Here is a 109,884-nt window from a genome sequence, read left to right as displayed (position 1 = left end):
TTTTTTGAAGCTGTACTAGAGAAAGGGTGTGGGAAAAGAAGCAGATGAACTCCTCTAAAGTTAGTAAGTTTGGGTTAGTAAGTTTGGGCCAGAACGAACACTTCATCTGGATTCTATAACCCTCTGAAGTTTATGCAAAATACTGCATGGATGAGTGGAAGGAGGTGCGTTCTGGGAAGGACTTTAGCTTTATCAGATTCTCATAAGGGTAATGATAAAGAACCACTGCCGCAGTATGTATTCGGGTCTTAAATTTTTAAGTTGCATACAAAAATTATTAGGAATAAAGATGATATTTAAACAGTAATGCTATAGAGCAATGCTTCCTAACCTTTTCAAACCTTATGACAAAAGCACATTTGTGTGACACTGGGATAAACTGAGTTACACTGGATTAGCCTGTTGAGACTGCTTACAGCCAGAAGTGACGAGCCAGGCCCACCCAAACTAAAAAGATTTAACATCTCAGCATTCCCATAATCTGTCTATGGCATTCTGAGAAATTTAAAGACTACCTTGGCCTCTGGATTTAATGCTAATCAAAAATTAGCTTTTGCCCGGTTGGTTTGGCTCAGTGGTTGAGCATCGTCAAGTGCACCAAGAGGGTTCTGGTTCGATTCCTTGTCAGAGCACATGCCTGGGTTTTGGTCTTGATCCCCAGCAGGGGGCGTGCAGGAGGCAGCCGATCAATGACTCTCATCATGGATGTTTTATCTCTCTGTCTCCCTTTCTCTCTTAAAAAACAATTAGCTTTCAACCTGGCCATAAGCATTCTGCAAAGATTGTTCAGAGGTGCAGACTTCCCAGTGGCTGTAGTCCAGTGCTATAGTCAGATCAGAGCAAGAGCTATGGCCTCGAAGCCTTTGAACTTCCCTTTGACCTAATCTCACCCAGTCTTTGGTTATGAGGAAACAATATTTGATCCCATAGTACATTTTGGGTGAGTAGAATTGAAACAACTGCCATATGAGACTCATAACCATAATTTTATTTTGGGTTTTGAATGGTTTAGAGAATTACCAGGATTTAAATGTTCATCAGCCTAGTTCTGTCCACAGATCTGGTGCCCTGGCCCTGGAAGAAGTTGAGCTCCCATCGAAGTGGATAGAATAAGATTCCGCTTTGACACAGGCAGTGAGATTGCTGAGTTTGCTGTGTGCTTCTTACTGAAAGATGCTTTCTAAATTAGCTCCCAGACTTGAGTTCTTGAAATAGAAGTTTAACATTCTACTCACAGGTAACCCTTCTTTGTACTCAAGGTCCTCTGGCCAGGTAGTTTCTGGAAACCACACTGCCCAAATGAAACTCTCCGTGCTTGCTAGCTTGGTTGCTCGCCGTGTATATGGTCATAGATGCACCCCTAAGCATGCATGTGGATGCTACTGTCCACTGGGGTACTTAATGATGTGCTGCCATGCAGTTAATTGCTTTGCATTGTCTCCTCCATCATCCCTCATTCCTATTGCTCCTGCCTCGGCCTAGGACTGCAGTGTCATGCTGGGTAACTGCAGCAGCTCTCTCACTTGCCTGAGTTGGAGGTGAAGATTAAGAATTCCAAGTGACGCCCACCCGGGTGTGGCTCAGCAGTTGAGCATCAGCCTAGGATCCAGGAGACTGTGGTTCGATTCCTGGTCGGGGCACATGCCCGGGTTGTGGGCTTGATCCCCAGTTGGGGGCATGCAGGAGGCAGCCGATCAATGACAACTCTCTCATTGATGTTTCTCTCTCTCTCTCTCTCTCTGAAATCAATAAAGATATATTAAAAAAAGAAAAAAAAGAATTCCAAGTGACTTCAGAGAAGCAGTTCTCAACTTTTCACTCAGCAAATATTTAGTAACAACCATGTGCCAGGCCTCTGTTAGGCTATGAGAAAACAAAGATGAAGAGGACCTAACCCTTGTTCTCAGGACCAACTTCACCTCCCACCTCACTAGTGCACCCAGCAGGACACAGCCACTTTCTTGAAGGCATGATAGATTCTCTCTGCTGCTCCAGTCCCTAAGTTGTGCTTGACGTTCAGGGCCCTATATCACCTGACATAGCCTCATTTTCCTTCACCCAGGGCTCCTCATTCACCTACAAGCACCTAAGGGTTTCCTCTTTACATTAGTAGAACAAATGCTTTTAAGTGAGACCCAGGTTCCTCTTGGCATCCGACGGAGCTTATATGGGGATCTCCTGACCTGGGATAGGCGGCGTGGCAAATGGTATCAGCACTGGCTTTGGATCCAGGCTTCAACTCTGGCCTCTGATTCTTGCTAGCTTTATGGGCTTAGGCATATTTACATAACATTCTGACCCTCAGTTTCCTTAGGTGTGAAATAGGAATAATAACAGAACTCTCCTTAATGGTTTGCCGTGAGGATTAAGTTCATTTACTATCCTATAAAGCCTTTGGTGCCTGGCATGCAATAAAAGCACCCAATAAACGTTGTCTCAGGTTTAGCACTTCATTTTATACCACACTGTTTGCCCCTGGTTTTGTTTCTCCAGTTAGATTACAGACTCTGTGAGAGTAGGCTCTTGGTTAATCCTCCCAACCGTACTTACTACAGAGTCAGGTCAGAATCACTTGCTAGATACTTGAGTACCCAAAATTTTTCAGATGAAAAAGATCTTTTGACCTCCCTCAGGGTTGTCTGATTGATAGATTATAGATTCCTAAGCACCCATCTACCAATTTACTTGTAAGACTGCAAAAGAAACCAAATTCTCCCTAATTTAAGCTTTTAGGACTCCTTTGAACTGGCATTGGAATTTTTTTCTTTGAAGCTTCAGGTCTAGAGGAATGGTGCTTCTCAACCCCGGTTGCTATCATAGTTGCCAGGGGAGCTTTAAAAATGTTGATGTCGGAGTCCCTCCTGGGATCAATTAATCAACATGGGGTAGGGGGTAGGATAGGAGGTAGGAGGGAGTAGGTCTGCCATCTTTTAAATTTTTTTTTATTAGCTCCCTAGGTGATCCTAATGTGCAACCAGAGTAAAGAGCCAGAGCAGATTCTTAGAAATCATGTCATCTGCTGCTTTACTTTACAAATGAGAAGCTAAGGCCCACAGCCAGGAAGTGATTATACCGTAACCATCCCAGCTGTTTAAAGAGAGTCCATGCTTGAGCCCAGGTCTTCTAGCTGTCTTTACCTCCCAGAGCAATGTTCTCCCAAACCAGACCTCAGCAGAGGCATTTGCCAAAGCGAGGGAGCTGAGACTGCTGCCAGGAAACCACAGGGTTCCAGGCCCCCCCAGCTCTTACTTCACCCAGAGCAGCCTCAGCTGTTTACTTCTGCACGATTGGGGGCACATGTTCTGCAGCTTCAAAGAAAAGGTGGCCCCTCAAATATATCAGTGACCCTTCCCATCAGATGGGGACACTGGGGCCCAGGGAAGACTACAAAGCCACACAACTGTGAAGTGGCAGAGCTGTTCCCAAAAGTCAGGCTGAGTAAACTCCCTGTGACATAGGCGGATAAAGTGACTTCCCCAAAGGCACAAAACTAGTTAGTAGCTGAACAGAGACCCTTAAATGCAGTCTCTAGCACACCTACTAAATTTCCTGAAATCTAAGATGTTACTGTTTGTAAGATACTGATAGAAGAAATATAAAAATGAAAATAAGAATGTATCTTAGAATCAAGGATATACGGTATTTGCCTGAAATCTGAGTTCCTTCAGGGACTGAGATCATGCTGAGAAAGCATGTACTGGGTGGGTCTTGGATAGGACTCTCCCTGAGCTTGCCCAGAGAAAGAAGGGGGAGCATGGGAAAGACTAGAGGATTTGTAATCTGATAGACGGGTTCAAGTCCAGCAGTTGTGATCTTGAGCAAGCCCTTTGCTTCTCTAACCTTGGACCCGAAAGTGGCATTCTAACACTTCCTTCAGGGATGCAGTGAGGCCAAAGTGCCAGGCACAGGCCTCGCATGGGATGGGGGCTTGGAAGTGACTTATGACGTTCAAGTTGGCACTTCTGCTGTAGATCTGACCCCATCCCCTCTAAGGAGTGAAGACTGCCAATGGGAACCGTCTGCTGTCCAGGACCTGAGCTGTCAGGCCCAAGCTCTGGGGAGAAGATAGATGCTGGGTTGGAAGGGGAACATGACTCAGCCCAGGGATCTTGGGAGAACAGCAGGTTCTGGGACATCAGCAAGAAGGGTGGGTACAGAAACCTTCTTCCCATGGGGGTGACTGGACTCTGGCTTGGCTTCAGATACTTCCCACCTGCCTGACCAACGGCTGATTTTCCAGTGTTGCACTTTATTAGGATAAAGGTGTCATTAACTGTAAGGCCCTTGTTAGGAACAGCATGCTTTACCTTCGAGCAGGTGACACATTTCCCTCTGAATCCCAACCGCTAACATTTGAATGGTGAGTGTCCCACCACCTAGAGAATACTTCCTTATAACAGCATCATGTTCAATTTGATCTTCACAACAAGCTAGGAGACATTGGTTAGATAGTATTATGGTTCCTCCTGTGTCTCCCATCCCAGAAAGAAATTAGAGCTCAGAGAGGTCAGAGTGCAGAAGTAGAATGCTAACCCTGGCTTCACTCATCCATTAGCAAGCAACACAAACTGAGCAGCTGCCATGGGCCCGGTTTATGCTGAGGGATCCAGGGATATAAGGATGCTCAGAGGAGTCAGACACATTCTCTACTCTCAAAGGGTTCTCAATCCAGAAGTGGAGATGGATATGTAAACAAGAGGGTCAGTGCAAAGAGAGATGTTGTGTGCTGTGTGAGCCCCCAGGAGGCAGAGCAGGACAGCAGTTAGGAAGGAGTGTGGGCTTTGACCCAGAGAGCCTGCAGTCCTATCTCCCACTGAACCACTTCCTACTGTGTGACCTTGGGCAAGTTATTTAACCTCTCTGTGCTCCAGCTTCCTCTTCTATAACCTAGAGTTAATGATTGTAATATTTCATGGAGTTGCTGTGAGCTTTGATATGAGAAAACACTTGCAAAGCTCCTAGTATCTGGCACACAACACTCAACAAATATGAGCTATTATTTTCTCTGGGCAGTGAAAACAGGATGGTCAGGGAAGGCTGCTCAAAGGAGGTGGCATTTGAATGAGGTGTTAAGGAGTGAGTTTCCTCAGGTGGAAGGAAGTCATTCAGGCAAAGGGAATACTTTACACACAGACATAAAGGAGTAAGGGGGGAACTGGCACACTGGGAGGCAGAAACCTGAGAGGGGGTTGGGGGCAATAACAGGAAAAGGTGCGGGTGCTGGGAATGGAGTGTGAAGGACCTTACGCACCTGCCCCCGGCTCTGCTTGCTTCACCTCCACTGGTTTAGTTTGCCTGAGAGGCCAGAAGAGAGGGTGGGCCATGGAATAGACATATTTTGATGGGGAAACTGAGGAGGGAGAAGGCTGTCGGGCAGGACAGGCCTAAGGGGAGGACCCTGGCCTCCTGCAGGAGAGGGTGCAGTTTCCAAAGAGGGGTGGACAGTGTGACCTACAGCGCCCACCTTTCGGTTCTGCTGAAGGTGCTGCGCGCATCCTGGTCAGTGTGTCCAGCTGAGGGCAGAGCATCAGAGACCCCGGGTGAGAACAGGTCACACAGCCCACTATGCCGGTGTCTGTACAGGGGCCCTCATAAACGGGACCAGCAAGGAGCCATGTGACTCCCGGGCTTGCTGGGCAGCCTGGCCTGAAGCAGAGGTGGCTGTTAGGACCCATGGTTCCAGGCAGGAGCTAGCTGTTGGGAGCAGCAAGGAGGTGATGGGAAGTGGAACACTGTCGGCCTGGAGAGCCGATGAGGAAGGACGGTTCGGGGCCGGATGTGTCAGTGTGAACAACAGTGACCTGCATCATTTTATTTTTTTTTAAGTTTTAATTTATCATGGTTACACAGGGACATAGCTTAAGGGGTCAAATTCTAAAATCTCTAAATAGCATGTTTGTAATGTTATCCTGTGATTTTTTTCCAGTTTTTATGCATTATTTAGTGGTATCCCACTATGACAGATTCGAGTTTCCCATTTCCACCGAACACACACACGTCCCAGCTCCCTCATCTTTTCAACATAGTTCTATTGTAATTTCACTTAGACCATACTCAGTGTTTACATCATTTTGACTATGTAAATGTATTCAGAGATGAGTCATGTAATAAACTGAACCATCTTTATTCATGCAGAACTTTCTGTTTTACCTAGTTAATAATTATTTTTTCCAGTGTATGTATTTGTTACTAATTCAATCCCAAACTTCTCAACCTTTCCATTGCTTTTTTCTGTTTTAATTGCTACTATTTCCAATGTTTTTCTGCCATATATTTTCATTGCCAACATACAACTTTTTAGATACTTAGTGAGTGGAGCTGGTTTTGATTGGGTGGTCTGAGAACATAGCCACCCTTTGTGGTTGTTGATTCTTTAGGGAAACGTGTTTTGCTTTCCAGGCAATTGATTTTTAAGCATACTGTAGGCATGACCACCTGTATAATGCCAGTTTCTGCCCTCAAGGAGTTTCCAATGTGATCTGAGACACAAGGCTGAAACAAATTACGTAAATGAAGAAATTGCTGTATGAGGCAGAAATAATCCAGTGCCTCTGAGTGGTACAGACAGATGGGTAAGGACTGGATAGATGATCACCTTGAAGGAGCTGGGATTTGAGTTTTAAGGGATTATATATGTTCTTTTTATTGTGGTAAAATATACATAGCATAAAATTTATCATTTTAGCCATTTTTAAGCATACAGTTCAGTGGCATTAAGCACACTCACACTTGTGCAGCCATCACCACTATTTCCAGAACTTTCTCATCTACCCAAACTGAAGATTGTAATTTTTCCCCTCTCGGTTCCATTTACTATTTCCGATTACAAAAATAATATGTGTCGCCCGGCCAGAGTGGCTCAGAAGTTGAGCATCGACCTAGGATCCCGGAGATCACAGTTCGATTCCGAGTCTGGGCACATGCCGGGGTTGCAGGCTGGGTCCCCGGTGGGGCCATGCAGGAGGCAGCCGATCAATGATTCTCTATCATTGATGTTTCTATCTCTCTCCCCCTCTCCCTTCCTCTCTCTGAAATCAATAAAGACATATTTAAATAATAATAATAATAATGATGTGTTCACTATAGATAATTTGGAAAAAACATAGAAAAGCACAAAGAAGAAAATTAAAATATCCCCTAATTCCACAAGTTGGTTAGCAATCTGATGAAATTAAAGGGGTGGGCAGGCATCCATCCCAGGGTGATAGGAGGCCCACCCCACTGGCTCGGAGGGTTCGAGCCGAGGCGCAGTGTGAGGGAGAGTTTGGAATATGAAGGGTGAAGATATTGTAAACATACCTTTTTTTTTGCATCTTCCTTACAGGAGGATGAATGGGGGAGGCAGTGAGTGGTTCTAATAGTGAACCCGGCCCAGTAAAGACTCCAGCAGTTGTTCTGGGTATCTAGTACAAACCACCCCAAACGCAGCGGTGTAAAACCACCGCCACCATTGGTTATAACTGTCGCGCACAGTGCTGGGTGAGCTGGGCGCAGGGCCTCTTATGTGGTCAGAGTCAGAGTGGCTGGGCCGGACGTCGGGGAGGCGGCACTTCCCAACGGAACGGCTGGGCCTCCACCGGCATCTCTATCTCCACGTGATCTCCTCGCATGGTCTCTCCAGTAAGGCAGCCTCAAGGTGGCCAGACTTCCCACGTGGCGGCTCAGGGCTCCAAAGTCACATGTCCTCCAGAGAAAGCCAGGTGGGAGCCCTGTCTTCTTTTATGACAAGCCTAAGAAGCCACGCAGTATCACCTTCGCCACATTCTAGCCTTTAGAAATGAGTCACTAAGGCCCGCCTATGTTCAAAGAGGGGAAGGAGACACTACTTGTTGGAGGCAGAAGTGTCAAAGAGCTTGTACACGTATTTTTAAACCACCACCAGGGTGGATTCCATTGTTTGTTCTAGAATGATATGAGCTCCACAGACCGCCACTGCTGGTCCTACAGAGCAAGTTCTTGATTTAGAGTCACAGAGCCTACCGAGGTCTTAGAGGTTACTCAGGCCAGGGCTTCCCAACATTTTCTGATGCCCAACCTCCTTTCACAGTAATATGCTCTCTTGAGAACTCCCTTAGTGATTTAAAACTTCCATTATTTTTGCACGGCATATGATAAAGCCGTAACTTTTTTAAAAACATGCATTGGGATCTTACTATATGCTGTGCACTGTGCTAGATGCCAGAAAAACAAAAGCGAGCAAGAGCCACATGGTCCCTGCCACAGGAAGCATACTGACTAGCAGTAGAGCCAGTTTAATACAGACCATGATAGTGAAGCGTATTAGATGTTCTGACAGAAGTACCAGCTCACACAGTAATTTCTCTGGTTCTGATCTCTCTGCTCAGATCAAAACAGTGTTTCTGGTCCTTGTAACATTTTCACTTGGAAGCCATGAAGGTACCTCATACTCAATCTCCATGTTCTCTGTTTAACGACATCCCATCCACCTGGTCAAACCAATTAAAACTATAGTCCTCTCGCCTTTTCCCGGTCTCTGAGCCGCTACATTGAGCTGTCCCCAAGATGTTACTTCAGCCTTAGAATTGTCTCAAAGAAGAAAAATAAAGTGTAACAGTATATTGTTAATTGAAGGACATTTAAACATATTTAATTGATGAGTTAAAAAACCCTCTTCTCCATTTAAGAAATGCATGCTGATCTTGAATTAACTGAGAAAAAAGCATGATTTCTTAACAAACAAAACTGTATATCAAATTTGGGGACCAAATATACATTGAAATTTAACCACAGGATCAAAAATTGCTTTCCTGATATGATTCCCTTTTGTGCTACAATTTTTAAAAAGTTAAATTTTTTTTTTTAGTTTTATTTCTGAAATGTGAAATAAAAGATTTTATATCTATTTTGGAAGTACTTCTCCACAAATAACATTGTAGATACAATAGGTCTGCCTTTCTGGTAGATGGAATTATCACTAGATTTATTTTTTTAAACATTGGCTTTTGACGTATTAGTGACTAAATGACTTTTGATTAGAAGACTGGAACATTCTTTTCCATCACCTTGAGGTAAATTTGCAAAATTATCATTTCTCCCTCAGCCTTAGATTGTTGTAGATTAGCGATCAGTGCTCCTTATACTTCCTGTCATGTATTTCTCATGGTCCAACAAGGCTATAAATTAAATAATTTATACATAAATATAGCTAAGCTGTTTAAGGGTAAGAGCCAAGACAGTGGCTAATGACATTCACCTGAGCATGTTCACAGCCCCCCCCCCCATGGACCTCTACATGGGAACACCCCATACACATTTGGAGGCGTTCCATGGTACCATTTGAAGAGGGAAAATAGTAGACTATGTTATGAATTGATTTAAAAAGCAAGATATTAAGGCAAGTGCCATATCAACTTTTTTTTTTTTAATTTATCTTTACTATATCCATTTTTAATGGTGTGAATTCTTTGGAACCCCTGGTTAGGAATGTGCATCACACCCAGCCCTCTGGTTTTTCTCACTCACCAAGCTGAGGTCCAGGAAGAGGAAAGAAGTTGCCCAAAGTCACATAGCAAATTGTTTACAGAGGCAGGACAAGAAACCCTGGCTCTTGTTCCTTACACTGGATTTGGCTGGCCTGAGCCTGTCACACCGCTGTCCTACTCCTGTGTGCTAAGATACAAAGACAGAAATGAACTGGATTTTTGTGTGTGGCTTGTGGAATCAGCAACATTCTTTATATGGTGACACCTTGTTCATTCATTTATTCATTCAATTGAGAGCCAAATCATCAACTGCTTTCTCAGCAACATACAAGGCCTTTCCCATCTGGTCCCAGTTTCCCTCTTTGGCTTCCTCTCCCACCCCTGACCTCTTTCCTGTCCAGCCACACTTCTTACATTTTGCTTACACTGGGTTCAGGTATTTGTTTTCTCTGAAGCTTTCCCTGCCTTTCCTCCCTGTGCCCCATCACAGTCTGTATCATACAGTATTATAGTTCCCTTTCTACTTGTCTGTTTCCCTCACTACACCAAGTGCCATGCAGGTAAAGAACCATGTTCACCACTGTGTTTCCAGTGCCCAGAGCAGGCCTGACCCACAATAGGTGGCCCATGAATATCTGTGCAGTTAATTATTGGCTCTGCCATTTCCGGAATACATACCGTGCTCTTACACCACAGGGCCTCTGCAGAGGCCCACCCTCCTTAAATTGTCAAGACCCGGGTCAAACATCTACAACAATCAACAGTTCTGTGAAGAATTCTTCCTCAACCCCCCCACCACACCCTCCTTCTCTTGTTCCCATCCTTCCAGCTACCCCACGCCACTTAGGACACTATTGTTCCTGTGGGTAGTGATTTGTATCTTTTATCCTGGCCATTGCACCTACACAGTGCCAGATACTGGTCTAGCTGCTTAGAATTCAGCAGTGAACCTAACAGACAAAAATTCCACATTCTGGTTGTGGGGACAGACTATAAACAAAATAAGTAAAATGGCTGTAGAGCATGTTAGAAAGAAGTGAGATAAGAAGAGTGGGGGAAGTTGTGGGGACGGGAGGGATGGGGGTGGGGACAGAGCTTCAGACTTACCCTAGCTGGGCAAAGGTCTAGAGGCAGGAGGGAGAAGGCTGGTCATGATCAAGTTACAGCCACGAGGCTAGTGTGGCTGGAGAGGTGGTGAGCAAAGGGGATGGTGTGGGAGGTGAGATCAGAGAGGTAAAAGAGGCCTCCAGGTTACACTTTGGCTTTTGCTCTGAACTAGGAGGCCCTGGTAGGTTTTTAGCAGAGAAGTGACACAGTCTCATTTACATTTTAACAGAATCACTTTAAAAATATATATATATGTCTTTATTGATTTCAGAGAGAGGAAGGGAGAGGGAGAGGCAGAGAGAGAGATAGAACATCAATGATGAGAGAGTCACTGATTGACTGCCTCCTGCACGCCCTGACTAGAGATCTAGCCCGAAACCAGGGCATGTGCCCTGATTGGGAATCGAACCGTGACTTCTGGATCCTAGGTCAATGCTCAACTGCTGAGCCATGCCCGGCCAGGCTAACAGAATCACTTTTGATGCTGTATTGAGAAAAGACTGAAGATGACAAGGACAGAAACAAGGACACCCATGAGGAGTTTACTGCAACAATCCAGGTAAGAGGTGCTTGGATCAAGGTAGTGGGAAGATAGAACATGAAGGATGTGAAAGTGAAGGGTCAAGGATGACTCCAATGTTTTGGAAGATCAGAGCTCAATCGTGGACATGTTAAATATGAGATGCCTATTAGACAGCCAGTGAAAATGTTGAGCAGGTAGGTGGATAAGTCTGGGGTTCAGGGGAGATGGTCCAGCCTGGAGGTATAGACATCTTCAGTATAAAGATGTCACTTAAAGACTTGATGACCCGATAGCATCACTAAGAGAAGCAACTGGGAGTGACTGGCTAAGTCAAATGCTGCTGATGGGCATGGCAATGAATGAATAAATGCCAGATCCCATTAGATCTGCAAATCACAGGTCATTTTTAAGGGTTAACTAGCAACAGATGGGTAAGGCACCTACTGGGTACAGAGACAAAATGGCTCTAAGTCATGGGAACACTGGAAACACAGGGAATAAAGAACCACAGCATCTTGGTCTTGGAAGGGACCTTAAATAGGTCATTTAATCTGTACTCCTCTCCCCACCCTCGCCTGCAGATTGAATCCCTGGCTTTAGAACAAGAAATATTTGTGGGATACTGAGGCAACCAGTCTGGCTAGGACAGAGAAGGCACAGTTGAAGAAAGAGTGGGAAACGACTTTCTGGAGTCAGAACACCAGGGCTCTGGTCCGGCATCTGCTGCTCCCTGACCGCATGTCCTTAGGCAAGTCTTCACCTCCTCCAGCCTCAGTTTCCCTACGTGTAAAATGAAAGCAATCAAACCTCCCTGGTCCCTTTCAGGCTTGCAGAGATGTCTGACTGTGACGGGGCTCAGGGTTGAGTAAATGCCCTGCCTGGGTTGGTTATTGCAAGAGCAGGGGAAGGAGGCCAAGAGAAGCCCTGGGCTTGGAATGGCAATGGAAATGGGGGTGAGGAGGGAACTGTCACGTCCTCAGTGGGGGTGCAGAGTGTGGGGAGGCTAACCAGGATTCAGGACAGGGCCTGGGATGGGATGGGCTCCGAAGGCAAGAAGGGAAGACGGGGCCATCAGGACGGAGACCGAGGCCTTGAATCTGCCTCCATTTAGCCTGGAACCGAGATGGGGGAGACCCTGAGGCAGCGACAAGGAAAAGGAACGGAGACACCAAGGCAGAGAGACCCGTGGACCCAGATACAGAGGGACTAAGAGACTGGCCCAGAGACAAGCGGCCCAACGGGGCCCACGGCGACCCAGAGAGGGCCAGGCACCGGGGCGCAGACCCCAGCAGGGCACAGCCCGGCGGGCGCAGGGTCACGGTGGCCCGGCCGGGTCCCCGGCGCGGCCCGGGCTGCCGCCCTCGCGGAACACCACCAGCCCCCCCCACCCCTCGGCTGCTCGCCCAAGATGGCGATGGAGGGGCGGGCGAGGCGGCCGCGGCCCCGGCCCCCGCTCGGGCCCCGGCCCCCGAGGCCGCGCCCCCGCCCGCGGCGCCGCGCCTCCCCGGGCCACTGACGCCCGGCGCGCCCTCCCCCGGCGGCGGCGGCCGAGGTGCGGGGCGGCGGCGGCCGGGCCGGCCCCATGGCGCGGGGGGACGCCGGCCGCGGCGGCGGGCTCGTCGCGCTGACCTTCTGCCTGCTGGCCGCGCGCGGTAAGGGCGGGCGCCGCGGCCGTGGCCGGAGCCGCAGCGGGCTGTCCGTGCGCCCGCGCCGGGGGCTGCGCGGGGCTGCGGGGCCGGCGGGCGTCTTGGGTCCGGAGCGAGTGCGGGGTCCGTGGGGCGCGGGCTGCGCGTCCGGGTCCCCGCGACGCCTGCGCTTGGGGGCGTCTGCGGCTCCTACTCGTCCGCAGGGGGTGTGTGTCCTTGGTTTTCGGAGTCCGGAGCGAGTGCGGAGCGAGCGCGGAGCGAGCGGGGTGTGCGCGTCCGCGCGCGCGCTTGCGGAGGGTGGGGAGGGGGCTTCTGCGGGCGGACGTGTCCGCGGCGCGTGCCGCGGTCTCGCGCGGCGCGGGGCTGCGGTGCGGTGGCCGGAGCGGGGCGGGCTCTGCGCTGCCCGCGCGGTCTCGGGGCTGGGAGTGTGTGAGAGAGCAGGGCTGTGGGGGTGCGTGTCTGCACCTCCATTTGTGTCGAGACCGTGTGTCAGTGCGTTTATGGGGCTGAGCTAATATTTGGCCTTGGCTTTTGGGAGTGTCCTTGCCGGCGGTGGGGAAACAGCAGGAGATTTCTGATTGACTAGGGTTAGTGGTGGTAAAACACTCAACTTTGCCCAGTGGGTGTGGCCCCCGGGGCTGGTGTATGCGTAGGGGGGGTGTTGCTCCCCCAAACCCTGGCCTGGAGTGGGCTGAGGGAGGGGGCGGGAAACCAGTTGCTTTTGTGGGAGGTGTCCAACACTTGCACTCGGGATGGGACGCGTGTCACCCCTGCCCCCACCCCAGGGGCAGATCAGGGGAGCGTGAACGGGGTCAGCCAGGCCTCCTCCGACCTCCCACCTCAGTTCGGGGTGGGGGTAGGAGTCAGAGTTGTCCACGCTGGAGAAAGGGCCGGGGCTGGGGTGACGGAGTGCGGAGTCCCTAAGCCTAGGGCTCCTTCTTGCGCCCCTAGCCCTCTGGCTCCCAGTCCCGCGTGCGCTTGGGGGGCGGCCCATGGGGGTGGTAGGTAGGAGGGCTAGGAAGGGGGATGGGCTGCCCGCTTTGTTCGCCCAGTTCTAGCCTTCCCAGCGGAGGGGAGAGCTGAGGATGTGTCCGGGGCGAGTCGGGGAGGGACTTGGCGGTGGGGGTGGGGAGGGGTATTTCTCTCCAGCTGCTGCGGCTTTCCAGAGAGACTCCGCCAGGCCACGTGGGAGGGAGCAGGGATGGCGGAGGGGGAAGGAGCCCTAGCCCCGCCGGCCCCGGGCCCATCTCCAGGAAACCAAACTGCGGGTGGGAAAGTGCCGGAAACTTCTGGGATCCCTTCTTTCCCTACAAAGACACGCCCCTCTCTAGGCTGAAGGCCCACCTGGCTGGAGGCCTCCTGGGGGCCGAGTCCCGAGGCTGGCCCTGGGAGTGAGGGGGTTCGGGGTTGTCAGGTGAAGAGGTCAGGGCGCATCTCCTGGAACCCAGGAATAGTTGTGCCCACGGTCTTTGGCTTTTCCAAGAGCTCCAGACACCACGGGCTCAGTGCCACCCAACAAAGAGGGACCAGGGCTGGGAAGTGCACTCGAGTATTATGAATACACTGGTGGGGCCTCTGGCAAGGGGCTCGGTTTGCCTCAGAGATCTGGCCTCTCTCTGCTCTGGAGTGCACAAGGCGGTGGCAGGGGCAAATTTGGGGCTCCCTTGACAGCAGTGTGTGTGGCTAAAGCAACTACTCTACCAGCCTTCAGCCAAAACCCTTGCTGTTCCAAGCTCAGCTGGCCTGGGACAATCCTATAGAGTTCTGACTAGCCACCATGATCTGGACCAAGGTAGCTTATGCATTCATTCAACAAATACTTAGCACCTTGTATTATTATTATTTTTTGTCTAGCATGTGCCTGGTACCTAGAATATAGTAAATAAGGAGGCAGACCTGGTCCCTGTTGCAAAGCTTCCAGTCTGGTGGAGGGAGACTGACAGGTACTCTGGAAAGGTCAGCAAAGGTTTCCTCCAGGAAGCAATGAATAATGGAGCTCAATGCAGGGCCCCAGTTAGCCCTGTGGAAAGAGTGATGGTGGAGCAAGTTTTCCAGAGAGAACAGCACGTGCAAATGCTGAGAGGTGACTTAGTTTAGACCATTGAATGAAGCTAAATCTGGCTGCGGTGTAGAGCACAAAGGGTGAGAGTGGACCAGGTTGGGAAAGGATGGGACAGAGGCCATGGAGTGTCAAGGGAGAAGGGAGGTTGGGCATGGACCCAGCTTATGAAGGGCCTTGTAAGTCCCACCAAGGTTTCCGAGACCCTAGGAGCCCTTGGTGGGTTTCCAGATCAGCTTTGCATCAGCTCACTCCAGCCAGTGTGGAGAATCGATTGGGCAGGGCTGAGGCAAGGAGCTTCAACTTCTTGGGAGGCTGTTATAGTAATCCAAAAGAGTATGGTGGCAACTAGTGGAGTGGCAGTTGGGGTGGCCAGAGTAGCTGGATTCTAGAGATACTTAGTAAGTGATATCAGTAGGATTTGACAATAAATTGAGTTTGTAGGGGTTGAGGGAGAGGGAAGTAAAAAATAATAGACACTTCAGCAACCTCAAATGGCAGAACAAAGGGCTGGTGTTGGGGTCAGGATAGTGACTGCCCCTCTCCTCTGACACTTCCCTTGAGTCAGGGATTGGGAACTGGGGAGATGTTTTGTAAGAATGGGGTTGATGCTCGAACTTTTTTTTAGGTGCTATTTTCATGGTATGCAAGAAGTGGGGCTCTTCCTTTCACCCAGCCAGAAGTTGGGGGGTGGGGAAGCCAGAAGTCAGTAATAGAAGGCCTCTAAGAACATGAAAACTGCTTTCCTCTTACCCAGAAACTACCCCCTATCCCTGTCTTGGTCTGGAGGCTCAGAGGCCACCTCAGTCAGTTGAAGTGTTGGGGTGGCCCTCTCTGACCCCATCTTGGAGTTTAGGAACGGGGTGAAACATACTTTCTCTTAATAGTGAATCTTTTTTTAAAAATCCTTGCCCAATGTTTTCATTGATTTTGTTGTTGTTAATCCTTACCTGAGGATATTTTTTTAATTGATTTTTTAGAGAGAGTGGAAGGGAGGGAGGGAGAGGGAGAGAGAGAGAGAAAAAAACACACATCGATGCGAGGGAGACTTGTCGATTGGTTGCCTCCCACTCATTCCCTGACTGGGCCGGGATCAAACCTGCAACCCAGGTATGTGTCCTTGACCAGAAATCGAACCCGCAATCTTTCAGTGCGACGAGGGCTGACGCTCTAACCACTGAGCCAGGGCTTCATTGATTTTTGAGAGCGAGAAACATTGGTTGCCTCCTGTATGTGCCCTGACTGGGGATCGAACCCAAAGCCTAGGTATATGCCCTCACCTGGAATCAAACCCGAAACCTGTTGGTATATGGGACAATGCTCCAACTACCTGAGACACCTGGTCAGGGCTTAATAGTGAATCTTATCCAAAAGTTATCTAAACCTTCATTGATCCTATATGTACTTTCATGGCCCAATTAATCACATATAATGTAAGTGATCTCACGATTAGACCATCATCAAATGCCAACACTAAAGGGAATTTAGGAATAATTTTAGCATGAGCCCATTTTATAGATAAGAAAACTGAGTGACTTCCCAAGGTTACATGGATAGGGACTGAGCTGGGGCTGGAACCAGTCTCCTGGCTCTTGGAGAAGCCAAACTTTCCTGAGATTTGGTGCACACATACCCAAGTTCAGTCTCTCTGTACTCCCTCCCCTTTACATGAGAAGTTATTAACTTTGAGCTTGGGCCCCCTCAGTTGGTGTGTCTGGGCTCTGGAATCCACCCTCCTCCCTCCATCCCCTTCCCCCACTGCCTCTTGTTCAGCCTCCACTGTTTCTGAGGTACAGCAACCAGACTTGACACAAAATTCCAGATGCAGAACAGATGTCATTGCCAGGCCTGCCTGGGGGCTCCCAGCTCCCTGGGGTGGGGGAGAGAAGAGTAAGAGGAGCTCTAGTGGGGGAGGACCCCAGCCCCAGTCTGGTTAGAGGTGGATGATGGGAGCTGCAGGGGATGGAAAACCAGAGAGAAGACGTTCTAGGCCTGACATGCAGAGAAATGGAATCCTTGTCTTCTGGGCTAGCTGGGCTGCCAGGTAATACTGCCTCACTGCTGAAGCTGAAGCATCCTTTGAACTCAAGGGGCTGTAGGGTCATTGGGGTCAGGGAAGCAGAGGCTCAATAAGCTCTCAGGTGCAAGCTGGTACAGAGACAAGGCTTCTGGAAGGTTCGATAAGGGGCTCATTACTTTGTCATGGAGTTTGGAGGACAGAGCTCTGGCAAGTGAGTGGAGCATATGAGGAGAAAACAGTGGGCACAGGAGGAAGATATTTTTAATCATACAAGCCAAAGAGCAAAACAAACAGGTGAGGTAGTGAGCTCCCTAGTCCTGGCAATGTTTAAAGTAGTTTCTTTCAGTGTGAGTTTGCTATTCTGTCCCTGTGCTTTTTAAGCATTTTGTTAGGTGTCTACTAGGTGCCACATAGCCTGCAAGGCAGTTTCCACATATATTACATCATCTCCAGCCCTGAGGGGAGTTCCTGTAATTCTTACAGATGAGGAATTCAAGGCTTGGAAAAACATGAGGGGCTCTGTGTCATATCTTTTTGAGTGTGTTCCGTGTGTGCACTCTCATGTTCAAGGAATATTTATTGAGCACCTACGATGTGCCAATTACTGTTTTAGGTACTGGGGATTTAGAAAGCTGATAAGGACATAAACTTGAGCTTGTGACCTAGTTGGGGAGAAAGACAAATCAAAAATTTAGAATGCCCTAGCCAGTTTTGCTCAGTGGTTAGAGCATCAGCTTGCGACCTGAAGGGTCCTGGGTTCGATTCCTGCCAACAGCATGTATCTCGGTTGCAGGCTTGATCCTTGGAGCTGGTCGGGGCACGTGCGGGAGGCAACCAATTGGTGTGTCTCTCTCACATCGATGTTTCTCTCTCCCCCTCCCACTCTCTCAGAAAAGCAATGGAAAAAATATCCTCGCGTGAGGATTAAAAAAAAAATTAGGATCTTAACTGCAATGATCAAGGTGCCCAGGGTCCTATAGGGCAGAAAAAGGAGAGGTGTCTAAATCAGACACTGGATGGCACAGCTATCGTAGGGAGAGGGTGCAGCATGAGCAGCGTATGGAACAGCAACGTGCTTCCCGAGAACTGAAAGTGGTCTGGTTGGTGGGTACACAAGGGCTCAGGGAAGGGAGGTTGGCAGCTGAGTGTGGCTTTGCTGTCAAGTCGACTGAAGGGGGTGCCCTGGCTTTCCTTGTGTCCCAGGCAACCATCCCAAGCTCTCCTTCCAGCTGTTAGTGGGAGGGGCTTAGTGTGTGGTTAGGGAGGTGGCAAGGTGGGGGCAGGAAGGGAGGTTTCTGGAAAAAACTGACTTGTGTCTCCTGGGAAAGGAGAGTGGTGATGGTGTCATGGAGAATTGCCCTAGATCAAAAACAAGTTGTAAATCTGTTGGGCCCTGAAGTTCAGAAGTGACAAGGCATTGATGTTTGTGGCAAGTTCTTGGCTTAATTAAGGAGGCATCTGGCTTCGTTCCCCTCCCCCCACCCACCTCTTTCCTGAGAGTTCACTGGAGAGTGGAACCCTGGCTCACACCAGGCCCCTACAAATCCCCTGAAACAGCATTGAGCTGACCCTGGGGCTCAGCAGCATATCTCCTTTCTGTCTGAGTTCTAATTGGCCTCATAAAATCTAATTCATCCTGTAAATGGGTAAAATAATCTGTCAGAAAAAGAAGATTAAGAGATGGCCTTGGGGCTCCTAAGCATAGAAGCTCTGTGTCTCTGACGGTCTCTTGGAGGAGACCGAGGATGACTATGGGAGAGGGAGGCCTCCTCGAGGCAGAAAGCTGGCAGGCAGCACGTGTCCACTGTGTCCGCCCCAGCCCTGAGAGGGACAGCTGAGAAGTGCTTGTGGGAAGGGCTTTGGGGGTCAGCCGTGGCAGTGGGCTGAGGGTTGCAGGAAAGATCTGGCCACAAAGCCACTGGACAAACAAGACCCACTCCCCAGAGCATCACTTTTACGAAAAGATGTGATGGTGTAGGAACCACATTTATATTAAAACAAACATTGCTTATAATGGAGCAGAATGCAAAATGTGCCAAAGGTTTAAAATAAAACCATTTTGGGCAGCCAGTAAGCCTCCAGAGTATGCTCCTCTCTGCTTCTGGGACAATTTTGGTGAAAATGAGAAATGTGAAGATTCTTCATTTTTAAAACTGTGGAAATGGAGGCTGAAAGGAGGAAAGCAGTGGATCCAAGGTCATACAACAAATGATGGACCCAGGACTCTGACTCTATAGGTCAAGGCCCATTGTCCATCTAGGCAAGAGGAAGAATGGATTTCCAAGTGGCTGTGTGATGTGAGACTCAGGGAAAACTTCACCGGGGAAGACAGGGGCAGCTTCATGTAGGGCTGGTGCCTGAGCTGAGCCTCTGAGGATGCTTGTCCAGGCCCCAGAAGTTGCATGGGGCACTGAGGCAGAGAGAAACCTCTTATTCAGAAGCAACTGCCTCCAAGAGAAATGAGACCCCCCTTCTGGGCCTCAGTTTCCCCATCTACAAAGTGAGGAGTCTCAGGCTTCCCAACATGGGCCAGCGTGTGTTCCCGGCACAGCCGTGTATTCTCCTAGGTTCTCTCTGCAAGTTGCATCACTGTTGGTTTCCCTGTTCTGCCTTGTTGGGTGCTGCTGGGCTCCTCGGAGGTGGGGAAGCCAGACATCTGCTGATCCATGAATATTCAGGAAGGGAATCGGAGCCTCCTCTGGGCTCCCCAGCCAGCCGCCCTGGCCCCTCTGGCCGCCGTCCTGCCCGCCAGAGCCCAGGCTGCTGACATACCCAGCAGCTGCTCGGGCCCCAACTGTTCACATTGTTTGTTCAGCTCGGCAGGGGATTTTCCAAGCCCCGGACGTGCTTTGGGGGGCGGGGAGGCTGCCGGAGGGCTCAGAGATTCGTGTCATGTGGGGCTTTCTCCCCTGAAACTCAAACCGACTGCTCAGCGGCTGGAACCGTGCAATTGGAAGCCGCTGGGCTGAGAGCCCAGACTTGCCTGCGTTTGAATCCTAGAATCTTGGGCCTCAGAGATAGAAGGGACTGGATGTTAGGAACAGCGATTAGCATTTGTGCAAGCCCCTTTTCGGTGCCTTTAAAGAATGAGCTCCCATTCCTTGATTGATGCTTATTAGGAGCTGAGCTGGAGCCCTGACTTACATCATCTTGTTTATTTCTCCCAAGCTGGTGATATCATTATTTTACAAATGTGGAAACTGAGGCCCAAGGGGTTAAGTGGCTTGACACACAGCTGGTAGGTGGAAGAACAGGATTGGAACTTTGACCTTATATGCCAAGGTCAAATGCTCTTTCCACTACAGCAAATGGCCTTCAATGATGGGAATGCCAGTTTGGTTTCTCCAATTAGAATGGAAACTGGATGAGGGCAAGGACTGCCTTCTCCTCCCTGTACCCACTGGTAATGCTGAGCCCAGCTGTGGAGCTGGGGGTGTCAGCAGAGCCTTTCTGATAGATTCAGGCTCTGTCTGTCTGTCCTTCACACTGCAATGTCAGAGCCCTGGCTTTTGCCCTGGTCTCCTTATCTTAGCCAGTCAATGTTTCTCCCCTCAGTCTTGTTCTTCTTCGAGGGTAGTGGGTAGGGAGCCTAGGGACAGACAGGGGTTCTAAGTGAGGGTCTATGTGTCCAGGTTTCAACGAGTGTGGCAGAGACTGGGGTGCCTGTGTTCAGGTGTGGAAGGTTGTATCTATAGTCTCTGTATATGTTTAGATGATGCTCTATGTTTCTTCAGTAATAGGTATGTCTAGTTCATTAATAATCCTAAAATCATAGAATCTCAGACATCACCTGCTACATTTGAGTAAACTAAGGCAAGGAATAGTCACTGGCCCACAGCTAGACTGTGACAGAACTGGGTCTAGAACTGAGGGTCCCTGATATCCTAGCTATTGTGCTTTCCGCATGCCCCACATGGCTCTGTCTGCCTCGACCTGCCCCATAATGAGAATGGGTCAATGTCCCTGGTTCACTCTCAGATACCTCATTCTGCCCTGAAGAAAGGAGTCAAGTCAAAGGATAAGAAGTGACCTTGGGCTATTGAGCTTTTATCAGACAGGGAGGCAGCAAGTCAACCTTCTGGGAAACACAAATGGAAGAACCAACTGTTTCTCTGAATGATGGTTCCTGGGCGCAGCTGAAATGTTGGTTAAAATAATGAATATTGGCCCTCGAATGTTTTTGTTTTGACCCTGGGACGGCATTTCCTTCCTCCGTCGTTCCCTTACCCTTCCCTTTGTGACAAGGGCAGTGCTGGAGCTGCAGGCTGTCCTGGGGCCTCTGGAGAGAGAGGTCCCTGGCTTGGTCAGGAGACTGGGGTTCTGGCTCTGGCTTGGTGTGTGGCCCTGGGGAACCGTGCTGCAGGAGGGGTGCCTAGCTCCTCCAGCCACAGGGCAGAAGTGGGTCGGGCTATAGTGGTCAAGGCGATGTGTTTGGGTTCAGGGAGGAAGTGACATTACTGAGCCCGGTTCTGTGCCAGGTCAGGCACTGCGCTGTGCTCCTTCCCACACATCACCTCACTCGGTGCTCGCAACAGCCCTATCCCGAAGCCATCACTGTGTCTTTTTTTCCATTGAGATGCAATTCGCGTACCACAAAACTCACCACTTAAAGTGTACAAATCAGTGGTGGTTAGTATATTCACAAGGTCGTGCAGCCATCACCACTATCTAATTCTAGAAATTTTCATCACTCCAAAAAGAAACCTTATATCCTTCAACCGTCACTCCTCATTCTTCCCTCTCCCCAGTCCTTGGCAACCATTAATCTGCTTTCTGTCTCTATGATTCGAGTATTCTGGACGTTTCACAGAAATGAGATCATGCAATATGTGGCCTTTTGTGACTGGCTTCTTTTACTTAGCATAATGTTTTCAAGGCTCACCCACGGTGTAGCACATATCAGTCCTTCATTCCTTTTGGTGGCTGAGTAATGTATTTATCCACTCATCGAGTTATGGGCATTTGGGTTGTTTCCACTTTTTGCCTATTATGAATAATGATGGTAAGAGCTGTGTATTTTAGTGGGTGAGAACACTGAGCGGCTGGGGGAGATGGGCATGGAGAAGCGCAGCCATTTGCCCAAGATCACAGTTAGTGAGGGACAGAGCCAGGATCCAGACTCAGGTCTTTTTGTGAGACCTTTTTCTCCATGATTTGCCCTAGCCCCTGGGTGGGTGATTCAGGAGCTGGGGGCTGTGGGAGGTGGGGCACACACACTGATGGCCCTGGTGCCCCCTCCTCTATGCAGGGACGCTGGCGTTGCCCCAGGAGACAACCGTGGAGCTGAGCTGTGGACCAGGGCCAGTGCAAGTGATTCTGGGCCCAGAGCAGGTGGCTGTGCTGGACTGTAGTCTGGGGACTGCCGCTGCCGGACCCCCCACCAGCGTCACATGGAGCAAAGATGGAGGTGCCCTGCAGGAACATGACCACCTACGCCTGCTACCCAATGGCTCCTTGTGGCTGTCCCAGCCGCCAGCACCCAATGGCAATGAAGAGGCGGCCCCTGCAGCCTCAGATGTCATCGAAGGCAGCTATTCCTGCCTGGCCCATGGCCCCCTCGGAGTAGTGGCCAGCCAGGCTGCAGTGGTCAAGCTCGCCAGTAAGTGCTCATATCTGGGGTCTGAGCTAAGACCCAGGAGGCCTGGGGTGTGGGAAGCGGGACCCTGATTAGTTACCTGCACAAAGGCCTAACTCTTCAGCCCAGACCCCCTTCCCTGCCTCTTGTCCTGCTCAGTGGGTCCCTCCCTGGTATTGTCTGCCTCACTGTTCGTTAGTCCCATTTCTCCACTCCTCTGTTCCTGCCCCTTTTCTGTCCCATGGAGTTCGAGAGTGTAAAATGCTCTCCTCTAGGAAGTCTTCCAGAGAGGCTTGTAAGAGTGTGGGGAGCTCTCTGGGTGCCTCCCCAGAAAGCTCCCCACCCCACAGTAGGTGGAGTGTGTAGAGTCAAGCCCTACTGTCCAGCCCACCCTTTGGGGGGGTGGCTCTTAGGAGGCACAGATCACCAAACACTAATTTTCAGGCCAGAAAAAATGTGTTATCTTATTGTAGTCTGACCATGATGCTGATGTTAAGCCTGGGGACTTTGGAATTCACAGCATCTGACCAGGATGTATCTTTGTTGGTCTGAATTTGCTCTGCTTGTGTTTCTATCACCCATGTTTCTCGTGTGTGTGTGTGTGTGTGTGTGTGTGTGTGTGTGTGTGTGTGTGTGTTTCACTGTCTGTGCCCCCTGTGGCCTCCTCTCTCTGTCCCTCTCCTGTCCCTGCCTGTGTGTCACTGTCTTATCCTCAGCACTCACAGGCTTCACTCTGCACCCGGAGTCTCAGACAGTGGAGGAGAACGGGACGGCTCGATTTGAGTGCCACATTGAAGGGCTGCCAGCACCCATCATTACTTGGGAGAAGGACCAGGTGACAGTGCCTGAGGAACCTCGGTGAGTGCCCTGTAGGGGAATGAAGAACGGGTCCCAGTGGGTAGGCCAGGGAACCCTCAAGGATTCTTAGAGTCAGGGCACCTCCATTTGCTGAAACTGACTTAGTAGCCAACCATTGCCTGACTCTCAGCTCATTTCTCGTCCCAAAGAGAAGTTGGGCAAGAAGTTTTTGTTCTCTGGGAAGAAAGCCATCCCCTACGTTCTGGAGCTTGGGTAGAGAGTAGTGATAGGGATCTTCAGAGCTTCTCTAGTCCAACCGCTTACTTTATTGAGGAACCCTAGGGCCATAGAGGAGCTGTGGTTTATCCAAGGCTGCACCGTGAATCACTGGCAGAATGTTTGTTGTTTGTTCAAGGACCCAAGGCTGCTGGAAAGGTATTCTCTTTGTAAGGTTCTCCTGGAGTTTCTACCTCTCTTCTTCTCTCAGTTCCATTCAGTAGGGTGCAGCATCTGATAAATGGCTTGTGGAGGTCCCTCCTGTTTCACACTCCTCTCTCCCCATGAAGTCAGTGGACAGAGGAGCCACACCAGGGAAGAGTTCCTAAGGTGGAAAAGAAACAGAGGCTAGACCCTCTTGCAGCCTTCTGGGTAGGAACTTCAGCATGACCAGAAAGCATAAGGCCCAGTCTCATCTGTGGTATCTGAATTGATCTCATAACTCGGTTGTCACCCCGTGGATTCTTACATCTTTGAACATGCGGCTCCATAAACCTTTCCCAGTCTTCTCACTACATCTCTCTAGCTATAGTTACCACCTTGCTCTTTCCTGGTGGAGGCAGGGTTCCTTAGGCTCAGAAACACTGGTTTTCAGATCTTCCTGCCTTGGGACTAATCTATCCTGAGTGTGCTGAGTTGTCCCAGCTCCTCGGACTTTTGCCCATATCTAGGCCGGGCTGTGGAAGTGTAGGAGAAACTTCTAGGTAGAAAAGCCACAGGACACATCTCTGTTACAGTGGGGAAGGAGGAAGGGCAAGAGGTCAAGGTATAAGCCACACCCTGTTGACTTTGATGAGCAGTTAGCCCCACTGGTCCTCAGCAAGTCCCTTCTCACTCAGCTTCATTGTCAACCATCTATAAAATTAAAAGGAAAAAAATGAAAGGGTTAGATCAGATCATGGTTTCCCAAAGTGTGTTCTTTGTAGAACCTTAGTACCTAAAGAGGCTTTTTGAAAAAACTACTCTGTAGGCAAGGTCATGAAACTGCCTATAAGTGTCCCTCTTGGAGTTTGACAAGGCACTGAGAAGTCCTGTATAGAAAACCTCTTAAACTTGTTCAACCCTAAGGCAATTTCCTGGTACTTATACTAATTTCTGATGATAGGGGATAATTTTTCTTCCATGGGAATCAGTCATCAATAAGAGTAATGTTTCCCAAAATCCAAGCACTTATAAACTGCCTTTATATAATTTTAGACTCATCTTCCCAGACCCCCTCTTGCAGCATTCCATGAATGAGCATCCTAGGGAGTGGACCATGGAAATACTGACATTTTAAGTTCTATGCCTTCCAAATGTGGGGCTTCCCGGTGCTATTTGGTGGGTGCTTCCTGGGAGTTGCTGGGCAAGAAACAAGTGAAAGCCTACTCCTGGCAGCCCCCCCAAGGGAATGGGAGAGAGCAGAAACCACTTAATGAGAGCTATGTTTTCTCACGTAATCGCTCCCATCATCTTTCAAGGTAGGTATTTCTTATTTTTCATGTTGCCCTCTTTTAGTTCATATTCCTAGAGAATGCATTTTCAAATTCATACAAATAAAAAAGAACAAAGGTTACTCATAATCCCATCACCCATAGAAAGCCACTGTTAGTTAAAAATTTTTTTTTATTCTCACGTGAGGATATATTTTTTCCATTGCTCTTCAGAGAGAGTGGAAAGGAGGGAGAGAGAGAGAAACATCGATGTGAGAGAGGCACATCGACTGGTTGCCTCCCAAATGCACCGCGACAGCGGGGGTGGGGGGGGAAGCAAACAGCAACCCAGGTACATGCTCTTGGCTGGGAATCAAACCCGAGACCCTTTGGTGTTCAGGCTGACTCTCGAACCACCTAGCCACACCATCCAGGGTCACTGTTAGTTTTGATGTCTATACTCTGGACTTTCCCCTATACGTTTATAAATATTCTTTTTTAAATTTTGGATTACATTGTACATACTGTACTGGGTTTTTTGTTCAGTCATCTTTTTTTTTTTCTTCCTCAAAACAAAAATGGGATTATATTTCAAATTTTACTTTTTTTTTCCACTTAACACATAATAAATATCCTTCCAGGTCTGTACATATGGCAATGGCAGATATTATTATCCAGATTGTTAAATGAGGGAACTGATGATCAGAGATAGAAATACCGTGGCCCAGCTCACACAGCCAGTGTTGGATGCCAGAGCGCTGGCGTGGATGACATGCCAGCCTCTCGTGATTTGGTGGGAGGTGGGGGATGGGGCAGTTGCAATGTCTGAGGAAGTTCCTGCTGCAGGTGGGCTTAGAGAACGGGTGGTCCATCTGCGGCTCAAAACAGAGAAGTTTCTTCCCCAAAGTTTCTCAGCAAACAGTGGTATTGAGACCTCGCCTCCCGACATCTAGTTCAGGCATCATTCCATGAGGCCACGGGCCTCTCCCAGTAGCCTGGAGCTGCCAGTTCCTGAGCTCTGGGAGTGTTTGCCCCCAAGTCCTCTGAAAAGTGATCCTCATCTATAAATAAGCTGGACTTACATGTCCCAGCACATTGTGTGGGGGGAATAAAGAAATGTCTAAAACAGCAACTTGATTATGCCCAAGGTATGTATTTTTACAATACATGCCCAGATATAGTACATGTACAAATATGCTATTCATAAACTCAGCCCAGTGGTTTGAAGGAGACCATATGCCTTGGTGTAGGGTGCGCACATGTGCAGTTAATAAACACACTCTGTCAGGGTATATGTGCATAGTTTTGAAACTGATGGTAAAGACTAGACCCTAAGGCAATACCCTGGTACTTATGCTAATTTCTAATGATAGGGGATAATTTTTCTTCTATGGGAACCAGTCATCAATGAGAGCAATGTTTCCCAAAGTCCAGGCATTCATAAACGCCCTTTATAATTTTGGCCATCCCTAAACCATTTATACAATCACTTACTTAATGCATTTCTTTAAATCAACTCTCTCTTTTGTAACTTAACACATACTTAAGAGAAACATTATCTCACTGCAGTAAAATGGAAAACCAGCAACAGTTACCATAAATAGAAGGTGGCCATAAAAATAAATACCTAACCACTGAAATAAAAAAATGTGTGTCTGGATCCATTTGAAATCATTGTGTTATCTCCACTCACTCACACTTTAAAAACGTGGCACTAATGGACTTAAATACTGAGGGATCCCTAGTCCAGTCTTCTGCCCTGCCCATTTCCCAGTGTCCATCGAGTGTCAACATGGTGTGACCCTCGGCTAGTGTCCTTTGCCCCAGGGGATCTCTGTAGGGCTTAGGGGTGGGGCTCTTTGGTCTCAGGAAACTCAGAGCAGCTGTGTCATTTCTTCTGTGTTCTTGAATCCCTGGGTCCAACTGGCTTTTTGGGGGAGTGGAGCAGCAGACTCAGTCTCAGGCTTAAAGAAACAAGAATTCCTCCCTTTTGGATAGAGGTTTCTTTTCATTCCATAAGTAGCTATTTTGTTTTATTTGAAACTTGAATTAATTTTTAAATGATAAAATATACTAACTTAAAGGGGGAGAAATCGCCTATCACCTGAACACAGACAGCTATTATCGTTTTGAGTGTTCCTTCCAGTCTTTTCAAATATGTGTACAGTTTACACCGTTGTAAAGATGTGTTTAGAGTTTGTAATTCATAGCTAGTGTTTAGGTCCATTATGCAATGTGAGCTCATAAGATGTTAAAAGGGTTAGAGTTGTGAAGTAGGAAGGACAGAAATTCTTTAACCCATTTTTCAGAAGAGAAGCTAAGGCACAGACATGGGATGTCACTTGCTAAAATCACATATGTTGGAACCAGTTCTCTCCACTCTGCCACAGAGCCTGGAGTTAGAAAACAAATGTACAAGAGCACATGCTTTTTTCCATTTAAATTCTTTAAAGTTTTATATTTCCAAACTAATAAATATTCACTGCAAAAAAAATTTTAAAACACAACAAATAGCCCGGCTGGTGTGGCTCAGCAGTTGAGCATCAACCTATAATCCAGGAGATCACTGTTCGATTCCAGGTCAGGGCACATGCCCGGGTTGCGGGTTCGATCCCCAGTGCGGGGTGTGCAGGAGGCACCTCAATGACTCCCTCATCATTGATGTTTCTGCCTCTCTCTCTCTCCCTCTCCCTTCCTCTCTCTGAAATCAATAAAAATATATTAAAAACAACAACAACAACAGCAAACAAGTCCCCAGTAACCTTACTTCCAGAGAAAACCTATATGGGTGATGGGAGTTTTACCACCCTGGATTTTTTTGTGTATATCCTAACATATCATTTGTTTATATTCCAAAAATAGAGTTGCTTCATAAACACTGTTTTGTGACTGTCTTCCCCACTAACCAATAGATCTTGGACATCTTTCCAAGGACAGAGCTTCTAAAACCACATTTTAACAAAACAGAAATGATTTTTGGTTCTATTTTGCTCTGTTGGCTGTAGCAACAGCACATCTGAGGAAAGGTGTTCATTCATTCATTCAACACACATAATTAAGGAAATGTTACTTGTCGAAAGAGATATTAGCTCTTGGGTCCCTGGAGCACAATTTCCCTGGAAAGACCAGGGAACTTTGGGGCTAAGAAATGTAGCTTCTCCTGGCAGGAACCCTGCAGGCAGAGTCAGCTAGCTAGACTGAGGGAGCACGAACGGCCTTGGAGGCAGAGTATGTTAAGTGGAAGAGACCTGGATGGGGATGGGGGCTTTGTTTCCCAGATGAGTCCTGCTTGTCCTTCCCCACTTGGCTTTTCCCATGAAATTTCCTGTGGCTGCAGGCTAGGTCCTGGCCCAGGATTTTTTAATTTTTTAAAATATATCTCTTGATTTCAGAGAGGGAGAGAGAGATAGAAACATCAAGGATGAGAGAGAGTCATTGATCAGCTGCCTCCTGCACGCCCCTGACTGGGGATCAAGCCCACAACCCGGGCATGTGCCCGGACGGAATTGAACCATGATCTCCTGGATCCTAGGTCGATGCTCAACGGCTGAGCCACGCCCGGCCGGGCCTGGCCCAGGATTTTACCTCCAACTACTCTTTCCCTTCTTGTCCCTTCTCCCCCATTGGCCTACCACAGATGTGGGCAGCTGTCGTAGCTAAAGGAAGATGCTGGGGCAGAGTTGGGTTTGCCTTTGGAGTGAGGAAAGGAGTGATGCAGGTTTCTGTTTTTTCTCTAAGTCTTTGGGCCACAGTAGGTTTCCAGGCCCATGGCCAGAATTCTCTCCCAACACCCTCAAGCTGGTTCTCATCTCCTGTGTTTAGATTTTCTTATACCCCATTTCCCCACAAGCTAAGGGAACTTCTTTACCAAGTGCACAGCTGCCCTGTTTCCTCTCTGACCTTGGCCCAGCCTATATCCAGGCACCAGCACTGTTTGTTCTCTGAGATATTAGAACTCTCAGCCCTGAGCCCCCTGTAGGGATCACAGTTGGAGGATGCAGGAGGACCCACTCATTCCCTACTTGGGCTAGAGCCCACCACCCTGGCCCCCATGGACACTTCTCTGCCCTGGATTGCTTTGTCTCTCAAGCAAGGTCTCTGGGCCTTCCTAGCGGAGGCCACGTTCCAACCCTCTAACCAAGAGGGCAGAGAACACCACCCTCATCCATCCTGCTCGTCCTCAGTAATGTCCATGTTGATTGGGGCTTGCTGGGCACTGTGTTCCCTCCATTGGCATTCTCAGTCATGTAAGGGCTGCCAAGACAGGCAGGTGGGAAGAACATGGGATTTGGGACTAGAAGACCTGGATTCAAGTTTTAACTGCTCCAGCTGTGAGACCCTGGGAAAATACCCTGCTCTCTCTAAGCCTTAGTTCTGTCACCAATAAAGTGAAGGTTGTGATCCCCTCTATTTCTTCGACTTGTTCTGCGGGTCAGATGAGATTGTGTGAATAAGAGGGACTTTGCCAGGGGAGGAAGGAGGTATAGAAGGCTATATAATAAAAGTGAGCCCTCCCCCACTTTCAGCTCCCAGGATCCCAGGGCCCCTCCTCAGAGACAGCCACCATCATAGGGACATTCGGTGCCTGCATACACGTGTACAGATCCCCCCCCACACTGTTGTGCACAGTACACATTTTGGAGATCTTCCTATATGAGCACACAGGGAGCTGCCTCCTTTGAGCAGCTGCCTAGCATTCCATTGCATGAATGTAGCCACACCGATTTAGCCAGTCCCCACCCTGCAGATGGGCACTGGATTGTTTTCCAGTCTTTTGCTATTAAAGACCATGCTGGAATTAATATTATTAAACATACATTTTTGCGTACATGTATGAGAACATCTGTGGGATAGAGTCCTCAGGGTGGCGCTGCTGGGTCAAAAGGCACCTGCAGGTTTGAGTTTAAGATATCACCAGCTTGCCCCTGAAAGAGGGTATATTGCTTGGCATGGCCACTAACAAGACAAGAGTGCCTTCCCCCTATTCCTTCATGTAGGTAGGATGTTATTAAATCTTTTGACCTTTGCCCATCTGATAGGTGAAAATGGTTTCTTATAGTTCTAATTTGCATTTTTAAAATTATGAGTGAGGCTTGAAAGTGAGACGCTAGGTGTTTCAGGTCGGATTGGAGAGACACAGTTTGCGCATGCCACCCTCCCTGCCGAGCTCCTGCCCACCTCACAGGTGCCCTCTTCCCCTTCCCAAGGCTCATCACTCTTCCCAACGGGGTTCTCCAGATCCTGGATGTTCAGGAAAGTGACGAAGCCTCCTACCGCTGCGTGGCCACCAACTCAGCCCACCAGCGCTTCAGCCAGGAGGCCGTACTCAGGGTGGCCCACAGAGGTAAGGGGGCTGGCTGTTGGGGGAAACCAGGGTATTTCTGGAGTCAGCCACCTCAGAGCTTGGAGGGGCCTCAAGAGATCCAAGCCCTGCCTTCAAAGAGGTGATGGGATATCACTCCCATCAGACAGATGAGGTGATGAAGCTCAGAGCAGGCAGTGCGACCCAGCAAGTCAGGAAGAGACTTGGGGCTGGATTCCCAATATAGTGCTCCCTTCCCATGGAGGCCCTGTGTTCCCTGGGATTGGTTGGAGCATCTAGGGCTGGAGACAGGGGTGGGGAGGTAAGGCATCTGAGAGAGGGTGTCAGTGCCCTGAAGCCCTGGTCCCTGCCCTTCTGTGTGCCCTGGGGGCTCTGGGCACTGGGGTGTTTGCCCCTGGATACTTGCCATGCCCTACAAATCCACCTCCCTGCAGTCTGGTGTTTCTGCATTCTCCATTTATCTGAAAAGCTCCTGTCCCAGGGTGATACAGTAAAAGGTAACAGGCTTTGGAGTCAGAAAGACCTGATTTGAATCCTGGCTTCTTTACTCACCATCTGTGTGACCCTGGGCTGGTTATCAAATGTCCAGCCCTGGAAGGTTTTGAGAATAGCTGAGATAAGAGTGGAAAGTGCCTGGTACCTAGCAGGTGCTCCTCGGATCTTACTTCAGGCCTCCCCCAAGGGTGTCTTACTTGCCTCCCTTTGCCATGAGCATCTCCCCCCACCCTACCCCTCTTCACATCTCCAAGCCCCCTAATTATCCCCCCCTCCCTGTCCCAATTCTACCCTATTTCCTGAGGGCTTAGCTAGTGAGCGGCTCTGAGTCTGGTTTGCTGTCCCTTCAGTGCCTGGAGTCTCTGTCTCCATCTGCTGGAAAAACCAGGTATTCACCACGCTGACCCAGGGGACAAACAAAATCACACTGAGAACTTGGCAGGAATCAGTGCTCAGGGAGCTGTCAAGCTGGCAGAAACTTGAGCCCACCTCCTGCCTTTTGCACATGGAAACCGGAGACCCTTTGGAGAAGGGACTTGTCTACGGCCACACAGCAGGATAATGATGATAATAAGTGTCGGAACTAGAAACTGGCTGTTGACTCCAAGTCTACTCAACCCTGACAGTCCTCTGCCTGGAGGGCGGGTTCGATTTGGCAGGGAAGATTGGGGGGGGGGAGGGGGTTGGTGTTGGAGACCAGGTTATCCCTCTCCTGGCTCCAAGAGAAAGAGCTCCGAGCCCGAGGCCCAGCTCTGTGGAACCCTGGCTGCTTTTGCCATCTGCCAGATGGAACCCTGGCTGCTTCCAGCCCCACCTTCCTCACCAGGGGCATCAGGGGAGGAACACAGGTGAAGACGCCTAATGGTAAAACTGCCTGCTGGTCTGCCCTCTCTTCAGGGTCCCTGGCATCTACCAGGGGGCAGGACGTGGTCATTGTGGCAGCTCCGGAGAACACCACAGTGGTGTCTGGACAGAGTGTGGTGATGGAATGTGTGGCCTCTGCTGACCCTACCCCTTTCGTGTCCTGGGTCCGACAGGGTAAGTGGACGGAGGGAACTGGAAGGGCATGGGAAAGGAGGGGTGTGGCATCTCATGTGTCCCTAAGTCATGGAGCTATAAGGGTGACCTCTTCATCGTCACCAACCTTTGGTATGGCAGGAGTTCATCTCCCAGGGCTGGGCATGGGTGGGGGACCTGAGCAGACTTAATCACCAACCTGTGTAGCATGTTCCTTTTACAGGCACTTGAATTTGCCCCTCACAAAATCGTTATTGAGACCTTGCTTAATGTGGGCACTGGGCTGGCTTCTCCCCCTTACTTATTTCATTCTTCACAACAGTGTTGCAAGTGAGTGTGTGAGAGCTGGAAAGGTGCCATGCGGCCAGTGAGTCGGGTGGAACCAGCCCCCACTGCTGCTCCGTTGCATTACAGAGCTGCCTCTTGGTCCACCCACTGTGTGCTGCCTTTGTGTGCCTGGCTTCACGCTGGGCACAGTGGATAAAATACCCAGATGAGAGACACAGACCCTCTGCACTCATAGTCTGGGTGAGGGAGATAAGACACACAGCCATGAAGAGAGTCTTAACAGTGTGACACTATCAGGCAGCAAGTGATAAGTGGCGAGTGGGACAGCGTCACAGGAGATGCTATCAAGGTAATGAGAGCGCTGGGCCTGCCGTCGCCTGGCGGTCTACTGAGCACACACGCCGGCTCCCTGCCTCAGCCTCCAGAGCCCTTGGAGGAGGGGAGGGGCCAGGACTATTGTTCCCAGTCGGCTGATGAGAAAGCTGAGGCTGAGAGGCAGGTGGAAAGCCAGGACCCAAACTCGAGCTAGTCTTCTTTCTACTACACCACTCCCTACAGTCCTGTATGGAAGAAAAGGCAGGATTGTTTTTGTTTCCCTTGTCGATAAGAAGTGATTTGTCCCAAGCGGATGGCAGAAGTCTTAAAACCTGGTCCTCTTTACCCTTCTTCCCTGGCTCAGTCTGTTACCCTACACTACCTCCTTTTTATAAGTTTGTATCTCACATTCAAGAGTACATAATGAATACACAGAGGTTAAAGAAAAGTAATAAGCCTGGCCGGGCGTGGCTCAGCGGTTGAGCGTTGACCTAGGATCCAGGAGATGGGGGTTTGATTCCTGATCAGGGCACATGCCTGGGTTGCGGGTTCCGTCCCCAGTCGGGGGCGTGCAGGAGGCAGCCGATCAGTGACGACTCTCTCATCATTGATGTTTCTATCTCTCTCTCCCTTCTCCCTTCCTCTCTCTGAAATCAATAAAGGATATATTTTTTAAAAAGAGAAAAAAGAAAGAAAAATAATAAACCAAGCAACTGTGTACCTCCTCCCACTGATCTGATGAGATAGAACAGTTCTGGAATCTTTGCACCTCCCTTACCTGCATGGCCTCATTGAATTTGTGGCACTTGCCTAGTTAGGGGGATCCCAGGGCCAGCAGGGACCTCTTACTATTATCGGGACAAGCTTGTGATGTTGCCCAGAAGTTCTAATGTCAGTGTTTCTCAAATACTGACCATGCACCAGAATGACCCAGGGAGCTTGTTAAAACTACAGACTCCTTCCCTTCATACCTGGAGAGTTGTAGTCTTGCAACTGAAAGTGTGGTCTTTGGATCTACCACCTGGGCCTAGTTAGAAATGCTGAATCTGGGTCCTGCCGTGGCCTCTGCATTTGGGGGCCCCGGCAATTCCGTGATTCATGTGCACAATATGGATTTGAGAATTGCTGTTCCAGAGGATCCTGACACCTGTAGTTGTGGGGACTCACTTGGGCAAGCTCTGCTAATAACATTCCTGGACAGAGACTAGGAAGAGAAAGACACCAAAAGGACTTCATTCCTGATCCCGGGCACAGTTCCTTTTCCAGGAACTTACTCCACTAAGCTAGGGAAGGGCCTTTTATTTTATTTTCTTCTGATTGCAAAAGTTATATGTGTTCATTGTAGAAAACTGGGGAAAAGCAGAAACAGAAAACATTTCACCATTCAGAGACAGAAATTGTTAACATATGTGTATATTTTCTTCCAGATTTTTTTCTATGCACATATACATTTTTCCCCAAAATTGAAAGCATGTTGAATTTACAGTTTCAAGTTCTATTTTCATTCAATAGTATCTCATAAGCATTTCCCCATCTTTAAAACTTTTTCAAAAAATAATTATGATTATATGATGTTCCATTATTTGAAGATAGCTGTAATGTAATTTTCCAGTTCCTACTGTTGAATTTTTAAGTCCTTTTCAGTTGTCCACTGTTACAGTTAACACGACAGTGATCAGCCCTGTTCACATCTCCCCAGGACAGGTGCCCATAAGTGGAATCCCTGGCTTCAGGGTTCAGGTGGAGCCCCTGTATAGTCCTATCAGCATTTACCCTTTTTCCAGCATTGCAACTTACTGTTTTTAAACACTTTCCCAATATGATAGGTGAAAATGAACATTGTATTTTGATGTGCATTTCTTTATGTGAAACTGAACACCTTTTTTATGTGTTTCTTGGCCATTTGCGTTTTCCCCCTGAATTTTCTGTTCATGTCCATAAGGCAAGGACTTTTAAAATGGTTTTCATTGCACATCAAGGTGAAAGTCTCTGCACATATTTAAATCTTTGGTTTGGGTCAGACCTTTCCAGCCATATTTCATCATAGGTACCGCCCTACGACCATACAGGAGTGTGTCCTTCTTGGGAGAAATCAATTTTCACAGCAATGGTAATAGACAACTGACTAGCGCTCCTGTTACGTGCCTGCATTGTGCCAGGGGTTCTCACAAATCCTATTCCTTCCACGCCCACGGCAGTCCTTCCAGCTAGGCACTATCTCATTTTACAGAGGGAGACACTTAAGATTCAGAGACGGTCACTAGGCTAGAAAGTGGAAAAGCTGAGATTCCAACCGGGTCCCGCGCCCGGGTGTAGAGGGACCCCCGAGGCCCGGGGAGCTGATGGAGGCGCAGTCCTCATCTCCCCCCTCCAGCGTTCTCCCTTCTCCTCCCGCAGACGGGAAGCCCATCTCCACCGATGTCATCGTCCTGGGCCGCACCAACCTCCTGATCGCCAGCGCGCAGCCCCGGCACTCTGGCACCTACGTCTGCCGCGCTAACAAGCCCCGCACGCGCGACTTTGCCACCGCAGCTGCTGAGCTTCGCGTGCTGGGTGAGGCGGGGTGAAGGCTGGGGCGTAGGTGTGCGGGAGGCCGGATTGGGGCGGGTTAGCTGGGGCCGAGGGAGGACTAGGGAGGCGGGGAGCGTGCGGCTGAAAGGCACCCCGGAGCGTGCCAAGGGGGCGGGGCCGGGAGGGGTGGCTGCGGAGCTGGTGGGCAGGAGATCTTTGTAAGGGGGCGGTGCTTGGAGAGGACACACTGGGTAATTGGAGGAGGGGAAGGGGTGTGAGAGCCGGGAGGGCAGAGTGGGAAGAGTTCAGTTGGGGAAAGAAGGTGGGGGGTGATTAGGGCGATTGGGGGGTGGGGAGGGGTGGTCGGGGTGGGACTTGGGTAACGGGGGGGGGAGGGGTAGGACCGAGGTTACTGGGGGAGCGGGTGGACCCGAGTTGCTCAGGACAGAGGTAACTGTCGAGGGGTAAATCTGGTAGGTGTGGGAGACGCTGGTAGGGGAGGAGCTGATGAACGCGGACGCGGGGCTAGACCCAGGAGGGGGGCTTCGGGGGCCTGGTCAGCGCGGGACTGGGGGGAGTGGGGAAAGAAAGAGGTAGCGCTGCGCTGCACTGGAGTTTTTTGGGGGAAGGGGTGAGTCAGGGAGAGGTTAGAGAGATTGGAGGGGGTGTGGGAGCTGGCTGGGGCCCCGGGGGAGGGGCAGAGCGCCGAGAGGCCGGAGCGCGCGGTCAGCGTCCTGCCCCTCGCCCCCAGCGGCCCCCGCCATCTCACAGGCGCCGGAAGCGCTGTCTCGGACCCGGGCCAGCACCGCGCGCTTCGTGTGTCGCGCCTCCGGGGAGCCCAGGCCGGCGCTGCGCTGGCTGCACGACGGGGCGCCGCTGCGGCCCAACGGGCGCGTCAAGGTGCAGGGCGGCGGCGGCAGCCTGGTCATCACGCAGATCGGCCTGCAGGACGCCGGCTACTACCAGTGCGTGGCCGAGAACGGCGCGGGCACGGCGTGCGCCGCCGCGCCGCTGGCCGTCGTTGTGCGCGAGGGGCTGCCCAGCGCGCCCACGCGGGTCACGGCCACGCCGCTGAGCAGCTCCGCCGTGCTGGTGGCCTGGGAGCGGCCCGAGCTGCACAGCGAGCAGATCATTGGCTTCTCCCTCCACTACCAGAAGGCTCGGGGTACGCCTGCGGGGTGCGGGGGGAGGGGTGGGGGAGTCGGGGGAGACTCCGCGGCAAAGGCCCAAGCGCCCCAAGCGGGACTCGGCGAGGGCGGGGACAAGTTGGATGACTGAAGAGTTTCCTGTCCGCTACCTTTGGGGCTGAGATGGGATGGGGTGGGAGCCCACAGGTGACACCCGCGTGCATGTGGGTGAGGCCTGCAGCTGAGGGGTCAGTGTGTGTGGCACGTTCCTGCTCAGCCACAGTTTGTGAGAGAGGAGGGAGAGGATGCTTCTCCTCCCAGGGAAAACGCCTTGGCATTCCTGGAGCCAGCTCTTAAATGCATCAGGGGTCACTTCAGTGGACGCTGGAAAGAGCTTCCTAACCAGTGGAGGAAGGAGGAATTAATACAGTGGAACTAGAAGCCAGGGGAGTTTATAATCTCCAGTGAAGATGATCTGGGATGATTTAGCTATAAATAGACTATTCCAGAGACAGGGACCATGTGAAGGACCCCTAGATAGCCTCCAGCTAGTGGGCCCCTGGCGGTGCTCCTGTGACAGTCCCTTTGTCCCCTGTGTTGCCGCCCCAGGCATGGACAATGTGGAATACCAGTTTGCAGTGAACAATGACACGACAGAGCTACAGGTTCGGGACCTGGAACCCAACACGGATTATGAATTCTACGTAGTGGCCTATTCTCAGCTGGGGGCCAGCCGCACCTCCACCCCAGCGCTGGTCCACACACTGGACGATGGTAGGGCCTCTGTACCTGCAATGGGCACCTTGGGGTCCAGAGAATTCCCTGGGGATGGTAGTTTGGCTTCTCTTTACTAGTGAATGCCAAGACACTTTTATCTGCCTTGTGCCATCTCTTATGCCCTAAAAGGGGTAGGCAAAGGTTCTTTTTCCCAATTTACAGTTGGGGAAACTGAGGCCCAGAAAATGAGAGTGACTTGCCCAGAGTCAGTGGGACAACTGGGACTTGAGATCTCAGCTTGTGAATCCCTATGTCATGTGGCCCTTGACTCCCACATACCATCCAGTCAGGCAGGGACCAGTGACTTTAACCCACTGGATATGGAAGATTGTGCCCTAAACCTTTTTCAGGGTGGGAAGGATGTCCCCTCCTCTCCAGCTTGGGGCTCCCCTGAGAGGCTCCCTTTCCTCCCTCAGATCCTGGTCCTACTTCTGACTTGCTGTGTGACCTGGGCAAGTCTCTGACCGCTCCTGGGCCTCACCTTACACGTCGGTGGAGCAGAGCTCATGCTGATGTTCTTCTGTCTCAGTCCCCAGTGCAGCGCCCCAGCTCTCCCTGTCCAGCCCCAACCCCTCGGACATCAGGGTGGCGTGGCTGCCCCTGCCTCCCAGCCTGAGCAATGGGCAGGTGGTGAAGTACAAGATAGAGTACAGTTTGGGAAAGGAAGGTGAGTGGAGGCAGGGTGCGGGCTCCACCTGGGGGGAATTGTGTCTGTGAAGAGTTGGTCAGAGCCTCTGAGGACCTGAGTTGAGTGGTGGGATCCTGAGTTGAGTGGTAGGCAGCCCGGGGGATTAGGGAAAGGTGAACCTGGAAAAGAGGAGTGTGGGCTAGGGTAGAGGTGGCAGGAGTGAAAAGAGGGCTCGCTCCAGGCAGGGGGAGGCCTGGGTTCTGGCCTCAACTCCTTTACAGTGTGTCATCCTACTGAATCTGCCTCAGTTTCCTTATCTGTGAAATGAAGCAGGTGGCCTATGTGATCCCTGGGGCCCCTTCCAGCTCAAAGAGCAGATGAGGGGTAGGGAGGTATGTGTGGGGGGGGTGCTTGTGGGGTGGGGGAATGGAGCATTGGGGAGGGTGTGTTAGGGCAGATGTCAGTGATCTAGGGCAGGGGTTTGAAAGGGATTAAGAGGAGAAGGCACGTGGCTGGAGGGCCAGAGTGAGGATGAAGAGGGAGGGAAAGGTGAGGCTCTGGAAGGCAGGTGGTGTCTGATGGACCTCATAGCCAACCCGGGTGCTTTTGCCCTGGTGTGTATGTTGGGGCCGGGGGTGGGGGGGTGGGGAGTGTCATTGACTGCTTATGGGGAAGTGGGGACCACGTGCCATGATTCTCCCCACTCAGAGCTGAGGCTGATGGCTGTGTCAGCTAGGGTGGGAGGCCCAGGAGTCAGCCCTGGAGCTGTGAAGTCCATCTAGGCACTGGGGGTGGGAGGGGCAGTGCTGAGAGCACCTCTGGCTCTGATGGGCACTGAGGTGGAAGAGTGTGTGCAGGGGAGCTTAGGGTCATTGTCTTCAGGTGGCCTCCCAGCAGTCAGTTTTTTCTGTCCCAGCAGATGTGATTTTCTCCACCGAAGTGCCAGGGAATGAGACACAGCTTACGCTGAACTCACTTCTGCCCAACAAGGTGTATCGAGTACGGATTTCAGCCGGCACGGGGGCTGGCTATGGGGCGCCCTCCCAGTGGATGCAGCACAGGACACCCAGTATGCACAACCAGAGCCACGGTACGGGCTCAGAGGGGACAGGACCAGGAGGTGTGCGTGACTGTGTGGATGTATGTGTGACCTTGGAACCCAGACCCAATCACCCCCTCCATCAGAGACCTGCCATGGCTCCCTCTGTTTGACAGGTCAGGGAGGATGGGTGTAGAGGTGACTGGCCTTTGTAGACACATCTGGGCTCAAGTGCCCCTTCTGCTGTGTGACTCCTACAAACCATTCACAGCTCTAAGGCTTCATTTACTTGTAAGCTGAGTTGTGAGGATTGATAATGAATGTATTGCAAACAAAGTGTTTAGTAACACAATAGCTGTTAAATAGCAGCTGCTTTCATGATTATGATTGTTGTTGTTTTGTTGAAAGCCCAATAGTAGAGTGATTAAATGCAGACAAAACCTGGTGCATATACTGTCTGTGTGACCTTGGGCAAGTTACTTAGCTTCTCTGAGCCTCAGTTTCTTACTTGTAAAACGGGGATAACGGTATTTTCCTTACTTTATAGGGTTGTGAGAATGAAGTTAAAATATATGCAAAAAGTGCTTAGAACAGTGTCTAACACATAGTAAGTCCCCCACATTTAGGCTCCAAGTAGGGTCCAGTGGCTCCACCCCTCCTTTCTGGCTTCAGCAACCCTTGTGGCCTTCTTGTCTTGCCAATATCCATGCGTTCATTCCTTCAGAAAACTTACAGATCCTGCACTGTGCCGGGGACTGTCAGCCCTGCCACAGAGGTGCCCCTTGTTGCCCTCTGTGCAGATGCCCAGGAGACATCCCTCCCTTCTCAGCACTCTGGGCTTGTGGAATAGTGGGTTCACCTCTCGACCAGCCCTGGCCTGGCACTTAGTGTGGTGGCTGAGTGGTGATCATTGGGAGAAGGCTGGCAAGGCTCTCGCTCAGTGCCACCTTCCTGCTTTTTGCTTCCTCCTGCCTCCCCCCTCTCCCACCCCTGACCTCCTCCGCACTCCCCATTCACTTTCTCCTCCCTCCTCTCATCCTGCTCCCCAGTCCCTTTTGCCCCTGCAGAGTTGAAGGTACGGGCAAGGATGGAGTCCCTGGTTGTGTCCTGGCAGCCGCCCCCTCACCCTGCCCAGATCTCTGGCTACAAACTGTACTGGCGGGAGGTCGGGGCCGAGGAGGAGGCTGATGGTGAGAGTCCCCCAGGGGGCCGTGGAGACCAGGCTTGGGATGTGGGGCCTGTCCGGCTCAAGAAGAAAGTGAAGCAGTATGAGCTGACCCAGCTAGGTGAGGAGGGCTGGGGGTGGGGGAGGGAGATAGACATAGCTTCAGCGGGGGACTGGATTAGCTGGGTGCAGGAGTTGGAGATGGAACCTTACTGGGGAGGAGAGAGTCACCCCACAGGTTCCTCTAGCTAGTGAGTGACCCCGTGACCTTCCTCAGTCCCTGGCCAGCTGTACGAGGTGAAGCTTGTGGCATTCAACAAACATGAGGACGGCTACGCAGCAGTGTGGAAGGGCAAGACGGAGAAGGCTCCCACACCAGGTGAGGGGGCTCAGGCGAGGGTCTGTATACAGCTTCCTTTCCCTTTCCTCTGGGCCAGCCTTGGTGGCCAGGCTGTCTGGTAGCCGCAGCCACCCCCAAACCCATTCTCCTAGGTTCAGGAGTCCTCTTCGAGATCCAGACAGCCTCTGTCATAGAAAGAAGCTCCAGCTTGTACGCTGTCTTCTAGGTCTGCTACCGAATTTTCATCGTCTATGAGCAGTGCTAATTTGGAAGGTTTGGACAGAGAAACCCCATGGCTGATCAGTGACTCCTGACCCCAAGTTTGACCTTTAGATGACTTTTAAAACACGTCCACCTGTATCACACGATCTATCAGATTATCTCTCCATTCTAAGCAGGGAGACCATCCTTATGTGGCCCATCAGGAAACTGAGGCTCAGAGATCAGAGAGGTAAAGGGACTCGTCCAAGGTCACAACAGCCTAGACCCCTGGAACCAAGACCCCTGGCTCCCAGGCAGAAGTCTTTCCATTGCAGTGCACTGCCCGTGTCCCTGTAGTGGACATCTCTGTTGCCCATCTTGACATTCCCTCACCCCTAACTTCCCATGCTGATTTTTAACCATGTGGTTTAGTGGAAGGAGCACTCAACTAGGGCCAAGAAACCTGGGTTCTAAGTCCAAATATTTTACTGAGTGTCTACTATGTGCCAGCTCTGTTCTGGGAATTTAGTGGTAAACAACACAAGTAAGGGGCCTGCTCTCATGAAGTTCATTTTCTTTTATGATTATGTAATGAACACATCATTCATATAATATAGTGCTTGCTATATATGTCTTAGTTTAGGCTGTTATAACAAAAATATCACAGACTTAAGGAACTAACACTTCTCATAGTTTTGGAGGCTGGGAAATCTAAGATCAAGGCACTGACACAGTCAGTTTCTGGTGAGAGCCCACTTCTCACTGTGGCTGAAGAGCTCTCTGGGGTCTCTTCTATAAGGACACTGTTGTGGACTGAAAGTTTGCGTCCCCCCAAAATTCATATGTTGAAACTCTACCCTCCAATGGTATGTATTGGGAGGGAATTAGGAATTGGATGTGGTCTTGAGCGTGGAGCCCTCGTGAACGGGATTAGTGTCCTTGTAAGAGTCACAGGAGAGCTTGCTTCCTTTCGCTACTCTTCACCATGTGACTATCCAATGAGTGGTTAGTCTGCAACCTGGAGGATGGCTCTCAACAGAGCTTTACAACTCTGGTGCCCTGATCTCAGACCCCAGCCTCTAGAACTGTGAGAAGTAAATTCCTGTTGTTTATAAGCCACCCAATCTATGGTACTTTGTTATGGCAGTTCAAATTTCAACATGAATTTGGGATGGAGGGGACACAAACATTCAGTCCATGGCAATATGCCAGATACTATAAAAAGGAATTAAGTGCCGATATATCATACAACAGGGAGGAACCTTAACATTATAATAAGTGAAAGAAGCCAGACACAAAAAACCCCACATATTGTATGATTCCATTGATATGAAATATCCAGAATAGGCAAATCCATAGAGACATAAAGTAGATCTGTGGTTGCCAGGGGCTGGAGGAAAGGTGAAATGGGGGGTTATGGATAGAAGGAACAGAGTTTCTTTTCAGGGTGATAAAAATGTTATGGAATTAAATAATATGGATGGCTGCACAACCTTATGAATATACTAAAAACCACTATAGTATACATTTTTAAACTGAATTTTATGGTATGTGAATTATATCTCAAAAATAAAACAGAAAAACAATATGCCAAGTACTTTTCTATATACTTTGCAAATATTAGCTAAGTTAATCGTCATAACAATACTATAAGGTAGGTATACTATTATAAGCCCCACTGACAGAATAAGGAATGGAGACAGAGAGGTTAAGTAACTTCTCCAAGGTCACACAGCTAGTAAGTGGCAGAGCTGAAATTTGAACCAGGGCAACCTGGCTCTAGAATCTGTGCTCTTAATTGCCATGACTCACTGCCTCTCTCTTTTATGGTTTGTTTTATGTATGACCTTTGCAAAGAAAAAAATCCCTTAAATTCTTGGGAGCATCATTTTCCTCATCTGTGAAGTGGGAATGATGCTACCCAACTCACAGGATCAAAAGAGAAAGAGTAGAAGAAAATCACTGTAAACTGAGGACTGTAAAGCACCGAATATTTTTAGAATTAATGTCCTTCCTCCCTTCCCCACACTTGAATTTTCACCTTTCACCTTCCAGACTTGCCCATCCAGAGGGGGCCACCCCTACCCCCCGCTCATGTCCATGCGGAGTCAAACAGCTCCACATCCATTTGGCTTCGATGGAAAAAGCCAGACTTCACCACAGTCAAGATTGTCAACTACACTGTACGATTCAGCCCCTGGGGGCTCAGGAATGCCTCCCTGGTCACCTATTACACCAGGTGGGAAAGAGGAGCTAACACTATAAAGAGGGGGGGTGGGTAGACAGCAGGTGGTGATGAGGAGAGGGACCCTGGGGGATTCAGAAACCTTTCAGGCCTCACCTGTTACACTAGGGGAACACTGAGGGTCTGATGACCTGATGGTGGAAAAGGAGAGTCCATGCGATCCCATCCGCTTACAGCAGAGCCTTCTACTGACCCCTTGGGACCATGATGCAGACAGACCTATTTCTTTAACCTCAGAGGGCTCCCAGTATGATGGCGAAGAGACAGCCCAGCCACTGTCCTGAGAGGGCCCCCAGTCAGATGGGGAGACAGAGCCCCTGCCCTCAGGAGCTGCTGGTTTGGCAAAGGAAACATTGCATAAAAAGCAATAGATGTGTACAGTTGCAGCTAAAGTAAAATTATATCAAGGAAAAGAAGCATCACAGATGGTTCCTTGGGTGAAGTATGGCTTGGGTTAATCCAGGAAGGTTTCCTAGAGGAGGGGGCCTGGCTTGGAGATTGGACATGGAGGATGATACCCTGGGAGCAGTGTACATCCAGACCTCTCGGAAGGTTCTCTGGCTAGTGTTAGTGGCCCACTCCCCAGGGTAGGGGCTGGGGCTGGAGCTGGGGCTAGGGGAATAGATTTGGAGGAGTTGCCCTGCTAGGAGGCTGTGCCTGAGATTACTAGTCACATTTCTTGCCTTGGCAGCTCTGGAGAAGACATCCTCATTGGCGGGCTGAAGCCATTCACCAAATATGAGTTTGCAGTACAATCCCATGGCGTGGACATGGATGGGCCTTTCGGCTCTGTGGTAGAGCGCTCCACCCTGCCTGACCGTGAGTGGCCCCTCAGCCCTCTTGCCATCAGTCCATCTTTTACCCAACTCCTTCTTGCCCAGAAATATCCCTTGGAATCCCATAAGGGTGTGTCATTTACTTGCATTTACGTACGCCAGTCCTGTGCTGGTCTTAACCATTTATCCATAAAAATAATAACATAGGATTTAGAGGAGTGGCTTCTTTTAAGAGGCTGTGCCAAGACCCACTGAGCTGGTGAAGAGGGGCCAGGGAAGGTGGGAGGCAGGTGTCCTGGATTTAGTATATGGGTCCCCATCCTGCCTCTGACACACAGGGAGATTTGGGCAGGTTCCTTCCCCACCTAGGGCCTCTGAGTCCTCATCTGTAAAAAGAGAGGTGGGACCATTCACTCTGTAAGTCTGTGGCTCTGGAACCCTCTGGAAATGGCATTGCAAGACAAAAGGACTTCCGTTCTCACAGCAGAGGCTCTTCTGCTGACCCTAAGACTGTTCACCTTCCCATCTACAGAATACCTTTGTCCCATGACCTGAAATAGGAAGATGTGTGTGGAGGTCCTCCATTCTCATGAATTTGCTTTTTAGAAAACTGCTTTCAAACTGTTTCTCACCCCTCAATGACCTCAGTTTTTATGGTCTTAAATTGTGTACAGAATTTAGGGAAACCCAATGTTTTCTTTTTTTTTTTTTTTTAATATATCTTTATTGATTTCAGAGAGAGGAAAGGAGAGGGAGAGAGAGAGACAGAAACATCAATGACAAGAGAGTCATTGATCGAGCCCACAACCCGGGCATGTGCCCTGACCGGGAACCGAACCCCGATCACCTGGATCCTAGGTCGACGCTCAACCGCTGAGCCACGCCCGGCCGGGCCCAATGTTTTCTTGAAGTTGACTATGACATTGGATCCCCAGCACAAGTGACCAGGCTGCAGAAGGGGATGTTTTTTTCTTCAGATGGGGAAACGAGCCTGAGAAGTGGAGAGTCACCTAGGATCAAAGAGGTTGCTCTGTTACATCTTAGTGCCCTGGGTCCCCATCCCACCCTCTGTCAGGCCTTGAGAACCTGATCTCCCAAATCTCTATCCTTCCCAATTCACCAGTCACCTTGCGTTTCTCCTCACCCTTCCTAATTCACCCCCACCTCCCAGGATCAGCTTCTCTAAAAACAAAACATGAAGTCTGCCAAGATGGCACTTCTCACATTGGGGTGCCTGTCACCCTGTAGGACCTGGGGGCATAGACACAGGCTACACAGTTCATCAACCAATTTTACTTAAAGATTTGGGGCGGCAAGGGGAGTTAGAAACTTTAAATGATAATTATAAACACTATTTTTATATTAAACTTTACCATGGAATAGATGGCAAACTTAGTTTGAGAGTTTAAAATAAAATGTAAGCCTTTCAAAAATTTTTGAGCTCTGCCCTCAGGTCCCCAGAATACCAGACAATCTCCTCAACCCTTGGAAATACCTGGGTATGGAAGTTTAGAGAGCTCTTCTCCAAGGAGTGGAGAAGAGTTTGAGGGAGGGGAGGCACAGTGGTGAAGCCCCCCTTCCAGAAATCCCCTAGTTAGAGACCAGACTTTATTTTGCTTTGGGGCTTGTGATTTGCTCCAGTAAAGGAGGAAGAAGAGAGGCCATGTCCTCACGCCCTCTCTCACTACTGCCCCCAGAGCTGGGGCTCCCAGTGATCCCCCCTCTCCCCTTCTCTATATCCCAGGGCCCTCGACGCCCCCATCTGACCTGCGCCTGAGCTCCCTGACACCTTCCACTGTTCTGCTGCACTGGTGCCCTCCCACGGAGCCCAATGGAGAGATTGTGGAGTATCTGATCCTGTACAGCAACAACCACACCCAGCCCGAGCACCAGTGGACCCTACTCACCACGGAGGGTGAGGGCTCCTACCCAAGGGTATTGGAGCAAGAGCTTCCCCACCCACTTCCCCCTCTCCAGCCTCTCAGTGACTGGATTAGTAGTGAGAGTGCCGCTGAAGTTCTAGGGGTTCTAGGAGGAACAGGCAGAAGCTACTGCCTGAGTGGGAAGAGCAGACTTTCTCAGTCCTACTTGCCAGCCTATCCCTGCATCCCACCCCACTCAACCCATGAGCTCTGCCCTCCCTGCTTCCCCTGCCTCCCAGGAAACATCTTCAGCGCTGAGGTACGCGGCCTTGAGAGCGACACGAGGTACTTCTTCAAGATGGGGGCACGCACAGAAGTGGGGCCTGGGCCCTTCTCTGGCCTGCAGGATGTGATCACTCTTCAGGAGAAGCTTTCAGGTAAGAAGGCGGGAAGGGGGCGGGGGATCCATCCTGAGGCAGCCCGAGGTCTCCAGGGACCCCTGGAGTTGACTTTTAACCCTAAAGTCATCTCTTCCAAGGTCCTGCCGCCAGGCACGACTACACTTTCCTTGTTTTGGACAGCTGCCCTCCTAGTTTGGTGCAGAGAGGACAGATTTGAAGGGGAAATGGATGTGGTTTGGTTCAGTGATGATTTGGTTGAGAGTTCAGATTTTAGGGAGACTGGCTTGGTTTCTTTGGGAGATTGCTCAGGTTGGGGGGTTGGCTTAGATGAGTTTTTATGGGGTGGTGGTGGCAGCAGGGCTCGCTATGTAATTTGCAGGGCCTAATGTGAAATGAAAACGAAGGGCTCCCTATTTTAAAAGTAGGAAGAATTTCAAGATAGTGACTGCACAGCATTAAACCAAGCATAGAGTCCTAAGCGTGGGCTGTGCAACTGCACTTACTGCACCCCCCTGAAACCAGCCCTGGTTGGCAGGCAGATAGTTGATGGGGAGGGACCACAACTTTCAGATGTCCAGTGGGGAGGACAGTTGGAGAGAGGTAGCTGTGGTCTCTGTGAGGCTGTAGGGGCCTTCTGTCCTTGCATCAGAAGATTGTGGGTGTCCAAAGAGTGAGACTCATGCCAGTGGTCTCCTGAGGAAGCCACAAGAAGTCCTGATCTATGAACCCTAGGCTTCTCCTGTCCTTGACCTGTCCTGTCCCCTCTCTTTCCCCCCAATCAGACTCCTTGGATGTGCACTCAGTCACGGGCATCATCGTGGGTGTCTGCCTGGGCCTCCTCTGCCTGCTGGCCTGCATGTGTGCTGGCCTGCGCCGTGGCCCCCACAGGTAGGAGAAGGAGCCAGTCTGACTACGGAGAGATTTCCAGGAGGGCTGCAGAGATGAGAGAGCAGGGAAAGTGGCCATGACTTAGCATCCCCAGAAGCCCCATTAAAGTTGGGACTCAGATGAGGGATTGGGTGATGTCCTCATGAGAGTGGGGGATGGCTTTAGGGAAGCCCCCAGTGTAATCTGTCAACAAGGGCATAAATAGGCAGAGCTGCCTGTCTCCCACTTCCTCTGCAGCTGCCAGAATCTTGGAAAGAGGGGCCCCAGATCTCCAGCTGTTTTGAACAGAGTTTCTTACTCATTACACAGACTGGAAACCAAGTCCTAGAGATGGATAGAAATCTGCCCAGGGACATAAGCTGGACTAGATCTCAGTCCCACCTCCACCCCTCACTCTCTGACTACCATGCCCATCTTTCCTTCCAGGGAAGCCCTCCCAGGCCTGTCCTCCACGGCCACCGCTGGGAACCCCGCTCTGTACTCCCGAGCCTGCCTTGGACCCCCCAGTCTCCCAACTACCCATGAACTGGAGTCCCTTGTGCACCCCCGTCCCCAGGACTGGTCCCCACCACCCTCAGACATCGAGGACAGGGCTGAAGTGCACAGCCTTATGGGTGGTGGAGTTTCTGACTGCAGGGGTCACTCCAAGAGAAAGGTGAGCCTGGAGCCTAGATAGGTTCAAGTCCCACACTGTGGCGCACTCCCAAACATGTCACCAGGGGGCGCAAGAGCACAGTGGGTGACCCTGTGGGAGAACCTCCCTCCACCCCACCCCCCTTCCTCTGGCCAGCTGCAGGAAAAAAGGCACTGTCTCTCCTTCCATGAAAAGGTTGGCAGGGCTGGGAAGCAGATGTGCCTCCATCCCTGGCAGAATAGGTCGGCCTGGCTCTCATGGAAGGAGGGGAGGGCCCCCAGTTGGCTTTTTGCAGGTGACTCAATGTAGCCAGAACACCCAGATCCCTCCTCCTGCTAGGAGCTGGGGAAACCTCTAAGATCCAGCCCTCCCCCGTGTGGAGAAAAGAGGATGGTTAGTTTGGCTGTAGCCAAGTGAGACTGGGACCTGGATGAGGTGGGCCACATAGGGCTGGCAGTGGTGGCTTGTCCCACCCTTCTCTGACCAGCCTGCTCAAGCCCCTGAGTCCTTCCTCACTCTTTCCCTGCATCTCTGCTGAAGGAGACCCTGCCTGGCTGGAAAACCTCTGGGGCTTTGCCAAAACAATGGTATAGGCATTTCTGCAGGAGAACTTCTTCATCCTCAGTTCTCCGATTCAGCCTATTCTGTGTTCCTCCCCACAGCCTCGGGGAGGGAGCAGACAGGGATGCCAGGACCGTAGAGGGGGCTCCATCCATGTCGCTCTCCCAGCTCAGTGCTCCGGCTTCTCTCCGCCTTGCAGATCTCCTGGGCTCAGCCCGGTGGGCCGAGCTGGGCAGGTTCCTGGGCAGGCTGTGAGTTGCCCCAGGCAGGCCCTGTGCCTTCTCTGACCCGGGCCCTGCTGCCCCCTGCTGGAACTGGGCAGACACTGTTGCTGCAGGCTCTGGTGTATGATGCCATAAAGGTCAGTTTCCAGGGATGAAGGGGGAGGAGAGGAGAGAAGGGTCCCCATGCTTGTGAAGACCAAGTAGTGAGTTCCCTGGAGACCCTGATGGGTGTCAGTCTCTCTCCACCCCAAATATGTTGGTCATTTTCATCACTCTTAGTGATGGTCACCTGTCTTTGTGTTCTCTGCTCTGACCAGGGCACTGGGAGGAAGAAGCCACCCCCAGTCTGCAGGAACCAGGTGGAGGCTGAAGTTATTGTACACTCTGACTTTAGTGCCTCCAAAGGGAACCCTGACCTCCACCTGCAAGACCTAGAACCTGAGGATTTCCTGCCTTCCGAGGCTCCTGACCTTACTTTGGATGTTGTGGATCTAGGGCAAGGGGTAGACTGGCTGGACAGGGAGCTGGGAGGGTGTGAGCAGGCAACCACTGGGCCAGACAGACTTACCTGCCTGCCAGAGGCACCTTCTTGCCCCTACCCAGACCTCCAGCCCAGTGAGGCTCTGGAGGAGGCCCCTGGGAACAACTGCCAGTCAAAGGCCCCCTGCCCTCTAGGAGCCAGCCCAGGCTTGCCCAGAACCTCAGTCTCCTCCTCTGCATAGCTCCCCTAGAGAGTACAGTTTGGGACAGGCTCTTATGGATCATGGGATATGACACCCGTGTACCTGCAGATACCGAACAAGCCATTTGGAGCCTCCTAGGGTGCTTTGGCTAGAGACAGAGAAAGAAATGGCTTATTCACTCCCCCCATACGCTGTGACACATGATATGTGAGAGACATGTTAGGCATGGCAATATGTGATGTACACATATGTGAAGCACATGTGTGTGTGCTGGTTGGTGAGCTGGGAAACCTTGGTCCAGGCAGTGGTCACTACAGCCGAATTGATCCTCCAGGTTAGGACAGTGCCCCAGAGTGGTCAGTCCTCAGCCCTGTGTGTCCCCCACCTCTGCCACCCAGCCTTTTATTACACACTCTGAGAGTGTCTCCAATGCCCTGTCTGACAAGACAGCCCCAGTCCATTTTCCTGGCTGGCTGGGCTGAGTGCAAATAGGCTCTGAATGCCTGACATTTTAGTTCCGTTGCTGCCCATCTCCCACCTCCCATTGCCCAAATTGAGAGGGTGACTCTGGTTCCCCTCAGAACAACTCTGCATTTAATTTTGTAATTTGGGAAGTGCCTGGTTTTGAACATCTGCTTTCTCTTGCTCTCCCCTCCTTCCTTCCCCTTCGCTACTCTAATGGCCTCTCCCCCAGCCGACTTGCTCTCCTAATTCCAGTGCCCTTCGCTTCCTTCTGACACTTTCCTTTCCCCTCTGCTGTTTCTGTCTCCTCTTTCTGTCTGCCTCTCCTGTCTCTCACGCCTCTCCCAAAGTGTGTATGTGGTTCTCCTGCCTTCCTTCCCTAACAACATGACTACCTCATGTCTGCTTCGAGGCCATAGCGTGACTCCTGTGTCTGCCCCTTCGCTTTACTCCGTACCCTCCTGCCCCCTCTTCTCTCTGTGCCTCCGGCTGCCTCCTCCCAGCAGACTGCCCACCCCTAGTGCAAGTTTGGAGAAGACCTTCCAGCTTTCCTTGTATCTTTCTCCCTGGGATTGAGATGGGAGGGTTCTCCTTGGAGGTGATGAATCCAAGGCGCACAAGGGGACTTTGGGGATGGGGAAATGGGAACATAACCCAGAGGCTCAGGATAAAATTCCCCCCTCCCTTCTATGCAGGGAGGCAGGTTTGCTGGATGGGAGGGTGTTTTGGGTCCTTCTTTCTTAGCTAAAGCTAAAAGAGGGGAAGGCAAGTGGGAATTCGGGGCTCTGCAGCCCTGCAGCTTCCCACTCTGAGCACCTTGCACATGAGCTGGTGGGGGAGGAGTGAGAGGAATCTCATCCCTTTGGGGTGCTGGAAGGGAGCTCTTTGCACAGGACCAGGGCAATTGGCTCATTTTTTTTGTTCTGTTTTGTTCTGAATTCAGTCCTGAAGTTGATTTCTGTTGATCTGCCCCGCAAGGACAAGCTTGGCTTCTATGTTCTGTGCAGACAAAACAATGCATTTTATTTTATTTTGCACCTCAGCCTCTCTTAGGAGCATGGAATGTGGGGGTCTTTTCTCCCTAAATGCATTTTTAACTGATTGGGATATCAAGGGTTAACTCTGGCTTCTGGGCTAAATTAGAAATAACCAGTCTATCTCCACCCACCCCCCTTTTTTAATGGTGAAATGTCTCTCAGCAGAGTTGCAGCTTCCTCAGACCCTTTCAGCATCTGTGTTTATTACACTCGGGTGTCACTCACGTTTGACATCGCACCTACATTTCCTCCCCATCCCCCTCCTTCAGCCTATGATAACACTAAAGATTATTAATGTTGGTTTTGTATCTTGTTAAGGACAGAATTGTCACTTGTACTATTTCTGTGGCATTCAGCGTTGCTGTGGCTAACACCACACTCTATATGTTTCATCATTGCTCTGAAGGTCAAAAGCCTCGTTTTATTTTGCTGGTTTGATTTTTTTTTTCCTAAAGGAAAAAAAAAAAAAAAACTGCCCTGAATTAAATGGCTGTTTTAACAGTAGGCTCTTAGCATTACACCACATAGTCATTTTTCATGTTCTTGTTTAACAGGCACTGAGGTTCTGGTTTAAATTAAATAGCTGCAAATGAGACAATTTATAACCCATTAGGTTGGGTGGAAAATTGTTTCTCAAAAGCAAATAAGTAATAAATCTGGTATCTGCCTATAACTCACAGTTGATAAGAAAGTGGCCATTACTCACTAGTATTATATATGATTTGGGCTCTGGGTAATTTGGAAGTGTTAGGTTTGTGTCTTTGTGGCAGTATTTTTATTAGAAAAGAGTCTATTGGCCTTTTACAGGGTATTAATCCCTTTGTCACCTACCATCGATGCCTTACGTTTTTGAGTCTCATTTTAAAGCCTTCCCTTTTTTGATGCATGGCAAGTGTAATCATTTCTGCTCATTTATTTGTCTGTATTTAGTTTATGCTCTTTATTTAATTATTTTTCCGGCATTTGTTTCTCTTTACAAATATGACATTTTTTAGTGTTAAGCCAAGGCATTGATCATGTATCTGTCCTTATAATGAATTAATAAACTATTTTCCAAAAATATGGAATTCTCTTTTGGAACCACTGTCCAGAATTTCCTCAGCCTTTCTGCATAGAGAATGTATTTCCTACCAGATGGGCAATGTTGGTGTTTGAGGGTAGAGAGCAGGTGGTAATGGGAAAGAACTGAACCATCTTCCTCCCTCAACAGGCACTTAGGAAAAAGACTTAAACTTAGGAAAGATGTGTTCATTGATGACACTCCTTTAGGTTCTCCGGGGATCTCTTTCCATCTTGACATGCATTTTTTTAAAAAATATGTTTTTATTGATTTCAGAGAGAGGGAGAGAGAGATAAAACATTAATGATGAGAGTCATTGATCAGCTGCCTACTGCATGCCCCCTACTGGAGATCAAGCCCAAAACCCGGGCATGTGCCCTGACTGGGAATCGAACCGCTATCTCCTGGATCATAGGTCGATCAACCACTGAGCCAGGCAGGACACACTTTTTTTTTTTTCTTTTTACCTTTCTCAGGTGCAAGAGAGGAGTGAACAAACAACTCCAGAGATTTGGGGCTCCATAATTATTCTTCTGCATAACTCTGGTCTCCAAAATTGCTCATGGCTGCACATTCACACATATAGGCAAGCTCAGAGATCCACATGTGCATACTCACCTTCACAAACACCTTTGTGTCCACTTACTCAAATATGGGCACACGGTCACACACAAAACTCCACACTCATACCCACACTCATCTCAGGATCATGATTGGCAGCTGCTCTGCTAAGATCTTTACAGAGCCTGGAACGTGCATGCTATTGTTTCTTTATTTTTAAATTTTTATTTATTGATGAGAGAGAGAGGGAGAGAGATTTGTTTTTCCACTTATTTGGTTGATTCTTGCATGTGCCCTGACGGGATCAAACCCACAGCCTTGGTATATTGGTACAATGCTCCAACCTATTCAGCTACCAATCCAGGGCCACAGGCATGCTTTTCTGTTGGAGGGAACCAAAAGCCAGAGGCTAGCCTGCCCAGGACCACCCCCAAAGTGGCTGGTGGGCCAGACCTGAGTTAATTGACAGATCATACGGAGAGATACTGCTCATTTTGCATGTGGCAGAATAGCCATTATTTGCATATCACTCTCAGACCAAGTGTTGTGATAAAGAAGAATTAAACACTTGTCAAAATGAATTTAAAATGACAACAGCTCAGGACACCAATTTGACCTCTTGGAGTCCAAGACAAGCCAAGAAGGGGTTGTTGAGAATTCAAACCCTGTGGGAGGGAGTTCCAGGACTTTGGCTGCCCCCACCCTTCCCTCCCTTTCCTATGGCCAGTAGAGGTCTATCATTCCTGCCCTTCCCTACCATAAAATCAGTTTGGGGCTTTGGTGTACTACTGTCCCCTGACCTGGAATTTCTCCATTGCCTCCCACTGCTCACATGCCTCAAGTGCTTGTCTCTTAGATTCATCTTCCAATTGCTACTACAGAGTGAGGAGTCCCCGGGCTGCACAAACCCCATCATTAATAAATGTGTCTAGTTTCTGGAGGCCTGCCCTTCTTTATGCATCTACGCCAAGGTTAGTTTTATATATGGGTAACATTCCTGATCCCAAGATTCCAGAGTTGGAGTCAAAAGAGAGACTTGGGCCCTAGCTGGTTTGCTCAGTGGTTAGAGCGCCAGCCCTCGGACTGAAGGGTCCTGGGTCTCTCACATCAATGTTTCTCTCTCCCCCGCTCCCCTCCACTCTCTCAGAAAAGCAAAGGAAAATATATCCTTGGGTAAGGATTATAAAAAACAGAGACTTGGTTATTCCTCTGCCATCTCAGTCCAATGCCAGGAGCAAATAGCTGAGTGAGGCAGAGACTACTTTAAATCTCCTGCTCCTAGAACTAAGTAGGTGCTCAATAATTTTGCTGGACTAGCCCATCATGCTGGACTCAGCAGAAGGTCATGTGATAGTGAGTGGTGAAGAGTCAAGATCTCTGAGGGCTAGGAGGCATGCCTACCTTCTGTAACATTCTCACATGGGACCTGTGTCATCTACTTATTTGTTCTCTGATGGAAAACACTGAATCTTCTTTGGGCGTAGAAATGTTACTGGGAATTTTAACTTTCAGTTTGCTTTTCCAGTTCCCAGGTCATTCATCGGGACCTGTGTGGTTTAAAGGTCTCTAGGGGTCAACAGGAGAGAGATGATTATCTTTACTTTTCAGGTGAGCTCAGAGAGTGACTGCCTGGGTTGGCTGGGCACCCAGCTGGCAGAACTGGGGTGGGTACCCCGTTTACTCTAGGGTCCCCTTCCTCCTGTTGGGTCGGCTCTCCCCACCCTGGAGGAAGCTGCCTTCCCACGCCTCCTACCATTTAAGCACCACAATGCTTCAGTCTAGAGAGGTCAGTCTTGCAGCTCAACGTCCTAGCCTTTGGGTGGAAGTACCAGAAACCCATGGAAAACCGAATCTTTGACAACTTTATGCAGTTTTGAAGGAATTATCTCGAAAATACAGACTTGGGCTCGGTGACAGAGGGGGTCGGAGCAAATCCCGCAGCTCTGCGTGTTTCTCCGCAGCCCAGACCCACTCCACAGTCCGCTGGGTCTCCCATTTTCCAGCCTCCCAAGTTCGGGGCTGGCCCGGGGGGAGGGCACGGGGCCGCAGCCAGGGACGGCGCCGGCCGCTCCAGCCGCAGTTCAAAGCGCAGGGGGCGCGTCCGCCGAGCAGCCGGGAATGTCCGGCCGCTTAAAGCGCTCGCCGGCTCTTTTGTTCCCCAGACCGGGCCTCCGGGGAGAGGGGGCTGGGGGAGGGGACCGCAGGGTAGGGAAAGGGGGCGGCAGTCGGCGGGCGGAGGGAAGAGGGCGGGGCAGGCTCGACCGGTGCGAGTGCGGAGCGCGCAGCCCGGGCGAGGCTGACAGATCGCTGGAGTAGGTGCAAGATGGCGCAAGCGGCGCTTCCCCGGCGCCCCCGGCGCTCCTAGGCAGGCATGTGGCCCCAGCCCCCCGCCGCCCGGGCTCGGCCCCGGCCGGTGCCTCGGCCCCGGCCCCGGCGCCGGCCCCGCGGGACGCTGTGAGCCGCGAGAGGCCCCGGAGCTGCGCGTCGCCGAGCCGAGCGGACCGAGAGCCCCATGGCTGCTCCGCGCGCCGCGCCCCCGCGCCGCCCGCCCGCGCCGCGCCGGCCCTGGCTCCTGCCGCTGCTGCCGCTGCTGCTGCTGCTGCTGCTGCCGCCCGCGCCGAGCGACGGTGAGCCAGGGCGCCCGCCGCCGCGCGGCCGCGGACCGAGCCCGAGGAAGGGCGGAAGGGAGTGAGCGGGCGCGAGGGGCGGACCCGCGGGCGGACCCGGGCAGCCGCGCCGCGCCGCGCCGGGGAAGGGAGCCGAGCCGGGCTGGGCGGAGCCCGGGGAGAGGGCTCGGAGGCCGGGATGCTGCGGACGGAGCCCCCGGGGAGAACCCGGGCTTAGTCCGAAGCGGCTCCAGGACTCGGGGCAGAACCCGAACCGAGGGGGCAGGAGCGCGGCCAGGCGGGAGCTAGGCGGGCAGACTGGAGTTGGGGAGCGGGGGAAACGAACCAGGGGGGACCGCAGGGCTGAGTCCCATCCGAGCCCGGCGGCGGGCACCGAGTAGCCCGAGGCGGCCGAGGCCGGACACAGCAGACCGGAGGGCGGAGGCCTGGCCCCAGCGGGCTGCCCCGGGCAGAAAGGACAGGGACTGGGTTGGGACGTAGGACCGGGACGCGGGGCGCGCAGGAGGGACCGAGGAAGAGAGGGATGAAGATTCCCCGCGGCCGCGCGTGGGGAAGGGGAGACCCGAGAGACACCCTGCGGGCTGGGGAAGGGGAAGGGGAAGGGAAGCCGACCCGGAGCGAGCGAGCGAGGAGATGCCCACGTGCCCGCCCTTCCCGGAGTGTGCGCACGCACCGCGGCCGTGCCCGGGCTCGGGGGTCTGCGGCTCTGCTGCCCAGAGCTCCGCCACACCGCCCCGTTCTCTCGGCGGCTGTAATGGGTGCGGATAGACCTTTACCTTCCCACCCCCAGTTCTCAGCACTCCTCTGGGCCGCATTCTCTCTCCGCTCAGCGCCGAGCCGCCGGCTATCGCGTCCGCATCTAGGAGAAACTTTATTCCCCAAGTTGCTATACGGGGCTTGGGTTGGGGGCTGAGGCAGCTGAACCGGGTCCTGGGAAAAAGATGGGAAGGGGATTGAAGGGGTTTGGTCCTCAGATGTCTGCAATATTACATAGCGCCGCGGGCGGGGGACCGCCCATTACCCCGCCCTCCTCCTTTCTCTCCACCTACTCCCCAAGCTCCCGCTGCCCGGACTGACGCGGGTCTTCGGGGAGGGCCAGCCCCGGGATCGCTAGTTTTCTGGAAATGGGAGGAGAGGGGTCTGTGGCTGCCCTTTCAGCCTAGATGGGTTCGTATCTCCTGGAGTGAAGTTGTAACTGGTCTGGTGAGTTGCTTGTTGGAGAAGTTGGCGACTTGGCATCATGCCTGGGATTGGAGCGCGTGCCTTTCCCTTAAGCTTTTCCTGATTTCCCCCTCAGGCTCTCTTCCACCCCCCACCCCCCCAGCTCTTCTCTCTTCTCTGCAGGAGTGGATGTGTTGCTGGGAGTAAAGGTTCTAGGAACCTCCTCTTCCCGAATTTGGGGGAAATCGGAGTTGTTGTTTGGTTCTTCCCTCTCCTTATGACAAAACCACAACAACCGAAACACACACACACACACACACACACACACACACAGAACAAAACCCAGCGCATCCTAGGGGAGAGGCAATGGAGCTGGGCCATAGCCTAGCCTGTACCTGGTTCTGGGCCCACACACCCTCCTCCCTGCCAGGCATCCACCAGGCCTCAGCTGGTTTTGCCAGCAAAAAGAAGCAATGATTTATTTCTATCTCACTTTATATTTGTCTAGAACTTTCAACTTTTCATAGTGCCTTTAAGTCTTCTAATCATATTCAACAACTGTATGATTCAAGCTACATTGTTGTTCCTGATTTAAACAGATGAGGAATGGGAAACCAGGACAAATTGAATACTTTACCCAAGGACACACTCTGAAAGTCTGTGGAGCTTCAGTGCTTAACTATGGTGACCACAGATTTGCAACTATTAACTCTGAGACCCTGGACAAGTTGCTTAATATCTCTGGGCTTCAGTTTCCTTGTAAAAGAGGAGACAGAATAAATAATGTCTATCTCTCTGAGATAGTGTGTTGATTAAGTAAATTACTGCATGAGATGACACTTCATAATGCATAAAATTCTACATATTAATAGAGATTCCTGTTAACATTACAGAAAGATGGGGATGGGATGTACAGAGAACTTAGGACTCCTGTGTATAGAGTTCTTTCTGTCTGCTCATTCCGCACTAACCTCTGCTTTTCCTCTCATCTCCCCTGCCCGACGCAGGTCTTGGCCACTCTGCCGAACTGGCATTTGCTATGGAGCCAAGCGATGATGTTGCAGTCCCTGGGCAGCCTATAATGCTGGGCTGCAAGGTGGAAGGGACCCCTCCAGTGCGAATCACCTGGAGGAAGAATGGGGTGGAGCTGTTGGAGAGTCCTCACTCTACCATGCTGGCCAATGGGTCCTTGATGATCCATCACTTCCAGCTAGATCAAGGAAGCAGCCCTTCAGACGAGGGTGACTATGAGTGTGTGGCTCAGAACCGCTTTGGGCTGGTGGTTAGCCGGAAGGCTCGCATCCAGGCTGCAAGTAAGTGGGCACCCTTTACTTTTTCCCCAGACTGGGGGTGGAGGACATAGGGAGCAGGAGGGGCAGTTCCATCTCACAAAGCCTTCCGCAGGACTCATTTCTCAGCATGGGTCAGTTGGGAAGTGCATAGCAGTAACTTATGGTGGTGGAATTATATCATATACTCATTTAACTGATTAGAATGTGATTTGACAAGAATATAGCCAAACACGGTAGTGGGGAGAGGAAGAGAGAGTGAGCGCTTTATCCAATTTTGCGTGTTTTAGTATCCAGATGCCTGTATACTGTGAGCTTCCCGATCCGTTGACTATGAGTCTTGTGTTTCAAGATAAACAGTTGTCATATTTTTGGGTGATTTAAGAGATTTTTGAAGGGAAATTTTGGCTGTATGGAATTTTTAATTATGTGCTGACTTTCAACCTTTTGGGTAGGATAAAGCCTCACTATACCAATAAGGACATCCTGAAGCTTGTCAGTAATTTGCTTTACAAAAAATATGGTAGAATGACCGTGGAGTTATCACAATAATGGCATTAACATTACTCCCACTCACCTTCATGCTGATGTGCTTTTTTAAAATTTCAGTTTTATCGAGGTATAACTGACAACGAAATCACAAGATACTTAAAGTGTACACTGCGGCGAATTGACACCTGCTGTGCTTTTTTGAATGGGAGAGAAAAATGCCAGGCAAGGTGTTTCAGCTCTAGAGTTGTGCTTTGCTCCAGCTGATAGTATGATGGAAGGATGGCTGTGTTTTATGGCCCCGTCTTGCAAAATTCTGTTGTCGTTGAGTGTGATCTGTGAACACCTGTGGGAGTGTGTCGCATAAACCAAAATTATCTATGTATCTTGGGGACGTGGCAGGCTGTTGGGTGGGGGAGGGGAGCATGATTAAGAACCTCTGCTCTTGAGAAACGACAAAAGTTTTGGCAGGTGTATGTGTTCTACATCCTATAGCTCTGTACTTCTCAGGGGGAGGGCTCCCTTAAAGAGACTGCTTTAACTGGTTGACAGTAATTCTAGCTGATACTAATTAAGCACTTGCTGCATGAGGGGCACCCTCAGTGCTTTACATGAATTATTCAGTCATCACAAGGACCCAGGAAGATAGGCAGTTAGCATCCCCCTTTTACAGATGAGAAAACTGACACTTAAGGGGATTCAGGGACATTCTGATAAGCAGAGGACCCAGGACTAGGCAGTCTGAACCGTACACCCTCCTGCCTAACTCCTGTGGCACGCTGCCTCTTTCCTGTCTGATCACTGACAAGTTTCTTCCTGGCTCTGAGGGCATTTGCACGGTTGCTCTGAACGGCTGGTGAGTGATGAATCGCTCTGAGGCAGGAGCCCTCTCATTGAGTTTAAGATGGCCCTTTGTTCTAAGGAAGGCTGGTCCAGGCCCCCATATGGAGCTCTCTGGGAGGCTGCTCTGGACCTTGAGACTGAATCACTTCTGGCTCAGCGACCCTCACACCCTGGCCCTCCTGGCAGTGCAGGGGAAGGCTGGTGCAGCCTCTGAGCAGATGGCTGGGTGTGAGGAAGAGAAGCATGGACAGAGCGTAGGGACCCGAGGAAGCTTGCGGATGGGAGAAATGAGACTTATCAAGCTACACTCCCTAGTTTGTGCCAGTGCCAAGGGATAGATGACCTCTGCATCACCAGCCTAGAATTCTGGGAGATAAATCCCCAGGTGTTTCTATATAGTTAATTGTAAATGTGTTTTTCTATAAATGGTAATACTTTCAAGATGTTTGGTTTCCTTAAACTCCTAACAGTATAAAAAACTGCACTGTGGCTCTGGCTGGGGGAAGCAGCGGTGGGTGAGGTTAACCTGGTTAAGCCTTTGGGGTCCTGGGGACAGCTGGGGTGTTGCCCCCAAACACTGGCAGTCTGATATGACCTCTCTCTCCCCGTAAAGCTGGTGGCCCCATGGAGGAATGCTTGGATATCAAGCAAGCAAGTGGCTAGATCTCCTTTTCTCACTTCACAGGCTGATGTCCCTAGGAACCTCCAGAGCTGCTTAGCTGCCTAGGTTTCCTCCTTTGATAATAACTCCCTGTCCATGTACCTGCTGCAGGCACTACAGATGTGTGACCTGGGAGGGTGCTTTGCTGAAAGGTGTGAGGAGCCCTCGGAGGCCCCTGCTTCTCCTGCCTGCTCCACAGGGGCTGATGAGGAGGGGCATGCTAAGCACCCCGCACAGACACGCAATCCACCTAGAGGACTAACCCAGTGAGGCAAATGAGGTCCAGATCTGTGTGGGCAGGTCTGCTGGGACATCTGAGGCTGACCCCTGGGAGTACCCACCCCTTCCACCCCAGTGGGCTCAGACGCTGCCTTTGAAAGTTGGCCTGACCAGGGTAGTCTAAACTATGGGTTGATTCCCGGGGGCTTCAGGTCCAAGTATCTCCCTTTTAGGGTCAGGGTCCTAAGAGTACTCAGGCCTCTAGCATGCCTGGTTTCCCTGCCTTGCTGTTCGATGTGCTTATCATTTGGGGACTGAAAATGAAGACACTTGTTAAGGGTGAGATCCTGGACCAGTTAACCTCTCCATGGCCAAGTTTCCTTGCCTGTGAAATGTACATCCTACTTTGTGAGATGGTTGTGGGGACTAGCACACCCCACACTTTGCCTGGCACATAGGAGGAACTCAGTAGTGGGAGCCAATACTTTAATCTTCATTGAGAGGCAGTTCCACTGACATGGCTAACAAAAGCAAACTGCCCAAGTCTGCTCCCAGCTGCCAGCTTTCTCCCTTGCTGGGATTCAGTTAGGGAGCACTCAAGGGAAATCTATCAGGGAGTGGAATTACTGGAGCCTGAGTGCGACTTATTCTGTTTTAACCCCATCCTGAGAGGGCCTGGGGATTTTCCCAAGACTTTGTGTATCGGCTGAAGCTGGGCTGTGAGACCCTCTGCCATTCCTCTGGAAGGGTTCTTGGGAGGGTACATGGGTCACCTGACCTAGGGGAGCATGTGCATTGACTCACACCAGTTGAGGTCTGTGTTCGTGGATGACTCCAAAGAGGGATGGGCTAGCTACAGGAGGGGTGATAATTGGGGGACCCACCCCCAGCTCCCCTCAGGTAGAAGCCCTCAATTCCTGCCCTTCACTTCCTGGCCACAGTCCTTGGTGCCAGGCCCCCTGGGGAACTGGAGTGAAGAGCCATGTGATCTAGAGCAGGACTTCCTCAAACTTTATCATGCCTGTGAATTACCTGGGGATCTTGATAAAATTCAGATTTGGAATCAGTAGGTCTAGGCCAGGGGGGATTCTGCATGTCTAACAGGAGCCAGGTGATGCTGATGCTGCTGGTACACTGGTCCTAGAGGAGAGCCCACTCCCATGTCACCACCACAGGTGTGGGGTCTGTAGGCAGCATAGTGAAGTCTGAAGTACTTGGGCTTCAGGACCAGACCGAGGCTGGTTTGAACCTCATCTCTGCCACTCCTTGATCATGTGTCCTTAGCACAAGTTACCTAACCCTCTTGACCTCTGTGCCCTCCTCTTAAAAAATGGGCATAATCCTAAGAGCCTATCAGGGCAATTGGAGGATTAAATGAGGTGATGGATGTGAAGCACCTGGCACAGGCTTGGCATCTAGGAAATGCTCATTAAGTATTATGGTTAGTGCCAGGTATTGACCACTAGTTTAGGATGAGGTCCAGCCTGTTTCAATGCTGGCTGGGTTCTCGAAAAGCCAGGATTGCCTCCCCCCAGCCTGGGGCCGTCCTGACTGGGGAGGCCCAGTGGTTATGAAGGGGGATATGGGGGCCACGAGATCCTGGCTAGGTGGACTCGGGCAAGACTCTTAACCTCTCTGAGTCTCAGTTGCCTCGTTTTTAGAACAGGGAAAAAATACTTGCCAAGGAGAAATCTTGTGAGGATGACCTAGGATAATATGTGTAAAGAACTTAGCAGGTACAGAGCACATAGAAAGTGTTCCTGCCCAGCCAGCATGGCTCAGTGGATGAGCATCGATCTATGATCCAGGAGATTGCAGTTCAATTCCCAGTCAGGGCACATGCCTGGGTTGCAGGCTCAGTCCCCTGTGGGGGTGTGCAGGAGGTGGCCAATCAATGACTCTCTCATCATTGATGTTTCTCTCTCTCCCCCTCTCCTTTCCTCTCTCTGAAATCAATAAAAACATTTTAAAAAAGAAAATGTTCCTTAAAGATTATTATTACTCTGGGGGAGGGAGGGTATTAGAGGTGAGAAATGTGATGTTCTAAGCTCTGTTAGTTGTGGTGGTTCCAGGAAGGCCCCTGGTGAGCCCAGACCCCTAGAAAGAGGCAGTGGGGTGACAGGAAAGAAACTCCAGGTCCAGTCCCTCTGTCTCTACCTCAGTCAGTCACTACTTCTCAGGCCCTCAGTTACCGACTTCTAAAGTCCAAATCATTCTCAGCTTGTCTGAGGGAGGGCAGTTTAAGCAACTACTCTGAAGCCCTCTTTCAGCTGCAAGGTCCATGGTTGTGTGGAACCAGGTCTGGGTGGGGAGTCAGGAAAACTATGGGCTGGAGTTGCTGGGGAGTAGTTTGTGAGTGGCTCATTGGATTTTGGGGGCTTCTTCCAGGGCAGTGGGCTGTGGAGGGAAGTGGTTCCTGGAGCAATGGCTGGTAACCCTGGAGGCCTTTGTCACCTGGAGGTTGTATGCTCAGACCTGGCATATGGAACGTAGGCAGCTCAGCTGAGGTAGCCCTGAGGAAGTCTCCCCCATTGGCCCTCAAACACACGTCTGCCTACCCACTACTAGGACAGTCATCAGGTGCTGCAGCTGAAGTGCCCCTGGTATGATGAGCGAGTGGCCATGCCTAGGCCTGCTCTCATGCCAGGCAGCCTACCCATACGTATGCCATGGCACAGAGGTAGATACAAATGGGTGAGGTTCAGGCCCTTTTGCCTGCTAGTCAGCACTCCACAGACCAACCCCTTCTGACACTCCTGAGAAGCAGGAAAGACCCTTGCCTGGACACCAGGCATCCTGTCTGGCTCTTGGCAAGTCAGTCATCCTCCCTGGGCTTTGCTTTTCTCATTGTAAAGTTGGGTGGCTGGACCGAGGTTCATCTTTGCCCTAAGGTGTTAAGACTTCCTTGTCATCCAACCAGTCCTTGGGACACGCCTGCCTTCTTTGGGCCTTTCCCAGTCTGTTTTTGCCCCTGCTCCTCCTTACCCCATCCTTCCCTAAGGAGCATTTAGCTTACAGTAATTCCTTGTGCCCCCTGCTGAGTCGGGCAGTATTTGTGGTCTGTGGCACTCAGGCTCAGCTTTCCTCTCCGTGATGGCTCCTTGATTGTTAAGTAACTATTTTGTGGCTGGATATTCCATCTGTCTCCTCAACTAGATTTTAAGCTCCTAAAGGGCTTCTCTTTCTTTTGTATTTCTCACATCCCCCGACTGTGGAGCCTGGTAAAAACGAAATGAACATGTGGCCTTCTGGGTACAGAGCTCTGTCTCTCTTGTTTCTCCCTCTGTTTCTCTTTTGCTTTCTCTCGCTCTTCCTGACTCGTAATTGATAGCGTAGCTCAGAGGAGCAGAAGCTTGTGAATGGGAGGATCGGCGGGGGAATATAACACACTCGGGGCACGCACGATTGTGGGGTGGCTGCTGCTGCGTGTTTATCTCTAGATAATTCACACCCCTCGCCAGATGGGGTGTGAATCAGAGACTAAAGTGCTTGGTATCCCTCATGGTGCTGGGTCTTGGGGTCTCCTTCCTTGGACTTTATTCCCTGGCTGGATGAGGCCTGTATCCCTAGGCCCATTGGCCCCAACTGTTAGGGGAGGGCCCCCCTCACTTCCACCCACAGGACTTGAGTGTGGAAGTCGAATACTTCTGGTTCCCACACCTTGGCTCCACTGTCGCAGGCAGCCAGCTGGCCCCTTGAACACAATGTGCAAATCTTCTCTGTTCCTGTTCCCGGCATTGTCCCTGGCCAGGCGCCTTGGCTGGGAATGTGGGCCGGTGAATAGGAGAGGCATTTGCAGCCTGCAAATGAAACAAGCCCCCAGCCCCCCTTAACCCCCTGTCCCCTCCCCACCCCCAGGGAGAAAGGACTTTTTCACTCCTGGCCTTCTTGTATTGCCTTTCTCTATCCTCTGCAGAGTCCCTGCAGGCGAGAATGTGTGTGTGTGTGTGTGTGTGTGTGTGTGTGTGTGTGTGTGTGTGTGTGTAAGAGAGAGAGACTTTTCACAGCAGCTTGAAGGCTGTTGTACACAGCCTTCAATAAAAGTAGGATGGAACAGAAGGGCACCCAGGATGGAAAACCAAACAGCTCACTGCTGTCTTTGTTTAAACTGGACCGAGTGATTCCAAAAATGTCTGCCTTGTGTAATTAACCTATGGCCCCCTAAGATTCTCTGGCCATAGCCTTGATGCAACAAAGAACATAGAGACCTTGTTGTGTACATGTGTGTGTGCGCATGCACGTGCACCTGAGTATTGCCATGTGCACCTATGTGGGTACCTGAGCATATAGGTGCATGCCTGAAGAATGTGCATGGGGCCCAGGATTGGGGTCCAGCTCTCCTTGAAGGGTCTTCTTGTGGGAATCCCTTTTCCCTTGAGCTTTGTGGCCAGGCTAGAGAGCTAGAGTGGACAGAACTGGTGCCAGGCAAGAGGCAGTGGTAGATCATTTAATTAGGTCTAGGAGGGTGCTGATACTTACCTAGCCAGCTGAAGGGAGAGGGCAGGAGGGAGGTGAATCCTGGGTCATTGGTGGAGGGTGGAGGGTGGGGGCTTGCATGACGGGCATGTGGGCATGGCCACAGTACCTCTGGGAGCCTTGGCCATAGTCTTCTTATTCATTAGGCGGGTGCCAACAATCTGGCTGCAATCCGAGCCTGCTGCCCTGTGCTGCTCCATCCTTCCCAAAGGACCGCTCTTTGATTTCTGAGCTTGCCTCCTCCTACCCCCAACTTTGTTCACCCTGTTCCAAGAAATGCTAACCCTCTGTGATTGAGCTCAAATGGAAGGGCAGAAGAGAGTCATCTCTGGGGACTGGAGCAGTCCCCATGGCTCCCTGAAGGGGGTGCCCGGACAGGTGATATTGGGACCCAGTGAAGGTAGAAAGGGCAGGGGTGGAGCAAAGGTCTGAAGACGGACAGGCGGGAGGGGCTCCTGGCCAGATCATAGGGAGATGGAGGGGGTGGGGAGTGTGGGCTTAGTACAGGCCAGCCAGCCACCTGATTCAGGCAGGGGGAGAAAAATTTGATGCAAAGGGCTCACATCCCAGCTTCTCCCTCCCACTCGCCCTTCTCTGTCTCTCCTCTGGATCTTGGTCTCCAACCTCTTTGATACTCCCACATACACTGCCCCTCACCTCTTCCTTCCTGTGAGACCACCGTTAGGGTCTTTGTCATTATCATCCCTCATCCCTAGTTTCTCCTGCTTTGTCCTACCTACTGTCTTCCTTTCTCCAGCTCCTCTCTTTCTATTGCCCTGTCCTCCTCCTGCCTCTTCTCCATTTGTGGTGATTTCTGTGTCCACCATCCTCTGCTGTGCTTGGAGGGAGATCCTTCTGTTTCAGGAGCAAAGTAGGTGGGCTCAGGCCTCAGCATAGAGCAAAGAGATAGGAAGAAGACAGACTGTGAGGGTCAGGTTCAAAGAGGACCCCAAAGGAAAGGGCCCGTGGCTTCCCCAGCAAGTCGAAGCCTCCCCAGGGGCAGACCTTCACTGGGAGGAATCTGAGAACACTTGGCCCCTGCTTGGGGCCTGTCTCTGAGCCTGGACACTGACCACAGTGGGTGGTGGGGGCAGCTCTCTGGAATGCTGGTGTTGGGTTGCAGTGCAGATGTGAGCAGTGATAATGGGCAGGAACTGGACTTTCTGGTCTGGCTGCTGCCCCCAAGGCTATTGGAATGTGAGGGGGGACAAGCAAGAGGCCCTAGGGACTTGGGGTGGGCAGATGGAGACCAGACCACCTAAATGGAGAGGAGGAGGCAGACCACCGGGAAAGAGAACCAAGTTCTAGTCCTGTCACTGAACTACAGCAAAAGCATCCCCAAATTCCCAGCCCATGTAGGACATTGGCGGTCTTGCCAGCCTCTAGGTTGGATCCCAGGCACCCAGAACTGCAGGAGAAACTTTGGAGCTCTTCTGGCCCAGTCTTTTCATGTTACAGACTGGAAAACTGAGGCCCTGAAAGGGTAACCTGCCCAAGCATGGCTGGTCCTCCTATATCTTCCCAGGACAGACTGACAGGCATATTTCTGTTTTTCTGGGGTCCTACCATGCCCCAGGCTTTGTTGGTGGTTGTGGTTCTGGATGTGAGTGTTAACCAGCAAACCTTGGGTGGAGGCTCCTGACATCCATGGCATATTACAGAGGGCCTCTGAGTCCCAAGCATACTGGATGCTGAGCTGAGTGGTTTGACGACTACCTATGTGTTGGTGCTGGTGGTGAACTAACTAGAAACCGTCCTAGTATTATGGAGCTGCACTGTCTTAAGCCCTTTATATATTAATTTATGTTAATTCCCACAACAATTCTGCTAATAGATATTACTAGTCCTATTTTACAGATGAGTAAACAGAAGCCCAGAATGGTTCATTAACTTGCCCAAGGGTACACAGCATGTAGGTAAGCTGAGATTTAAACCCAAGTCTGCCTGACCCAAAATTCAGTGGCTTGAGTGTCCTTAGAGGGGACTGGAGTCTCTTGAGAACATAATCAGCATTAGTGCCTCAAAAAAAGAGGCAGGTCCATGGGCACGGAGGAGTGGGGGAGTAGAGGACAGCTTAGAAGTCGGGGTGGGGGGTGGGGGGGGGAGTGTTGGGAGTGGAGGACAGCTTAGAAGCTAAAGTGGGGAGCCACTTCTGGCTGGGCCAGGAAGGGCTACACACTCTCTCTCTCTCTCTCTCTCTCTCTCTTCCCCCCCCCCATCTCCAGTCTCCACTGGAGGCCCTTGGAGAGCCTGGAGGGCCAGTTAGGCTGGGATGCTCTCCTCTGCATAGAGTCTTGCCCTACCTGTGAGGTTGGGCAGAGCTGGCTGGGGCAGAGCTGGCTGGCGAAAGGAAATTGGGAGGGTGCTGGGGCTGCTGGAGGTGAAGGTGGAAGTTACTTCTCGCGGAAGAGGGAAGACAAGTTACCCTCCCCCTGGGGCCTCCTCTGCTTTTCCCTTTCTAGTTTCCTTGAATAATGATGCTGATTGCTCCACATCTGTCATAATTACTCTTTGTTTGAAAATTCAGAACAAATCACAGGAGAGGAACTGGTGTGGTTTGAGAAGGCTCCTTCTCCCCAGGGGTCCTGTTGGGGGGGGAGGGGTAGTAGGGAAAAGCCATAATCAGGCTGGAGGAGCAAGGCTGCTGATTGTCCTTGTGCTATCCCCTCCCCTGGGCAAGGTGGCCTAAGGCCTCCTGGAGTTACATGTCCCCACCCCCACCCTCACCCCAGGCCACAGTCCCTACCTGCTGTGGTGGTTGGGAGATTCTGTCCCCATCCCAACCTGAGGGGCCCCTGCCCTCTTGGCCCCACTGAACAGTGGGTTAGACAAAGGCTGCACAGTAACCTGAGCAGCACAGCAGGGAGGGGCAGCCCCAAGCATGGCGCTAGGGTCCTTATTAGCAAGAGAAGTGGGGCTGTTGTGGGTCCCTGGAACAGGGCAGGCATTGCATTGGGTCTCTGAGGTGAGAACCAGGAAAGGGGCTGTTACTTCCAGGGAGCACCAAACCAGACCCTCTTGGTAACCTGCAGCAGCCCTGGGTACTCAGTGCTTCCACACTCACTTCTCCACAACCTGACTTCTGCTGAGGGCCCTGGTTCCACCTCCCATCCCCCACCTGAAGGCCCTTGGTTTAGGAGGCTAATAATTCCTGGTGCATGAGCCCCAGCCTGTGGCTCTGCCTGCCATGGGCACCTCTCCATGTTCCCCACCCAAATTAGTCCCTTCCCACCTGGGATTGTATCTGCAAAGACTATGTACTTTTGTGCGGGGAAATCAAGGACAACCTAGAATTCATCCTCAAACCCTATGTAATGAAACCCCAGTGCTCTTGCAGGGACCATGGGGGACTACGGACACCCTCAAGGAGCTGGAGCCGGTGCGAGATGCACATAGACTTGCACTGAGGACTGGTTCTGGGTTCAAGCTTCCTCCCTCAAAGTGCTAGGCCTCAGTGTGCCTTTGTGGGAAATGGGTGTGAGTACTATCCTGCCTGTCTTCTGAAGGGGAGAGGATGAATAGGGTCCTGCCACCCATCCACCCACGGAGGCACCCTTAGTTCATGTTTCAGCAGGGCAGAGAAGCTGGGGAGAGGAGGGCCCAGTCCTGGAGGCAGGACCCCACAGGAGATGCCAGGCTTAGAGGGGACACCTCCTCTAGTCCCACCATTATTGATTGAAGGTCATGAGAGGAGCTTGGGCTTGACTCAGACACCATCATGCTTGCTTCTGTGTCCCCCTGGCTCCCCCTTCAGCAAGAAGCTGCTTTTAAAATGTAAATATTCAACTCATCCCTTTGTGACTATGGACCCATCAGTTCACCTTCCTGAGCCTCAGTTTCCTCATAGGTGGCAGGCGGTGTGGAGAGGACCAGATTAAAAGAGTCCTGAAGTCCCTTCCCACTTCTGAAATTCTGAAACACTTTTTCATTTTGAGCACGGTTGCTCCTCCCTCTCTCTTCCCCTCGGCCTCTCCCCAGGCTCGCCGCAGCTCTCTCCTCCGTCTCCCTCCATCCCTCTCATCTCGAGCTCTCCTGGCGCGCTGAGCTGGGCCGCCTCCGTTTTTAAATGTCAGGGTCAAAGTTTTACAGAAAAAGCTCTCTTGTCACGCTCACCCTCTTTCACTACCCCCCCTGGGTGGCCGCCCTGCTCGCTCCCGCCGGCGCACGCGTCCAGAGCGGCTGGCGGACCCGTGGGGCTCGCGGGGCCGTGTCCCCGCGGAGTTTCGTGGTGCGCTCGCGGGTCCTGCGTGCGCTCCCGGGACGCGGTTGCCTGCGAAGCCCGTCCCCGCGCGGGGACTCGCTCTCCGCCCGGGGGCCGAGCGCGGCGGAGAGTAGCCCGGGAGGAGCCGGGCTCCGAAAACCACCCGGTCGCTCGCGGCGGGCTGGAGGGACGTCCCTCTCCCCGAGCACAAAGCGGCCGCTCCCCTCCCTGAGCTCGGCGGGCGGACGCGCAGCAGAATCAATGTGCATTCAATTAACCCCGCGTCGCGCAGTCGCGGGGCTGTCAACCGCGCTCCGGCGTGTCTGGGGTGTGGCGACGTGTGTGCGTGTGTGTGGGTATATGTTGTCTGTGGGTGTACGTGTGTCCTTGTGTCCCAGAGCCCTCGGCTCGGTATGTCGGGGTCACTACTTCCCTGGCCAGCCCTGGCCAGGGTGAGAAGAGACTTTTTCACTTGGTAGCCCGGGAACTCGCCCCCACCAACCGGAAGCCTGGAACTGATCTTAGAGGGTGAAATGAAGCAGGAGAGTCGAGGCCCGGGGTTCACAGCCCCCTTTCTCCTAATTGGCTTGAAGTGTAGGCCAGGGATTTCTGACAGGGCTAGAGCTAGACAAAAGTTTGTGGGCAGACCTTTCAACAGGCCAGCTCTAGGAGGGAAAGGAAGCAGAGTCCCAGCCTTTATAGAACAGCAGACTTGAACACAGGGATGGGAGCTTGTCACTCTAAGAGTGCTTGGGAGTGCTCTCGCCCAGGGCAGACAGGATTGGGGAGGGGGTTGAGCTTTCCAGGTTTTGTTTACCCTACTCTCTCCTCTCCCCTAGCCTCCTGCCCCTGTTTCTCATATCACTGCTGTGGAAGCTGAAGGCCTGCCCAAGTCCAGGGTGTACAGAGCTGGGACAGAAAGGCCCAGATGCTCTTCCCAACTGATTGGCCAAATGAGATTTGGGCTCTAACTTCAGAGCCAGGATCTTAGAGAACTGAAACCCAGTATTCGGCATGTGATAAACAATTCTTGAATATTTTTCTGCCATCTTCACCCCCTTTAGGGTTATTTTTGTTTTACCTCTTGCATCCCAGCTTATATGGAATGTCATGTCTTTCTGCAATAATTCTCTTCACCCTGATTTTTGGAGGTCTCTTAAAATTGTATTCCAAATCTTTAGTACCGTAGAAAAGCCCTGTCTAATTTAGTCCCACTTGCAGATTGGATTAGAATATTCTTCCTTCTGTTATGTCAGATTACCAATAATGATATTACACAGAACGAGTTTCAAGATTGAGCCTGTTTGATATTCCTGCCTTCCTGTGTTTCTGATTTTGCTTCTCAAATCAGTCATTTTCTCATCAAACTGTGACAAAATCAAGATAATTACAAGCAAGCTGCTAATGGTGATACTGAAAGGATCAAGGCTTTCCTGAAATAAAGTGATATAACTTTTATTATATCAATTCAAGAAAGATGCTTTGGGCTGTGTGCTGAGGTTGCTTTTGGGGGGTGAAGGGGGGATCAAAAGACTAGGTCTATTCTGAGACAGTGGGTATATAGCTTGTCCCTCCTACTGGTCTGCAAACTCCTTGAAGGGAGGGGCTAGTTCCTCTGCATCCTCAGTGCTGCTAGTGGGGCTTGGCCTGGAGTCAGTATCTGGAGAGGGTGAGAGAATGAGAAGCTGTAGGTGTATGAAATGGGAGGGTAGGAACATTTCCTGCCCATTGTGGGTCCTCACCCTCAGGAACTCAGCAGCCTGGGGCTGGGGTGGAGGGTTGATAAAACTGAGTCAGGTATTACTCCCCAAGGGCCTACAGGGACGGTTTCACCTAAGCCATTCTCCCAGGCTTCTGAGTCCCTATGTCAGGAGCTGAGAGCGTCTGTGTCCTAAGCCTCCTATGCCACCCTCTTCTGGTCTTAAAAGGCACCCCTATTTCCCTATTCTGTTCTCTTGAAATGCCCTTCTTCCAAGGTCCTACCGCTGGCCGCCTGGGAGAGGAGAGGGATTAGATTGAGCTGAAGGTGTCACAACTTAGTGCCGAGTGGGAAGGACTTGGCCTGGTGAGTTCAGACCTCAGTCTTGCGACCCCAGGAGAGGTGGAGAAAGTCCCAGGATGCCAGGCTACTGGCCTCATCCCCAGAAGATCTAATAGCCAGGTTCTGTGCTAAGAAGCATCGCTCTGTCCTCCAGCTTCTCATGCATCCTCTTTGGAAGGACTAGCCCTGCATGCATGTGCCTACCTTCCTGTTATCTTGAAAATCGTAACTGTGATAACGGAGCATTCTGTAAATGCAGGCCACTGTGGAAATGGAATGGGGGGGGGAACGCAACTCATTATTATGCTCATTAGCTTCCCACAGAGCATTATTTTTAAAGTGACTTATGGTCTTGGGTTTGGAAAAAGAAGAGATGTGAGAGGAAATAGGCTTCTTTTGAAAGCATTTTTTCAGTTAAAAGTATTGGATCTCTAATTTAGGCCTGGAGGCAACTCTTGCTTTTTGAATAGTGGATCATTTTCCAAAGTATAATTTACCTGGGGGTTAGACGTTTAGGCACTCTTGCTGAAATCTGGACAAGCCATAAAGACATGCATAGAGTGATATATAGTAACAATTCTATTTGCAGTTCCTGTTTGCATGGTCATTTTAGTCTTGTGAAATGAAGCTAGTGGTCTGTATAGCATTAGAATGACCTTTGATCTGCCAACTAGCTGTTGTATCTTTGGATAAATCCTTTTTACCCCTCTAGACAAGGGACTTTAAGCATCATTCCCTATAGTCCTTGGGCCTGTGGAGGGGGCTCAGGGGCTGGAGATGGGGGAAAGGGGAGGCTAGATTGGTGGGGCTCCAGGCCTCCCTCATCTACCCCATGCACAGCACCCCTGCTTTATCTTTTTGTTTTGTTTTGGAGTTCTCTAAACCAACTAAGAGGACTAATTAGCTAGGCTGATTGGCCTAAGTAAGCAGAGGAGTACTTCGGCAGCAGCAGGTGCTGGGATGCCAATCGGGCTTAAAGGTTCTAGAGCCTTAGGCAGAAGAAGTATGTCTCTAAGATGAAGATTTCGGAGAATTATGAAGAAAAACATTGTGCATCACATCCGAAGTTATGATCAGGGTTGACTCAGGAGTGGGTCAGAAGAACAGTGAGCTAGACTTACATTTTTCTCTCTTTTAAAATCATGCTTCTCATGTATCACTCTTACAACTAGTGCTTGGTCATGTTAAATATGGTTGGTCAGTCAGAGCAAGGAACAGTTTTGGCTGCTGGTTGCTCAGTCTCTCAACATTGTTGTCCATTCTTTAATTTTATTCTCAAATGGATGGATGGATGGAAGGGTAGGTGGATGGTTCTGTTTATGAGTTTAGCTATGGGTGGCCCACAAAGGGTTTATAATCTAGCTGTGGTGGCATGGGCATTAGAAAGGATTGAGGCTCAGAAAGAGCTCTGTGATTTGCATCAAATGTGCAGTGTAACTAAGGGTTACTGGTTCAGTCCAATGGCCTGTTGATCTAAGCAACATACTAGAACTTTTTATCATTTGATGAGCCCAATAGAACATTGGACCCTAGGTATTACATTCTTCCTTTAGGCAGGAATAATCTAAGGGCCCATCAAAAGGGAGTATAAAGTACATGCTTCCAGGAAATGGATATGTGGAATTGAGGGGTATTAAAGCGGGTCAGTTCTGAAATCCACAAATCTCCAAGAGCATCTATCTTGTGCCTACCTTACTCTGAGCTAAGTATTCTGAGGAATAGAAAAATAAGACACTTCCTGATCTTGAAGGATGTAATCTCCTTCTCCCCCATCCCCAAAGAAAAACCAGCCTAGTTTGGTGGTGATGGTGAAGAGGAGGCAGCCTGAGATAGCACTTGGCCCTCTGCATTATGGTTTCCTTTAGGTGTGATTTCTAAGCTGAGCTACTTCACATCCTTATATGTGAAGGAAGGTGAAATGCCTCAGGCTAGTCCCCTTTCTGACAATGAATCAATTTCCACAGACCTGTGGTTGGAACTCCAATCTTACCTCCGAGCCCACCACTCTCATCAGGCTCTTCCTTGGATGAAAAGAGTGGCCTCAGTGTTTTGGGCATTACATCCACATTCCAACCTGGCTTTGCAGCCCCTCTGTGACTTGGATCCCCCTTTCCAGCCATTGCCCTCTTCCTTCCTGAATACTCCAGGCATTCACGGCTCCCCATCTTCCTTCCCCTTCTTTTCGGAGCCTTTCTCTCCTGCCTCCTCTAGGCAAATCTCTCCCAGCCATTCTTTGAACTTCTCCAGCCCTTTCAGTTGGTGGCACACAGCTGGGCACTGAGGTGTATAAATTCCCAACGCCACCGATTGTTTCACGTGTTCAGAACAAATCTAATTAGTCTGCTGAATGCAGGGCCCTGCCTGTTTTTCTGAGTCAAGGACAGAACTGGGCGACCGGTGGCCCTGAGAATCTGCTGGTGGAGAAAGTTTGGAGAGGAGCCCAGCGGTGGGCGTGAGAGAGGAGCTCCCGGGCAGTTGTGGGTCCCCCTGCCCGTCTTCCACGGAAAGAGACGAGAACTGCTTCCTCAGTTTCCCCGGGGCCACAGCCCAGTCCAACGGGTCCGGCCCAGCTGGGAAATTTGCCCCGCTGGGGGGAGGGGGTGGCGGGAAATGGTGCCTCGCTCGCCCCAGCGACATCAAACCCTCATTTGGCGTGTGAGGACAATGGCTGTCTTATTTTCTCCATTCGCCGCGCACAATGCCGGATTCTCTCATTCACCCGCGGCGGTGCGAGCGAGGTAATTAGCCAGCGCCATTCAGCGCGGACACTATTGCTATGCGGGGGGGCGCGGACGCCCGCGTCGGCGGGGATTAGCCGCGGGCCGGGGTGTGCAGCTGCGGCCACTTCAAAGGGGCCCGGCGGGCCCGCCGCTGTGGGAACCGGCGCTGCCTCCCGCACCCCCCGCACCCCCCCCCCCCCCCCCCGCGGGAGCCGCCCCGCCGGCGCGGTCCTGGGCCGCCGCGCCCCGGCCCCGCCGGTCCTCCCCGGCCGCGCCGCGCCGCGCCCCGCGCTCTCCCCGGGGCTGCCCGGCCGAGCTCCCGCGGCTGCTGTCGCCCCCCATCACACTCCCGCTTTCATCAGGACCTCAAGTGCTTTTTTCTTTGGAGTCCCGGGAGTCAAAGGGCATGCAGGGGAAGGAGGGGGCGGAGCCGGGGGGATGGGAGCTTGACACAAAGCGCTGACCTCGGAGGAGTGCAGCAGATGGTCCCACTTACTCCTGCCGCCGAGCCAGCGCTCTCAGGGCCTCGGGCTCGGGGCCCTGACCCCGCCCGCCACCCGAATGCCTGAACTGGGGCCCCGCGGGGGCTGAGCTCCCACAGGCGCCTCCGCCCGCCCGCTGCCCACTCCACGCCTGCTGGCACTGGACCCGCGTCCTCCAGCAAGGCTCGAGGGGCTGGGCCAAGAGCATGCCCTTGTCTGATGCCGGAGCCCTAAGGAAGATAAGGAATCTCAAGAACCTGCCAGACCAGGGGTTCCCAATCCTGGCTATGCATATGAGACACCCCCCCCACCCCCCCATGGATCCTGAGCAGCACGCCAGACCAAGGGGCCTGACTCTCTGGCAGTGGGATCCAGAAATCTGCACTGCTCGCAGCCCCCTAGGTTATTCTGTGCACAGCCGAGTTTGCTGCTGGGCAGCCTAGTCCAACTCCTTTGTAGAAGAAGCTGAGGCCCAGGAAGAGGAGGCAACTTACCTAAGGCGAGACATTGAACTGCGGCAGGGTAGGGTGGAAGAGATGGTGGGGAATGACCCTCCCCTCTCAAGAGCATGTGACTCTTTTTTTATTTATTTATTATATGTTTATTGATTTCAGAGAGAGGAAGGGAGAGGGAGAGAGAGTTGAAACATCAATGATGAGAGAGTTGTCATTGATTGGCTGCCTCCTGCATGTCCCCTACTGGGGATTGAGAGGGCAACCCGGGCATGCGGCCTGACCAAGAATCAAACCAAGATCTCCTGGACCCTAGGTTGATGCTCAACCGCCGAGCCACGCCTGGCCGGGCAAGACCATGTGACTCTTAAGGTCAGCATTCAGACAGTTTATGAGGACTTATTATTTTATTTGTTCTAGGTGCTGGAGAGTAGAAAGTTAAATTAGATTGTTCTCTGCCCCTAAGAGACGCACAGACTAGTGGGAGGACTGACGTGTGAACAGCTTACTCTGATATAGTCTAATAAGGACTAGGAGAGAAGCACAAGACTACACATTCGAGGCAGGAATTAAGTCTTCCTCCTCTGGGGGATGTGGAGGGTGAAGGTTCCCTTAGAGAAAGAAGCAAGGGTTCCAGGCACAGGGGACAGCAGAAGAAATATAAGCGTGAACATCTATGGTATGTCCAGGGAAAGCAAACTTGTCTCACATGGTCAGAGTACAGATCACATGAGGACAGAATTAGCTGGCCCTGGCCGGCGTGGCTGCGTTGGTTGAGCGTTGTCCCACGCACCGAAGGGTCACCTGTTCGATTCCCAGTCAGGGCGTATACCCAAGTTGTGGGTTCATCCCCAGTAAGGGTGCGTGTGGGAGGCAGCCCATCGATGTTTCTCTCTCATGTCCATGTTTCTCTCTCCCTCTCCTTTCTTCTCTCTCTAAAAATCAATATAATATTTTTTTAGAAGACAGAATTAGCTGGTATTTGAGGCTGGAAAGATAAAACAGGATTAATAATGAAGACCGCGAATGCCATCCCAGGGAGAGTACTTTGATTCAAGGCAATGGAGAGCTACCAAAGGTGTTTAATGATCATATTGGATATTCAGGAAGATAATTAGCGATTCAGGATGGAGGAAGAAAGATGGAAAGAGAATCAGAAGTAGGAAGGCTGGAAGGGGGAAGCTATTATAGAAACAAGAGTGATAAGAGCCTCAGCCAAGGCAATGGGATGGAAAAGGGAGGGTAGACTAGGATTTGGTGACCAATTAGCTGCTGTGGGAGAGAGGGAGAGGATGGGATAGTGACCCCCTTGAGACTCCATTATCCTCCCATGGATCTGTCTTCCCCCAAACAGATAAGGCTTATTCTGGTGTGTTGTTGGGGTAGAAGACCTGCAGGCCTTAATCTATTGTGGTTTGGTGTTGAGCCACCAGAGATTCTGTAAGAGCCATGAGACATAAGTACAGCGTCAGATTTGAGAATAGGAGAGGGTGCTTTCATGGCTGGAGAGAGAGGGACCACTTTACCCAGTGTTATCTTAGAATCTTTTTAAAAATTTTTTATTTATTGATTTTAGAGAGAGGAAAGGAGAGAGAGAAACATCGATTTGTTGTTCCACTTATTTATGCATTCATTGGTTGATTCTCATGTACTCTGATGGGGGATTGAACCCAAAACCTTGGCGTATCAGGAGGATGCTCTAACCAACTGAGCCATACCAGCCAGGGCCAGGGCCAGAATCTTAATGTTGGTATGGGCCTTAAAGATTATTTTGTCACCCTGGTTGGTGTGGCTCAGTGGTTAGAGTGTCAGCCCTTGCACAGAAGGGTCACAGGTTCCATTCCTAGTCAAGGGCATGTACCTGGGTTGCAGGTCCATTGCAGGGAGGCAACCAATCGATGTATCTCTCACATCAATGTTTCTCTCTCTCTCTCCCCCTGTCCCTCCCTCCCTTCCACTCTCTCTCTAAAAATCAGTGGAAAAAATATCCTCAGGTGAGGATTAACAACAACAACAAAAATTATTATTTCGTCTGTTCTGCCCCACTCCCATTTTACGGATGAGAAAACCAAGATTGGAATTGGAAAGTCACATAGGAGTCTGTGACAGAGCCAGGCACGATCCCAGGTTGCCTCTCCACTACCTAACCCCTACTATATTAGTCCCTACAAATCCTAATATATGGCTCTGGAAATTTGGGGGAAGTATCTGTTTTTGTTGAGTAGACCTCATGGTCATGTGAAAGCAATTTACTTAATAGCTCCAGCCTGGGCCCCCTAACCAGACGCCCTTCCGGGAGGTGAGGGAGATCCGGTGTCCTGACCAGAATGACGGAAGTTAAGGATGTTGTGGGCCTGGGCAGGTTTACATAAGGAAGATTGGTGACCCTGACACAGGCGGAGACATGCAGTCTGTGGAGAGGGGCTCTGCTGGGCCTGGACATTTTCAAATCTAAGGCAGAGAATGATTCCCAAGTCACCTCCCAGCCCCTGACCCCATACCCTTGGTTGGCACTTAGAAGCATATGTGCCTCAAAGGCTACAACTGGATGAGACTATAATTTGTCCAAATCAACTTCCCCATTTTACAGAGGAGGAAACAGAGGCCCAGAGAGGGGCTTTGGCTTCCTCAAAATCACACATACAGATTTGCAAAAACTTTAATGACCTTGAGAGTATTATGCTAGTGAAATAAGTTAGAGAAAGACAAATTCTGTTCACTTATATGTGGAATCTAAAAACAAAAATATAGAGTTGTGGGGATGTAATGTATAGCATGGCAATTATAGTTAAGACTGTAATGCATTTTTTTAAATCCTCACCCAAGGATATGTTTCTATTGATTTTGTTTTTTAGAGAGAGAGGAAGGGAGAAAGAGAGAGAAAAAAACATTGATATGAGACAGAAACATCAATCAGTTGCCTCCTGCACCCTCACCGGGGATCAGACTCACAACCTTTTGTGTATGGGATGACAGTGCAACCAACTGAGCCACCAGCCAGGGTTATAATGCATTTTTGAAAGTTGCTAAGAGACTAGATCTTAAAAGTTCTCATTACAAGAAAAAACCAATTCAGTAACTATGTATATGGTGACGGATGTTTAGACATTGTGGTGATTATTTCACAATATATACAAGTACCAAATCATTATGTTGTACATCTGAAACTAACAATGTTTGCCAGCTATATCTCAATTTAAAAAAATAAGCCCTGGCCCGTTTGGTTCAGTGGTTAGAGCCTCGGCCCATGCACTGAAAGATCGAGGTTTGATTCCTGGTCGTCAGTGGGCACGTATCTGGGTTGCAGGTTCCATCACTGGCTTCCATTAAGGCGAGTTCACAAGGCAACCAATCGATGTGTCTCTCTCAGATCAATGTCTCCCCCCCCTTCTACTCTCCAGAAAAAAAAAAGAAAAAAAATCCTCAGGTGAGGATTAACAAAAAAAATTAAAAGAAATAAGAAATTAAAAATAAATCACACATCCAGTTATTAAAAAGACTAAATCAGTCTCAGTGGTTACCCCTCCGTTTAGCATTTCCACTGCCTCCTCCTCCAACTCGCCCCACAGAAGCCACTGGCATTACACAATGCTTTACCCTCCCCGCCAAAATCAGGAAAATAAATTGCTCCTCTATTTTATAAGGCCCCAACAGGCGGCAGGAGTCGCCCTGCAGCTCGGACTTCCTGGATCGCCAAGTTGCAAGTGCTTAGGGAAGAGCCACCCTGGGATAATCGCCTCGCTGGTTGTTCGCCTATGTTAATGGAACTTAGGGAATGTGTGGCTCAGTTAGTGGGGTGATAATACCACCTTATCATGGTGTTTATCTGCATTAGTTACACTCTACGGAATCTACCCCGAACCCTGGGGGAGTTCAATTAAAGTGAAACCTAGCGTGTCATGGGTGCCCAAATGTGAGTAGGCATGGTGCTTATAAGGGTCTAGGATGTTGTGTGCCTCTGTGTTTTTCAGTGTGAATGTCCTTAGGTGTCATCAGTGATGTTTGAGCAATATTTGAATGTATGTCTCCCCCACTCCCCAGGGCAGCTGTGGTGCAGGAAAAAAACCACTGGATTTGAAATAAGAACACTCTAAGTTCAAATGCCTGCCTTAACACCATTAACTAGCTGTGTGACCTTGAGCAAGTTACTTAACCTCTCTGAGCCTCAGAAGGGCTAGTAATCCCTACTTCTCAGAATTATACTGAGTAAGTAATATGTGATCTTTGGCCATCAATGGCAACTGCAGATCTCTGGTTTTCAGGACAATATTACTGTGATAGGATCTAAGATCCTGACCTTGGTGCTTTCACCCTCTGACATTTCTTAGGAGCATGGATGGGAACATCTAAGGATAGGGCTTGTGGAATGGAGAGAATTTGCACCTGGAGTGCCAGGTCATCCTTTCCGACACATTAGCAGTCAATACCTTTCTAATGAATGCTTAGTCAACTCAGTGCGTGTGCTGTATAAATAGGACAGATGAATGCATTTCCCAAACCAAAAACCAGAATGCATCCTCTGACTCATTGTCTGATACATGGGTTGAAAACAAATATTTGAAATTGGTACTGCTTTTGCAAACCCATCAGGTAGGTAGGGTAGTCGCATGGGGTAGGTGTGCTTCCCCCCCCCTTCCCCTTCCCCTTCCCCTTCCCCTTCCCCTTCCCCTTCCCCTTCCCCTTCCCCTTCCCCTTCCCCTTCCCCTTCCCCTTCCCCTTCCCCTTCCCCTTCCCCTTCCCCTTCCCCTTCCCCTTCCCCTTCCCCTTCCCCTTCCCCTTCCCCTTCCCCTTCCCCTTCCCCTTCCCCTTCCTTCCCCTTCCCAGAATGTGTCTGAGGCTCCCACTGAAAGCAGTGGGGCACACCCACCCACAGGCACATCCAATATGTTGCTTAAGGCAGGCTCCCAAGCCTATGTCCCACAGCACATACTCCCCCAGGCACACTTCACACACTGCGCTGAAGGCTGGAGGGTGCAGGGGGAGGAGCCCATGGCTTGATCTGGAGGAAGAACTGGAGCCTCCGAATTATGGACTGAGTAATTAAAAGTAGGGCTTTGAGAGGTTTTATTTTCCTTGAGTTGTAAAAGCCCAACCCAAGGCTGCAGAGAGCCCAGATTTCCTCCCCTGCAGCCGTGCATCAGGCCTTACAGTCCATTGGAATCAAAGATCAGGCCTTAAAGGTTCGATGCTCACCAGTTCTACAGTGGGCCAACAGCTGGATATGGGGACTTTCCCAAGCTGAGGCCAGCCCCCCACTGCCTCCCACCTCCCCCCCATCCAGGCCCCCATTTGTCAGAGGTGGCTGCTGGGAGGGAGGAGAGAGACATGGATTTATGGCTGCTGACTTGAAAGACAAAGTTGCCTTTTGTGTTAGAATTGGGGCCAGGGGGACTGGTGAGCTGGTGGTGGAGTAGGAGAGTGGCAGGGAGGGGCTGGGGTTCAGGGGCCCAAGGCAGGGGGTGAGGGGCTTGAGGAGGCTGAGGAGGAAGACAAAGGGATCCAGAGGCTTCTCAGAGCAGGGTCACCAGGCAAAGGCCCACATGAATCAGTCACCCCCCAGTGAAGCTGAGCAGGGCCTCTGAGCATCAAAGTCCTCTGGGGCTGTTTGTAAGTGCTAGACAGTGTCCACCCACCTCCATACAACACCCAAACCCTACGTACACCCCTCCACTCCTCCTCAAAACATACCCTGGATTCAGAATCTTAATTCAGCTCTCAGACACCCCTTTGGAAGCCCAGGGAAGTAAATGCAGGTCTTCTAAGTTCATACTTCCCCTCCCCCAAATGACTACAGCCAGTCAGTGTGGGGGTTCTTCCCTTATAGATCCAAGGTCAGGGCAAGGTGAGGGCCCAGATAATGGGGAGACAGAGACAGAGTGGTGGGGAGAGTGTTCCTGGGCTAGAGAACTCTAAGAATAAGACCAATACCCTACTAGGAACTGTGGGCAAGTCACCAGCCTCCCTAGGATTCAGGGTTTGTCTCCCTCCTTTCCATACACATGTAGAGATAGGACATTTACAAGTGCTTTGAGGAGTTTAAAAAGCATGTGAGGTGGGCCTGAGCTGGCCTCCTTGCCCTCTAAGGGTCACTCTGTCCCTGCTTCACCCCACCAGTGGCTCTGCCTGGTGGGTCTGGGTGGAGGCCAGAGTAGTCATCGGGTGCCTGAGTTCAGCAGGTGCTTTAACTACACCTCGGAGAGCCACATCCATCCCCCGAATGAGCCTGGCCAATAAAGGCATGAGTTTATGGGCTTCATAAACATTTTACTAGAGAAATCAAGGCCTCAATTACCCAATGGCCTCTTCCAACTGACAGCTCGGTCTATTGGGGCCTCTATGAAGCCCCCAGGCAGAAGTGAGATAGAAGAAGCCAAGCTCTGGTTTATACCCAGTTGCCGCCCCCCCCCCCACACACACACACCTCCCACTGACTCCCTCACCATTCAAATCTTGCAAATTCTGACTTTACTCACATCTCCAGAGGGCTGGAGGCTCTACCACTAACTCTGTGAGCCTAGGCCTTTCTGAGGGAAGAAAGCTGCCCCCTTGGAGAAGACAGCTACTACCCCTCATCCCCAACCCCCAGCCATACCCTTTCATAACCTCTCAGCTCCCTTTTAACTCAAGATCCTACTATTTTTTCCTCAGTAATAGCTAAGAAGTATTTACTACTTGTCAAGGACTGTGCCAAGCACTTTACAAATATATCTTGTTGAATCTCCCTAGTGCTGCAGCTCTGGCAACATGAGCTGTTACCATCTCTACTTTAAAAGTGAGAAAACAGAGGTTCTGAGAGGTTAACGTGCCCAGTCACACAGCTGACAGCGGTGGTGTTCAGTTTTGAACCCAGCTCTGTGTGATTCCAGAGCCTGTACTGTTAACCTCTTCACTGTAACACTGCTTCAGAAAGCTCTTAGCCCTGGTGGGTTTGGCTCCGTGGTTAGGGCGTCAGCCGGTGCACTGAAGGGTCACCAGGGGTGCGTGCCTCAGTTGTGAGCTCGACCCCAGGGCTGGTCGGGGCATGTGTGGGAGGCAGCCAGTCGGTGTGTCTCTCTCACATCATTGTTCCCTCTTTCTCTCCCTTCCACTCTCTCTGAAAAGCAATGGAAAAAATATCCTCAGATGAGGACATGAATGAATGAATGAGTGAATGAATGAAGCTCTTAGGAGATATTTCCCCACTAGGAGCCGAAATCTTGCCTTGTGAGCCCTTCTCCGCCATGCAGTGTGACAGCCCTGGGATGTTGATCGAATGTGGGCCTCGTCAGTGGTCTCTGAGTCTGTGGAGGGAGCTGTTGGGCAAGGCGAGGCTAGTGATGAAATGGAGATGAAAGGGGGCTCTGGTCAGGGCAGCAAGAGAGAAGGCAGCCATGGGTCTGAGGCCTTGCTTGGAGTCTGGACCAGCACTATTATCCAAGAGAATTTTCTGTGATGATGGAATATGCTATTGGTGCTGTCCCATAATGTAGCCAGTACCCACTTGTAGCTGTTGAGCACTTGAAATGTGGCTAGTACCCAGCCGGTGTGGTTCAGTTGGTTAAGTGCTGTCCCATGCACCAAGAGGTCATTGGTTCGATTCCCAGCCAGGGCACATGCCTGGGTTGTGGGCTCAGTTCCTAGAAGGGGACGTGCAGGAGGCAGCTGATCGATGATGTTCTCTCTCGTCAATGTTTCTCTCTCTCTTTCCCTCTCCTTTCCTCTCTCAAATCAATAAAAACATATTTTTAAAAAAAAAAGAAAGAAAGAAATGTGACTAGTGAGGCAGAGAAACTGAATTTAAAATTTTTATTTAATTTTAATTTAAATGCCTGCATGTGGCTAGTGGCTACCATATTGGACAGCACAGGGATGCTCACCGCTGCTGATGGCTGAAATCTGCTAAGTCCTCTGGTGACATATAGTCCTGTGAGTACTTCCCCAAAGGGCTCTGGCCACTTCCAGATGCCATAGTCATTGTAAGGAGGCCCTGCCCACTCGGAGCTTGGCTAGAGGCTAGAGCTTGCCTTGGCTGACAGCATCTGAACATCATTTCACGTCACAAGTGGCTGAAGGATTTCAGGGTGTTTTACCTCAGATCTTTCTCAGGGAACACCCAGACCTCAAGTATTTGAAGGGCTCTGTGTAAAGAACAAAATGGGTTGTGTCTTCTAGAACAGTGCTAATTAGTGGAAATATAATGTGAGCTGCCATAGGTCAGTTAAAACTTTCTTGTAGTCACATTTACCAAAAAAATGTTTAAAAAGAAAACAGATGAAGTTAATTTTAACAGTAAATTTTATCTTACTTAATATATCCAAAATATCATTCCATAGATAATCATTATTTTTAATTATTAATAATACTTTTATACTTTTGGACTACCTTTAAAATTTAAAATATTATTTCAGTTTGTAATCAGTATTTTAAATTGTTAATTATTATTATCAAGTAAAATTATTATTTTTTCCAATTTTTTTATTCTGGTAAAATACACATAATATAAAATTTACTGTCTTAACCATTTTTAAGTATATAGTTCAGTGGCATTAAATACATTCATATTGTGAAAACCATCACCACCATCCATCTTTAGAACAATTGAACGATAATTCCCTTTTTCCTTCTCCCCAGCCCCTGGCAACCATCATTATACTTTCTGTCTCTACGAATTTGACTACTTGAGGTACCTCAAATAAATGGAATCATACAGTATTTGTCCTTTAGGGACTGGCTTATTTCACTTGGCCTAAAGTCTTCAAAGTTCATTCATGTTGTAAGCATCTGTCAGAATTTCTTTTCTTCTTAAGGCTGAACAATATTCCATTGTATGTATATAGCACATTTTGTTTATCCATCCATTCATTCATTGATGAACACTGGGGTTGCTTCCATGTGTTAGTTATTGTGAATAATTCGGCTATGAACATGAGTGTAAAAATAACTCGGTGAGACCCTACTTTTAATTCTTTTGGGTATATACCAAGAAGTGGAATTGCAGGGTTATGTGGCAATTCTATGGTGGGGTGTGTGTGTGTGTGTGTGTGTGTGTGTGTGTGTTGTGCGGTTTTTTGGGTTTTTTTGAGGAACACCATAGTGTTTTCCATACTCGCCACACCATTTTACATTTCCGCCAACAGTACACAAGGGCTCCAGTTTTCCCACATGCTTGCCAATACTATCTTCTGTTGCTTTTGATAGTAGCCATCCTGATGAGTGTGGAGGGCATCTCATTATTGTTTTGGTTTGCTTTTCCCTAATGTTTATTGTCTTTTTATTTTATATGAAGTCTTCGAAATCCAGTGTGTATTTTACACTTAACACCATTTCAGTTTGGACTGTCCACACTTTTAAAGTGCTTAACAACTGGCTACTATATTGGAAAATGTGACTCTAGAGGGCAAACTTGGGCAGTGGGTAGAAACATGGGATTCGGGCATGTCCCTAGTATAAGGAGAAACGTTACAATCACCCAAGCTGCCTGAGAAGGAGCTGGGCATCCGGGAGGCTGCGTATCCCTGGTTCTTGGGAGGGATAGATACAAGGAGGGGACTGGCTCGATGGCCTTTGGAAGAGGCTGCAGTTCGTGGCTGTTCCTCCTGAATGACTGTGAGAGTGGAGACAGTCTGTGCCTCAGACCCCCGGTGGCACTGGCTTTTGCAAAGGCTGTTTTGAACTCTTCATCCCAATGTGCCCATTGGTCTTTTTGTCATCACACATCGGATAAAAATCTGCCTGTAGCCAAAGGGCGGGAAGCTGGGCTTGGGGGGAGCCGCCAGCTTCCTTCCCAGCACTCTGCCTCGACCCTTCGCTGCCCCGCAGCGTCCCCCTGGAGCCTGTCTAATCAGATCCAGGCCTGACCTCTCCAGAGGTCCTGGACCAGGAAGAAAGCCTCCCCTCCCCTCCCCTCCCTGAGCTGCTCTAGATCTGGCTCTCAGGAGACCCCTCCCCTTGGGGTGATTTATAGGGGTGTCCAGGAGTCGTTTCCTGCCTGCTTCTGCTCTCTTACAGCTTGGAGAATTGCTGGGCTCACTGTCTGCCCTTGTCTTTCCCCATGGCCTGGCTGTACCCAAGGTCATGGTAGAGAGGGGCTAGGAGATTCCTTCCTGGATTGCTTGGGGACAAAGGTGTTTCTTCCTTTCTCCACAACTGCTCCCAAGCAGGCCCTTGTTTACCCTGTCTCTCGCCCTCGCCCTCACACTGGAAGGGCCTCCCAACCACTGCCCGTTACTTCCTCTCGTCACCCAGCTAGAGTGAGGGTCTGAAGACTGTCCTTACCTGACTGAGATGTCAGCAGGAGTAGAAAACAACAGCCACAAGCCACAGTACCACCTTCATGTCCACCAGCCACAGACACATACCACCACCACCAGCCACAAATAGTGCATGTAACCTGTGTGTACCATTATCCATCACGCAGTGGCCTCCGGGAGGACTTGCTCAGGGCTCAGGGTGCTCAGAGGCCTGACCCTCAGCCTTACGTACCCATGCTTGCCAAGGCCCCCATCCCCTAAGAGACACAATGAGGCACAGCTTCCCGCGGCTCTGTGTCCTGCTAACACAAGCCAGGGCAAAACAGATTTATAGACCGAACATGTCCCACTCTGAGAGATTGGAGAAGACTTAAATGGCCCCAAAATACTTTCTCCTCTGACTTCCTAAAGAAAAAAATGCTGTTACCTCTGAATTAGTAGTGAGTGAAAGACTCCAAGAGAGCCCAGCTAAGCTGAGTATGGACCAAGACTGTTTATGAAGGTGGCAGGAGCCAGAGCTGGATTACCTTCCCACCTCTTCATTTGCAAACCAGATGGCACTGCCCAGGCTCTAGGGATGTGCAGGGCAGGGGTTGGGTAGGGGCGTGAGGAAGGGGAGGAAAGAAGGAGCCTCCAAGACAGAGGACCACACCTTCCTGTTGCACCCACCTCCTCTGGACCACATCTGTGTAGCCAGCTGGGCTCTAAGGGACGGGCTTGAGGAACCATCTCTGTGCTCTTACTCCTCACTGCAACTTGCAGCAGGGTGCCAACTCCCAACCAGCGAGAAGAGGCTGGCCCAACCTGCAGTCTCCAGAGTTACCTGCCCTTGGAGAATGAAAAACTTGCTGGAGAACTAAGGGACACCCCAGTAGAGGGCTGGGGGTATGGAACTTCTGATTCCAGCCTGGTAGAGCCACCAACTGGGTCTGGACCTCAGTTTCCCCTTCGTAAAATATAGGGATTGACTTTAGATGAGTTGTTCTTAAGCACTTTTAAAGGCAAAGCTACTCTTCAAATAAAATGTTTGGCAGTCTGCAAATGATTTAAGCGGAGAGGCACAGCAAGGTGCCACTGTCTGACAGAGGGAAATGTAGGGCCCTGAGCAGGGACGGAGTTCAGCTGCATCCAAGGGGCCCCACTGGACCTGCGTGAAGAGGAGCAGACTGGCTCGTACCTACCACCCATCCTGCTCGAGCACTGCTCTCCAGCGTCACATTAAATCCATGCTACTGCCATTGTTTAGTTTTGGGGGAGAAAGAGGGGCTAGAAGATAGAGGCTAGACTTTCTCCATTCCCCAACACCCTGATAAAGAAGCAGCCCTATCCCTTGTATCTCTCCTCAGACCAGTTTCTAGCTCTGGGAGCCTCCAGGGAGCCCAGAATGGGGGCTAGAAACACAAAAGGATTCAGTTCCTTAATGAGGAGGCATCTGTAGTCAGCAGAGCCATTAGTCCCCGCCCATGGACCCTGGGGGTCTGTGAGCTCCTCTCTAGCAGGAGTAAGGAGGGGCAGGCAGCTCCCCAGATCCTGAATGGGCAGGGCCCAAGGAGCAGAGACCCTGGACCCAGGAGCCTGGGTGCCTTCACACTCCCCAGCCCGCTTCCAGCCATGCCCTCCTGGGTGGAGGTTGTGAGGCAGAGAGGCCTGGAGGGAGCAGAGGGTCCCCAGCAGTGCCTTGGCCCCCACCCCCAAGCTCCTGGGCTGACCTGCAGGCCCTTGGCCAAACACAGCCTTTGGCCTGAGACAGGGCAGGCTGACCTTTTGGCACTCCCTAGGGAATCCTCTCGAAAGCCTGATGGGGACACCAGCTGGGGCACTTGCCCCCACCTCCTGCTCCCAGGGCCCCAAGGTGCTATTTGTACGGGCTATACCTACAAGGGGACACATGTGATTGATTACCAGGATCACACACCGGCCACAGGAGCCAAGGGCCACAAACCCCCCTTCACATCCAGCCGTGGACACTCATACCACGTACACAAGGTAGCCACATCCTCCTGGCAAACACAGATCTGCACACATGTGCAAGGAGGCACTCACACCCATCAGCCGTGTTCCCTGGAGGCCCTGAAAGAGGAGGAGGAAGGGCAGGGGATTTTTATGCATGTTTATATTTAATGAACCACATGCAAATGAGATAGAGAACATGCCACAAAAGAATCAGCCCCCAGAGGCTCTGCAAAGAAGGGCACAAAGGCTATGCCTTTCTGGGCTGCCTTGGAGTCCAGAAGAGGCCTGCGGATTGAGGGGGACTGAGACAGGGTGTGCCCACCCACACCAGGGAGCAGGGATCAGGAGCCAGGACCAGCTCCGGCACCCCTGCTGCTGTGGGGGGAGGGGTACTTTTGGGAGGGGACGACTGTCCCAGTTGATGGAGTGCCGGAGGGAGGTGCTGCCTGCCTGGACAGATGGTGAGCTGCCTTCCCGCACTTGAAGCAAAGTGGATTTTAATGAAATCACAACCCTGGTGCTGAAGCTGGGAATCTGAGAGGGAGGGGCCCCTTCCCTGGGCTTTATGGGGTGAAGTTTGGGGATGGGTGGGAATGAGGGTGTCCAGGGACACTTAACCAGCCTAAAATAGGGTGGGGGGTATGCTACAGCCCCTCTGTACCAGCCTCTGCAGACCAGGGTTCAAACAGTTAGTTCAGATTCCCAAAAGGTGGGGAAGGGGCCCCTGAATATTTATGACGCATTGAAATGTAGATTGGTAGGTCTGACAGTCTTCTGAGAGGCTTGTCACTTTGGATGGATATACCACCCCCTTGGGATACATCTAGAAGCTGTAGAAGAACCAGGGAGGGGGGTGATGAGGAAGGGCAAAGAATACCTCTGGGTGCTGGTAACCAGGGTTTAATGACAGGTGTCTCTGCTGAGCAACACTGGGCTACCTGCTTCCCCTCTCTGGGCCTCAGTTTCCTGTTCTCTAAAGCGTGCAGCATAATACCTAGACCTTGCTAAGGGGAAGTTTATAAAAATAAATGAGAAAGCAGGGGGGAAAATTAGGCAGCAGGACTCAGGAGAAGGGCTTTCTCTGACTGGCCTTTGTGGGTCAGCAGCACAAGATTTCCTGGTTAGAGGTTTGTCATGCAAGAATTTGTCCAGACTTTTCTCTAAGTGTGCCAACCCAGCCTGTACGACCCCTTAGGGGAAGATGTTTCCCACGGTGGGAGGCAGGATGTCCCCAAGCTGATGCCCTGTGTGTGCCAGTTCCAGGAAAACCCCTGCCCCTGGGTGAGGTGAGCTCTGGGGTTCCAGGACACCGGCCTGTGACCACCCCCCTACTTCCCTCTGCTCCTCAGCTGTGTGCCTCTCCCCCACACATCTCCCTTTCTCTCACCAGCCATGTCAGACTTCCATGTGCATCCCCAGGCGATCGTGGGTGAGGAGGGCGGCGTGGCCCGCTTCCAGTGCCAAATCCATGGGCTTCCCAAACCCCTGATCATGTGGGAGAAGAACAGAGTCCCCATTGATACGGACAATGAGAGGTGAGCCACACGTGGAAATGCTGGGGGAGAACAGAGGGGCAGGCCTGGGGCCTGGGCCTTGAAGAAGGACTGCCTGCCTGCTCCAGGGTGGGGTTTCGGCAACTGTGTAGAGACTGAGTATCCCCGTGGCTTGCGGGGCCCAGATTTGATGCTCGTGGATGTATCCATGAGAAGGGGTGTGTGTGATGGTTGTCAAGGCTGGAACTCCGGGTGCATCGAGATCCCCGGTGTGTGTCTGTGATGATGATGGTGACATTGGGACAGCACCTGGGCACTGAGCTGTGCCTGTGATGCTCAGTATCCCTGTGGCCAGTGGTGCCAATGGCTGTGCTGGTGTCACCTGTGTCCCCCTCCCCAACAGGTACACATTGCTGCCCAAGGGCGTCCTGCAGATTACAGGACTTCGGGCTGAGGACAGCGGCATCTTCCATTGCGTGGCCTCGAATATTGCCAGTGTCCGAGTCAGCCATGGGGCCAGGCTCACTGTGTCAGGTGAGGGTCCTTTGCTCTGCTTTGTTCTTCCCTCAGCCAGCCTCCCGACTTCTCCCCACCCTCAGATCAGTCCCCCTTCAGCTGGCCACCAGATACTTGTCAGCCAAGGGCATACAGAGAACTTTCTAAGCCCAGAGCTCTGTGCTCCTCGCAGTGAGGGTTCAGAAGGAATCCAAGGCCTGGCCGGGCGTGGCTCAGCGGTTGAGTGTTGACCTGGGATCCAGGCGATCAGGGTTCGATTCTTGGTCAGGGCACATGCCCGGGTTGCAGGCTCGATCCCCAATGACTCTTTCATCATTGATGTTTCTGTCTGTCTGTCTCTCTCTCTCCTTTCTTCTCTCTGAAATCAATAAAGATATATTAAAAAAAAAAAAAAATTAGAAGGAATCCAAGGCCCACTCCCTGGCTTATTTCTACCTGGGGAAGCCCAGCCTCTGCTCATCCTGGTAGCTCTCCCATGAGTAGAGGCCTGCAGAGCCAGGAGCAGAGTGATGGGTGTGAGCAACGTCCTGGGGCCCCTGGCATTGCCTCTCTGTCTACAGGACCTGACTTCTGAGCTGAAGCTTGTTTTCTGCCCCCCATGTCCTGGGCTGTGGGTGGGGTGAGGAGGTAGGAAGGGTCTGAAATGAAATGAAGAAATGTGGCATCTTCCTCCCAGGCTCGGGCTCTGGGGCTTACAAGGAGCCCATGATCCTCGTGGGGCCTGAGAACCTCACCCTGACAGTGCACCAGACCGCGGTGCTGGAGTGTGTCGCCACGGGCAACCCGCGCCCCATTGTGTCCTGGAGCCGCCTGGGTGAGCCTCATCCCAAAGCCCCTGCCTCTCCCACCCCAGTCCCACCCCCTGGGAGGGCCAGTCTCATCACCCAGCTCTGGGGGGACTTTGAATCCTGTTTGTTCTCTGTGGGGGTCCAGTCTCTGCAAGGCCTGGGAGAAGGTTAGTTCCCTCTTCCTGGCAATATGAGGGAGATCCCCCTGCCCAGTGCATTCTCCTTCCCCCTGCACGGATGGCTTAGCTCCCTGGGTTACCTCGTCTAGTCCTGCTCCAGTCCCTCCTCCCTGCTCCCCTCACCCTCAACACTGGGCCCACCAAAACCCCTCTGCACCTCTCACCACCCTGGTCTCTTTCCCCTCCTGCTCACCTCTGCCCTCTGTACCCTGGCCATACACCCCAGCTATGCAATCCCAGACCCCTCAAAATCTCAACCAGTTGTCACACCCTCACCCCCAGTCTCTAGCCTGGCCCCCTAAATCCCTGGCCTAAATCCCTAGGCAGCTGAAGGAGAGAAATGAAAGGGTGCAGATGGGCCCACATTGTCTGAGCAGAAAGGTCACGAGGGGTGGGGTAGGGGGGAGAGTCTGGAGGGACAGGGTGGGGTGGGCATTCACAAGGAGACTGCACCACATTGTAGCAGCTGAGTGACTGGGGAAGGAGGGGGCAGCAGGCGGGATAATGGAGTAGATTTCACCACTTCAGGGACTGAATGGGGAGCTGTCTTCTTGCATTCTGACTGTGCTAATCTGATCCTGGGGTTGGGGGAGGGCCTGGTCCCTGGGAGAGACTGGAAAGAGTGGCCTTACCATTAGGAGGAGCCCATAGGCACTGCAAAGACCATCTGGTCCAGCATTTCCCAAAGCATGATCTGCAGAGTGAAAGAATGGATTGGTGGTCTAACAAGTTTGGGAAACAGAGTTAACCAGGTCCTTCTGCTGCAGGACTTCTCAGAGCCTTTATATTAATGGGCATTGTGACAGTCCAGGAATAGAATGGATATTTGACCATGGAACTTTTTTCAAGAGAGACAAACAAGGCTGGGAAAAGTCCAGTTAATTCAAACCCCTTAATTTCCTGGTTGAGAAGCCGAGATGAAGGGACTGGGTCACCACTGAGTGAGTGAGAATACTTGAATTAGGACATGGGTCTCTACTGCTAGACAAGAGTTTTCTGTGTTGTTCCTGCCACCTCCACAATGTGGAGATGTGATGCTCAGGAGGGAAGGTGCCGAGTCAGAGATTGGAGCCCCTGCAAGGTAGGCGGCTCTGCAGTCTGGAATGTTCCTGTTCTTCCTCCTCTTCACACCCATCTCCCTACCCTCCCTCACATCCAGTCCTCTTCCTCCTCAGATGGCCGCCCCATTGGGGTGGAGGGCATCCAGGTGCTGGGCACCGGGAACCTCATCATCTCAGATGTGACTGTCCAGCACTCGGGCGTCTACGTCTGTGCGGCCAACAGGCCTGGCACCCGGGTGAGAAGAACAGCACAGGGCCGGCTGGTGGTGCAAGGTACCTACCTCCCCACCCCTGGGAGAGGAGGGAAAGAAGCTTCCTCACAGCCCCCTCCTCCTGCCCTATTCCTTGCCTCATTAACATCCGTGGCCCAAGCCCAGGACCCTAGGCCAGGCCAATGGGGCAGCTTTCCTCCAGGAGTGGGTGTTTGGGGAATGGGAGGACATTCTTGGTCATGGGCCCCTGTGTGCCACTTCCAGGTGCCAACACGCCCCCCCCGCCCCCAGTTATTTCCACTTTATAATCTCAGCTGGTTTCTCCGTGTCGATCACACATGTCCCTCGTGCCACATGCTGTTTTCATTCACACGTGCGGCACTTCCACGCTCACACCTGCCTGCGCGCTCTCAGCGTGTTTGTCACTTTCACTCACACCCCAAGCTGGCCTCCACTGCCATAGTGTTCAGGCCTCTGCAGCTGACCAGGTCATTTTGTCCATCCTTCTGCCCTGGGGCTCAACTGTCTGCATGGACTGGGCTTGGATTTCCCTTCGTAGAGGTTGTCTGTGGTTGTGCCCTCCTGGAGAGCTGGGGAAGGGGTGGCAGAGAGGGGTATTAGGGACTTAAATGCTCGTTTGTTTAGCATTCCATGTGCCGTTAATCTGTCCAAATGAAAGTGATGGAGCATTTCATTTCTCGGGTGTTAATGGAGGCTTGAGGCCTGGGATTGGAAGAGAGCAGAATTGAATGTAGAGGCGAGGGGGGCTGGCACGGAGGGCTCATCCATCTCCCCGTCATTACCGCCTTCAAGGTGCAGCCAAACCTATTAGCACATTTATTTATTTAACAATTTCCTGAACAGGGAGCTCAGCTTGATTGCTTTCGGATACAAATGTCAGTCTTTTAAATAGTCATTAAAATGGAGCCCTCTGTTGGGTCTGCCTCTGGGGTGGATAGAGGTGAAGCCTGCCACCATCTCCTGGAACCTGGGCCCCACCTGGAGGGTTCTCCAAGGGATGTGTACAGGGAGCCCACCCTGTCCTCCTTTCCCCTTTACTCATCCCTTCACTCACAGCTGCCTCATCCCTCTCCACCTGACCCCCACTGCTCTCATGCTTCTCTGTGCCCCCCATCCAGCCCCAGCAGAGTTTGTCCAGCACCCGCAGTCCATTTCCAGGCCAGCTGGGACCACAGCCATGTTCACCTGCCAAGCCCAGGGTGAGCCGCCCCCTCACGTCACGTGGTTGAAGAATGGACAGGTGCTGGGGCCAGGAGGCCACGTCAGGCTCAAGAATAACAACAGGCATGTGTGTGATTTATGCTAGGGTTGGGCCTACAGTCAGTGGCCTGGGCAGACGGCACCTCCCACCAGGGAAGAACGCTAACTTGGGAGCTAGAGACCTGGGTTTGAATCTCAGGTCTGCCACTAACCTGCTGGGAAAGCTCAGACAAGCCATTTGTTTTCTGGAGGAGCTCAGTTTTGTCATCTCTCAAATGGGGAAATTTGGCCACCTGCAGGGGTACTCTGGGAGGAGGATGGGACCTGAGGTTCTCCCTCCCCCTGCAGCACCCTGACTATTTCTGGAATCGGCCCTGAAGATGAGGCCATCTACCAGTGTGTGGCCGAAAACAGTGCTGGCTCCTCTCAGGCCAGTGCCAGACTGACCGTGCTATGGGCTGAGGGGCTACCCGGGCCCCCCATCAATGTGCGAGCTGTCTCCATATCGTCCACTGAGGTCCGCGTGTCCTGGAATGAGCCCCTGGTCAACACCAAGGAGATCATCGGCTATGTCCTGCACATCAGGAAGGCTGCTGGTGCGGGGGGGCCAAGTGGGCAAGGCTGGCTCTGCAGCCCCTTCCTCTTATTCACTGTTTCTTATCCCTGACATCTGCCTGTCCTGGCCCAACACCTTCCCTTCTTTCTCCCCCTGCACCCTGGTTGCCCTCATTTCACCAATGCTGGGAGGACTCCCTCATGCCCCTGACACCTGCCCTACCCTCCACCTCCCCAGACCCACCAGAGCTGGAGTATCAGGAAGCAGTCAGCAAGAGCACCTTTCAGCACCTGGTGAGCGACCTTGAGCCCTCCACTGCCTACAGCTTCTACATCAAGGCCTACACCCCACGAGGGGCCAGCTCAGCCTCAACGCCCACACTGGCCAGCACCCTAGGCGAAGGTGAGGCTGGGTTGTGGAGTACAAAACTGCAGACACTTGGGGTATCAGAGCACAACCACCATGCACACTTTTCAGATTGGGCACTGCACAGAGTGCTTGGCTCTGGGGCTGAGTGGGGGCTGCTGGTTCTATCTGGAGGAAGGGGTGTCCTTTTCTAATTCATGTAAAGGTACAGTTTCAGCAAGCTAGAGTCAGGAGCCAGAGAGCTGTCAAACTCTTGGGGGTCTGGGTCACTGGTGGAACATGGAAAAAGTCCTCACATCTTGGCCTCCTTCTCCGCCCACCCCCAGCCCCCGCCCCACCCCCGTTGTCAGTGCGAGTCCTGGGCAGCTCCACCCTGCAGCTGCTGTGGGAGCCCTGGCCCCGGCTAGCCCTGCACCAGGGCGGCTTCAAGCTGTTTTACCGCCCAGCAAGCAAGGCCTCCTTCACCGGCCCCATCCTGCTGCCTGGAACTGTCTCTTCCTACAACCTCAGCCAGCTCGGTGAGGCGGACACAGCCTGGGCTTGGGGAGTCTGGCCTTGGTGCAGTGCCTGAGGCCAGAAGGTGGGGCACAGGAGTCACCTCTGTTATCCTGCCAGGATAGAGCCACCCACCGGTGGCTGAGGGTCACTCAGCAGCCCTCCCCGCCTTTCCCCCAGACCCTGCTGCAGTGTACGAGGTGAAGCTGCTCGCCTATAACCAGCATGGGGAGGGCAACTCCACAGTCCGCTTTGTGTCTTTGAGGGGAGCATCTGAGAGGACAGGTGAGGGGTTGGGTTTGGGATGTGGGGCTAAAGACTGGCACTCAGGAAGGGAAGCCAGGGGCCGAGGGAGAGGGGAGCAGGGACCCGGGGAAGGTAAGAGGGTAGAAGAGTGCATGCAGCCCTTGAGAACATAGACTTAGATTTGAGTTTGAAGTTTGGCTGTGCAACATTCTAGCTGTGTGACCTCAGGCAAGTTCCTTAACCTTTCTAAGCCCCAGTTTCCTCTATAGAAGAGGGATAATAATACCCACATTATAGAGTTATGTCGCGGATGTACAGTGTTATTCCCAGTATCTGGCACATAGTGTTCAATAACTGGTAAAAAGAACTGAAAAGTTTGGGCTGGGGTCCCGTAGGCAAGGACAAAGGATCTGGGGACTTGCAGGTGGGAGCAGTACAGAGATAAGGAGCTCCCAGAGATTGGGTTGCTTCAGACCCAATTGAGAGCGCTTCAGACCAGGAGAGCCACAGCCCCCAACCCACCTCCCCCAACAGCCCTGAGCCCACCATGTGACTGCCGGAAGGAGGAAGCCACCAACCAGATGTCCACCACAGGCATCGTCATTGGCATCCACATCGGGGTGACCTGCATCATCTTCTGTGTGCTCTTCCTCCTGTTTGGCCAAAGGGGCAGGTGGGCACTGGGCCAGGGAGAGGGGGCTGGACTGACCTGGGGCAGGGAGGCCTGGAGAAGGAGGAGCTGCGGGGGGAGAGGAGAGTCTGGGCTCACTGTCTCGATCCTTTTGTTCTCCCTCCCTCCCACGTCCCTCTCCCTAACTCTTGGCTCACCCTTTAGGGTCCTCTTGTGTAAGGATGTCGAAAACCAGCTGTCCCCTCCTCAGGGCCCCCGGAGCCAGAGGGACCCTGGTGTCCTGGCACTGAATGGGGCCAGACTGGGAGATCGGGACCAGCTGGGCCGAGACGAGAAATGTGCGGACATGAAGGAACTGGAGCAGCTGTTCCCCGCAGCCGGGGCCGGGGGCCAGCCTGACCCCAGACCCCCGGTGAGTGTCCCAACCCTGAGCAAACCACCTCCTTCAGGCTCTGACCACTGCCTGATCCTGCCCTCCCTGTACCTTGGCCATCGGCCTTCACCAAGGTCTTCTTCAGACACAAAACATGGCCGGTGCATCTCTCTGTGCCCCTGAGTTAGGCAGGGAGGCCTGGAGCCCCTCAGCCCTGAGTGGGATTGGATCCAGAGCCTGAGCCTCTGGCTGGAGGGCTTGTGGACCCTTGACACCTGTGTGACTGGCCCATTCCCCAGCAGGATCCGGCGGCCCCTGCCCTGTATGAGGAGACCCAGCTCTCCATGCTGCCACTTCAGGGGTTCAGCCTTCGCGAGGAGAGGACGTCGGAGGCCAAGGCTCCGTGCGCAGGCCCCACAGCTGCCCCACCACCTCAGGACACAGGCTCCGGCCTCCTCAGTGAAGGACAAGCTGCCCAGCCTTCCTCAGCACCAACCGCGCAGCCAGCTCTCTCGGGACAGTAGCCAGTGTCTGGCCAGCTCTGAGGGGGGCAACCCCCCATTCTCAGGTCAAAGGCAAGATTTCTCCTGTCACGTGGGATTCGGATGGGGGCTTCCCAGCATTTCTGATGGCCCTCAGGTTGTCAAGACCTCAAGAAGCCTCGGCAGGGAACCCCCAAGGACCTAGAGGGGCCTCTGTAGCAGCCCCTCCCTTGGGCTAATACCCTTCACCTCTGCCTGGTGCCCATATGACTCAGAACTGAACTAATGTTTTCTTTTTTAAAAAAAACACAAAACTTAAAATGAAAAAAGAAGAGAGAGGAAGGTGAATCATACTCCAAAAATATGCCCCTGCCTTGGCTGGGCCCCTGACACTGTCACCCTCCACCGACCTTGTTTTCTCAGGATGGATTTTTGCTGTTTTGGTTCTCAGCACCTACCTCAGCCGGAATGAATGTCCTGGGGGCAGTGGCTGTGGCCTCAGCCTCCCTCCCCCACAGAGCCCCAAATGCACTCCTACCTCAAGCCCCTTTATGGGCACCTCCTCCCCCTCCCCACATTGTTGTCCAGAGTTTAAAAAAAAAAAAAAAAAAAGGCAAAAAAAAACACTTCCCTATTTCCAGGTGTGAAAGAAACCGTCTACCTCAAGGCTCACTGGCTCTTGGGCCTGTGTTGTTATCACTGGACCCTCTCTCCTGGCTCCTCCTCCCACCCACAGCCCTGTCTCTCCCCAGAGAGGAGGCCAGAGGCTAAGTCACCAAGGGTAGGCCCCTTGGGGCCTATAGAAATGAAGATGGAATTGGTCAAAGAAAATGTGAAAAAAAGCCAAAAATGAGAGGAAAATTTGTTCCTTGAAATATAAATTGTTGCTCCAAACCAAGCCACCTCCCAGCACGTTGCCGGTGCTCTGTTTCATCTTGTCTTGTCTGTCCACTCCCATTTGACCCTCTCAGCCAAGTCATCCTTGACTGGGATCCCTATGACCCTCTCTCCTCCTGGGCCTTGGGAGGGTGGGATGTCACTCTGAAGCCTGCCTCCTGTCCGGCCCAGACACAGAGCCCTGGAGCAGGCTGGCCCCCGGAATGTACTGTGTGCGTGATGGGTGTGTGTGTGCGTGCGGAGGGGTCCCCAGCAGAGGCGCTCCAGACCTCTGTCCCATGGGACACAGCCAGCCTGACCCACCCCCTGGACAGTGGAAAGACCGCTGTCAGCAAGTGTGGCTGGAAGCTATTTTTATACAAGGTGTGTTTAAGGGTTTTTATGTTCTTGTGACTTCTTGTTTCTCTTTTCTGTTGTGTTGTTCTTTGAAATACTTAGTTAAAGAAGAAAAAAGAAAACCAAGGAAACAAATACCTATTTTTGGTTACACTCAGAAACATTTTTTTAAATAGCAGAAAGAAAACTTTTTTTAAAGGAAAAAAGATAAGTGGATTCCTTAAGTGTGAGATTTAGACTATAAAGTCCCTGACCCCAACCCCTCTAGGGACCCCCTCCCCTGAACTTTAATTAGCTGAAGAAGGTAGACTTTGTGATGTTTTCCTAGAAGACTGGAGTCGTGTCCGTGTGGTCTCAGAAGGGCAGTCCGCCCCTTCTCCCAAATGCTGGGCCTCGGCTGAGGGCTCCTCAAAGCTCCCAGATAGTGCCCTCTTGGTCCCTGCAGTGGCTTCTCTGCACCCCCCTTCATCCTGTAACCCCCTCTCCTGTGGGAAGGGTGGGTCTGGGAGAAGAAGGGGATGGGGGGCCACCTGGCCTGACTGGGCCTGACTTTTGTCACACTCTACTTATTTTGACTGAATAAAAGTCCTGTTGCCAAAGTAAACCTCACATTTTTTGGTGGCTGTTTCAGGTCCTGGAGGAGCGGGTGAGTGTGTGGGCCGGGCCGGGCTCTCTCAGGGTCAGAGCCCAGCATGGTAACAGCAGACTGCTATGTACCACATATAGGCACCACCCATACTAAGTCTCTCCCGGTGGGAGGCTTCCTGGGTCCTCACAACCTCCCTGGGAGGTGATATTCTAGTTATCATCTCAATTTTACAGAAATGATAAGTCAATTACAGCAGGATCAGAGCTTGAGTCCAGGCCAGGCCATGTGGTCCAGGGTCTGCATTCCAGCCACTGCTCCATGCCTCCTTAGCTGGCAGTAAGGAATCCTAGACCGTCCCTTGGCTCTGTAGTGACAGCCCACCGGCACTAAGCCAGGTGCTGGGCAGGCCAGAGTCAGAGAGAAGGGCATCTAAACCCATGCACCTCCCACAGAGAGGTATTCTAAGGACTGATTGGGGAGTTCTGATGCTCCCCTGGGCCCTCCTGTAGCCACCTAGGGCAGGGAGGGAAGGGGGACAGCAGAAGCTGGAGGGCTGAGGGAGGAGCCAGGCTGGGAAAGGTCTTGCTTCTTGAGCTCCGGAGGGATGTGAGCTGGACTTAGAGCTTCCAAGCACACAAACAGCCTGCTGGTCACCCTGTGCCATGTGCCCACTGCCATAGTGCAATGTCTGGCCCTGCTCCTCACTCTAAAATGCCAACAGCCTGGCCTGACTCTGGATTAGGCAATGGTTCTTTGATGTGACACCAAAAGTACAGTCAAAAAAGGAAAAAAAAATAGATACACTGAACACCATCAAAATTTAAAACTTTTGTGCTTCAAATGACACCATCAAGAAAATGCAATGAGCCCGGCCGGGCGTGGCTCAGCGGTTGAGTGTCGACCTAGGATCCAGGCGATCAGGGTTCGATTCCCGGTCAGGGCACATGCCCGGGTTGCGGGCTGCAGCCGATCAATGACTCTCTCATCATTGATGTTTCTGTCTCTCTCTCTCCCTCTCCTTTCCTCTCTCTGAAATCAATAAAGATATATTTAAAAAAAAAAAAAAAGGGTCAGCTAATAGCAAGTGTTGACATGGATGTGGCGAAATCAGACCCTCATACACCGCTGTGGGAATGAAAAATGGTGCAGCTGCTGTGAAAGACATCTGTCAGTTCTGCAAAAGGCTGAACATATAGTCACTGTATCACCCAGCAGTTTCATTCCTGGGTGTATATTCAAGAAAAGTGAAAACATATTTGCTTGTTTTTTTAGGAATTAACAGTCAACTTTATTGGGCTCAGTTCAGGAGTCCATGAGTCTTGAGGACCTCTGTGTATGTCAGTTTTCTTGTCTGCATTCTTTTTCACCTGTTTCTGTAGCCTCGTGAGCTGTTTTTTCTTCCAGTAATGGACCTTGGCCTTCTCTATCTGCTTTTCGAGGGTGGCTGTGACTTCCTGGTACTTCCAGCCAACCTCACAGGCCAAACACCCTAGACAGGCAAAGCCTCGTGAGGGCTCCATGCTCCTCCCGGCATCAGATAAGCCATTGGCATTATCAGGGCTGCCCACAGTGGCATCGTGGCATCACAGACCACCATTGAGAAAAAACCATCATCTGCCAGTCTTGGGGACCTCAAGTTCACTTCCGAGTGGGCCCAGAATCCCTAAGTTAGCCCACTCAGCATAACCTGGAACTCACTAAAAACATGTTTACACAAAAACTTGTGCACCAATATTCTTAACTGCATTATCCATAATGGGTAAAATGTGTAAACAAGCTAAGTGTTCATCAGCTGATGAATGAAGAAATGAAATGTGGTGTATCCATACAACAGGATATTTTTTTAACAGTAAAATGGGTGAACCTTGAAGACATTATGCTAAGTGAAAGAAGCCAGTCCCAAAGGACCATATGTTGTGTGAGTCCATTTATATGAAACGTCCAGAATAGGCAAATATTTAGACCTAAGGAGATTAGTGGTTGCCTAGGACTAATTAGTGGAGGCTGGGGGTTGGGGGGAAATGAAGAGTGACTGCTAACGGGTACAGGGGTTTTTTTGGGGGGGTGATTAAAATGTTCTGAAATTGTGGTGATGGTTACACAACTATGTGAATAGATTAAAAACCATTGAATTGCACACTTTAATGGGTGAATTGTACAGTATGTGCATTACATCTTGATAAAGCTATAAAAAAAACTTGAAGAGGACTCAATGAGTTCATAGTAAGCGAAGTGTGCAGTTTAAGTGTTCAAACAATCCACTGTTACAAGTAGAGAAACTGGGATGGGCAGCACAAAGTCCCCCAAGTGGAGGGTGGGGGTGAGATAAAGTAGAAAGTAACTTGAAGGGGCCTCTGCACACGGCCTGGCCTCTCCGAAGCTGAGGGAGCTGAAAGCTGTGCTCCGGGGAGAAGGGCTGTGACTGGAGTGTTTTGCTGCCACCCTGTGGAACTGTTGAAGATTAGAGCCGTGGGGACTAAGGCCTGACCCCATCCACATCAGACTGAAGCCGGCAGTTACCATGTGCTCTGCCCCAGCTGACAATGCAGGCTTGAAAAAAATAACTGTAATCTATCTATATACTTATTTGCATGGGTACCAGCAACAACCTATAGAAACTGAAGAAAACACTATTCTCTGAAGTCCGGAATTAAGGGAGGCTCCGAGGAGGAGTGGAGAAGGGGGAAAAGGCATCCAAGGCGGAAGACACAGCACAAGCAAAGGCTTGGAGGTGCGAAGTGCACGGTGAGATCCCTGAGCAGCCAGGAGGCTGTCACTGCGTGGGCCTGGCACTCAGTAGATGCTCAGTAAATGTATAAATGAATGATGACTAGATTTCCAAAGTATATGCTTTTTGCACAATTGATGTATCTGAGGAAAGCCTTATGTGGCTTGGCAGGTGGAAAGGGGATCCATCAAGAGGGTCAACTAGCCTAGAGCTTCCTCAGGGAAGTGAAAGAGCCTTGTGGTGTTTGACAGAATGCCTCCACATTACCTCATCTGAGCCTTCTCACAGCCCTGTACTGTCATCCTCCCACTTAACAGATGAGGAAATAGAGGCCCAGAGAAGTGAGGTGGTAAAGTTAGGGCTTGAACCTGGGCCTCCTTGTTCCAAGCTCATCCTCTCTGATGACTTGTTATCTGTGTATTAAGGAGAAGGGGGCAGGGGAACTTGGAGGCAGGGGAAGGGGAAAGGGAATGATCTACATTGGTTGAGATAGAGATTTTCTTTTTGAATATTGAGAAGAGACCCAGGAATGTCAGACCCTTGAGTAGGAGGGTTGGGCATGTCCTAAAATGCAGGTTGGATTAGGAACCTGCCATAGCTCCCCATTGTTCCCGGAGCAGTCCAACACCTTTGGCCTGATATTTGAAGTCCCTTCAAGAGCAACAGGGTAGCTCAGTGGTTAAGAGCACCAGCTTGGCCCCTGGCCGGGTGCTCACTTGGTTGGAGCATCATCCTGAAATGCCAAGGTTGTGGGTTCGATCCCATCAGGGCACATAGAAGAATCAACCAAGGAATGCATAAATAAGGGTAACAACAAATCAATGTTTCTTTCTCTCTCTCTCTCTCTCTCTCTCTCAAAAGAAAGAAAGAGAGAGAGAGAGAGAGAGAGAGAGAGAGAGAGAGAGAGAGAGAGAGAGAGAGAAAGAGAAAGAAAGAAAGAAAGAAAGAAGAAAGAAAGAAAGAAAGAAAGAAAGAAAGAAGAAAGAGAAAGAAAGAAAGAAAGAAAGAAAGAAAGAAAGAAAGAAAGAAAGAAAGAAAGAAAGAAAGAAAGAAAGAAAGAAGAAAAGAAAAAAGAGCACTGGCTTGGGTTTGTAATCTCCATGCAGCCACTGTCCGGTTATGTGACCCAGTGACATCCTGTAACCTCTAGTCCCATTTACTTCTCTATAAACTGTGGATAAAGATAGCACCCATCTCATAGGCGACTGTGAGCAGTAAACAAGTCAGTTACATAAAGTACTCAGGCCCATGCTTGCTATTATTATTATTATTATTATTATTATTAATTATTATTAAGAACAAAGCCTAATTTTCAGCTCTATCATTGACTCCAATCCTCCCCAGTTGGGATCCTGGCTTCTCTGGAACAGGCTGTGCACAGTGTTGCCTCCAGACCTTTCTGCGAGATGTTCCTTCAGCCTGGAATGATACCACTCCACCACCCCTCCTTTCCAGATCCTTCCAAACATCGCCTCTTCCCAGTCCTTCCTGATCCTCCCCAGCTAGAACCACTTCTCCTCCCTTTGCCCTTCCTCTGCTCCTGGCTTAACCTTCAATCTCCTTCAGCAGTGTAATATGCATAAGACATATGTCTGTTGTCCCTGCTCTGAGAACTTTGGATGTGTTTCTTAGGGACAGGCACAGTATTCAATCTCTTTATGGCCCATCAATGCTGCCATGGAGCAGCGCTCAACACAAAAAATGCTGTGGGAAGAAAATGAGAAAAAAGGAAAGCAAAGAGGGAGGGAAGGAAGGACCAAGGAAGGAAGATGGAGAGAAAGGAGGGAGAGAAGAAAAGTGAATTAGAGATGATGCCAAGAGAGACTTTAGAGAAACCAGCCCTGGCTCCATTGCCCTTCCAGCAACTTCGGAGAGAAGAATCTGGAGACTGGAGGCTGGATAATTTGCAACTCTTTGGTGGGTCTTATTTTCATTCTTTGAGCCATGGCATTGAAACCGACTTTGAAAACCTCACAGCAGCTCTGGACTTGCTCGGTGGCCTCTCTGAAGCTCAGTCTCCACATCTGTAATGGAATTATAATGGTACTTATCTAACTAGGTTGTTATGAGGGTCAAATGAGAAGATAACTGGAAAATCCTCGGCACCTGTTCCATAGCAAGAACTCAGTAAGTGCTGTGTTATGATGGTGATGGTTTGATGATTCCAAGAATTCCAGACATGTTCGAATAAAGGGCTGAACGCTGCTGAGGAGGGGAGGTGCTTCCTAAGCATGGAGAGATGCCTATTGTCCTAGCGCCCGGCCCAGTGGTCACAGGGAGGTCACACAGTGTTTTCTCCTGGGCCTTCCCACCTGCCCCCCCAAGACACACAATAAAGACTTCTGATTGCTTGATTAAAGGAAGCGGATACACAATTAATTTCAATTTAAGACTCACTCCCCACCCATTTTTCAAAAAGAATTGAACACCCTATTTCAATTTACACACTGAACCAACATGGAATTTTCCATCAGGTTCTCGAAGCCTTTGAAGTGACCAGACCAGACTATTGATTTATTTCCAACAAACCTCTCTCTTTGAACCCAGAAGGGTCAAGGTTAATTATATAATAAAACACACTGAGCCCAGCTGCCCCCTCTGAGGGCCCAGGGAGCCCCCAGACCTTCCCGAGTAGGTCGTATTTCTGATCCCTTCCCTGCATTTATTTCCTTCATCAGGGCCCATTAAGAAGAAGCAAAAAAAAAAAAAAAACCCACAAAAAAAAAACACCGCCCCCTCATTTCCTCCCTGAGAGATAAATTTTAATTTGCTGGAAACCAACAAAGGGGATCTAAGCCATGTTTCCAGGCTGCACTCCGAGGTGGAGAAATCTTACTGGGAGCACCTTTTATGGGGCTGGCTAGGGAGTGGGGTGGGGAGGGCGGGGGGAAGAAAGGGGTGCAACAGCCCCCACCCCCGGATCTGCCTCCCACGGGGAGAGCAAGCCTGGAGGGACTGACTGGGCGCTCCCAGCATGGCTGTCCATTCAGCCTTCCTGCTGGCTAAAGGGAGATAACCGGCTAGCCACGGCTTCTCCTGCGGCACTCAGTCAGCCCCCAACAGCACGCGAGGGAGACACCATTGTAACCCCGCTTTCCCGGATGAGGTAGCAGGCCCTGAGCGGTCACAAAGCGCTTCCAGTTGCCCTGGTGGCTCAGTGGGTTAGAGCATCGTCAGGCTTTGCCAAGGTTTCAGGTTTGATCCCCGGTCAGGGCACGTACAAGAATCAACCAATGAATGCACAAATAAGAGAAGCAACAAATCGATGTCTCTTCCCACCCCCCTCAAGTCAATAAATAAAATTAATAAAATTAAAAAAAAAAAAAGTTTCCAGTTATCCCAGTTAGGAAATGGCGGGCCAGGATTGGAAACTAAGCTTCTGTCCTCTTTGCTACACAATGGATTCTCTTCCCTGCCTCCTCTAACCCAGGGAATTTCCCTCATCAAAAGAAAAAAAAGATTCAAAACTATTATCTAGTCCATAATCCAGTGTCCCCAGTTGTCCCCACGATGTTCACCTGAGCTTTGTTTTCCCAAGCCAGGATCCAGCCAAGACTTACCCACTCCCTCGGCTGTCCCTGCTCTTTCCCTGCCCCTCCCCGCTTCCAGAACAGCTCCCTGAACAGCTCCCGCCTTCCCTGTTTTCCCTGACATTGACTTTTCTGAACGGACAAGGTCAATTTTCCTGCAGAGTGACCCGCAGTGTGGATTTGTCTCATGTTTCCTCCTGACGAGAGAGTCAGGTAATACTTTTGCCATGAACAGTTTACACTTGAGGGCATCATATTTGGAGGCCCATGATGCCAGTCGTTTTTGATGAGGGACCCAGGATTTTCCACCCAAAGGCCAACGTTCGTTGTCTGGCCCCCTGCGGGCTTCACAGTGCGGAGGGAAGGAGTGTGAACGCCATTAGCATTAGCCACTGGAGGAGCCTGTTCTCGGGGCTCTTCCAGCCCCACAGATGGCCACCCACCAGCCTGAAATGCACTTTCCTGTTTCTTCTCACTAGGACGTTTGCGGCAAGGGCAATACCCACCTCCTCCTCCATGAGTCACCTGTGTGACTCTCGGGCAGAATCAATGTCCTTTACTTCGCCCCACCCCCCTGCTTCCACAACCTTGTTGCGTGGTTTGTTTCAATGAAGCAGAGGTCGCTGTGGAGCTCTTACTGCCCAGGTACATCCAGGGCCTAGCCCAGTGCCCACCATAGATGGTTCTCCGTAAATATTTGCCAAAAATGTTGTAACCCAAAGAAAACCAGTCTGCCTTGTGATCAAACTTAGTTTTACATTCCAAAGAAAGCCAGCATCCCAAAATGACTTGAAAGCTGTTTAAGCCCTTGCTGACTGGCCTGGAAGTGCAGGACAATGGATTACACTAGACGTCATACACCAAAGAGTCTCGAGTATTCCCTTTGCCCATCTTTCTCCCTGTGGGCTCATGGCTCCCCCTTTGCCTCCAAACCTCTTTCTCTCTCTCCCCAACTCCAGTTTATTCTGGATTTTCTCTCATTCTTGCCCAAATCCCTCTTCCCTCTGGATGAATTTGGTTTTTCTTCAAGTAGTTCTATGTCTTAAGAAATTTTGTTTATTAATTTAAGTTAGACAATCAATACAAAAAAAATTCCCCTTGTTAAAAAATAAAGTGTTATGTTATTTCCACTTGCAACCACTCCAAGCCCAGTCCCTTCTGGGGTAATTGGTATCAGCTTATGGTATCCTTTCAAGCCTTTTTCTATGTAATTATAGACATTCCATATGCACCTAAGTCAAACACATGGCATACTAAATAATGCCATTTATATTTCCAAAATGTTTCTAAGTTCCAGTGCACTGGCTTCCTGTGTTCATCAGCGTGTTTCTGTGGAGTAGAAACAAGGGGATTTGTTGAGCCCTGGGCATGTGCTTTGTGAATCTAACCAGCTCCCCGAATGATCCTAGTAAGTGACTGTGCATCTTTACTCTCCACCACAGCTTATGAGAGAACCAGGACTGTCTTGCATGGGCAGCTTCTGTTTCTCCCAAGGCTGCTCTGAGAACCAAAGAGAGAATCCAGGAGCTTTGCCCACTGATAAACAGCTAGTTCAATCCCAACAATCTTAGCTGATTTAGAAATGACGTAATAGCTTCCCTTATACAGTGCAGACTAAGGGCCAAGCACCCATGTTAACACACTTAACACTAAACCTACAAGGTAGATACTGTTATCATCATGTCTTCTTCACAGATAGAGTCATTGAGGCACAGAGAAGTTAGGTAACTTGCTTGAGGTCACACAGCTAGGAAGTGGAAAACTGGGATCAGAATCCAGGGCATGTGGCTCTAGGGCCTGAGTGTTAACCACTGTACCACACTGCCTTTCAAGATTTAATGTGGGGATACCACTATCATCATTAGGCATATACATTTATTTTCCTAAACGCTATTCTTTTTAAAATTTTTAAGCAATGCTTTTATTGATTTCAGAGAGAGAGATAGAAACATCAATGATGAGAAAGAGTCATTGATAGGCTGCCTCCTGCACGATCTCCCAAGTGAGGATCGAGCCATAAACCTGGGCATGTTCCCTGACTGGGAATCGAACCTCAATCTCCTGGTTCATGGGTCGACATTCAACTACTGCACCATGCCAGCCGGTCCTAAACACTATTCTTATTCTGTGATTTCATTGAATCTCTCGATGACTCTTTGAGGGACAGGAAAGCCCAATTTAGAGATGGGCAAACTAAGGCTCAGAGAGAGATCACCCAGGGCTACAGCACAACAGGGACAGATTTTGTCTCAAGAGGAAAGAGGAAGGAAAAGAAATGCCACGTCAACAATGTAATACCCTTACCAGGCTCCACAGTGTCAGTCCAACCCTTTTTTTTTTTTTTTTTATCTTTATTGTTGAAAGTATTACAGGTGTCCCATTTTTTCCCCCCGAATTGACGCCCTCCACCTCTCTCCCACCCCCTCCCCAGGCCTTCACCCTGTCATTGTCTGTGTCCATGGGTTATGCATATATGCATATAACTTCTTTGGTTAATCTCTTCCCACCCTCCACCCCCCTTCCCTCTGCCCTCTGAAATATGATAGTCTGTTACATGCATCAATGTCTCTGGATCTATTTAGTTCATCAGATTCTTTTGTTCATTAGCTTCTTGTTAAAGAAGACACTTCAACATTTCCTGAAGTGCTGGTTTGGTGGTGGTGAACTCCTTTAGCTTTTTCTTGTCTGAGAAGCTCTTTATCTGACCTTCAATTCTAAATGATAGCTTTGCTGGGTAGAGTAATCTTGGTTGTAGTTCCATGTTTTTCATCACTTTGAATATTTCTTGCCACTCCCTCCTGGCCTGCAAAGTTTCTGTTGAGAAATCAGTTGATAGTCGTATGGGTGCTCCCTTGTAGGTAACTAACTGCTTTTCTCTTGCTGCTTTTAAGATTCTCTCTTTGTCTTTAACCTTTGGCATTTTAATTATGATGTGTCTTGCTGTGGGCCTCTTTGGGTTCCTCTTGTTTGGGACCCTCTGTGCTTCCTAGACTTGTAAGTCTATTTCTTTCCCCAGGTAGGGGAAGTTTTCTGTAATTATTTTTTCAAATAGGTTTTCAATTTCTTGCTCTCTTTCCTCTCCTTCTGGCACCCCAATAATATGAATGTTGGGCCTCTTGAAGTTGTCCTAGAGGCTCCTATACTATCTTCATATTTCTGGATTCTTTTTTCTTTTTGCTCTTCTGGTTGGGTGTTTTTTGTTTCTTCGTGTTCCAGATTGCTGATTTGATTCTCAGTGTCCTCTACTCTACTATTGATTCCCTGTAAATTATTCTTCATTTCAGTTCGTGTAGCATCGATTTTCTCAATTATTTTTGTCATACTCTTACTAATATCCTTGAGCATCCTTATAACCATTATTCTAAACTCTGTATCTGTTAGCTTGCTTGGGTCTATTTCATTTAGTTCCTTTTCTAGAGATTTCTTCTTTTCTTTCCTTTGTGACATGTTTCTTTGCTGCCACATTTTTGCTGCTTCCTGGTGTTTGTTTCTATGTATTAGGTAGAGCTTCTATGTCTCCTGGAATTTGTAGAGTAGCTTTGTGTAGTAGGTGTCCTATAGGGTCCAGTGGCTGAGCCTCCCCAGTCACCTGAGCTGGGCCTTCTAGGTGCTCCCCTGTGTGGGCTGTGTGCACTGTCCTGTGGTAGTTGAGCCAAGCCAGCTTGTACCAGTGCCTTGTCCAGGGCCACCCAGCCTGAGCTACACAGCAATCCGTAGATGGCTGCTACTTGTGCTGGGCTTGGAGGTGTTCAGGAGAGGCCAAGCTATGAGTCAATGCAGGCTGCTGCTAGTGCCAGGCCTGGGGCCACTTATCAAGCCATATGGGGTATGCTGAGGCCAGCTGCTGCTTGTTTGAGAGATTTTAGGAAAGTCCTAAGCATGAGGCTCGAGAGGACACTTGCATAGAAAAGCCCCTGGAAATGGCCTGGATGAGCTGCAGGTGGGGAGGGGCGGGGGCCCCCGGGAATCACGGGGCGGGGCCAAAGGTGTGAGTCAGGTGCTGGCTATTCCAATGTGGCACCTGCCTGCCGGCTGTGTGCGGGGAGGACTCGCCAAAGGAGCCATGGCCTCTGCCAGCTCTTCTGCCTGGGAGGAAGCTGCCCCTCCAGCTCTCACCCGGATTTCAGGCAGGTTAGTTCCTCCCCGAGTGTCCCAGGTCCTTTCAGGCTGCTGCCTGGCGCTGGGCTCAGAGGGAGCGCGTCTGAGTGAGTCTGTGCGCGGCCCTTTAGGAGGAGCTGCTGGGGCTCCCGCAGCCTCTGCGACCCTCAGGGACAGTCCCCGCTGGTTTCACAGCCCGGAGTTGTGGGGACGTTTCTTCCAGGCCCTAGAGCTCTGGGCTGGGGGCCTGCTGTGGGGCTGGGACCCCTCACTCCTCCAGGAAACCCCCACCGCCGAGATTCCCTCCTGGGTTTCAACCGTGGCACCGGGTGTGGGCCAGTGGCAGCGTCTCTCTGTCTCTCTGATTCAGCCCCGATCCGCCCGCGTCTCTGCCCCTCCTACGGTCTCGATGCTCCTTCAGTTCTCTAGTTGTAGGGCTTCTGTGAAGCCAGATCTCAGGAGGCTCTGAGTGACGGTGGTTCTGAATTTTAGTTGTAATTTTGATGTGGTGGTGGGAGGTGGCGGGTGCAGCTGTTACCTACGCCACCGTCTTGTTTCCTCCCAACCCTTTTTTAATTAAGATGTCAAAAGAAAAACTCCCCTACTCACCTGTTTAGTCATCTTCCCTCCCCGCCTGCCTCCCTCCTCCCTTGTGTTTTACTTCATTATCTCCCTCATCTAGTCCATTCATCCTTTCAAGAAACATTTCTTGAACCTTTGTGGCCAATCCCAGGAATGCAGACGTGAATGTTGGAATTCTCCCCTGGGAGGGCCAATACCGAGTCAGCTCCTGCCATCTGCCTGCTGTCTGTCTATCCACCCTTCTCACTCCTGATCTCCCTTCCTCCGCCCCCGTTATCCACAAGAGCCCTTTTTCTGCCTGCCTCCATCACGCTGTGGCAGATGCTGGAGAAGGGCTAAGACTCATGAAATATGTGCGAATTGGTACCAGCAGTGGAGACCCAGAGTGGCACATTTGCAGAGGAAAGTCGTGGGTTCTGCACACCCATAGAGGCCGACTCATCTGGGCCAGCAGGATGCCGCATACCCAGCCTCACAGATCCCAAGAAACGGTAGCTGGTGACTTAGGGCAGAAAAGTGGGCAGGTCTCCAGTATGCAGCACTTAGGATGAATGTGTTTGTGCACGTGTATGTGAGCATGTGCACATACATGTTTGTGTGTGTGCATGTACCTGTGCATATATGCACACACTGTGTATGTGTGCACGTGTGCATGCATGTGTAATGTGCGTGTGCACAAGCATGTGTGTGAGTGGCTGTGCGTGTGCACCAGTGTGTCCAGCCTGGCCATCTTGGCGTCTCTGTGCAGCCCTACTTTGGTCTTTCAGCCTCATAGGGAGCATTGTCTCAGTCGGGGCCTGATGGGATCAGCTGTGTAACTGAAGGCGGGCAGTCTGATCACAGGCAGTGCTGTTTGTCTTCCTCCCACTCTTATCTCCACTGCCCTGAGCCCAGAGTTTAGCATCATAAAATGTCAGAGCCTGGAGGGAAATGGGACATATCTAACTCAGGCCCTCCCCTGACATGAGGGAGATCAAGCCCCAGAGAGGGTACTCAGTAGTCAGTTAGAGACAGAGCTGGGAGGAGAATCCACATCCCCCAACCCAGTTTCACACTCTTGCCACAACCCCATTGCCCAGACTTGTGTCTGCCTCACAGTCTGCAAATGATAAACATTCCAGGCTGGGAATGAGGACTCTCAGTGCTGGAGAAGGGAGTCCCAAGCTGCTTCAATGTGTCCACCACTCCCTCCTCCTTGGGCCAGCATTATACCTGCTCTGGGAGGGTATTCTGCTCTCCTCATGCTGATCAGAACTTTGTTTGGTGGTCAGATGTGCTTTTGATTCGTTACAAATGAGAAATTAATAAATTATTACTTGATAAATGCAATGGCCAAATCCAATAGGTGGGGTTCATGAGAAAAAACAATAAATTTTGTCTTTGGTGAAAGTCTCGGGAGGAATGTCTCTGGAGCAAATGAGTGAAGGCTGAACTCGAGTGGCTTTTGGTCTCTTCATCAAAACAAAAAGGGCCAGAGAGTCCTCTGTGTTACCTCAGGAGGTAAGTTATCTTTGAGGAAATGAAGAGGCTTTTCTATGAGGGAAAAGGGGCTCCCCTTGACAACAACCCAATTGTTCTGGAAAGGGAGTGTAATTAGAATTTCTTTGTGTTCTGGAGGCCATCCTGGGGCTGCCCTTGGAAAGGCTGGATGGGAAAGGATCTTCTGAGGGGTAGCTCCGAAAGGAGAGGCAGCTTGCACTTGTTGGTGTGGGAGCCCAGGCAGGACTGGGGGCTGTGGTTCTGGGCTGTGAGGTGACCCTCCCACCCCTAACAATGCTGATGTGGGCCCTGAGGAAACAAAATGCTTGCCTGGGGCTGACCTCTGTGCTCCATAGCAGGCTGAGCACAAGGGAGGGATCCCTTCTCCCACTGAAGACACCCAAAGTGAGGTGCCATCACTGAGTGGAGGTCCCAGTCCTTAGTAGCATCCTTAAGTGGTGTTTGCAGGTGACATGGTGTGGCCAGAGCAGCATCCACAGTTCTGCTGCAGGAACTGGCTGGGCAGTGGGCCTTTGGTGTGGAAGGCGCAAGTTACCTCAAGCTTCCAGAGTTTGGAACAAATGTAGTGTGTGTGTGTGTGTGTGTGTGTGTGTGTGTGTGTGTGTGTGTGTCTGAGCTGAGTTCTTGTCTTATTTGCCTCTGCCTTTCTGGAGCAGGTGACACGTGTAATTGGAAGACATAAGAAGGGGCTCTGCAGGAAGCCTCTGTGTTACCAGTTCTGGAAGATTAGAACAATGTTTTATTTTGCCTATCACTTTTATTTATTATTTATTTAACAAGTTTTTAAAAATATATTTTTATTGATTTCAGAGAGAGGAGGAGAAAGGGGGAGAGAGAGAAACATCAATGATGAGAGAGTCGTCATTGATTGGCTGCCTCCTGAATGCCTCCTGCTGGGGATCGAGCCTGCAACCCCGGCATATGCCCTGACCGGGAATTGAATGGCGATCTCCTGGATCACAGGTTGATGCTCAACCGCTGAGCCACACCGGCCAGGCGCATATCACTTTTTTTTTTTTAAATTATCTTTATTGTTGAAAGGATTACAGATATCTTCTTTTTCCCCCATTGACCTCTTTTACCCCGCACCCACCCTGCATATCACTTTTAAACATTTCCCTTTTGTAGCCATCCTCTCATCTTCTTCTCACCACACCCTGTGATACAGGCAGGGAAAGACTTACCTCCAGTTTCTCACAGAGAGGATTGGCTCCTCCCGAGACCACTTAAAGAGAGGTTGCCTTTCTCCTGCTGCTCCCTTCTACATTTCCTGGGACCCTCTATTCTCTTTCCATGGCTCTGGCCAAGGGCCACAGAAAAGAAGACTGAGCTGCAGGGGTAAGGATAAAGCATCCGCACAACCCGAGAAGCTGGGCACAGAGACAAATATCACTGTGATGAGGGTTTAGAAAGCGACAGTCTAGCTCTTTTCCCTTTCCAAATGAATGTAAAAATCAGCTTGTTGTTGGAGTGGTGTGGCTCAGCCGTTGAGCATTGGCCTATGATCAAGGAGATCGAGGTTCGATTCCCAGTCAGGGCATATACCCGGGTTGCGGTCTCCATCCCCAATAGGGGGCGTGCAGGAGGCAGCCGATCAATGACACTCTCATCATTGATGTTTCTCTCTCTCTCTCCCTCTCCCTTCCTCTCTCTGAAATTAATAAAGACATATTAAAGACTAAA

General features: G+C 50.8%; 2 protein-coding genes across 8 annotated transcripts; both read left to right on the top strand.

The window, feature by feature from the left end:
- The first annotated feature begins 12,619 nt into the window (after window positions 1–12,619).
- On the top strand, window positions 12,620–50,936 carry IGDCC4 (immunoglobulin superfamily DCC subclass member 4). Of its 3 annotated transcripts, none has more exons than XM_081158585.1 (20): window positions 12,620–12,725; window positions 22,047–22,397; window positions 23,090–23,231; window positions 30,067–30,203; window positions 31,575–31,715; window positions 34,695–34,850; window positions 35,560–35,973; window positions 36,545–36,709; window positions 37,242–37,379; window positions 38,260–38,430; window positions 39,447–39,665; window positions 39,822–39,923; window positions 42,141–42,324; window positions 43,022–43,149; window positions 44,851–45,021; window positions 45,268–45,405; window positions 46,152–46,257; window positions 46,684–46,912; window positions 47,652–47,813; window positions 47,994–50,936. In XM_081158585.1, exons 1-20 carry the CDS (start codon window positions 12,656–12,658, stop codon window positions 48,396–48,398), a joined length of 3,729 nt encoding a protein of 1,242 aa, XP_081014711.1. In that variant the 5' UTR covers window positions 12,620–12,655; the 3' UTR covers window positions 48,399–50,936. The 3 variants fall into 3 exon arrangements, with proteins under 3 accessions (XP_081014711.1, XP_081014710.1, XP_081014712.1); XM_081158584.1 differs by having other exon boundaries at window positions 39,429–39,665; XM_081158586.1 differs by lacking the exons at window positions 39,447–39,665; window positions 39,822–39,923.
- Window positions 50,937–53,891: 2,955 nt separating this feature from the next.
- IGDCC3 (immunoglobulin superfamily DCC subclass member 3) lies at window positions 53,892–94,534 on the top strand. 5 transcript variants are annotated; one of them, XM_081136515.1, is made up of 14 exons: window positions 53,892–54,106; window positions 56,275–56,580; window positions 86,713–86,857; window positions 87,219–87,349; window positions 88,008–88,145; window positions 89,474–89,632; window positions 90,711–90,876; window positions 91,141–91,388; window positions 91,586–91,750; window positions 92,041–92,232; window positions 92,390–92,494; window positions 92,990–93,128; window positions 93,291–93,498; window positions 93,762–94,534. In XM_081136515.1, exons 1-14 carry the CDS (start codon window positions 53,992–53,994, stop codon window positions 93,981–93,983), a joined length of 2,439 nt encoding a protein of 812 aa, XP_080992641.1. In that variant the 5' UTR covers window positions 53,892–53,991; the 3' UTR covers window positions 93,984–94,534. The 5 variants fall into 5 exon arrangements, with proteins under 5 accessions (XP_080992641.1, XP_080992640.1, XP_080992642.1 ...); XM_081136514.1 differs by having other exon boundaries at window positions 93,759–94,074; XM_081136518.1 differs by lacking the exon at window positions 53,892–54,106 and adding an exon at window positions 55,172–55,309.
- Window positions 94,535–109,884: the final 15,350 nt, after the last annotated feature.

Source organism: Miniopterus schreibersii, assembly GCF_964146895.1.
Source record: "Miniopterus schreibersii genome assembly, chromosome: 1".
In the NCBI taxonomy this organism is placed as follows: Eukaryota; Metazoa; Chordata; class Mammalia; order Chiroptera; family Miniopteridae; genus Miniopterus; species Miniopterus schreibersii.
Note: the sequence above shows the minus strand (reverse complement) of the source record. Positions and strands in the feature narration are given on the sequence as shown.

Coding starts and splice junctions, on each gene's coding strand:
- IGDCC4 (XM_081158584.1), top strand. CDS start 12,656: ATGGCGCGGGGGGACGCCGGCCGCGGCGGCGGGCTCGTCGCGCTGACC. Junction 46,258..46,683: donor CTGCGCCGTGGCCCCCACAG/GTAGGAGAAGGA, acceptor CTTTCCTTCCAG/GGAAGCCCTCCCAGGCCTGT. Junction 47,814..47,993: donor TGGTGTATGATGCCATAAAG/GTCAGTTTCCAG, acceptor TGCTCTGACCAG/GGCACTGGGAGGAAGAAGCC.
- IGDCC3 (XM_081136514.1), top strand. CDS start 53,992: ATGGCTGCTCCGCGCGCCGCGCCCCCGCGCCGCCCGCCCGCGCCGCGC. Junction 91,751..92,040: donor GGCCAGCACCCTAGGCGAAG/GTGAGGCTGGGT, acceptor GCCCACCCCCAG/CCCCCGCCCCACCCCCGTTG. Junction 92,233..92,389: donor CTACAACCTCAGCCAGCTCG/GTGAGGCGGACA, acceptor CCTTTCCCCCAG/ACCCTGCTGCAGTGTACGAG.